Source organism: Vigna umbellata, chromosome 5 (genome assembly GCF_029865625.1).
Source record: "Vigna umbellata cultivar VRB3 chromosome 5, Vumbellata_1.0, whole genome shotgun sequence".
In the NCBI taxonomy this organism is placed as follows: Eukaryota; Viridiplantae; Streptophyta; class Magnoliopsida; order Fabales; family Fabaceae; genus Vigna; species Vigna umbellata.
Genome location: NC_142169.1, coordinates 18,726,533 through 18,845,659, shown reverse-complemented (window position 1 = coordinate 18,845,659; position 119,127 = coordinate 18,726,533). Strand labels below are relative to the sequence as shown.

General features: G+C 32.3%; 6 protein-coding genes across 10 annotated transcripts; 3 read left to right on the top strand and 3 right to left on the bottom strand.

The window, feature by feature from the left end:
• Positions 1-13,024: 13,024 nt before the first annotated feature.
• LOC124839181 (uridine/cytidine kinase UKL1, chloroplastic) lies at positions 13,025-19,014 on the bottom strand. The gene is made up of 14 exons (XM_047314922.2): positions 18,778-19,014; positions 18,600-18,691; positions 17,778-17,847; positions 17,576-17,694; positions 17,399-17,495; positions 16,561-16,640; positions 16,180-16,374; positions 15,092-15,175; positions 14,951-15,011; positions 14,698-14,758; positions 14,366-14,459; positions 14,204-14,276; positions 13,635-13,717; positions 13,025-13,533 (listed from the first exon to the last, which is right to left on the bottom strand). The coding sequence occupies exons 1-14, from the start codon at positions 18,941-18,943 to the stop codon at positions 13,387-13,389; spliced, it is 1,422 nt and encodes a 473-aa protein (XP_047170878.1). The 5' UTR covers positions 18,944-19,014; the 3' UTR covers positions 13,025-13,386.
• A 2,451-nt stretch (positions 19,015-21,465) lies between these two features.
• On the bottom strand, positions 21,466-51,492 carry LOC124839179 (protein RRP6-like 2). Its single transcript, XM_088116082.1, has 14 exons — positions 50,737-51,492; positions 47,328-47,486; positions 45,418-45,576; positions 45,256-45,339; positions 43,015-43,094; positions 42,817-42,867; positions 34,374-34,482; positions 29,677-29,759; positions 29,486-29,531; positions 24,632-24,719; positions 24,356-24,528; positions 22,812-23,024; positions 22,588-22,683; positions 21,466-22,250 (listed from the first exon to the last, which is right to left on the bottom strand). The coding sequence occupies exons 1-14, from the start codon at positions 51,202-51,204 to the stop codon at positions 21,987-21,989; spliced, it is 2,073 nt and encodes a 690-aa protein (XP_087972208.1). The 5' UTR covers positions 51,205-51,492; the 3' UTR covers positions 21,466-21,986.
• Positions 51,493-58,277: 6,785 nt separating this feature from the next.
• LOC124834843 (Transducin/WD40 repeat-like superfamily protein) lies at positions 58,278-61,734 on the bottom strand. Of its 4 annotated transcripts, XM_088091959.1 has the most exons (3): positions 61,575-61,717; positions 60,818-61,025; positions 58,278-59,607 (listed from the first exon to the last, which is right to left on the bottom strand). In XM_088091959.1, the coding sequence occupies exon 3, from the start codon at positions 59,559-59,561 to the stop codon at positions 58,524-58,526; it is 1,038 nt and encodes a 345-aa protein (XP_087948085.1). In that variant the 5' UTR covers positions 59,562-59,607; positions 60,818-61,025; positions 61,575-61,717; the 3' UTR covers positions 58,278-58,523. The 4 variants fall into 4 exon arrangements, with proteins under 4 accessions (XP_087948085.1, XP_047165600.1, XP_087948086.1 ...); XM_047309644.2 differs by lacking the exon at positions 60,818-61,025 and having other exon boundaries at positions 61,575-61,734; XM_088091960.1 differs by lacking the exon at positions 60,818-61,025 and having other exon boundaries at positions 61,592-61,724.
• An 8,626-nt stretch (positions 61,735-70,360) lies between these two features.
• On the top strand, positions 70,361-74,881 carry LOC124834856 (ArgH (DUF639)). Its single transcript, XM_047309662.2, has 10 exons — positions 70,361-70,484; positions 70,919-71,144; positions 71,674-71,775; positions 72,084-72,253; positions 72,374-72,507; positions 72,609-72,786; positions 72,922-73,477; positions 73,757-73,869; positions 74,014-74,266; positions 74,440-74,881. The coding sequence occupies exons 1-10, from the start codon at positions 70,423-70,425 to the stop codon at positions 74,671-74,673; spliced, it is 2,028 nt and encodes a 675-aa protein (XP_047165618.1). The 5' UTR covers positions 70,361-70,422; the 3' UTR covers positions 74,674-74,881.
• Positions 74,882-80,366: 5,485 nt separating this feature from the next.
• LOC124834859 (protein SRC1-like) lies at positions 80,367-81,182 on the top strand. 2 transcript variants are annotated; one of them, XM_047309665.2, is made up of 2 exons: positions 80,367-80,806; positions 80,968-81,182. In XM_047309665.2, exon 1 carries the CDS (start codon positions 80,431-80,433, stop codon positions 80,758-80,760), a length of 330 nt encoding a protein of 109 aa, XP_047165621.1. In that variant the 5' UTR covers positions 80,367-80,430; the 3' UTR covers positions 80,761-80,806; positions 80,968-81,182. The 2 variants fall into 2 exon arrangements, with proteins under 2 accessions (XP_047165621.1, XP_047165622.1); XM_047309666.2 differs by having other exon boundaries at positions 80,965-81,182.
• Positions 81,183-108,971: 27,789 nt separating this feature from the next.
• LOC124834860 (protein VAPYRIN-like) lies at positions 108,972-111,334 on the top strand. The gene has a single exon (XM_047309667.2). It carries the CDS (start codon positions 109,648-109,650, stop codon positions 111,226-111,228), a length of 1,581 nt encoding a protein of 526 aa, XP_047165623.1. The 5' UTR covers positions 108,972-109,647; the 3' UTR covers positions 111,229-111,334.
• The last annotated feature ends 7,793 nt before the right edge of the window (positions 111,335-119,127 follow it).

The window sequence follows — 119,127 nt, the reverse complement described above, 5'->3', positions numbered from 1 at the left end:
GTGTGCTTTTTATTTATACTATTGAAAACATACTACGTGTGTTATTTATTTTATGATGATAAAAAATAAATAGTTTATTTAAAAATTAATTAATAAAATAAAAAAATATTACAAAATATATTTTAAAATATAAAAATTGTAAATTAATATAATATATTTATTTTTTTATTAATTTATGTAAAATTACCAATTCTAATAAATAAAGAAAATACCAATTCCTATGATACTGTCATTCGGGTACGTATTTTATTGTATAATTTTTTGTTCCTATTAACTATTTTATGTATAATTGTTATTAATATACTTCAATAATATTTGTATGTAATAGTATATAAAGATTATTTATATTTTATAATAGGAATAATGTAAACATTTAGAAAATGATATTTTAAATGTGATATTAATTTAAAATAGTCAGATTTGATTATTTTAATATTAAAGAGTTTTAATATAAATAGTTACGTTATAAACTACTTTTGTAATTTTAAACTAGTTTTATAATTTTAAACCAGTTTTATAATTTTAAAGTACGTCATCTCTAGAAATTATTTTTCTAGAGTTTTTTAATTTTTGTAGGATTTCTTGTCCTTTGTTTGTTTGATTAAATAACAGAGATAATATGATTGATCATTGGAGCGAGTTCTTCGATTTGAACGGATCAATTTCTCAGATAAAGTAAGTTTGTTTTTTTCTCATCTTTTTTGTTTATTTGTCTTCTTTTGCATGAGAGTTTATTAGTGATGCATATGACGTTTGAGTCTTCTATAAGACTCTCTGTTGATAAGTTGTTCTAACAATGTATTCTGATCGTATTTCTGTTGTTCATAGGAGTAGATAGAGCTTCTTTTTGCGTTTGGTACTATTTTAAGTCTTTTAGAGCGATTTAGTAATCTAGAAGGTAAAGGAAGCTAAATACCTTGTTTCTAAATTTTTAATAGTTGAATAACTTGAATTTGTATGTGGTAATTGTATGAAATAATTTTCTAAAATCTATTTTTAATTATATGATAATAGAGTCTGTGATATGTTGATATGAGTGGTTTGGTATGGTGAAATTCTTGTTGACCTACACTACACGTCAGGTCGGGGCTCTACGCTCTTTCTTTTTGTTATAATATTTTATTATTATTGCAAAAGTGAAAACGTTTTGGAACAGTATATATATATTAATTGGCAACGGGAAAAAGCAAAACGTTGTATTGCAACGTTTGGAATGGGCAACGTTAATATTTTCTTTAATTGCCCATGGTAACATTTTAAGAGCAAGATCAAATTTTATTTTGCTTTTATTGACTTTTATTTTCTTTTATTAACTTTATTCTCCCTTAGCTCTATAAATAGAGAATTTTTTCCTCATTCCAATACACACTAAAAAATCAATCTTCTCTCATTCTCTTCTCTCATTCTCTTCTCTTTTAAGTTTCATCCTTTGTCTCTTTCCTTTTCTAAAAATATTCTGGGTTATTCTTATACTCTATTTAGAGTTCCTTGCTAGTTCTGAGATCCTCAGAAATTCTGAGAAGTTCCTCTTGTATCTTGGGGGTCTTGCGCAACACACCGCGGATAAGTCCTTAAGGACAGTGACTCTACACGCCTCAGGAAATACTATTTTGTCAGCTTTTTACAACAATATTAAGGACTTATGGCTGACATCAACAACATGCCTTCAGAGAGCCAAACCATTGCTTCCGAAACCCAAACGGTCTTCGCAAAATCGCTTCCGAACGTGTCAAAAATCGAGGTTTTCTCTGGACAGAACTTCTGATGTTGGCAAGAACGCGTGTCCACCCTTTCAGTCATGTATGGAGTTGCTACTGCTCCCAAAAGGTACGTACGCAAACCTGATCACAAAAAGAAAAATAATTTTCTTAAATCTCGTCCCAATGAATCTAAACCCAACTGGCGTAGAGTAAGAAATGACAATCCTCCTAGGACAAAAATAGTCGAAGGAGATGACATTTTTGCTGCGGTCGTTTCTCAAGTAAACCTGATGACCAATGTGAGCAAGTGGGTGGTAGACTCTGGTGCTACCAGGCATATCTGTGCACACAGAACTGCCTTTACCTCTTACACTAGTGCAGGGGATGGAGAAGAACACGTCTACCTCGGTGATTCCAGAACCACTCTTGTTCTGGGAAAAGGAAAAGTTCTTCTCAAACATCTGGAAAGACTCTGGTCTTGAGTGATGTGCTACATGTGCCATCAATCAGAGTTAATTTAATCTCTGTAGCACTATTGGAAAAGGTGGGGGTTAAAGTATCATTTGAGTCTGACAAGATCATTATGACAAAAAATAATGTTTTGTGGGGAAGGGATATTGTGATCAAGGACTCTTCATTCTAAATGTTTCTGAAAATATTAATGAATCAAGTTTCTCTGCTTATATTGTTGACTCGTATGATATATGGCATGCTAGATTAGGACATGTGAATTCCTCGTATGTTTTGAAATTACAACGACTATGATTGATTAATATGCATGATAAACAGAGTAGTAAATGTGATATATGTGTAGAATCTAAACTAACAAAGAAAACATGTTTTTCTGTAGAACGCCAAACTGAGCTATTAGGGTTAATTCATACCGATCTAGCTGATATGAAACAAACCATGTCTAAAGGAGGTAAAAATTATTTTGTGACCTTTATAGATGATTATTCTAGATACACCAAAGTTTACTTAATCAAACATAAAAGTGAAACCTTTGATGTATTTTTAACCTATAAGGCAGAAGTACAAAATCAGTTGAATAAGAAAACTAAGAGGATTAGATCAGATAGAGGTGGTGAGTATGTATTGTTTAATGAATTTTGTGTTAAACAAGGAATTATCCATGAAGTGACCCCACCATATTCACTTGAGTCTAATGGAGTAGCTGAGAGGAAAAATAGAACCCTTAAGGAAATGATGAATGTTATGCTTGTTAGTTCTGGTGCACCTGATAACCTTTGGGGAGAAGCCTTGCTTACTGCATGTTTTTTACAAAATAGAATATCCCATAAGAAAACCGGTAAAACTCCTTATGAGTTGTGGAAAAGTTACCAACCTAACCTTAAATATTTAAGAGTGTAGGGGTGCTTAGCTAAGGTGATGTTACCTGATCTTAAGAAAAGGAAAATAGAATCTAAAACCTCTGATTGTATGTTCTTAGGTTATGCTGAACATAATGCTGCCTATAGATTTCTAGTTGTTAAAAGTAACATACTTGAGAGAAATTCTATAATGGAGACTAAAAATGCTGAGTTTTTTGAACATGTGTTTCCCTTAAAGGTTAGTGAGATGTCTCAACCTGTTGATGATAATGATAATAGTAATACCATAAATGAGGATTTGAGAAGAAGCAAAAGACAGAGAAAGGAAACTTCCTTTGGAGATGACTTTTATACTTATCTTGTTGATAATGATCCAATAAACTTTATAGAAGCTATTAGTGCTCCTGATGCAAAACAGTGGGATAAGGCCATTAGGATTGAAATTGAATCAATTCAGAAAAACAATACTTGGACTTTAGTAGATTTGCCTAAAGGAGCAAAACACATTGGTTGTAAGTGGATCTTTAAGAAAAAATATCACCCTGATGGATCCATAGAGAAGTATAAGGCAAGGTTAGTAGCAAAAGGATTTACGCAAAAACCCAACATAGATTACTTTGATACTTTTGCTTCAGTGACTAGGATTTCCTCTATTCGAGTGTTGTTAGCTCTAGCAACTATCCATAAACTAGTGATACATCAGATGGATGTTAAAACAACCTTTTTGAATGGTGATTTAGAGGAGGAAATTTATATGACTCAACCTGAAGGGTGTGTTGTACCTAGTCAAGAGGATAAAGTATGTAAACTCTTAAAATCCTTGTATGGGCTGAAACAAGCACCAAAACAATGGCATGAAAAACTTGATAATGTGTTGCTTTGTGATGGGTTTTCACCTAATGATGCTGATAAATGTGTGTACTCTAAGTTTGAATATGGTGATTGTGTCATTATATGCTTGTATGTGGATGACATGTTAATCTTTGGTACATGCAATGAGATTGTCGCTAGAACTGAATTGTTTCTAGGATCAAAATTTGAAATGAAAGACATGGGTGAAGCCAATGTGATTTTAGGTATTAGAATCATAAGGAAGGGAGATAGTATATTACTATCTCAAGAACAATACATTGAGAAACTTCTTAAGAAGTTTGAGTTTTATGACTTAAAACCAATGAGTACCCCTTATGATGCTAATTCTAAATTAATGAAAAATAAAGGAGAATCATTGTCGCAGCCTCAGTATGCCCAGATAATTGGGAGCTTACTGCACTTGATGAACTTTTCTAGATCTGGTATTTCTTATGCAGTAGGTAGACTGAGTAGGTACACTCAATGTCCAAATCAGAACATTGGGATGCACTTGCTAGGCTTATGAGATACTTAAGAGGTTCAATGAATTATGACATTAAATACAGTGGATTTCCCGCTATACTAGAAGAGTACAGTGATGCTAACTGGATCTCTGATTTAGATGAGAAAAAGTCCACTAGTGGTTATGTATTCACACTTGGGGGTGGTGCGATTACATAGAGATCAGCCAGACAAACAATTATTGCAAGATCAACAATGGAATTTGAGTTTGTTGCTCTTGAGATGGCTGATAGTGAGGCTGAGTGGTTGAAAAACTTCTTAGCAAACATTCCACTAGGAATGAAACCAATCCCATCGGTGTCAATACACTATGATTGCCAATCGACAATAGCTATAGCTAAAAACAAAAATTACAATGGAAAGAATAAACATATTCAATTGAGACACAATTTGGTGAAGTATCTGCTAAATAGTGGAACTATTTCCATTGACTATGTGAAGTCAGAACGGAATCTAGCGGATCCTCTGACAAAACCCCTGGGAAGACAAATGATATTAGAAACATCGAGGGGAATGAGACTTAAGCCACTTGCAAACAAACAAGTGATGGTAACTTAACCTTTGTGATTGGAGATCCCATGAATAAGGTTCATATGGGTAAAAACAAGTCGCTTGTTAGTTCTGATAGCACTAAATTGATTTTAATCAATTATGTCCCTTCCTATGGTGTGTGTGTGTGAAAGTGCTAGAGACTGCATTATTGAGAGGCTAAACTTTGTTATTAAAATTCTATGTGGTGAAAGAATTTTAGCTTAAACAAAGTTTTAATGATTTTCATATCCCTTATGGGTGGTGTATGATTTGCAACATACACTTGATGAAATCACCTATATGAGTGTCAAGTGGGGCCGCTTGCATGAGATCTTGGCATGATCTCTAGAGCACTCATGAATACCGGGCACGCGCATGGCCTAGTAAGCGCAACACAACGATAACAGCAAGGATTGTGGGGGTGTATTGTGATTGATAAACCTCTAACACACATCAAGTGTTTTTGGTTCATATAGCTTGTTATACCAACTACATTGTGTATACCAGCTCTTATGCATTACATCCTATGAGACCCAGAATAAAAGTTTCTTATCTTTGTTTTAGTTTTTGAACTATTTGAGTCAAAGAATTTTCTTTCAACTTCTTTTGCAATAATGGGGGATTGTTATAATATTTTATTATTATTGCAAAAGTGAAAACGTTTTGGAACGTTGGTATATATATATTAATTGGCAACGGGAAAAAGCAAAACGTTGTATTGCAGCGTTTGGAATGGGAAACGTTAATATTTTCTTTAATTTCCCATGGTAACATTTTAAGAGCAAGATCAAAAATTTTAAGTACTTCAACGTTTAAATATTTATTGTTTTTTATTTTGCTATTATTGACTTTTATTTTCTTTTATTAACTTTATTCTTCCGTAGCTCTATAAATAGAGAGCTTTTCCCTCATTCCAATACACACCAAAAAATCAATCTTCTCTCATTCTCTTCTCTTTTAAGTTTCATCCTTTGTCTCTTTCCTTTTCTAAAAATATTCTGGGTTATTCTTATACTCTGTTTAGAGTTCCTTGCTAGTTCTGAGATCCTCAGAAATTATGAGATGTTCCTGTTGTATCCTGGGGGACTTGCGCAACACACCGCGGATAAGTCCTTAAGGACAGTGACTCTACACGCCTCAAGAAATACTATTTTGTCAGCTTTTTACAACACTTTCTGTGTGGGACGATGCCAGGGAGAGAAGGGAATGCGTCGAGACCGCTTGTTAAATTGTATTGGTGTTTGGATGAATTGTGAATGATAGAATATATGTATTGATTGGTCTTTTGGCTATTGAACTTGTTTAATGATAGATTGGAGAGATGATTGGGAATTGGTCTATAATTAGTGGTCCAACATGTGACATTTTGTGGGAATGGTTTATTGACTGATTTTGGGGTTTTTACAAGTGAAATTTTAGAGAGTTTGTTCTTTGAGTAAGTCCGACATTGTGGAGTATGTAATTGTTCAATTAGGACTTGGTTAGTAATGAGTTTGCTAAAATCTGATATACATTATGTGAAATCATTGGTTTGTGCTTTTAGGAAGTTAGTTTGATCTAATGGACCGAATTCCTGACCAATTAAGCAAATTGGTATTCAATTTGAGTTATAAACATCTTTTTCAAATCAATTTCTTTGCCAAGAATATTAATTTGATCATTTGAATAAGTCTTGAGTGCATCTAGATACAGTTTCTAAGTTTTGTCCTCTAGTATAGTCTTGAGTTACCTTGTGGGGCGTTGTGCGCTATCAAACCTGAGAGTAACTGGATTCTAGGACGCTACGCGTCACTTTAGACATTAAGCACCACGAAGTCTGTGAGCTCTCTCACTTCTAAGCACTGAATGGTGGTTGAGGGCATTGAACACTACTTTTTCTTATATAAGTTTGAATATTGTTTTTTCATTATTTCACTGGGTGAGTGATATATTCATTAAGCAACCCCAATTCTAACAAACATTGTGATTGTTTTCTCTAACATTTGATTCATTGTGAATTTTGATTTAACAACCCATGAAATAAAACATGTAAATGGTCTAATAAAATGTTTATTGGATCACGACGTACCTAGACAATCAATTTGGTACATTTTGGAACAAATAACAGTTAGAGATAAATAACACGAAGATTCTATGTCTACCAAATTGATTATCCTATGGATGTTATAGGAGAACTAACTTTGTCGATTTTGGTTTAGTGATAAATAAGACTTTATGATTTTGGCAAACAAATAACTCATTTTGATAGGATTTAATTCTTTTTGTTATAAATGCTTAGTTAGGTCCTGTATCTTTTTATTCATACAAAATATATACATGCACACATATATGTATATATATATGAATGTATACATAGATATACTTGTGTATATTGCCGATGTGTTTCCCATGCACATATTATATATATATATATATATATATATATATATATAGAAAGACGTTGCAACTTATTTCATTAATGATTTCATGGTATTCATTTGTTTCTCCAAAACTTTTAGTATTACCTATTTTAATTTCATATAAAGCATGTGGACTTGGACAAATAATTATATTTTAATTGGCATGTTTAAGTGAAAATAACAAGTTTATTATCTTCAATTATTGTTAAAAAGAAGGAGATGTGAGAGGTGTATTTCTATAAATTCCTTGTTTATGTTGTTAAACTTGTTAGTAACATAAAAAAATAAATTACTCCTTTATTTTCATTTTAAGAAAAAAGTCAATATGCATTTAGAAAATAGGTGTCAAAATTTTGAGGGGCTATACTATGAGACAATTGATGTAACTACAATAGATTGTTAAAACCAAATGTTCTAGTCCTGGTCTAATCCCTAGTGTAAGAATACTAGACCACCCCTATGATATAAAAGTCTAGGTGATAACAAATACGACTAAATTAAATTGATTATTCATTTAGATATTACATATTCATGCGTACATATACATATATGTTAATGAATACTAATTTTAAATCACTTAAAATAGAATTGTCTGTGCATGAATACAACCAAACAGTCTAATGGTTACAACAATTAATAAAGGAAACGTTGCAAAATGATTGATCTTATTTCTAATATAAAAGTAACTTTTAAGGGTAATCACATTCCAAAGCACATCCTTCTAAATAAACTAATTATATTTGAATAAATATTAGCAATGACTATGTTAATACATTGTGGAATGTATACTTAAATCATAGTAGGTAATTAATGGGAAGCATATTATATATGATATTATGTATGGCATTCTGTTTCTATTTTTACATTAACCTTATTGTAGAAAAAGAAACAATACCTTTCATAAGAAGGTATAAGTAAAAACACTCAAGATAAATGCACTAATTTATAATAGAAAGATGGATAGAAAATCATATAAGAATTACTTTTTCATATTAAGATGAACATATTAAGCACTAGACGAGTTAAGACACAATAATACAAAAGTTTTCATCTAAAGTCATTCTTATAACAGTTATATTTTGATAATAACAAATTAGATAGTTTTCGTACGTCTAACAAAGTTATCCAGTATACAAATATTAAACATTGAACACAAATTCAAAAGGATCAATTTGTTGATAAAAATGTTCATATTTATTAGGTACATACATACTCAATATATTGATATTGAAGATAATATTCAGTTTTTGTCAATAAATGTTGTTTTGACAGTGTTTGAATATTCTAATGAATATTCAAGTTTAGTTTAGGTTTCTTTGTTTTTTTTTATTTAAATATTTCACACAAGGTACCCATTGAAACACTAGAACACAAAACAACATTTAAAATTTGTTTAAATGAGTTAAGGATATTCTAAAAATTTAAAAATTATGAAAAATGATTTTTAGCATATTTTCTCGAAGTGCTTTTAAAGCTTTTATTCTTACAATTATATAATTGATTAATAATCTATTATATTGACATTTAATGAGGAGCATGCTTAATTCAGGAGCATGCTTAATATCAAATATACATATAATTAATTATGTCTAAGAGTATTGCAAGTGTTTTTCAGTTAGGATATCTAACATAATCAATTATATGCGTGAACATTTGTTTTACGAATTGTGTTTTCAAATTTTTTATAAAAGGAGTATTAATTTTATTGTTAACAGAACATTTTGGAAATTAATCAAAATGACATACAATTGTTTTTTGAGATAAAAAACACAATTCTAAAGTGCTCAAAATAGTTGAAAGATTTTAAAAGTGTTACGTTTTGTTGTGGTCAAGTTTTAAAGTGCTTATGTTGTGGTAATTTTTGTCCGTTGTCTTTTTAGGATTGTTTCTAGGATTCTTTTTGTTTTGTAATCTAACGAGTATTTCCATAATGTGTTTTGTAAGTTGTTCTGGATAGAGTTGATAAGGCTAAATATCTTTTTGGATAGTCAAAGAGTGGATAAGACCAACATCCTTTTGAAGGGAGTTAAGGATGAATACGAAAAATATTCTCTTGAGTATTCAATGTAAGATTGAGGTTGATATTCTCTAGAATGCTTAGATTATTTTTTGTTTGCATTGTACAAACTTTGTGTTATTTAGTGGAACCTATTTTTCATGAAGGAAAAGTTGAGACTAGATGTAGAATAAATGGTGATTTGAACTAGTATAAATCTGTGTGTGTGTTTTTTTTTTCTATCTTTATCATAGTTTATTGTTATTCTAAATCTTGTATTCATAAGTTTCAAGAAAAGTGCATTTAGAGTTTTTAAATCCGAAAAAAGTTTTAAAACAAATTCACACCCTATTGGTTTAAACAAAGCCTACCTCTTTTTCTAACACAATATTTCAAATACAAGTTGTCCACGATTATAATATCTTAAATGTTTTTGTTAGGCCGAAATGTACCTAGAAGTACACAAGTCTTCATGCTAGATCAAGACGTACTAGGAAGCTTACATGTCCACTTTACTTCTCACTCTTCAAGTTGATTTGTCCTCTATTGCAGATGTTGAATGCGTTCTCTTCCAATAAAGGTGAGATGACATCAACATGAAAGCCTACAAAGATACTTCGACACTTAAATCAGTGTCTAGTAGTAAAAGAATAAGGTTGCAATAAATTATTATAGTGACATACCTCGTGACCAGTGGGTATAAATAGTACCTATATGGTCTTGTTCATTGGATCTAAGCTTCCTAGAACTATCTTCTTTTAAGGTTCCCTAACTTACTTAATTATCCTTAATATTTATATGATCTGTCATATTGTTTATGTGAATCCGTACTTTAGGGTTATGGTAGGAATATGTGATCCATGCCTTTGGTATAGGGCTTGACTTCTTCAACCTTCCTTAAGCTGAGGTGTAAGACCCGAGAAAATTGTGGTATTAGAAAATAACGTGGTTCTGAGACTTGGGGATTATTGGTTGGTAATTGATGTTTAATGTTTAAGTGCTTCTTTTTAGAATTATAATTTCTATGTTAATTAATTAATGTTATGGTTGATTAAGTTAAATACATGATTGATATGTTGTTATTTTGATGTTTTGGGTGTGTGATATTACTAATGTGATGTGTTCGCTTTTTGATAGAAGGGTTGTTTAGGATTGAATGAGTGTGTTCAATTCTAAAAAGAAAAAGAGTTAAGAGAAACTTTTGTTTTATTTGTATTTTTGAGCTCCAGGACAAAATGGTCTTTTTACCTTCATTAAATGGTGCATAAATTAAGTTAGGGGGTGTAGAAAGTAAAGAATGAAAATAAAATTAGAAGAAAATGAAAGCTACGTGGGTTTTAGAAAGATTTTGTGGTTGGTGGTATTTTAAAATGAAGTTAAGATAAAATAAGAGAGAAAATCTTAGTGGTTTTATAGATTAAGTGAAAGATGCTATTTTAACCACAAAGATAAATATAGAATAAAAGAAGGTAAAAAGGAAAAGAGAGAAAGGGATGTTGAGTGCTACTTTGCCGAAGCGTTCCATGAACGCTCACAACAACCCTCCCTTTTCTTAGTCTATGTTAATAAGAGTTATGGATGAGAGATGGTGTGGTTTGCTTGTGGCGAACTAAGTCCTAAAGTAGGAGGCTAAAATGTCGTAGCAATCTATAGAGAATATGGGGAGCTTGATAAACTAAGTGAGGGTTGTGCCTTTAAGGGAAGTGGGGAAAACTTTGCACAAAACTACGTCTTTAGTGGAATACAAGCCAAGCTGGGTAAGGTAAGCATGTATATGGTTGTTCGCGTCAATAATGTCATCATATTTTTGCATGTGGAATGCCTTCCATCTCGGGGGGAGAGGCGTCTCCATAATGCCATCTATGACATGATGTCTTCTTGTGCTTAGGAGCATTAAGGATGTGTTAGTTGTGCCAATTGTACATTGGTTTGTTCCTTGCTCGATTGTTTTAGAGTGAGTTCGAGGTTGTCATCCTCCCTCTTCTTCCTCGTCCCCCAATATCCTCTTCAATGCCCTTATTGCCTTGGTGTCTTCGACACTTCGTTTCCTCAGCTCAAGCCATAGTGTTTGGTCCTTTGTTCACATTATTATTACATCCATTGCTTGTCATGTTTCTTGTGGACACCGTGCTTGAAGATACAACCCGATCCTATGGTAGGCACCAAATATTCTTGCTAGGTCGAGATGTATCTAGAAGTACACAATTCTTCTTATTAGGCCAAAGCATACCAAGAAGCTCATGTGTCCACTCTACTTCTCACTTTTCAAGTTGATGTGTTCTCTTTCAATAAGGGCGAGATGACCTTGGCAGGGGAGCTTGCAAAGATACTTCAACGCTTAAGTCAATTGCTAATTGTAAAATAATTAGGTTGTAAAAAATGATTCTACCTGAATGAGCCTTGTTCATTGGCTTAGGATTCATAGGATTACCTTTTTTTAGGATTCTCTAACTTATCTCCAATCTTTCCATGATCTGTCATATTGTTTATATGGATCCATATTGTAGGGTTATAGTACGAATTTGTGATTGTACTAAGCCTTTGGTGTAAGGCGAGACTTCTTCTGCCTTCTTTAGGCTGAGCTGTCATCGACCTCTTTATATACATGTCACGGTGCCTTTGACCTCTTCCAACATACTAGTCTTTTAGGCTTATAACGTTTAGGCCGAGGTGTCCTCGACCTCTTCTTGTACATTAAGCTTAGAAAAGTCATAACAAAAAAAAGGTTAGACAATGTTTTGTCAAAATTTGAACATGTATCCAATCATCAAACACAACCTTATATGGACAAAATGCACTCTAAAATAACATATGTGTATGGTATAAGACACGAGTATTACTAAACACAATAAAATACTTTGTGCTTACAAAAACAACAAGTGTAGAAGAGAAAAATGAGTACAAATGTTGTTAAATGTAGTTGAAGATTAGACACATATAGCCATAAGTGCTAACACAAGTAAAATTATACTGAGAACAAGGATGCAATTGAGTCTCTCCTAAGAAACAAATGCATGTTACAACGGTCAATGAACAAAAGAACAACATAGTTTTGCACAAGTGATGATCGAAAACAAATTTTCAAATACAAGTCAAGTAAGTTAGACACAATTCACAAATGTCTAGCATAAGATGCATCTCTATGATGTACCACCGTCTAATGTATGTGATATTTGACCAAGGACATTATCCAAGAAAATACTAACACAAAGAGCACATGTTCAATTTGGTGTTGTTAGTTGAAGGAGAAGCACAATAGAGTAAGAAAAACGAGCAACAAATCTCCTCACACTTTATAGTAGAAGATGTCTGCATAAGATCATGACCTTCTAAAATGCTTTGTTACAAGATCTCCCTAAGCACACAACCCACAAGAGCCTCTCGGGACAGCTATAAAAGGATGTTATCTTATACATAAGAGGCTTAGGTTCCAAAATTAAGTCTTATATGCATGAGACTAGCTTGAAAAGGTTTCGAGGACTCAAAACTACAGTTCACCTATTACACAACTCAGTTTTAGTTATTTTGTTTAAATAGTAATATAAAATCATGTGCTATTTGAGAATTTTTTTTTTTTTGTGATAATAAACTTTTCTGTTGTTATATTTGTCGGTCTAAATTAAATAACAGTGACAAATTATTTAAGTCATATTAATATTAAATTAAGTTCATTTTCTACGTACCAGATATATATGTACGAAATATAGTAACACACAATTTACATATATCGATATATAGATTGTACCGATCACTAGGGAATATTTTTCCACATAATTAATTTCAGATCAAGATTGACAGAATTGTGCAAAGCAATTTGTGTTTGGTGACATCATCTTGCTAAGACTGATATCTACATTTAATAATATGAAAACCATTCTTGTATATCAACGTCAATGTAGGTTTGCATTGGTGTTAAACTGGCTGCCTCAAATCACAATAAAGCTGGTTTGATGAATCTTTAGCATCTCAATACAGTGTAGCGAGCTGCTTTTCGAATTCTTAATCAAGGCAGGTGCTACTGAAAAGGTGTCTCCACCTTTGGTCATGCTGCAGGATCAATCATCGGTGCCAAAGTAGCGATCACCAAATTCACCTAATCCTGGGATAACACGGTACTCTTCATTCAGTTCAACATCAATCTCAGATGTTACAATCTTCAATGACGGAAACCTTTTACACACGCAATGGATTCCCTCAGGAGCCTGTATGCAAAAAGGCCCATAAGATCCGTGTATGTAAACAGTGTGAAATGATAATCAAATAACATATTATATCAGCAATAAAGGCATCGGAATTAACTCACAGAAATGAGGTTCAGGAATATAATGTGGTTTTCTGGTACTCCTTTCTGAATGAGTAATTCAATTGCTTGGTTGGCAGAGTTACCTAAAAATGGAAGTTATTGATGATCTATTTATCAACAACGAACACATAAGATATTAACAATACAAGAGAAGGTCTTAAGAAAATCATCAGTGGACTGCTAGACTAGTACAAGTGGGCCATCCCAAAATAGTAGTTAAGAAGCAATTTAGTAGGTCAGAACTTTCACGGGTTCCTCATGCTGTATCTAGCAAAATAGAATTACGTCTCTTCTACAACAAAGTCAATTATATTTACTTATATCATCATTACCATATCCCTGATTCCCAACAAAATAGTATTACCATATTAACAGATACCATCCATACCGTAACATAATGTACAACTTAACTATTCTATCAACACATTAACACGATTTCTTCCCAACAATTCAAAGAATGCAAATAAAATCCTGAGCATTAACTGCTGCCACTACGAATTTCAAGAAAAAATGGCTTTTGAAATATAAAATGGAAAAACAAATGGCGGGAGAAGATTCCAAGTCTTAACCTGTGGCCAGGACCGGGTCAAGAAGCAAAACATGCCGTTCTGAAATATCCTTGGGAAGCTTTTCATATATAAGCTGCTCAGAGAAGCAAAGGGTTTACCATTGAAAACCAACATCAGTAAAGAACGTATACATCTATGTCTAATTCCAAATAATTCATTTACCTGTTTTCCGTTGTCTCCATCCCGGTGAATCAGAATTTTACCAATTTTAATGCCTTTACAACATGCACGAAGTGCATTTTCCATGCTCTCACCACTATAATCCAAAAACAATGTAGAACAATAAGTCCAGGAACAGAGTCTTGAAGTGAATAACTCCAGTTTTAGTACTACTAGAGTCTCAATGTTTGCTGAACTATATACACAACCATATGAAAATTGAGACCATTAATCTAATCAAACAAGGGAACTGTACTTAGTTCCATCATTGCATTTCTAAAAATACTGTGATTTACACTTCACTCGCCAAAATTAATACCTGATTCAATGCTCACCTTCGTACAATTGAAACACCACACAACTTTTTGCAGAAATCAACACCAGTATAGACAGATCCTGCAATACGAACCTCACTTCAGTTAATTATGGTTGTCAAGATAAACCTCCATTAGTGAACTACAGGTGATCTGCTACTTCTTTACCATACATGTCGCAATTCACAAAGCATAAATCTTATTCCCCAAAAAACAAGAGTTATACTGAACATAAAAACTGAAAAAACTGAGAACATTGACATATGATGATTACCTGTGGGAGTAACCACTTGCTTTTCGGTGAAAGGCAGATGACCTAGACCATGCTCAACAACCTGATAACCAAATCTCACGAACTAAGTACTAAAAACCCATGGAGGAAAGAAATTCAGCAGAGCTATAAATCATACAGTACCAGGCGTATAAGACGATCTGAATAAAACACGAAATCATGCTTTGATATGTCTCGGTCCCTAATCAATGTATGCATCCCTCTTATCTGAAATGTATAACCATAGCCAACAAAGTACCAAGTAAAATATTGAATTTTCAGTTAAGGACTTTATCATATTTAAAGAAACACATAATCAAAGAAATGCAACATATAAGTATTGAATAAAAAGCAAGATACAAAAATAAGCAAATCTGGTCAAAATAAAATATTGGTCTCTAGTCTTACACCAACACTCTCAAAGGCAATCAGACATATATGTCCAATATACCCATAGATCTAGGGTGGCCACCCATCATGCTTTCGTGGTACAAGAGGTTTCATAAGTGGGTCCATATCATTTTCAAGTCTTGGTACTCATCATGTCTTCGCATCTGTTTTATCAAGGAGAAATTCCCGATCTTTCTTGTCTCCCCTCATTTTTGCTAAGATGAAGCTGCATTTGTTTCTCCACTCTAATAACCAAGAAGATGGTCTACCTCCCCAAGAATGGGCTCCTTTCTAAAGCCTACAAGTATCTAATGATTCCTCTATCAAACCAACACCTCTTACTACCTTCTAGTTTTCCCCCATTTTTAGTGTATAGCCTATGCATTTGCATCATTTCTTTACTGTGTGTATATATATATATATATCCCAATTTGAATTTGAATACAACTAAGAGTCGCATCCTACTAGGTGAGGTCAACTAGCTCCATGGATCAAATGGTGTCATTTGGCATGTATCCAAATTCAAATAAAAGAAAGAATATCTTCATGCTATATCTTGTCAAAATAATTCTTATTTCTTTCTTGGACATTCATAATGAAACAAAGTACTTGGTTTCATTGAAATAATAATTCCTATGATCCGCAAAATGTAAAACTGGATAATTTTCCACTTTAATTTCACCAACAATAAAAAACTGATACCAAGGGTTTGTTATGGTTCATTAAGTAACTAATCTATTTGTGTGAGAAGTATGAATGTGTCACTGAATGTTTCCCCAAATTTAAAATCATTAGAAGTGGAGAAAGAAAAATAAAAAATGACAAGCTATGTTTAAGGATACCTGGAACGTAGACTGAATAACATAGACATTTGGATATATTTTGCATAGATCATGTTGACCAAGCTTTGTCCGAATATGTTGCACGATCAAATCAATGGCTACATGATTATCACCTCCTCGAGGAATGATCACATCAGCATACTTTTTTGATGGTAGAACAAAATCATCAAATGCAGGCTTAACAAATTTTGCATACTGCAAAACAGCATTACAAGCAGTTACGGGTAAATATATAATGTTAGTGATAACACATCATGGGGATTACGAAATTCTCTCTGTTCACACATGAAACTTTCTCAAAAAGATAAAATTGATAGAAGTGCTGTCATTATAAGGCAGCTGCTGTAAAGCCATGCTTGCCAATTAAAGCGTTGGTCATACCTGTTCAAGAACAGAGTTTATATCCCTGCCCCTCTCAACTGTGTCACGTCTAATTCTACGAGCAAGCCTCACATCAGCATCTGTAAGTAGTTAATAACAAATGATGAAATTAGACACAGCTTGGAACTTCCATTATCATATAAAATATTAATCTAATAGTATGTTTCAACATTTGCAATTTTATTCCAGGAAATGCGAAAAACGGAATATAGCATCCGATTCTAAGGTATTGTTCGTGCCAAAGAAAAGCAGTTATACCTTGTTTTTACTTAAGTTTTATTCCTTTGAAGAGGAGAGGGAAAGTTATATTTCCATAGGAATATGAAGAATGCAATGTAGTCTACTCTTCCCCTCTACATATTGTCCAAGAAACCATCTATATAGTCCATCCAATTAAAAACAAAAAACACCATGCTTTGCTGTAATAATGAAACAATAAAACTCATTGATTGACCATTTCTACAGTCTCAGCAACTATGCTGTGCATTAGTTGTTTTTAGAAGTTTTTTTCTTTCATATTCTTAAGAAGTGCCTTCCAGTGTTTATTTTACCAAGCATCCACAGAAGCACAACACAATTAATTAGTAACTATAGCTCCACATTGTTTTTCAAAAACAATTTGTAAACTTCCATGTCAACTATGTTTTGAAAAACTAACTACAACCGCAATTTTGAGATTAAAATTAAGGTTTTCAGACTCTCCACAACCACATTACATCCACAATTGCAGACAATTTATCCACAATGTTCCACAACATCAAAGATTGCATCACTGCAACACAACTGCATTTTAAAACCTTTCATATGACTAATGTTGTTGAATGATTAAGATACAAACCTGTGTCTACAAAGATCTTCATGTTCATGAGATCCCGCACATGCTGATCGTGGAATACAAGAATCCCCTCCAATATAATCACATCAGAGGCATTAACCTAAGCAAAGAGCTCCATCTCAACTAAAAGAAATCCTAACAAACCAAAAACAAAATGACATCATTCTTTTGGGTTGAAACCTGGCGAAAACTATCAGAAGAACGCTGATGTTTCTTGAAGTCATAGATGGGAACGTGCACGCCCTGGCCACTAATGAGTTTCCCCATGCACTCTAACAACTGCTCGGTGTCAAAAGCATCTACAAAGAAACTGAACCCACTGAGTGAACTAAACTAAACTCGTTCAAGTCAACCAGTGAGTTTAAACGGAAATGAAAATTACCAGGGTGATCGAAATTGTACTCATGAACACGTTCCAACTCTTCCGGTCTCAGCCCACGATAAAAGGAGTCCTATACATACAAACAAAAAAAAGTAAATTATTTTAGTGCCCAAAATTGGAAAGCGTCTAGTACTAGTCTCTGAAATAAAATAAAAAAATGTCAAATAAATTCCTGAAATCCAAAATGCAGTATTTACTACTAAAATATAATGACAGTTCAGGAACTACTCATTCCATTCCAAACCTATAGTTATTTTAGCTTAGTATAATCAGGAAAACCTTAACTATTACATCTATAGACTAAAATACCCGTATTGAATATAGCATTTTTGTAAAATTTAATGTTTTAATAAGGGTAGCTTAGATTTGAAAAACAACTATAGTTTCGGAACAGAACTAAATTGCTGAAATAGCTATTGTACAACACTGTTTTGGAACGGAGGAAGTATAACGAAAGTGAGCTGTATATCTTGAGAACTAAAATGACAGTAATACTGATTGCAAGGATATTAGGACAGTCTCTCATAGTTTCTGAAACAAAAATAACAGTCCCTCTATTTCTTTCACTTGATTTTTACATAAAGATTATTTAAAATTCTTGATAATAGTGAAGTTTCCCATCTTACATTTTATCACTTCAACATCATGACAAAATCAAAAGAAAGGTTTGGCACATCTCTTTATCATTTGTCAACAAACATAATTTGTTACTTAATTGAAACTCTATTGTTTACTCTACGGTTTTAAACAAAAGATCAATTAAATAATAATTATTATTATAAATTTAAATTAAAAAAAAATGGAAAGAGAATGAAAGCGTGCCTGATTGACTAGGACGACGCGGTGATCGTGAAGCTGCTGAATGATCATGTCGCAGACAGTGGTTTTCCCAGAGGCAGTACCTCCGGAAACTCCTACACACACGTGAATCGCATTCGCTTAATTTTGGAATTGAAACACTGAAAGAAGGAAAAGTGCGGAGAAAAGGAAGAATAATAACCAATAACGAAAGGGCGATTGGGGTGGGAATCCGGGGCTAGGGTTGAATCAGGAGCGGCGGAGGCGGTGGCGGAGGAAGGTAGCAAGCCGTCGAGTCTAAGGCCGGAGAAGTGGGCCCCGGATGCGGCCTCCATGACGTAGTCAATCGACGTCGTTTCTTCAGGCATTGTGGGTTTTTCAGTGTAAGGTCCTTTTTGTTGGTTGGTCACAGCTTCTGTTCCCTTTTTATGTTGCAGCCTTTGCCTGAAAGAGACTCTTATTTTTTTTTTATCACTTCATCTTATCGAAAACTGTTACGAATGCATAACTTTTTAATATACTTATAATTTCAAAAATATTATTTGACGCACCTAAAAACTATATTATTTTTATTTACTTTTTATATAGTTAAAAAATTACAAATATTTACACTTTTATTACTATTTTATTATTATATTTCATGTGAAATGAAAGTAAAAATGTCTCAGTATACTATTACTCTTATAATTTAGTTAAATTTATCTTTCACATTTTTTATTTGTTTTAAATATTTTTTTGTTTTATATTCATTTATGGTAATCATAGTATTTTTAATTTACGTATTTGCTCTTATTTTCAAATGTTAAAACTTGGTGGATTATGTTTAGAACTTTGTTAATTTACTACTTAACAAAAACTTGTAAAAGTATAAAAACGAATATGAAAGGCATCTAAAGTGTGTTTGCTTTTGTGTTATAGCTTATGTTCGACGCATAGATAAATATCTAACCGTTTAAAGGTTTTAATTCCTAAAAGTTGAAAAATGTTTAGTTTCTTTATATGGTTCTCTATGAGACAGAAAAAAAAATAGTCTTTAATATTTTCTTCGTTTAACCATCCTTCTAGTGTAACTTGTTTTTATATTTTATATATAAATACTTATGTTTAGATCTCAAAGTGGTGTAAACATATCGCGAATAAGATACCGACAAAATCAACAATGATGTTTGTAGCAATTTAGATTACTGCTGTCGTAAATTTATTTTATCAGTTTTTGTTTGATCTTTTGTAATTCATTTTTCTGTATTTAAATTTCTTGAACTTTACGTTTTCAGTTTTTGTTTGTAGCAATTTTTCTGTACACTATTCACTATACTATATTTAATGCATCTAATCACACAAACTAAAGTAACAACTTAAGAAGAAAGGTCTGAAACATAATCCTAGACAATGGTTTGAGAAGCTAAAATGGAGAACCTCATATATCTTAATAGCACTACTTCCTATGGTCTTCGCATACTCCTTTCTCAATAACGTCCATGTGTGATGTTGATGACAGAAAATCTACCTTAGCTTCTGCTATCTTCCTTCGTCCAAATTTGATTTCTTAATAGTCTCGCAAACAGTGTATAATTGCTCGCTCAAGTACTGAGGCTGAATCGAATTGATTTGGTTAAAAAAACATATTCAACATCTCAGGCTAAAATTCTCAAGAAACAACTTAATACCTCTAACAATCGTTAAATGTTTTTAAAAGATGGATCATAACAAACTCTACATTTTAGTGTCTACACTTCTAATATTTATGGCGACTATATAATGAATCATTTTTAAATATAAAAATAACAAGTAAAGTTTGTACATGTACAAAAACTAATGAAGTAACTAAATTTTCAATTAAATGTTTTTTTACTCTGGTTTCTGTAAAACTTTATTTATTTAACTTTAGTTTGTTTAAAATTGTAAATTATTGTTTTTAGTCTAAATAAAATGTAATTAAATTTTGCTTTTAGTTTCTGTAAAAAAATATATCCTCCAAAACTTTGAAATCATTTGTCTCTGACATTCATTTAAAATAGATAAATATCGTATTTTATATATCTTAAAAGATTTTTTAAATATTAATTGTCGATATTATACCATTCAAAATTATTCCTTAATCATACCATTCAAAATGATCACTTAATTTTCCATTCAACACATAACTAATTAACGCGTCACATTCAATAATAATTTTCAACTTTATAATCACAAAAGACAATGTAAAAAAGTTGTGGAACTAGCATGGAAAACACATTGATTCTATCGAAATCACATTTAAACCTTAAAACTTTTTATAAATAAATATATATATATATATATATATATATATATATATATATATATATATATATATATATATATATATATATATATATATATATATATATATATATATATATATATATATTAAGGAAACAGCACATCGCTCAGATAAATATGTAGTTTATAATTAGTGTTAACTTTTGATGCACAATTATTACATCGTAAATATCAGAGCTTTGTAAAATACAATAAAATTTGTATTAGCAATATGCTTTTTATATTTTCCACACACTTCAATTTTCTAACAATGTCGTTTGAATATTTTTTTATTATTATTTGAAACACAAAAATGTTTAGTATTCTAATTGTTAATATTTAACTGTAAGGGTTAAAACTAATTTACTTTTTTATTCTCTCTACAAAACTTACATAGCCATATGTAAGAGTTCATTCTATTATTGTCATAACATACTAATTAGTAGGATGATACAGTAGAAATTATATTCTATTTGAAATCTTTATAAAAGAAGATTACAGAAGATTGTTATAAATTAAATTGATATTTATTTTTGTGAAAATAGTTTTAATTCATCTTTTTGAAAGCAACTTTAAGTTTTAATACATTTTTCTTTGGTTAGAAACAAAATACATGAAAAGCGTCTGTATTTTAATAACTTGTTTTCTGTACAAGATAATGTCATCTATCTAGATTTGAACTGCAAAACGAAATATAGCTGTTTTTCATATTTTTCATTACTATTCAAAGATACCGATAATGGCAACACCAGTTTTTCTCTGTAAATGGAAGATAATGCTGCAACCTAATTTCAGTTAATCACCCAAATGCTGCCCTTGCATCCCAGAAGCTGAAAACACCCAACATCTACCTCGCAGCAATTACTTTGTCAAAAAAATCACTGCTTCTTCCCCACGTTTAGGGTTGAAGTTTTTGATTTTGCTAGAGTCACGTTCGCTCTGGTAAAATGCATTTTCTATGTCCTTTCCAAAGGGAGACATGTCTCCTTTCCACTTCAACGTCAAAAGAAAGCTGCTAAAAAGCCACTGGATTCTTCTTCGGTTGTCTCCAGCTCCTCTCTATTTAAGTTGTTTCTGAAAACAATGTCACAAGATTTGATAAAAATTCAGACTGAGACCTTGGCTCATATTTTATCTTCTTTTCCTGGGCACAAGAGAATTTTTTCCTGGGTAGTTGTTGGAGTTCTTTAGCTGCGGCGTATCCTCCGAGTCTGAATCAGACATTACCGTTACAACCCCAACAGGGGAGCAGGTAGAAACTGAACCTGAAACGGGTTTCTTCTGTGGGTCTGATTTTTCAGATGCTAGTTTTAGCTTCTCACTATTGTCCAAAACAAAAAGGGATGGAAGATTGTCCGATGGTTCAATCTGTTCTAGCTTGATCTCCTCCTTGACCTAAGAACCAACACAGAAAGCAGAGTTGATAATAGTTGCAGAGAAAGTGGTCGAAATATAAATTTAGAAGCTACAGTAATCATGCATGCATCATTAAATAATTGAGTATAAGGCTCACCAGAAGACACTGTACACGTTTAAATTAGCTTATTTAGCAGTAAAAAAAACAAACGTGGCTTGCTATTTGTTGTTTGTCGAAAATAGTAGTAGTAATAATAATAATTTCTAAAACATAAGTAATTTCAAGAATGCTAAAATTGAAACTTACAGCCAAAAAGGAAAAGCAACACAACCTTATCAAAACAGACATCCTTTGAAATATTTGTCACAAGCTCACCTTTTTGTCGGGGCGTGGCTTCCATTCTGACATTGGATAGCCCAGAAGTGGAGCATCAATAGCTCCAGTAGGCAGTTTTAGCACCTCTCCATTGCCCTATCGATCAATTAGCGAGGATTATATTGATTGGAAAGACATTGAAATAGCTCTTTTTCACTTTAGTTTTGTTTTATCCATGTTAGAATAGCATTGAAAGAGGTTGGATATTTTTTTTTCTTTACAACCTTCGCTGTAGAGAGTGCAATAACTTTTCCTTGTCCATCTTTATCTTCATGCTGAAAACATTCCTCCTCCAGGTCAGGAGAAAAACAATTCTCCGAGATATCAATACAGGTGTCATTTTCAACTCCAATGCTTTCTGTTGCTGCGCCTCCAATCTTTAAGTTTTGCGTCTGAGGTACTTCAGTTCCATCCTTAATGGGTACTACATTTGACAACTGTATCATGATCATATACAATTTATCAACATGTAAAAAACCAGTAACTAAAACCAAAGGAAAACAGTCATACAATACTACTTTGGAAGCTGGTAAGGCACTACACAGTAGGGTGGCTTGTAGGTTGAGAGGATGGTGAAGATGGATAAAGAAATAGTTAATATTGGTGAGGGACCCGTAATACTATTTCTCATCTATTAATAGTAATATCTATATCTCTCTCCCCATCTCTTCTCTAGTTCTCTTCACCTAAACAACTTTATTTTTCACTTTATTTCTCATCTATTTCCCATCTATTTCTAGTCATCTCAGCATCTTTCTCCTCGTCTCTTCCCTAGTTCTATTTAAATAAACAATTTTACTTTTCCCTTTATTTCTCATTTATTTTCCCTCTACCTATTTAGTTTCATCTTATTTCTTTCCTCTGCCAAATACACAGGAGAAAAAGTAATTCGAAGAAATTACAGGACAGACAACTATAAAATATTCTAAAAGATGTAAATCAGATAGCTGTGTGGATTTGCTCAATTCAAACCTTTCCCTTTTCACAAACTATCTCATTATTCTTTTTGTTATAAATTATTGTGAACGCAAAATGAGAAAAGATAAAGAGCTTAATCCAACTACACCAACTAAAACCCAACCAAGTTCAATTGGAACTATGTTCATAATTTTATTGATATCACATCACCAGATCCAGTCAACTTAATGTTAGAAGTACCAATGATTAACTTCATCCATTTTAGAACCAAAAAATATGAAGCAGTTACAGAAGGCGGCTACAATATATGTACGAGGCAATTGCTTTCATATGTGACAATAGATAGTTATTTCTTCATGAAGCAATTATTATTTAATGTCAGAAGAGTGTCGTTACTGTTTAAATTATGAGGCAGTTATTGACATCTTTATGCCTGACAGTTATGAGGCAGGTTGTTTATGAATTTGAAAGTGTGCTTAAGAGAACTCAGTTAGGGCTTAGGCCTGTATTTATGGATTTGTCCTTTAATTCTGGTTTTGCTCAGAAATATTATTAATAAAATTATCCCTATTTGTGCATGCAATCTCCTGAGTCTAACAATTTTTATTTTCTTATTGGTACTATTTTTGTGCTACAGTAAGATAACAGTCAGCAGCATACAGCTTGATGTGGCAAGTCACATTATTCCAGTTCATCTTGATCCCTTAATAATTAAGAATAAGTGCAAAGGATAAATTACCGAGAATATTTATTCAAAACAATGCAAATCACTATTAATTACCAAGCAGACATGCTACAGAAAAATAATGCATCATTCAGCAAGGTTTCAACCGATCAACATACTACTTACACTTGCCGCATGTTCTTCCTTCAAACGTAGTGCAGCCTCTTCAAAGGCAGCAGCATTTTGCATAGAATGTCTGACAATGTTAACAATGACATCAAGGCTGCGCTCAACATATGGGAGCTTTGACCTTCCTACTATTCTCCGTAAATTGCTTATAATGACAGGCATCTGCTTAGCTTTGAAATGGGAAAACAAAAACTGAATTGTTGTTTGCTGTGCAAAAGTACTGCGTATTAAACAGAAGACAATAGAGAAGAAGTCTACATAAATTTCATTTACCAATTTCAAGAATAATTTTATTTGGCAATACATAACCAGGCCCCTCATCATCTGCACGTGCAAGACCATCACGCCATTCCCAGAGCCCCTGTGAGACATGCAGTTCATATGAAATATAATGGTTGTGAATCATACAGAAATCTGACGCAGAAGCAGCTATATGTCTTAGAATCTGGACTTTAGACCTAACTTCACCCTCATAAAAGTTAACTCACAAGGCAAAGACTGCTCAAGAAATATATGCTCCATCTAAACCATATTACTACACAAAGTACTTGAGAAAAATAAAAAGATAATATATTTCAGAGTTTGTACAAGACTCTCTTAGGTTCTTATATTTATATATAGAATCTGTTAGATCAATCTGAAGAGATAGACAAAAGAATAGAAAAAATAAAGGCACCTCTAGACCCTAGGTATAGATAGGTACAACCAAAAACAGTTTCTCAAATAATGCCTATTCTGAAACTTCCCCTTAAACTGGAGTATACAAATTGTATATGCCAAGTTTGGAACTAGAGTTTTGATGATCCTTATATCATTTGAGAAATTCATTGAAAATAACATATTTGCCTGCAATAGAAGATGAAGTAAGATCCACAATAGATGATTGTGAGGGAGGATTAGTTTGGACAACTGCAACAGATCAAGAAGAACAACCATGTAATGCATAACACCTGTCAATCTTGTAGCCTAGCTTGTGACATTGGTCACACTTGTGAAGACCCTTTCCTGGCTTGCGATTGTGATCATTAGGTTGAGATGCCAAAGCAAAGGAATCATTGGAGGAAGCAGCTATATCAATGATGTGTTTATTGGGCACACACAAAAGGATGGAACAAGTAGAAGTAAAATTGGACACAACAGGGGAACCTAAAATCTCATCACAGACATAGGAATATTCATCAATAAGTCTACGTAATGCCGACAAGCTAAAGAACTTTGACCATTCCTCTAGTTCTTGGGTGGGAGTACAGGCAGGAGGTAATACCTCATTAAAGTCGTGAAGAAGAGCATGAATTTTACCAAATATTCAGCCATTGGGCCATGACTTCAAGGAGCAGCAATAGTGAGAAGATAGTGACAAACACCATAAAGACATTGAATACAATTAGTGTAAGCACAAAACATTTGTTTTAAAGAAAAGTGAATGGTAGAACGATGATCTCAACAGCGTGGTGGTCGCTTGGTCGAGATGAGCAGGCTGCCGGTAGCCTGAATTGTAACTGGCGACAACAGTAGTGACTCTGGCGGTGGCTGCAGTGCAATGACAGTTGTGATGAAAAAAAAAAACAGAGAACCTAAACTCTAGATATCAAGTTGAATATAATGAAAACTAGGTATAGGGTTAATCTCCCTTGTAGGGTAATATATTTTATAATGAAGAATCATACAGGGAAAATATGGCAAATACACATAAATATAGTAAATATAAGATATTGTTAGATATTATGACTAATAATATCTAACATTTCATTGAGACAGACAAAAGTTCACATCATTCTTTCATTGACAACTTGGTTAATTGACTTAAGGAAATAAGATTGAAGGGACATACACCAACAAGGAGAACAAATTTTATGTTTGTGGAAGGAGAAAAGAAAGCTCGACTAATTCACAATGCACATATTTTGCATATCTATTGACCAAGGTTATGAGATGAAAATTTTTAGGAAAAGAAAAGAAAGAGGACAAAGAGGTATTACTAGAAATATCATCAAAAGCACGAGTCAATTATCCATGAACTTTGACTTTCTACAAATTGTGAAATCCAAGTTTTTGACAAACTGAGATTTGTAGATGGTTGTGGTAGGCTGTTAGATTTCAATCTTAAATATTCTTGATATTCCTTGTCAAAAAACTTTCCAAGAACCACAAATTTTGAGATATTGGTTGTCTAGTTAGGAAGTTCATGGAGAAGAAATTTTCTGGACATGACCCATTCTTTGCCAAATATGTGCATTGAGAATGTTCCCTACCACCAAGTCATCTTCTACTCCCACAACCTTTTTAATTACTTTAAGGGTATTAGCTTCAATTAACATCTTCAATTCTTCAGAAGCATATTGACCTTCAACAATAAAAGTCATCATTTTGCGATTTGTTTGTTTAAATGTTAGCTTGTGGGAAAAACCATACAGCCACTGTATATCACTTGCATAAAAACTCTGGGCCTTCTTCTAAAAGGTTGTGCATGATTTGAAAGTTATGAGGATTCCCAGTTATTGGGTTCCAAAGTTTGCCACAACAGAGCACAAAGTTGCAAGTCTAACTTTTGCTATTGTGCAGTACTTTTTTTGACGAGATCTCATTGACATCTTTTTCCAAGTGATCATGAAACCCTTGACCAATGCTCAACAAATGCTTCCCAAGACAATTTCTCCCATTAAGCTTTTCTAACGTAATGATGCGAGAAACTGAAAAAACAGTTTGGTGGAATCAGCAGCCATTTCTGACCAGAAAAGAAGGGTATAATGAGAACTCTATAAGGCCAAAAAGGGAGCCAAACAACCAACCCTCACAAAAGGGACAAATAGGGGTTGGAATGGAACATAGAGAGGACAATGAACCCAAGCACAGCAACACAATGGCTCTCTAGTGGTTGGAAAGCAGTGCACAGGCAACGGTTGTTTGAGACGCATGATAAAGAGGCTGCATGTGGGTGTACGTGAGACAGTTTCTGCCTTGTTGCTTGGAGAGAAGCTCCAAATATGGTGGTCACGAAATCAAACTGTAATGGCCAGTTGCATATAGTGGTAAGCCAACATTTTCTTCACTGGATAGAACAAGGACAAGCAGAGCGGGATCGATAGACACCTCTAGGACACTAGATCCAGATAGCTACAACTCAAAACAGCTTTTCAATAAAGCCTATTCTAAGCATATTCTAACAAAAGTAACCACCACCCTAAAAGTGGCCACAACTAATGTGCTACGAATGACCACAATTATCGTCATTTTTCAACACCATCCAAAATTGTAGGATTCTGAGGAAAATTGTGATTCTGAGAACATGGCTAGGTTACCCAGATTTGTAACATCCCAATTTTTCTTAACACTTTTAAAGCCATTTATTTATAAACAAATACATAAATTTTAGTAAAATCTTAAGACCTTTATTGAAACTGGGAAAACAAAATCAATTGTCTTTATATAGTAAATTTGAGTGACATGAATAAAAGAAAATTATAAACTAAATTGCTAGACCGGAATCATCCCACTCTCCACTTGTCTATCCTTGTTATGCAGCCAAACCGGCTTCATCATTTGCTCCAATGCTCTCATGCATATATACAATCATTGTAAGTGAAAACCACAACCAAACACAAGAGTATGCTAATATAACAAAGACTGCAATCAGAATTATCAAAATATCACATATATCATAATACATCATTCAATAGATTATGGCACTCTGGCCCTAGCTCTACTCGCCTCAAGACATCATCTTAGATATCTAGAAGCACTCATGCGGAGATGCACACACTCATAGCATTCATGGAGACATGCTCAAACACCGTAGCAGTCATGGGTACCTGCTCAGACACCATAGCAGTCATGGGGACCTGCTTAAACCTTGTAGTAATCATGAGGACCTTCCCATCTCATAGCAGTCATGAGGACCTACCCAAACCCATAGCAATCATGGGGACCTGCCCATCTTGTCTCATAGCATTCGTGGAGACATGCTCATACAAATCAAACATTCAATCAATTCATCAACGCAAACATGACAATGCATATAGATACTCATCAGACAATCAGATTAAATATTAACTTCCCTAACTTGGATTGAGTACGTTAAACTTCAAAGCTTCTCCCTACGTTTGACTCTTACTCTTACTTTTTCCTTCTACTCATCCATGTTTCTTCTCACCAATTAGAACCCTTACTCACATGTTTAGTATATATATTTATAGGTTTCATTCTCATCTTTAAAATCCTAGATACTCTTAAGAAATTTTACGTGATCCTTTTAATAATCATAAAATATCATATATATCTTTTCCTACCTTTCTATTTATGTTTCATAGAAAAAATCTTATAAAATCTCAACCCTTAAGATAAGCCTTGTAATATCCTTGTAGATAAAATAAGAAAATTAGCTCAAAGATAATTCTCATGCACTCTATAATCTTCTAAAATCATTCTCGTATCATCAAAGATTTTATCTCTTAAGAAATATAAAAATATCCATATTATATATCAGTATGCACCTTATTTCCTACTTAATCTTTCTTTAACTGCCAAATCTTTCCTATAATAACAATTTCCATAATAAATACATTCCCAATATTCTCCTTAATAATTCTCTAAATGATAACCTCTTTATAACATATTTCATGTACAAATCCATCACCCAATGATTTAGTTGTCTTCACCCAATGAAATCGAATCATCTAATCCCTCTAGTCCTTCTATTGTTATGGTTGTCTAATACTTATATAGTCTATTCCCCAGTTACCAAGTCATCTAGTGCTCACATTTTCATCAGTAGTCGTCTACTCTAGCTTACACCTAGCATTTACTACCAACAACATTTATTGTGTTCTATATTTATATTTATATAACACACATTTCAGGGGTCTTACAATATCAACAAAAAAAATGGTATTCAAGAGAAAAACATGCTAACATTCTTAGTTTGTGTAATGCCAGAAGAATAGGGGGCATATTGTGCCGAAACAGTGTATTTGAATGACACCATGAAGTTTATGTACATAGACTAATTACATTAATTACACAAAAATAAAAGATACTCAATTTCCTCTAGATCAAATACTATATATCCCTATAGAATGTTTATAAAATAAATGTTGAGTATTTATTTCACAAAGTCAAAGGGAAACTTACTGAAACAACAGCAAGCTGCTGAGCATTAAAACCAGCCCTTCGCAACCTTCATAGAAAACAGTAATAAATTCAACAAAAATACTTCAAAACTCATTTTACATAGAAGTGGCAGAATTGTAGTTTGAAAAAGTTGCTACTAATAAAGAATGCTGAAGTAATTAAAGATTGACAATAGAGAAAAAGCAACAAACCCATATAAATGAAGGAACGAGTTTTCTGTCAGCAGGTCCTTCTCATATAACTGCATGCAGATATCATAACTGCGCTTATAAACCTGTAAGTGAATGGAATTCTGGTTAAAAGGCTGAAAGATAAGATTCATTAAGCCAGCCATTCTTTAGTGTTGTTCTGCGTTTTGATTAAAGATCTATGTTGTTAATAAGTTATTAAATTTGGAAAGAATACTACTATAATTAGCACTAATTAGGGGACAGATTGATTGCAAAATCAGCTATTGGTACGGAAATTGAGATATTTGACAGAGACTCAACGAGAGCTAGCATTTGTTAGTGTTGTAAGTGTTGTAATTAGAGGAAATATCTTCTTAATTAAAGAAGATATCTATAGAATCTTCCTAATTAGAGAAAATAGATGTGTAATCTTCTAGATTATTTTGTTTCCCTATTTTCCTATTTTAGAAGATTAGATTGTTATAAATAGAGCAAAGGAGAATGTAATTGATATGATTGAGAATAATAAAATCATTCTTATTTTCAACTGTAAGCCAACTCATCATGAACCAAAGGGCAAAGCTAGTGGCCAATCTGTTGATAAAACTCTCCTGTATTTGAAATTCACACTATGGAGAGACCTCTTATTCAAAAAAGGTGGGAATTTGACCATGAAAGCCTTACACAGATGTTGACTATGCAGTCATCATCAACTTCAGGCTATTCCATGTTTTTGGGAGAGACTCTTGGCACATGGAAAAACAAGAAAGCAAGATGCAAAGGATTGTCCAAATTTTCAGATGATGAGTGCCAAGTGTATTTGAGACTTAAATATGAAAAAATTCAACCATCAAGTAGAATCTTCTTCGGCACTAACTGTTTTTCAACAATGGATACTTGACTTAGGTGTCCCTAGTCATATTTCTGGTAATAGATCTTCATTCTCATTTATCTATTTTCCAAAAATTCTCATGGATTCAATCTTAATTTGCTCGTACATTCCAATTGTGCTTACAATTTAGTCTCTTTAAAAAAAATATTGCTCTTTAAATTGTTTTGTAACATTTGATGCTAATTCCTTTGTTATACAAGAACATGTCACGGGTCGTCTAAATGGAAAATGAACATAGAGTAAGACTTTATACAGAAAAGTGAGAGAAACACAAAGACGGGAACCAAATCATTAAGAATTGATGATAACATGTTAGGATAGCATTCCCTCAAAAGCATCAAGTAATTTTAACAAGCATTATAATTATGTAAAATATGAATGAATATATCAACTTGAGTTTTTTATTTCATTAGAAAAAGTGTCAATTATAGAAAACAATTTTGATCAATTCTTCATTAATCAAATCCAACTACACCCAAAGTAGTAATCTATTAGGAACCCAATATTGAAAAGAGAAAGAAGAGTAATATTTTTTTATTGAAAAGACTGAAAAGAACACAAAATAGGAGAACACTCTCTCCTCCAAGGGTTTCCCCTTCACGAAGAGATAAAGCTCAATCTACAAAATTATCATCCTCTCCTCCAAGGAACTGATTGGTCTAATTATATAGACCAACTCCCAACTGACAGCACTACCTCCACTTATTTTTTCATCCCACACAGGGCCCCAATGGATAGTCCACATCCCCAAGAAAATGGTGAATCTCCAACTTTAAATTCTTCTCCCTCGTCACCTCCTCCCACGCGTCCTGGTGCAAATGATTCAGCATGGCCTATTGCCCTCAGAAAAGGTACTCGTTCCACTCGAAACCCTCATCCCATTTATAATTTTCTTAGCTATCATCAATTGTCACTCTCCTATTTTTCTTTTTTATCCTTAGTGTCTTCTGTAGTTATACCCAAGAATGTGAAAGAAGCACTTGATCATCCTGGACGGCAACAAGCTATGATTGCAGAAATGCACGCTCTTGACCACAGTATTACTTGGGAGCTGGTGCCCCTTCCCCTGGCAAAAAGGCGGTTGGTTGTCGATGGGTGTATGTAGTTAAAGTCGACCCTGATGGTGAAATTGATCAGCTCAAAGCCCGACTTGTTGCAAAAGGTTACACTTAGGTTTATGGTCTTGATTATTGTGACACTTTCTCTCTTGTAGTCAAGATGTGACTCCTATTAGCCTCTTCTTTGCCATGACAGCCATTCGTTATTGGCCACTTCATCAATTGGATATCAAGAATGCCTTCCTATATGGTGATCTTGAGAAAGAAGTTTATATGGAGCAACCTCCTAGGTTTGTTGCTCAGGGGGAGTCTGGTATGGTATGCAAATTGCATCAATCTCTATATGGCCTCAAGCAATCACCACGTGCTTGGTTTGGAAAGTGTAGCTCCATTGTTCAAAAATTTGGTCTAAAACACAGTGAAGCAAACTATTCAATCTTTTACTATCATTCTTCTCTTGGGAAATGTGTTTACTTAATAGTATACGTTGATGATATTGTCATTACAGGAAATGATGTTGTTGGAATATCTCAACTGAAAGAGACTTGTGTAGACATTTACAATTGGAGTGATCAGTCAATTCATGCAGGCTCCATGTGTTGACCATTGGAATGCTCTCATTCACATTCTAAGGTATGTCAAAAAGGCTCCCAGGCAAGGATTGTTATATGAAGATAAAGGAAGCATTCAAGTCTATGGGTATTGTGATGTAGATTGGGCAGGTCCGCCTATTGATAGACGATCTACTACAAGATACTGTGTTTTTCTAGGAGGAAACATTATTTCATAGAAAAGTAAGAAATGGAATGTAGTAGCTCGATCAATAGCTGAAGCCAAGTATAGGACAATGACATCACTAACATGTGAACTTATATGGATGAAACAATTCCTTCAAGAACTTAACTTTTTTGACATCCATACTATGAAGAAGTATTGCGATAATCATGCTGATGTCCGTCCACATTGCATCAAATCTAGTTTTTCACGAGAAGACTAAACATATAGAAATTGATTGTCATTTTGTTCGTGAAAAGTTGTTGACTAAAGAAATTTGTATTGAGTTTGTTGGGTAAAACGATCAACTCGCAGATGTGTTGACCAAGTCATTAAGGGGTCCTTGGATTGAGTTTATTTGTTCCAAGCTTGGTACATACAATTTGTATGCTCCAGCTTGAGGGGGAGTGTTAGGATATTTACCCTATTTATAATGATTATATTGTGTCAAGGGTTACTCTATTTATCATGATTATATTGTGTCTTGGGTTACCCTATTTATCATGTACTCTTGTATCAATTTATTCTTATAAATAGAAGATTATGAGAGGGATCAATCAAGCCCAGTCATGCTGCTGTCCACATTGTATCAAATCTAGTTTTTCACGAGAGGACTAAACATATAGAAATTGATTGTCATTTTGTTCGTGAAAAGTTGTTGACTAAAGAAATTTGTATTGAGTTTGTTGGGTAAAACGATCAACTCGCAGATGTGTTGACCAAGTCATTAAGGGATCCTCGGGTTGAGTTTATTTGTTCCAAGCTTGGTACATACAATTTGTATGTTCCAGCTTGAGGGGGAGTGTAAGGATATTTACCCTATTCATAATGATTATATTGTGTCAAGGGTTACTCTATTTATCATGATTATATTGTGTCTTGGGTTACCCTATTTATCATGTACTCTTGTATCAATTTATTCTTATAAATAGAAGATTATGAGAGGGATCAATCAAGCCCTTTAGAATTATTTCACAGTTTAATTCTTAAGTGAAACCTTTCCTCATCTCTTGCCTAAGTCCTCTCCATGTTGCCATCCTTATATCCAGTTCGTTGGTCCCCCTCTCCAAAGTATTGTAGCTTCCTTCCATGCTTTCCCTCCTTGATCCGACAGGTCGGACCAATTATTAGAAACCCAGAATTAAAAAGAGAAAGAAGAGTAATATTTTTTATTGAGAAGACTGAAAATAACACAAAATAGGAGAGCACTCTCTCCTCCAAGGGTTTCCCCTTCACAAAGAGCTAAAGCTCAATCTACAAAATTATCATGCTCTCCTCCAAGGAACTGATTAGTCTAATTATATAGACCAACTCCCAACTGACAACATTGTCTCCATTAAGTGAGTCAGTGAATCAACCCGTTTAACCTACTAACCTGTGGTGGATCAGCCCGGGTTTGAATTTTTTTCGACTCACTATCGGATCATCCATTAATGTTTAGTTTCACGCTTGAGATTGTATATACCTCAACGTGAGGAGTGTGTGTTGAAAATCCCACATCAACTAGGGATAAAACAACTTCATAATATATAAGTGGGTGCAAACCTCACCTTATAAGCTGATTTTGTAGGATTAAGTTAGGCTTAAAATCTACTTCTTAACACGACCAAATATTTGTCTACCAATTAGCACTAATTTAGAACAGAGATTGAGTGTCTTTAATTATTCAGAGTTTTATTATTGGGTATCAACAACCATACATAAGTAGAATCATGATTGTATTCCTAACCAAGCAATAATATTCAGATTATTCCTTTTTAATGCTCCCTTTCTGACTATCTAAGATTGAAATATTAACTAGTTTAGCTTGGATAATTTCCCTTTAATGCTTGTTTTTCAACTATCTATGATTGAAATAATGACTAGTTAGTTTAAGTAAGCTTGAAAGTTAAAATATTTCGGACCAAATAAACCAAGGGAAAAAGGAGCATCTAATAATCATATAAACTAATTGATAGATTGCATGGTCAATTAGTTGGTTGGTATCAACTTACCTCCAGTAGAGGATTATCACAACCTTCAGACTCCTTAGACAATGTAAACAATTTGATCCTCATTAAATCATATATATAGAGCAGATAGTGTGTATCCTCTCTGCCATATCTATAATCAGAAAAATAGTTCATTAGATTGTAGTTATAAAAATCACAAGCTTAATATACAAGTCAATATCGCATAAGACCTTAGACTAATCAAATTAATATTTTCACACATAGATGGACTGTGATTAGCAGAAAAACTACAGATAATGTTGTAAATAGGGAATTATTAGGATAAAAATACCGTACTATCTCCCCAGTAAGTAGGAAAATGTCTCTAGAATCTACATATTTATTCATATTTCACTTCTTTTTTTATATTTCTTTTTTAAAGAGAATATGATTGTCACAAATAGAGGTTGAGAATGTAATTAGCATGATTATAATTACTAAAATATTTCTGTATTCCCTCTCACTATTCAAGTTGGTATCACAGCTCCAGATCTTAGGCTCTCTATTGTTGCCGCAGCCACCATCCTCGAAGACAGTGGTAGGATAAAAAGGTGCGTCTCACACTAGAGATCACAATGTTGGTAGTTGTGTCACCTTAAAAAACACCAAACGCCACAATAGTGTCAGCAGATGTAGCCCAAGCACCCTATTCCAACCACACCCACCTATCACCACTGCCGCCACATATAGGCTTGCAGAAGCCCCCTAAGTCCATCCCCAAGGGATGGTGTCATCTTGTTCGACTCCATTTTTCAGTAGATTTGAGTCTTTTACTCCCTTGCAAATATTTCCTTTTTCCCTTTGCAGTTTGCTTTTTTATTTTCTCAATGGTTAAGGCTACATTTACTCCTATGGATCCAAATGATCTTCCAAATGTAGTGGACTCCTACCAATTTGACGCCAAAATTATTTGCGAAAAAGCCGGAACATTCAGAGGATTCTAAAAGGATGGTCAAGATCATACCACATTGATGGTGGAGGACCGAGGTTAAATGAACCTAATTTTGAGATTTGTGCTAGCTAACGAAGATTCACTTATCATGACTTGAATGTGGCATTCAAGGGTTCCCAAGATAATTCAAAATTATATGTTTTATTCTTCTTTTAAAGAAATTTGGGGTGACTTAAATAACACCTTTTGGAAAAGGATTTTGCTGTTTGATATTACATTTAAAGCAAGGTGTTTCTGATAGGATATGGAGAGTCTATGAGAGAAAGAGAAGAGGGAATGAGGAGGTAAGGAGAGTTAATGAAGCCTAACTGTTAATAGTTAGGGGGCGGGAAAAGAGCTCTTATAAAGAGCTGGGGTATTCTTTGTAAAGGGGAGTTTTTGAACATTCATTGTATAGACAAGACTCATTTATCCTGTGGAGGGGGAATTAGGCTCCCTTGGAGGTTTTGGGTTGTACAGACTGAAGAGATCAATACAGAATACTTTGTTTCGCTATCTTTCTTGATTGTTTGGTGTGTGTTAGTGTTGTGTTTAGATAGGTTTCATACTAAGAAACTGATAGGATATAAGATAGGGCGGTGGAACAGTTGGAGAAGGCGGGCAAGGGGCCTATAAATTTAAACCTTTTGTAATTTTGTAGGAGGGGAGTTAGTCAATTGTATACTTTGTACATACCGGTTTCGAACCTGGTGAGAGGGGTTAGGCCCTCGAGTTACACTTGGTACTCAGTGATTGTTACTGTGAATAACATACCCATTGTTTGATTCTTTCTGTCTTGTGTGAGTGCATATCAGTGGTGAGGATGACGGTTAGGTTCTTACACTAAAGATTCCTAACAGAAACCTATCAGTTTCACACCAAACAAGGTTCTCTCTCTATGAAAATATCACGAAACTTTGAATGGGCTGTGGATAAAACTAGATCAGTACCAACATTTGAAGATAAATAAAACAAATGCTGCCCCACATGTTAAAGTTGTTGAAAGAGGAAGAATCTTTAAATTTTTACATGGTCTGAACCATGAATGTGACCTAACCAAGATAGAAATCTTAGGGGGAGAAAACATCTCTATTGGAAGTGTCAAAGGAAAAGAGACTCGGAGGGTTGTCATGCTTAATGGAGGAACCTCCAACACAATGTGGTCTAAACACATGAAATTCATCATATGCCTTCTTGATTTGTCTCTTTTCAATGGTCACAAACAACCTTGGATGCCTTTCTTCATTTTAAACATTCAGCTTGTATCCTGTGTTTGATTTCATTAAATTTCCCATCATTCTTAATCTCCAAGATTTACATCCCAAGCTATTTTCCTCTTATTTCTTGCTATATTTGCAATGCATGTACTCTGTCTTATTCTTAACCACTCGAGTAAAAGCCTTTGATTCCAATATCTCTCCAAAATTCAAGCCTAAACCTAACCCTTTCCCTTGAATCCTCAATCAAATTCAGAGCTATATAATCAGCAGAAGTGATGCATTTAGGGATAATCTTTCATATATATCATTGTTACGCACATCCAAAATATTGAAGTAAAAACTCAAGGTAGTTACCACATCTATACAAGTCTTGTACACGAAATCACAAACAAGTTCCCTTTCCAAAGACTTCCACAACACTTCTTGTTAGATATTAAGATGTGTGTTTTTGTTATTTGGGCTTAGTCTATTCTGTATTAGGGCATTGGCCCATATCTTACAATATAAATAAACTACCCTATGTGTATGCTAAACACACAAGGGATATTTTCTCCCAATCTTCTCTATTTCTCATATGGTATCTAGAGCACAGGAATAGTTCCAGTCAACTCCACGGTCTCCGGCACCTATCACTGTCGCCGTCGTCACCGCCGCCGCCGTCGCAGCCGCCGTCGCCGCCGCCGCCGCCGTCGCCGCCGCCGCCGGAGTTCCAGAATCGACCGGCGACCACACCATCGGGATCGTCTCGGCCGGGCGACCACCGTCGCACGAAGATCGCGGCGATCGGAGCACCCACGCGCCGCCACGCGCCGCCGCAAGATTCGCCGCTGCCGCCGCTGCCGCCGCGCGTGCCGGCGCGTCGCCGGAGCTTTCCGCCGCCGATCAGCACCGTCGTGATCGCCTCCTCGCCCTCTTTCCGGATCTGTGGTCGTTGCGTCAATCGGAGCACTTTGAATTTTTAGGGTTTCTCCCTCTCTATGGCGTCTTCCTCGTCTACAAACACCTCTGTTGGTGGCTCATCTTCTGATCCCTCAATATATACCAATTATGTGAATGTACACTTGTCCATTGACAAGTTAGATGGCACAAATTATGCAACATGGGCGTCCGACATCAAACTTTGGTTGAAGAGTCAGGGGTACTTAGATCATCTTACTCAAAATGTGACTATTGCTCCCATAGATGACACTTCCCGCTGGATGAAAATTGATGCTCAGTTATGTATTGTTATAAAGTCCACCATTCACTCCTCACTGAAACAAATGTTTCGATCCTATGAAACATGTTCAGAAGTATGGGCACAAGCGAAGTTGTTATACACCAATGACACTCAGCGTCTTTATGGTGTTTGTCAGGACCTATTAACTGTTATTGGTCCGCGCAATCCTGGTCCCATGGCAGATTATTTGGGTAAAATTCATGCCCTTCTTCATGACTTTAATGATATATTACCTCCTGCTTCCACTCCTGCTGAAGAATTGGAACAACGATCAAAGTTCTTCATGTTGTTGGCATTATACGGACTCTCTGATGATGTTTCTCATGTCCGTGATCAGATTTTGGGTTCTCCTGTCATACCCAACTTTACTTCTACTTGTTCTGCTCTTTTGCGTATACCGAGCAAACCCGTCACTGAGACATCCTCCCATACTGATGATTCCTCTGTTATGGCTGCTCAACGTGATGATCGAAGTCGGTCTCGCAAGCCAAGTAAAGGACGTCCAAAATGTGACCATTGTGGCAAGTTAGGCCACAAGATTGATAAATGTTATGCTCTCCATGGACGTCCTCCTCGATCTGTAGCAATGGCAAATTCTGATCCACCTCCCCGATCACCGTCTGCAGACCATCCTACTTCATCTAATACCATAGACAAACCTGCACTCTTCAACGAATTTCTCAGATGGTATGAGGATCATCAGCACTCTGGTTCCACTACATCTGCATCTGTTGCACGTACAGGTACACCTTTTGTTGGTCTAACTCACTCTCTCGGACCTTGGGTCCTTGACTCAGGCGCCACTGATCACATCACCGGTAACAAGTCTTTGTTTTCTTCCTTGTCATGTCCTGATAATTTACCCTTGGTAACAATGGCTGATGGGTCTAGAGTCTCATCTCATGGTATTGGTACTGTTAATATTTTTCCATCCATATCCATTGATCATGTACTTTATGTCCCTGGGTCTCCCTTCAACTTACTGTCCATTAGTCGTTTAACTCGCACTCTTAATTGTGTTATTTCATTTACTAAAGATTCTGTTTGGTTGCAGGACCGGAGTTCGAAACACATGATTGGCACAGGATGTGAGTCTCATGGCCTTTATCATCTTCGTCCTTCTCCACATGTTGGCGTAGTCATGGAGTCACCATCCCTTCTTCATGCTCAGTTCGGTCATCCTAGTCTTGCCAAACTACAACAACTTGTCCCGAGGTTGTCCACATTATCAAGTTTGTCGTGTGAGTCTTGTCAGTTAGGGAAGCATACTCGTAGTTCCTTTCCTCGTAGTGTCTCACAACGGGCGTCGTCTCCCTTTTCATTGGTTCATTCTGACATTTGGGGACCTAGTCGTGTTAAGTCCATTTTAGGTTTTCAGTATTTTGTTACTTTTATTGATGACTATTCCAGATGTACTTGGTTGTTTTTAATGAAGAATCGTTCTGAGTTGTTTTCTATTTTCCAATCTTTTTTCAATGAAATAAAAACACAGTTTGGGGTTTCTATTCGACATTTACGTAGTGATAATGGCCGTGAATACCTTTCTCAACAGTTTAAACAGTTTATGGCTTCTCATGGCATTCTTCACCAAACCTCATGTGCTTATACCCCTCAACAAAATGGGGTGGCTGAGCGCAAGAATAGACACCTTATTGAAACAACTCGTACACTTCTGATACACGGTCAAGTACCCTCACGCTTTTGGGGTGATGCAGTTCTCACAGCATGTTATCTTATCAACCGCATGCCATCTTCCGTCCTAGATAACAAAATCCCTCATTCTATCTTATTTCCTCAAGACCCTCTGCATCCATTACCTCTTCGAGTTTTTGGGTCTACATGTTTTGTTCATGATTTTAGTCCTGGTCTTGATAAGTTGTCTCCTAGATCTCACAAATGTGTCTTCTTAGGATTTCCCCGGTCACAAAAGGGCTATAAGTGTTTTTCCCCATCTCTCAATCGTCATTTTATCTCTGCTGATGTCACTTTTGATGAGTCTTCTTTTTACTTTTCACATCTATCTTCTAGTTCTGTACCTCTCCCTGTTACTGTTGATATTCCTCTTGTCTGTGATCCTCCTGGTGATACTCCACCCCTTTTGTCTTCTCCTTCTTTAGACTCTCATTCACCACAGGCTCATCCTTCACCTCCACCACTTCAGGTTTATAGTCGCCGTAATTGCCTACCTCATGACTCACTTCCGGTGCCGCCTCATGTGTCTCCTCCGGCTCCAGCAACTGAGTCTGACTTGCCTATTGCCCTCCGTAAAGGTATACGCTCTACCCGTAACCCTTCCCCCCATTATACTGTTCTTAATTACCACAGATTATCTCCATCATTTTATACTTGTCTCTCATCCATTTCTTCTGTGTCAATTCCCAAATCTGTGGGTGATGCCTTAACTCATCCTGGTTGGCGTCAAGCTATGATGGATGAATTAAGTGCCTTACAGGAAAGTGGAACTTGGGAGCTTGTCCAATTACCATCTGGAAAGTCTGTTGTTGGTTGCAGGTGGGTGTATGCTATCAAGGTTGGTCCTGATGGTACAATTGATCGTCTGAAAGCTCGACTGGTTGCCAAAGGCTACACACAGATTTTTGGTTTGGATTATGGTGATACTTTTTCTCCAGTGGCAAAGATGACCTCTGTTCGCCTATTCATTGCCATGGCCGCTCTTCGACAATGGCCTCTTTACCAACTTGATGTCAAAAATGCTTTTCTCAATGGTGATTTGCATGAAGAAATTTATATGGAGCAACCGCCTGGCTTTGTTGCTCAGGGGGAGTCATCTGGATTGGTATGTCGTCTTCGCAAATCCTTATATGGCCTAAAACAGTCTCCTCGGGCCTGGTTTGGTAAATTCAGTTGTGTTGTTCAACAATTTGGTATGTCTCGCAGTGAAGCGGATCATTCAGTGTTCTATCGCCACTCGAGTGCTGGATGTATCTACTTAATAGTGTATGTCGATGATATTGTTCTCACAGGAAGCGACTATCTTGGCATCTCTCAGATGAAACAACACCTTTGTCATCATTTTCAAACCAAAGATCTTGGCAAACTTCGGTATTTTTTGGGTATTGAAGTAGCACAATCCAGTGATGGTATTGTCATATCTCAGAGGAAGTATGCGTTAGACATCTTGGAGGAAACAGGGTTAATGAACTGTAAATCTGTTGAGACACCTATGGACCCTAACATCAAACTCCTACCAAATCAGGGGGAGCCTTTCTCAGATCCTGAACGGTACAGAAGACTAGTTGGTAAATTAAACTATCTTACTGTTACGCGTCCTGACATTTCCTTCGCAGTTAGTGTGGTGAGTCAATTTCTAAACTCCCCATGTGAAGACCATTGGGATGCAGTTGTTCGCATACTGAAGTATATTAAAAGATCACCTGGGAAAGGTTTGCTATATGGCCCTAACAACGATACAAAAATCGTTTGTTATTCAGATGCTGATTGGGCTGGTTCCCCTTCTGATAGGAGGTCTACTTCTGGATATTGTGTCTCTATTGGTGGCAACCTGATATCTTGGAAAAGTAAGAAGCAAAGTGTTGTGGCAAGGTCCAGTGCAGAAGCAGAATATAGAGCTATGGCATCAGCTACTTGCGAGCTTGTGTGGCTTAAACAATTGTTGAGTGAATTGAAATTTGGAGATGTCACTCACATGATACTTATATGTGATAATCAAGCTGCTCTCCATATTAGCTCTAATCCTGTCTTCCATGAGAGAACCAAACACATTGAAGTTGATTGCCATTTCATTCGAGAAAAAATCATATCCGGAGATATCAAGACTGAGTTTGTTAATTCAAGCAACCAGTTGGCAGACATATTCACTAAGTCCTTACGAGGACCTAGAATTGATTATCTTTTGGCAGACATATATATCATTGTTACGCACATCCAAAATATTGAAGTAAAAACTCAAGGTAGTTACCACATCTATACAAGTCTTGTACACGAAATCACAAACAAGTTCCCTTTCCAAAGACTTCCACAACACTTCTCTTAACAACTAACACTTAATACGAGTTTTTTAAAAGCAGACCAGTTATTAAATCAGACAAGATACTGGTTTAAAACCAGTGAGTTAATAGTACAGTCACATGAGCAGGTTTATATTAAATTACAAAAAGTAAACATCAATAAAATATATCTGCTTTAGTGGTGGATTGATATATTTCCAATAGCCAAGTTTCAGTTACCGGCTTGAGTTTCCAAAGTCCAGTTTGAATTTTCCTCTAACATCCATTTTGTGACACTCTACTCTAGATGGAACAGTCAAGGCTGCGACGTGGAAATTGGACTTAGGGGTGCTACAGATTAGACAAGCAAGCAGACTTCAGGACATGTGCTGCAGGACACTTCACAGTATTGGAGTGCACCTCCCAAGAAGGGATAGCTAGACATTTGTGCAGGTTGAACCTAGATGAGTCCCCGACTTTGTCCAGGTTGATTCCCTATAATCAAAGTCATTTCTATTGATCTATGTTGAATTGCCTTTCCCATAATTTCATAGTATGGAAAATGAGTTTTATCCCTTTATGATTACATAATTCTAAATATCTCCTAGTCCATTGAATATATTTATAATCCTAATGCATGTTCTCCACATCCCATTATTCCCTTGTTACTAAGCACCCAGGTACTTCTAAGGAAAATTCATAGGGAAAATTTCTAGGAAGTGATTCCCATGTGCATGACACTTCTAGTCACATCTTTTAAAAAAAGAAAGATCAACAGTTAGCTCATTGGTGCTCTTGTCTGAGTCACTAAGCTCACTGAATCCTTGAGTTTTGTGGGTAGTAACTAATGACGAAAAGCTTCATAATGAAACTTATGTCAACGTGATCATATAAATTCCAAACTCTCGGTCTAACATCAACTACAGATCATCCCCAACTGAGTACAGAGAACAAGATAACTTATTAGATCTGTGTCCCCCAAAACCTGGATCGCATACCCTTTGTTTATTATTGGATAATAAATTAAACTAATACACATCTAAAAGCAGGTCAAAACATAAACCATGGGAAGAATCAACAATGTGATAAGTTTAAAACACAGTTGCACCTCAGCATCACATCAGGAAGAGGGCGTAATCTCCAATCTGCATTCTGGTATCTGCAAGGAGTTGACTAGTCAACCTTCCAGAGTGTTGGTAAGAATAAAATGAATAGTTATTCCACAGGAAATTATAAAACTTGTGTTAAGAGTTATGTAAGACACTTAAAAAGAAGGGGATAATTCCAAAAAGTAAAGACAACATACTCCTTGTTTGCAGTAATCCCACAGAAGTGTTGCAAAAGATGTTGCAAACTGTATCTCTCCATTTTTAACACTCTAGAAGCCTGAGTAACAAAATTAAAATATACATTAGTCCTGTTTGACAAAAAGAAGAGAACATCATAGAATGAATTCCCACCATGCGACCAATGAACTTGGGTTATGACAGGGATGATCAGAAGCAATAAAACTCAAAAGTTTGTTGTCATTTCATGATGTCAAAGAGTAGATCAGCACATATAGATGCATGAAAAGCATAGCACTGAAATGTTTTCAGGGTTATGGAAAATTTCAATCTTGCAAACATACAGGGGTAGCATGCGTATAATATAAATCTCAGAACTAGACATGTCAAAGTGAGCCAGAATCCATGAACCAACCTGGCTCATCATAGATTCAAGCCGGGCCAGGTTGGGAAATTTTTTTTTTTCGATTGAGTCAAAATGGATTCAGCTTACTTAACCCACAGGTTATGCAGGTTCGAGCCGGTTATAGTGAGCTGACCCACAACCCACCTATATTAAAAAAACAAAAACTTAATATTAAATAGGTAAACTAACTAACATAATTAATTTAATTTCCCTCTCTCTGTTTGAAGACAATAAGAATCCAGGGTCGCAGACTGCTTCAAAGTGAGCCCTAACTTGCCTTGCCTCTGATTCATTTCATAAGCACCACACAGATCAATTTGTGTGATTCATGTCTGCTGCTCGGTCGGTGTTAGTGCTCCTCCACATCTGCAGTGTCATGGCAGTGCTCCTCCACGTCTGCAGCATCATGTCATGCTCCTCTGCATTAGTGCTTGCCGGCATTGCTGCTCCTCCATTATTCATCTCCTTCTTGCCAGCCTCTCCATCTTTTTTCTTCATCACAACCTTCCTCTCCCATTCAGGTACCTTTCTCTTTTCCTGGTTCGTTCATATGACTTGTGTAGTGGAGTTCAGGTTGCAAACTTTTGAAGATAACATTATTTACCCATTGCGTCTATTGTAATAATAGAAACATATTTTAGGATAAGTGCTTGGTTCGCAGGAAGAGCTATTCACATTCAATCAACAATTTGCAAAAACTGTGAAGGTGAACAGTGTGGAACTGCGGGAATTAATTAGCAAAACCTGAATGTGTTAGAAAATTTGGAGTGTGGCAGAGGAGAAAAAAAAAAGAGAGTCTATGTTTGTTTGTGATTGATAAAATATTTTAAGAAATAATAACGTATTTTTAGAAGTTCTCTCTAAATGTATTTTTCTTTTCCAGAACCAAGTTAAGTTCACACAATAATGTCTTTGGTAATTTGCATTAGCATTAGCATATTGATTAAAATCAGTACAACAACCCTTTTGATTGGGAAGGGAAAAAAATGGTAACTAGAAGAAATAGAGAAACATTATTCTATATTTTTTTATAAATTATTCAAGAAACTCATTGAAATAAATTGAAACCTACTTTTACAGAATAACTTACAAATATGAATATTTAAAAATAAAAATAAAAAAATATTTTTTTATTTTTTACATGGGTTAGTGAGCCAACCTACTTAATCTACCAACCTGTGGTGGGTTGAGTCAAGTTATAAAATTTCTGGCTCACCATAAAGAGAACTAGGTTAGGCTCATTCATTTTTAACCAGATATGTGGTGAGGCAATGTGAGCCGGGTTGACTCACTTTGACATGTCTACTCAGTACATTCATTAAACTGCCATTTCAAAAGAAACTCTATAATAAGGTCAGAAACTCGGCCATTAGATCATACAAGCAAGAAAAAGGCTAAATAAAAGCAAAGCTGACATAGATCTCAAGGAAGGGCTTATTTCCAGTTTCTTTCTCCAAGGCCACGGCAAAACAATCACCTTATTACTCTAAGGAAACAAACTCATCCAACATTTGACACAATTTGCAAGTATTATTTATGAAGCTAACCTTGCTTGGATGACAATTTCAAGATATAAAAAAACAATTCAAGTGCTTTCACTTAACAACTTACGCTTTTAGGATGGTTTGCAAAACAACAACAGTTTACATGCTAAATTCACCAGGTAAAACAGAAATTACTTCTGCAAATATTTATTAAATGCCCCATACATGCAGAGCCAGTATCAAATAGCTAGAGAAACTATTTAATATAAGAAAAAATGCGGCAACAATTATATAACTCAACATACAATTTCATTTCCTTCACTAAACAAGAAAAGTAATTTCAATACTGAACATCCTTGGAACAAACAAACCTGGCCAGTATCAAACATATTACAGACATAAATGCCAAAATCCCGTTGCAGCCACAAAATATCACGATCAGCTCCATGCATGACCTATTTTAGCCATAAATAAAGTCAACAAAAAGAAGCAAGTTGCATGAATTAAAGAAACATCAGTCACGTGAATTTGACCTTCTTCTTGGTAGGGTCCTTGAAGACTTCCCTCAGGTATGGTCCAACATGATTACGAACCTTCAAAGTGTCTATAACAAAATCTTCGGTCCTGGTTGAGATTTGCATTAAGCAAGTCAAACCTTGGAATGACCGATAATGATTATGTTCCAAATCCACCTTAACATTCCAAGTCAAGATAAAAAAAAAAATCAAAAGAATATAATGAAACAAACGAACAAGAGAAGTATCATAGAGGAAGAATACAGACTATAATTAAATTGAATGCATTAAAAACAACCAGTGTTCAGAACGCAATAACAAATTGCAATATAGATAAAAAAAGATCAAAACATACCAAAAAAACAGCTTAACCAAAACAAATAAATCACAAGGAGGGAAACATAAATGAAAGTAGAAAAATTAGTCATTTAGGTTATACAACTTGAGCACACACTAACTTAACCTTAACAACCCAACATCTGCCATAAGCTAAACTTCAGAAAAAAAGAAAAGGTATATTATATTTTCCACATATGGCATATGTTAGTAAGCTTGAAAGGCTAGCTTAAGACTTGCTTTGAAGGTTTGTACACATTCCAAAACAAAATAAGCCACTGATACATTGTTGTAAATAGTAGCTTATTGCAATAAAAAATATTCTCAATATCTCTGCAGTGATTAAGAAAAAATCTTAGAATCTTCGTCTTCCTTTCAACATAAATTTATTTCCTTATTTTAAAGGATTTAATTATTACAAATAGAGATGATGAGAATGCAATTGGAGTGATTGTTATCAACAAAAATAGTATTTTATTTCCTTACAAAGTCCAAGCATCAGAGTTCACGATCTTGGGAGCCACCTGTTGTTGTTTGCCACCTTCGTAGAGTTTAGTAGTATACCAAAAAGGTGTACCACTCCAACTATCACAATGTGGAAAGTTGCATTGTCAAGAGAATTGCCACACCCTGCCACATGCCAACACCAATGACAACGTGTGTAGACTGTCACAGACAGGGTCAGCAGGACCTCTTGAGCCCATTCCAAGGGGTTTTGACATCTCATTTGGCTCCTATTTGAGTCGATCTAGAATTTCTTTTTGTTCTTTTGCCAAACGGGTTCTCTTACTTATGTCTTCATTTGGTGATTTCTTTTTCAAAGTTTAGTATGAAAGCTTTAGAATTTTTCTATTCATTTAAACATTTCTTGTCTCCTTCTTTTAAAGGATTTGATTATTACAAATAGAGATGATGAGAATGTAATTAAAGTGATTATTATCAATAAAATAATTTATTTCCTTACATAGTTCAAGTGATACAACTAATATATGCAATTTATTGAGCATCACCACAACAATGACTACTTACTCAACGCAATATCAAAAACAACTTCAATAGCTGTTAGAGGAAAGGACAAATAACTTTGAAATACTACTGTCGTTAAGTAGCCTATACTAAGCACAAACAACATCCGTGAAAAAGAAGGGAAGGTATACAAAGTAAATAATAATCAAACTAGTGATACTGCACTTGGAAGAGCACAACAATTAGTACAATTTACATATAGATTTCTAACGCATGTCAAGGGTGTTGAGTTTGTTATTGCCAGTAAAGAACTGTTCGACACACAACATAATTGAAATTGGAACAGAAACATAAACAAAGGAATAAATATCCATATATCAAGACATGTATTAAGATTTGTGCAGTTAAATAACAAGATTTAAATGAATGCACAAACTATAAATTATGAACCATTGCAGCTGCACATACTATAGACAATAATTTGTTGTTATAACATGGTTCGGCTAATGAATAATAAACAAGCTTTAAAAGAAATGTATAGTGAAGCCACAAAAAAAGAAAGAACATAGTAGTACAAATGAAGGAAGCTTTATAGTAAAATATAATGAACAGCATTTATGGTATACCGCAAATTCATTAACTGTAGACAGCGTAGCAGCCAACTCCTTCAATCCTTTGACTTCCTCTACAAGCTTGAAAGGGGTGCATTCTATTGACAGAGGCTTTATTGGCAAAATATCCTCAATATTTTCTTTATCAACAAAATCCAAAACAGAGAATTTCTCCTGAAACATAATTTAATTATTACAGAACATAATTAAGAAATAATAGATTAATAAGAATTTTATACATTATTACAGAACATAATTAAGAAATAATAGATTAAGAAATAAGAATTTTCCAAACTCCATTTCCTCTGCATATCCATTCTTTTGGAGATTCCACATTGACTAAAAATATGGCTAAATTATAATATATAAGTAAGTGCACTCCTCACCTTACATGCCAATTTTGTGAGATTAATTTAAGTTTAAAGTTCATTTTTTAAAATGATATTAGAGCCTACCTCTTAGCATGGTTTGTTAGGCATATTTTGTCACTCGCTATCAAATCACCAACAAATATCTAGTCCTACACTCAAGATGTTCAATTTTTAATTGAGAAGGTGTGTTGACGATCTCATATTGACAAAAGACATGGCCAAAGTATAGTATATAAGTGAGTCCAAACCTCCACTTACAAGCTAGTCTTGTGAGATTGAATTTGGATTCAAGTCTTTTTTCTAAGGAATTTATTGTATCTCTTGTTCCATCATAGTTGCCAACAATCACAATGCCTCTTTGTTATCTGGATTCTAACTCAAAGATTCCAATGTCTTACACATATTTTCCAATCTTCCCTCCATGTTCAACCAACCATTTCATTTCCATTCCTCGACTCGATTTGCATCAATTATAGGTACCTACAACTCCAAGATTGATCCCCTAGTACAAATTGAATAGCACCATCTTAGAATTTGGGTCTATATCTAATTCAATCTCACAAAACTTGCCTTTATAGTGAGGTTTGCACATCACTTATATACTATATTCTAGTTATATCACTAGTTGATGTAAAACTAAACCACCACTCTTGAGGTTGCAATTATGGCAATCCCTAAAATAGAAGTAAATACACTCTGATACTATCTTAGAATTTGGTTTTTGATCTAACTTAACCCACACAAAAATAATTTGACCAATGGGATTGTTGTTAGAATTGTCAAGGTAGAACCAATGAGCTTTCATGAGCTTCTAAAGTCGGGTTTTGTGACCAAAATGTGAGAAAAGACATTTTTGTGGAACTTAAGCCACCAAAAAGCTTTCTTCCCTTCAAATTCTTTAGTGACCCTTCTCTCTGGTTAGATTTGACATCAAACAATACACAAGCGATAATTTAGAACTTGTAATTCCTAAATTCATCTCTCTATCCATAAGAATTGCTCAACCACCGCTTTTCAATTTTCTTTAAGTCTTTTAAGCCACAAGTTAAGTTGCTTTGGGGACTTCATCTAAATTTGGACATTATTAATCATGTGCGATAACACCACATTCACATTGACCCTACCACTCCTCCAACGGAAGTCAAATCACACCTATGTATTGAGGGCAAAGCAACGCACTGCACAACCAATAATAGCTAGAGAGGACACTACAACAAGAAAATATCAAGGGTCCAGTTTAATAAATCCTATGAATTTTGTATTCATTCTTAGTCACTCTCTGATGTGTTTATTTTAGCCTAGAAACTATGGCCTCTTCCTGTATAATGCAACTTATGCTCCTCACTACTCCTTTGTTTAACTTGACTATGCCTTTACCTAGTTCTAGATGTCGTCCATTGACTCCTCACCAACAAGTTCAAAACCCGTCTCTTTGTTATATATTTGATTCTTCACTATGAATATTATTTAATTTTAGGTATTATTCTTTATTTTTCAGTATATATACATAGTATAATATAAATTTATTTAGGGTTCAAATTGCAGACAACCCACTATTCAATGTTATGTTCCCTGTTACCTTTTTTTCTCACTCCATAATCAATATCAAATATATAATAAATTGATATGTTAATAAATAATAAAAATCTTTCTTCAATTTTAATGCATGGTACTATTTGGGGTAGTAGTTAATTGGTTAACTGTATCCTTATATTTTAATTTAAAAATATATTTTTACAATTTTTGGTAGGATCTTATAGTCCACATTATGATTTATGAATTATAGTCCTTAACACGCTTTTCTAATCCTAGGCAAATATCAATTATGACACTCTTCCTAAGAATACTCCATTCAAGTTGCGTAGATATCTCCTCTCAGTTGAGAAGGTTATTTCGAGCATTACAATGGAAGGGGAGCAGTAGAATCAAACTAATGCCATTCTCAAATGTGAAGCCCGATGTTCTACCTATAACAAGAGCTTCTTCTGTCATTGGTTATTTTACTACATGGTGTACGCAGAACTAAATAAAATAACCAAATCATTACCAAGAAACACAAACACTTAACATCATACCATAGCAGCACTAAAGAGATGGCGTGTTGTAGACTTGTGGACTGCTACAGAAGAAGATTCACAAGGTTCTTACAGCCATAATTGTGGTGGAAATAACTGTCATTGCCACACAATAGTTACACAACCCAAAAAAGGAATAAAAAAAAGCATTTGGGGCTGATCGGGGAGCAATTTTGGTTCAGAAACTTGTTCTGTCCATGTAACAAAAAACATTTAGAGGCGTTTTTTCAGAAGGAGGGGGGGCGGAGAATCTGGAGATATCCACCCTTCACAGTGGTTGATGAAAAAAAGAAAAGCTTTCTTTTGCATCATCGTGTGATGCTGAGTCAAGACAAACCACAATTGATCCCATGCTCCAGCAGTATTTCCAGTGTTTGCCAGCCAATTTTGTTAATTCCAGCAAGCCTGTTGATCTCAACAACCCTCCTTGGGTGCTCTGATCTCTGTTTTGTCTCAGTGTCCCTAGGCTGTTCCTTTCTTTTTAATACCAAACTCCACTGAGTACAGGTGTTTCACCATTAGGTGCTCACGATCATTTATTAGGTATAAGTCCTCACTTTTAGGCTTTTTTTATTTGTCAGCACTTATACGCATGTGATATGAAGTACTTATCACAAGCTTAAAACCGCGTTCAATCGTAAGCTAATGACATTGTAACTTACACACCACGGTTCTTAACATGGGCGAGCTAGACTCATCAGATATCGAGCACGAATAGCATATCGGGAAATAATATCACAGATAAACACAACGACCTGCGCACCCTTTGAATCCATTCTTTTAACCATCAAATATGAGAGAAACCATTTCAATAATAATTCATAACCCCATACCTGATTTTAACCAGACCCATATTTCCATTTTCAATTTAAACATTAATTAAGCTCAAATCCATAACTATTTTCGAATTGCAAAACAGCAAAACTACTAAAACCATGACAGAGGCAGAATAATTTAAATTCGATGCAATGAACGAACCAGTGGATGAATAAACCGCTGACCATCTTCACTTTTCTCCAACAAAACATGCTCAAAAGGCTGGTTTGCATTATCAACAACAATATTATACGCATACTGAGGCTTCTTGATCGTCGGTATATGAAACGGCACTTTTGTCTTCTCCTCCAACTCGTTTTCAAATTCCACTCCCTCCTCCTTCATAATCCTCCGCAACTCGTCCACCAACTCATCAACCAGCTCGAAAACATCGTCGTTCGCATTCACAAGCCACTCGTACGCGTCGTCCACGTCAGCGGGAAATGCCGAGCCTCTGCCCCAAATATTCTCTGCCGAACCAATTCTGTTGAGCATCGACTGTGTCCTCCGCGCGATTTCTTCTATCGGGCGTCGGAACTCCGTGAATTTGTAGTAGAAATGGAAGTCCTCGCCAGAGGGAATGCATGGCGAAGAAGCGGAAAGCTCCGTTAGGTGGTGATCGAAGTCCATGGTTAGTGAAGAAGCCGGTGGAAACTTTGTTGGAAGGGGTTTTATGATTAGGGTTTCAGGGTTTTCACCATTGACGTCGGAAACTCACTGAACGCTGACGTTTGCGTCGGTGTCAGTTTCGAAACCGTGCCTGTGAGAAGAGTTTCGACAGCAATGCAGGCGTCATATACGTTTATGTCACGTGGCACTGTGCACGTGGGAAGGGAGTACTTACGTTTGTACTTGTGAAATTCAACATTGACTTGCTTTGAATGAAAAAGGTTGTTAGAAAATCTTTGTCATGTTATTTCCGTTGTGTTTCAAATCTGCATATGTAAATGGAAAAAAGTGTGGTGGGTTTTAATTTGATGACCACACACAGAGTTCGTAAGTTGCGACATTGATAAAGAAAAAACGTAACACATGATATACAAATTAATTATTTTAATTCATAATCTTAAGTTCAATTATTAGTTATAAAATTGCATTAATATTATGAGAAGAGGATGTATGTGATCTTCTCAAAAATATTGATTATTCACGGTTAAACAAATAATAATAAAATATCATGTAAATTTATAAATTAGATGTATAAAACAAATAAAATAGACATATTACTGTTATCTCATCAATCAAATTGTTCATCACAATGAAATATCTTATTTCATTTTATTTTCTCATAAACTACTCCATTTTTTATCTCTAAATTTTTTTTAGTCTATATATTTTGTTTATAATTTTAGTCATGATATTTTATCTTCGATCATACAAATATATTATTATCTTAAGTTTTACTAGATCATAAAGTGTTTTTCTTCTTCTCTTAACTTTTTTTCTTTATGTAAATGTCACTTTCAATGAGTCTTTATGTTATTTTAACAATCATTCTTTTTTTTATATGTTTTCTTCTAATACAATTAATATTCTTAATATAGTCAATATTTTTGTTATTTGTGCTCGTACAATTATGTCTAATCAACCCGGTGTTTTTTAACAATCACCAAGTGACTTAATTCAAGTACTAACTATTTTGTCTCCTTCAGCTCTAACAATTGAGTATGTCCTTCCAATTGCCCTTCGACAAGGTTTACATGTTACCTGTAATCCTTTTCTACATTATATTGTTTTAAGTTACAATTGATTGTCTTCACCTTTTTATACCTGCATTTCGTTTATTTCTGCTATGACCACTCCAAAATTTGTCAGTGATGCCTTAGCCCATCCTAGTCGGCGTCAAGTCAAACTAGATGAACTAAGTGTTGTTTAGAAAGTGAAACTTGGGAATGTGTCCCATTACCGTATGGAAAATCTGTTGTTGGTTGCAAATGGGTTTTTTCTATTAAAGTTGGTCTTGATGGAACTATTTATCGCCTCAAATCTCGGTTGTGGCCAAATGTTACACACAAATTTTTAGATTAAGTTATGGTGATATTTTTTCTATGATGACAAAGATACCTTAGCCCATCCTAGTCGGCGTCAAGCCATACTAGATGAACTAAGTGTTGTTTAGAAAGTGAAACTTGGGAATGTGTCCCATTACCGTATGGAAAATCTGTTGTTGGTTGCAAATGGGTTTTTTCTATTAAAGTTGGTCCTTATGGAACTATTGATCGCCTCAAATCTCGGTTGTGGCTAAATGTTACACACAGATTTTTAGATTAAATTATGGTGATACTTTTTCTATGATGAGAAAGATGTAGTTTTGTCAAAACAAGTAACCTGGTCCGATTCGTCATAGGTTGGTCACTTATTAAGCCAACACAACTCGGTTCACTTATTAACGAGCTAAAAAAATGTAAACTCGACCCGACCCACCACAGATTGGTGGGTTAAATGGGTTAGCTCACTAACTCACTTAATTACAAGTTTTTTTTCAAATCCAAAAAAAATTACAAAGCTTTTGTAATTCAAATCTAAATAAGTTTCACTCTAAAATGATGTTAAACTCCAAAGATAATTCAAAATAAATAAAAAGTACCATACAATCCAAATGTAATCCAAAAACAAGTACAAAAAACAAACAAATAAATTTCTAATATTGATCATTTGTGTATCACTTATCCATGGATAAATCCATAGTATTTTTCTCTCTTGAAACAAAATTTTTTCTTTATCGCATCTACAATACAATAAAACAAAGTATTAACTAATAATATTGAAACACGAAATAATAAATAATTAAATTAAATTAAGTGGGTTGGTGAGTCAACCCGGCTCACACAGGTTCAATTCGGGTGAGCCGAGTTTTAAGTGGGCTGGGTTGAAAATACGCGTATAAAAAAATTACATGTTTTTCAAACTCAACCCGGCCAGAATTCGCGATTAGGCGGGTTGGCCCACGTGTTCTAACTCATTTTGACAACACTACAAAAATGCCATCTGTTTGTTTATTTATAGCCATGATTGTTCTTCAACAATGGTCATTTTATCAACTGGATGTCAAAAATGTGTTCTAAACCATGTTTTGCAAGAAGAGATTATATGGACCAACATCCAATATTTGTCACTTAAGGAGAGTCTTTTGGCTTGGTATGTCCTTTTTTCAAATCCTTAAATTTCCTAAAACAGTCTCTCAAAGCCTAGTTTGGAACAATTTGGTATGACTCAGTGTGAGGCAAATCATTCAATCTTTTATCGTCACTCAAGTGTTGCATATGTCTACATGGTAGTATATGTTGATGACATCATTCTTACAAGAAGTGACAATCATAGAGTCTCTCTGATAAAGCAACATTTTTGCAACTATTTCCAAAAAAAAAAGATCTTGGCAAACTTAGATATTTCTTGGGTATTGAAGTGACATAATCCAATGATAGTATTGTTATATCTCAAAAGAAGTATGCATTGGATATTTTGAAGGAAAGTGGGTTGATGAATTCAAAATTTGTTGACACACCCATGAATCTTAATACTAAACTTCAATCAAAATAGGGGGAGCCTATGTCAGACCCTAAATAGTATAGAAGACTAGTTGAGAAATTGAATTATCTTAAAGTTACTCTTCTTGACATTTTCTTTGCAATTAGTGTAGTACACTAATTTCTTAATTCCCTATGTGAAGATCATTGGAATGCAATTATCCATATATTAAAGTACATTAAAGGATCATTGAAAATGGTTGTTATATGTAAGGATGGCCAAAATGAACTCCACTAAAATACACTCTTAAAAACTACATTAAACAAAAAGCTTGCTTATGTGAACTGAACTAAATTGAAAATTAGGTTAGACAAACTAAATTGAATTATTTTTTTGTTCTACCCAAATTCGGAATAGGCTAAAGGTCGAGACGGGTCAGTCAAACCAAAGGTCGAGACAAGCCAACCTTACCCAAATTCGAGATGGGCCAAGCCAAATGTTAAGACGGGTCAGGTCGGCTCAAATGTTGAGACGAGTTAGGCTAGACCCAAGCTCAAGATAGGTCAAGTATGACTGAAGGTCGAGACTATAACATCCCATTTTAGGATGCCACGTGTAATTAATTAAGAAAAAATGACTTCTGCTACCACCATGAAATAGTGAAAAATTATAAATTTTATTTCATTATCGTGAAAATAATTAAAATCATGCGAAAATAACAATTAATTCAATTACAACCTAAAATGTTAAAAAAATCTAAACATAAACTCTTTTACTTTCTCAAAACATTTCAAAAATTCTCATACTATTTTCCCACGCACATCCTCACAATACACAATACCAACATCATCTATAACATCATTTGTTGTCGTATAAAAACGATCATCATAAGTTGAAACCACAACCCAACATGCAAAAGTGAGCTAAAAGAAAACAATACAAAATAATGCATAATAACCACACCTATCTACCCCAATCCATAAAGTCAACCACATTCACATCACACAAAAACACATTACCACAAACACCCACGATTTATCCCCCCGTACCCTACCATACCACTTATTCCTCGGAATTGATCAGTTCGAGTCGTACGACACTCAAACTCATCCTCTTCCCGCATCGCACGATCAAAGAGGATTATTTTCCCTATCACACGGCTGAAAGAGAGACCCCACAATTCAAACCCATCATTTTCCCGCATTGCACGACTGAAGAGTCATAGCTGGATTTACTAGGTATGGAGAAACGACCCCACAACAACTTGTCTTATCCTCACACGCATACAACCAACAACAAGCAATACATTCATGTTTGAACATCACAACAACCAACCACACAACTCGATAACAAACAACACGACCAACAAGACCTTCGACTTAATAATCACCACAAACTGTTTGACCAAACACACACAGAGCTCGACAATCATAACAAATAACAATTTAACTCAATTCATTATGTAAACATACAAGCAACACTACAAGAAAAAGAAAACAAGAAAACAAAAATCAAGAATGTAAGCTCCATCTACTTGTGTTTCCCGCTAAGACTTTTTTCTAGAATAAATAATGTCCTTCAACAACACCCATTGGCTCTCACAGACCTTCACTCGATCAAATTCTCACTCTCACCCTTAAAGTTTCTATCTATTTTTTCCAATGACCAAAGTTTCTATTTTAACATAATATAAATAGAACGTGTCTAATATAGTAACAACTATGTATGAGATTAATTTTCCTTAGGTTGAATATGCACACATGGTATTCTTTTTATTATAGAAAAAATATCGCTAAATCCAAAATGTTAATAAAGAGTAATAACAAACAAACTAAAGATAAAATATAAAGATAAGATAAAAATAGGATATCTATCTAAGATATCTAATAATAATCTATTTAATAGGAAGCATACCTAAACCAATTGGGTTTATTTTCAAAATATTTATAAAAGTCCATTATTTTCATAGTATAATAAAATAAAATTATCTTTAACTTAATTAATTATGATAAGTCCCTAGATAATATATTCTATCTTTATATTTTTATTCTAATTGATTATGATAAGTCCCTAAATAATACATTTTATTTTATTTATATTATCTAACAATAATATCTAATTATATCTAATAATATCTAATTATATATAATAATATCTTTTTATTTGTACATGTATATAGTATATAATAATATCCAAGAATATCTTTTAAAATGTCTAACAATATCTAATAATAATTTTTCTAATTAATAATTTTTTCCCAAATCTTATTTTATTTAAATAAAATAAACCCTTTAGATAAAAATAACAAACTATTTTATCTTTTATTTAAAATAGTTAACCACATTTGCATAGTTTTCCTAATTATTAAAATTTCTAGAATCGCACATTCCCCAATCAAAAACATTTTTCATTCCCGAAAATGTACTTACAAAAGGTATCTTCTTCTTATGTTTTCCTATAATAAGACCTAAGAGAAATTCTTAAAATTTTAGTTAAATGAACACAACAATACATTTATATTTTAAAAATGTACAACAATTATTATAAATATTCATACACACCACACTTGCACATAAAACAAATAATGAAAGAAATAAACAAATATTATACACACAACAAGAATAAAACACATGATCATTAATCCATAACAAGGAGCTCTAACCAATTATATTACCCTTCACTTCTATAATAATTATCTTTTCTTATTTTAAATAACGACTCTCATGAATACTACACTTTCTAGATATATAATTTTCCTAGATCTTATAAAGACGGACCAACATGGGCCAAAGTTCGAGCGGGCCTGATCAAGCCAAAGGTTGAAATGAATCGTGTCAGACCAACAATCGAGACTATCCAAGTTGAGCCAAAGGTTAAGACAACCAAATCTGTGAAAATGTTGTCACGGGCCTAGGCATAAATTTGGCCAAATTCGATCAGGAGGTCCATAATAAAAACTTGATTGAGTTGGTCTTGATTGAAGTTCAACCGAATTTGACAAGTCAATCCCAATCAAACATTTACTGAATTCAGTCAAAATGACCATCGCCAAAAATTAGCAGGGACCATCACAGGCGAAACTCAATCGAGTCAATTCAGACCAAATTCGACTGAGTCAACCTCGATTAAAGGTTGGTTAAGTCAACATCAACCAAACTAAACTGCAACTTTAGAGACTCTCAAACAAGTAAAAAGTATAAACCCATTTCGACCCATATCCGACAAACTCATCTCGATCTTCGATTTAAGTTGACCCGTCTTGAACTTCAATAAGGGTTGATCTGAGATGACCTTCGACTCGGGTTGATCCATCTTGACCTTCGACTCGGGTTGATCCATCTTGACCTTCGATCCAAGCCAATACATCTTGACTAACGGTCCGGGACAATCCATCTTGACCTTCGGTCTAGGGCGATCTGTCTTGACCTGCAGTCTAGGTCAGTATGTCTTTAAGCTAGTCGACCCATCTTAATCTTTAGCTTGGGACGACCCGTCTCTTTCTTTGGCTCAAACAGTCTCGACCTTTAGTCCGAACCCCATGTCTCAACTTTTGACCTATCCTAGCCGGTCTTAATCTTTGATTCAACCTGACCTGTCACAACAACGAATGCTATGTGGGACCATTTAATTCATTTTTCCAAAAATAATAAAGAAAATACATTTTTTTTCAAATATCAAATATCTATAAATATAAAATAAAATTGTACAAATATAAAAGAATTTCAAAGATCAAACCAATAAAGATTATATAATTATAGAAAAGCGTGAAAAAAAAAATCAAATGTGTCCAAAAAATAAATTACAAAATGAAAAATCAAATAAAAGTTTATATAATTTTTTTACATTACCCAATAAATTAAAAGTTTTTAATAATTTAAAAATGAGACTTATATGAAGACAACAACAGGGAAGAAGACTGAGAATTATCCAATGCCCAATTAAAGCAAAAGTTCACCATTAAAATCCGAGTGACTTTCGATAATAACCACGAGAACAAGTTCTTTCATTTGTCATCCCTATGGATTAGACCTTGGACACCCTATCAGTTTATAAATGAATTTCACTAAAATTATAAATCAAGAATATGACAACTCATTTAACAAGATCTACGTGAAATATACCTAATTAGTAATAATTCTTTTAAGAAATACATAAACCAAGGATGAATTACAAACATTTCTCATTTTAAAAATTAATCAAAATCTTCAGGGATAAAGCTTTCAGAAAAACCCTCCTAAACAAAATGACACGAAACTCAATATGAAAGAGTGGAGCCATTCTCACCAACGTCAAATCTCAAATTACATCAATTAGTAAAGAAAATAGATATAATGCTTTTGGCGGAACATTATACAGTCACTGAATTCATGGATCAGGAAACAACAGAAAGAATTCAGGATTTCTAAAGTTTACCACTCCCTAAAGTTTGTCAAAAGCACTAGCATGCTCATTTCACTTGGCAAGTTCCTAAACGTTGGGCTTCATATCTCCCCCAGATAAATCTGCTTGTCACTGCCGCAAGATCCAATAATAGGCTCATTGGGATGAAAAACACACTCATTAACAGACCCATTGTGACCAGGAAGCTTATACAAGATGCGACGAGAAGTGGTATCCCAGATGTAAACCATTCGATCAGAACTACCAGCCGTTACCTTGCTTCCATCAGGAGACCAACCACACTTCAACAAGTTCTTCTCAAAGTTGTGTTGGTGCCCTTCCAACACCTTCACACAGCGATTTTGTGGAGCATATGGGCGCATGTCCCAAATGCAAAGCTTGCAATCCATGCCATTTGTAAGAAGGTACGACCCATCAGGACTCAACTGCATACCAGTAATCATATCTTGATGACCTTGCAATGTCATGGTAACTTCACCTTTACGCAAATCCCAAATCTTGACATCATTATCAATACCACCGGTGAAGATCTTATCTGATGCATCAGAGAAGCCAACAGCAGTAATCTGGTATTTATCCGGGAATGTTTGGATGGAACCCCTTTGACGCATATCCCATAATTTAGCAGTTCCATCATCGGAGCCACTAACAACAAGAGGTGGTCCCCTTCGAGAAGGACAACATGCATTAACGTATGATAGATGTTCTACCATTTTTTTTATTTGTTTTCCTGTTTCCACATCCCACGCCCTCACTGTTTTATCAGGGCTGGCAGAAATTATCTGTGTCCCATCAGTAGTCCAGTGAAGATCTAAAACTGCATTCTTGTGACCTTTCAGAACCATGAAGTTCTTGCAATCCCCATGCACATTCCAGAGGAAAATTTCCCTGTCATGAGATCCAGATGCAACAACTGATCCTGCAGGATTGAACTTCATGGTATATATAGCACTCTGGTGACCTGACAGCAACATGATTGGTGATTCCAAACTTGAGGTCCGCTGCTTTCCATTTGGCCCAGGAGCTTGAGGGGCATTATATGGAACAGTAGACCATTCCATTGGCCTTGGACCAACAATTGACAGAGCGCTTTCACCTTCACTTGGAAAAACTTGCATGTTAAACTTCGCTCAGAATTGAAAGGGTTAAATTTCCAAAACCTCACTGAAACAGAAAAAGAAGAATCAAATGTAAGATCCCAAAAAGAGTTATATTAAAGTTAGTCAATGACTTTTAAATTAATTCCACAGGTCTTCATCTACAGTTGCAATTAAAAGCATGATGAGAAATAAATCTCCAAAAGTCTCCCCCAACCCTCAAAAAAACGAAAACACCAAAAACAAATGTGAAAGTTAAAAATTATAAGCCAACATTTATTAAAGCAAACAAAGTAATCCACTAAGCATACAATAAATTCTGATAATCAGATGTCAATTTACACGAAAGCACAGCTAAGGGGGGACTTACCTTTCAGTTGATCACTTGATCTTAAATATAAATACGAAGTATAAGAAAAATGTTCTTCATAGAAGGGTAGGTAATTGTCTGTCTTGATAAACGAAAGTAAACTGTTCTTTTGGAGGAAATTGTATATCAAAGAACAGTGTGTGTGTGTGGTGGTGGGGGGAGAGGTGGGGTTGAGCGCATGTATGTTTTAGGTAGCGGCTAAATTAAGCTGAAATGAACTGGATATATGAATACGAAGTATAAGAAAAATGTTCTTCATAGAAGAGTAGGTAATTGTCTGTCTTGATAAACGAAAGTAAACTGTTCTTTTGGAGGAAATTGTATATCAAAGAACAGTGTGTGTGTGTGTGTGTGGTGGTGGGGGGAGAGGTGGGGTTGAGCGCATGTATGTTTTAGGTAGCGGCTAAATTAAGCTGAAATGAACTGGATATATGACCAAACAATAATTGTCATTGTCTTGCAAGGCAAAAAAAACGTGAATTGTGTGAAGGGATTTGTTTAGTTCAGTTCTGTGTACTTTACAATCAAACTCGCATCACAAATTATTTAACGATATCTTTATGACAGACTCTGTTTTCCTTTCATGCGTTTATTTCTCTTCCACCTCAGCACTGATGTTGTAATATAACAGTTAGCAGATTAGACACTGAAACAGCATCATCTAAATCTTGAGTTGACGCTTCTCTATCTTAATTCAAACCCTTGAACTCCTACAGCCCGCTATGACTTGCCACAGATTGCAGTTATGCACAATATCAAAAACACTTTCAGCTTGCTTTCATGAAGGTACCAATTTAAGAAAAAAATAAAAACCATTAGCCAATTCGTAAACAGGAAGAATGCAAGTGGGGAACAAAACCCGAAGATTGAGAAAGGAAGTTGAAACAGGCTATTGTAGGTTGTTTACTGCAATCATTGGAGCTTTAGCACAACCACTTATGGGAAGATTAAAAGTTCCAACTTTTCAAACTTCTCCTAACAAACAGTTCAGTTTGGTTCTTGGAAGCAAAAAAAGCATTGGATTGCACACATTGGATTGCAACTTTCTAAATAGTTTGATTGTATGCAGTTCAAATCCAAGGTTTTGTTCGGTTCGCAGAACCTTTTTCCCATACCTATCAAATAGAACAAATCAATAACTTATTGGCAATAAACAATCACTTCCAAAGCAAATATTCCTAAATAACACTACATAACTGATATAATATCAACCTCCAAACAGCACACATTTTCTGATAGTATACGCACAAGTAAAATAAATCCAGAGCGGAAGCACAAATCAAATAAGAAACAAAATTTTACAGAAAATTTTTCAAAGCTGGAAAAATAATGTATGCATACAATCCAACGTCAAACGTGAAGCATATTAAGCATACAAAATCAAACAGCAGCTTGTGCAAACTAAACCACGAGGAAATCTAAAAGCAACAGCAACTTGTTGAAGTACATAGTTGTCAATATAAAAAGGTTTATGCAATTGAGTAACTAGGGTTTAGTTGGTGAGCGGTGTGGGGAAAAAAGCGCGAAAACTATTTTGCAAAGAAAGAGAAAAGGGATTTGAACGGGGCAGAGGCTAATCGCGAAGGATAAAGTGCACACAGTGAGTGGAAATGAATGGAATTAAGGTGCAGGAGAGAAAATAAGGAAGAAAGAGGAGAAAATACCTCAGATTGAGACTCACAATTCGTTCGTTGGAACGGTGTGGAACAGGGTTCGGAGAAGGTTCACACGCGCCGCTGCTTGAAACACTCGTTTGGTTCGCCTGTAAATGTATATACTGACCAATTTACAACCCTCCTCCAAACGGGTTGCCTGCTGTTGGTGTAAATATCCATTTGCGCAGTTATTGATTTGTAACCGTTGGATGAAAGGTGTCCATGCCTAATTTAGGTTTTTAAGACATGAGTTTTGATTCTATTCTCCAAACATTTCATTTTCTTTTTTTTAGTTTTTATTAATTAAAAATTACAATTTTTATCTTTAATATTATATGACGTTAATTAATGTTGTGATACAATATTAGGTTGTGTACCTAAAAAAATTCTTAAAATTTATAAAATAGTGATTATTTATATATCTTAAACTCAATGTTACCAAAAGTAATCATTTAAAAATTTAGAAAATACAAATAAAAGAAAAAATTCATACATTTTATAAAAATTAAAAACGATCATTTTAAATTTTATAAAAGTAAAACTTTACAAGTGTGATTATCTATTTTAAAATACTTAAATTTGAAGTTTATTTACGATAACGATTAATTTTATATGTTTTTATGGGTATATTTTCATGAAAAAATCAACTTTTGCATAATTTTTACCTTATTTTGTCCCTAAGTTTAGTGTGTTTTTTATATTTTCTTATGTTTTTTTATGTTTTAGTTACTATATGTTTGTTTTACCTTTATCTCTCTTTGAGTATGCGAAATAAGAAAATAGAAAACAATTATATGGAGGAAAACAAGTTGTAATTCAAGGAAGCATGAATAAGAAAGAATTATTTTTAGATAAATACTCACTCCAAAGGCTCTAGAATTACACCTATGGCTATAAACACGAAGAAAAGGCTCACATATAGGTAGAGGTGTCATTTGAGCCCCTGGCCCATGAGTTGACCCTGACCCCTTCTAAAATCAAGCCCCAATTTTCTCTAGCCCACTTAATAGAGGGCTTTTTAAAAACCTCAACCCCTAAAGCCCCACACAAAGTGGGTTGGGGTAGGGTTAGGATGGAGCTAGCCCCCAAACTAAATTAATTCACTTTTAATGTTTTTTTAGTTATTTCTTTTATTTACTTTACAAGTTCAATATTTTTCAAAATTTACATGATATTTAATATCTTTTTAATTAAATATAAATGTATAAATATTGATTTTATAACAAATTATTTAATATAATTTTTTAATTATAAGTATATTTTAAATATATAATTTTATTATTTGAATTGAATAATGTTTTTTTGACCGGTTTCGGTTAAATTACTATGTTAAAGTTTATGAAGCTGGATAAACATTTTCAATCAAATTTTAAATTGAATATAAATATTTTGATAAGTTATTATGCTAAAGATCATGAAAATTGGATAAGACGTAATAATTTGTTTTGTCAAAATTTCGAAGTTAAAGTTCATGAAAGTCAAACAAACATTTTCAATCAAATTTAAGTTGGGTAAAAGTTTTTTACTATATTTAAATTTGTAGTGTCTTCAAAACTAAATTTTTATGTTAGATAAAGTCATTTGTTTACTAAATTATTAAGTTTCATTATGTCAAATCAATATTTTTTACCCAAATGGGTAATAATTTTTTATTAGTAATTACAATAAACTCGAATAAAAATATACACTCAAAATATAAGTTAAATATTTTGACAAAATATTTATATATCAAAGTAGTTCATACATTTATCAAGATATAAAGTCTAAGAAGAAGGTGTCTCGTCAACTAACTCATTATCATCAATATTTATGATCAAACTAAAGCTAACAACATCCAAATCAAGGTTGGAGAAATGATGAGTGGATGGATATGAAGAACCTATATTGGTTTAAAACAAATGCTTGAGGAATAGAGTTTACTTTATTGTAAATTTTAGAAATTATAAATTTACTTTATTGTAAATTTTATATGTTAAATAGGTGTAAATAATAATTTTTTATTTGAACCTGATAAGTGCAATAAAGTTAGCGTTGTGAGCATGGTAGACAAAGAAACAAGGAAAATTTTAAAGTCAATCAAGCCCAAGCTCTACCCATTCCATTCTTGACCAAGATACCAAAGTTAAACGAAGAAATAAGCTATGCATAACAAGTGTGAATGAAGCACGAAAAACCTAATCCTAACATTAATTAAGCAAGATTTACTTTGATTTTATTTTAAATTTTGAAATTCAAATTTTTCTCCTTTAAGTCAGTTTAAATTTTAAGCCAAAACTTTTAGGTTTCTAGATTTGAATTTGCATTTGATTCCAAGGCACATTTGAGATGCATTTAAGCTTAGAAATTTAGAGGCCAAGGTTAAATAGTCAACTCTTTTAATTTGTAGATTTTTTTTTATATTGAATTGATTGAAAGAGTTTTGAGAGTTTTTTGAAAGAGAGAGTTGCATTATTGGATCAAGTAGTGATTTCATCAACACTTATCTTGAAGCTACTTTAAGTGTCATCAAAACATTCATTCTCTCATAAGCTTTTCCTCTCCATTTTCTCTTTTATTTCTTTTTATAATTACTAAAGTGTTCATCTTCCCAATACTATGTTGATTCCATCGTTTATTTTTAGTTTAACAATTCTTATTTGTTTTAAATTGTTTGTTAATATTTACTTTTTCTCTTAAAACTAATCCTTCACACTTATATAGTTCTCTTATATTAAATTTGTCCTTAATAAAAAAATCCTTCCAAGTTTTTTTCTATCTTTTTTATTGTGTTGTTATTGCTCTTATCTTAATGTTCTTGTTCTACTCTTAGATACAAACTTCCACACTTATATAATCATATATAATTATATGAATTAAAATTATGTTTAGTGGTCAACATCTTTTGAGTTCTTTATCTTTTTTAAATCCTTAAAAAGATAAAACAAATTAAGTTTATATTCCAATCATGCTAAATAGAGTTGTCAAAACGGGTAACCCGACTCGACTCGGCTTGACCCACACGGGTTGGTCACTTAGTGAGCCAACCCAACCCGGCTCACTTATTAGCGAGCTGAAAAAATTTGAACCCGGCTCAACCCACCACAGGTTGGTGGGTTAAACGGGTTGACTCACTAGCTCATTTAGTTATAATTTTTTTTAATTCAAATCTAAATAAACGTCACTTTAAACTCCAAAGAGAATTCAAAATAAAAAAAAATATCATACAATCCAAGCGTAATCCAAAAACATGTACAAAAGGCGAGCAAATAAGTTTTTAATATTGATAATTTTTGTATCACTTGTCCATTTATAATATTGATAATTTTATCACCACCTACAATATAATAAAAAATGCTAACTAATAATATTGAAACACAAAATAATAAATAATTAAATTAAATTAGGTGGGTTGGTGAGTCAATCCGGCTCACCACGGATTCAACTCGGTGAGCCGGTTCTAAGTGAGCCGGGTTGAAAACTAGTCCGCATAAAAAAATTATATTTTTTCAAATCCAACCCGACTCAAACCCGTGGTAAGTCGGGTTGGCTCGCGGGTTACAACTCATTTTGACAGCACTGATGCTAAATCATAAGAAAACTTTTATCAAAAAGGAAACTTGGTGCCTAGGCTTTTTAAATATTTCTTCACCTCCTTCATAGGTTGACACATGAACTTTTTAAACTAAGTTTTGACTTGATATTACGCCTCAAAATTGTTTACCTCTTCTAAGGTCACCTAAAGAATCACAACACTTTCTTTAGTGATCTTAATTTTTTTTTTCTAATTTTTTCCACATCTTTCTTCAACACCAATATCTCAACAACCTCATCTTCAATCTTCTTTTCTATCACAAATGTTGATTGTATAATTGTGATACGATCCTATCCAGAAAAGAGTACAATTGTTTCTGAATTTGGATCCTTAAGAGGTATAACAAAAATAAATCAGACAATAATGTAGAATAAGACATAGATGGAGATGCCACAATCTAGTAGATTGATAACTCAATGAAGATTCACCACAAAGATTGTCATCTTTGATAAGAATTATAGTTGGGAACACCACAATCTAACAAATTGATTAGAGGTGACAAAACGAGCTAATCCGATCTTTTTGGCTCTGCCCGTAAAAAAAGGATTAGGTTTGACTAGTCTATACATAAAAAATGGGCAACTAATGATAACTTATCCCACACACGAGGGTTGACCTGGGTTAGCCCGGGCTATCCTCATACTTGTTTTTTAAATTTTTTTTAATTTGTTTTTCTTTTTTTTAATTTTGTTTATATATATATATATATATATATATATATATATATATATATATATATATATATAAATGACTATTAAAAGCATATTTAAACATATAAAATATTTTATAAAATTTTAAGTGATTCGTTAATGTTTTTAGTTAAATAAAGTAAAATAATTATTACATTTACATGTTAAATTACTCCATTATAACTAATAATTTGTAAGTGTTAATGATTTAAATTACAATACTATTATATATTAAACTCTTGAAAAATATAATATAGAAAAACTAATATTTTAAATTATTTTTTAATTTAAAAAAAAAGGACCAACCGGTGGGGTTGACTAGTCAAATTTATGAGTTGGACGGATTGGACCAAAATGGATTGACGAGTCAAACTAACAAGTTAACCTGTCGGACCTAACTTGTTTTGCCACCTCTAAGATTGATAAGTTAAAGAAGAATTACAACAAAGAATTTAATCTTTGTCAGAAACCATAATTCTAATCCAAGAACCAAGATAATCATCTCTTATTAAGAACCCAATTTTCATATAATGACCATCCAAGGTGTTTACAAATGTATTTTGTTGTTCCAATATACAAGCATTAGAGTGAAAATTAAATTGAAAATTTAAAAACAAAAACGAATTACTCGCCCAACGACTACTTGATATTCTTGCCGAGCGATATAAGTGGTTCATCCAACAAACTTTCAAAATTAAAATAAATTACAAACGCTTTAAATGCTTAAAATTTATTCTATAATTGTGTTCCAAGCCATAATCTTCATATATTTATGTTCTTTGAATGACAAAGGCTCATCCTCAAGTTCTTCTTTTGTTGAATCAAGAGATAGTCCTCTAGGATATCCCATTCTGGAAAATAATTTGTCCTCAAATTCACACCACTTGATGATTCCTTGTCCTTTGTACTGGATTAGAAGATAATCCTATACCATACCGTCGTTCTCGTAAAAATAACTCTCTCCTTCTTAAATTTTTCCTTATCATTCCATGAGGTGGAGGATTTCTTATAGGAGATCATTCTCTTAATTGTTGTTCCTTTAGACTAATTTATCATTATCCTTTTCTTCTTGGAGAGAATTCGACAACGAACTCTAGAAGATTCTACACACAAACACAAACATAAATCAAAGACATAATTATAAAATAATAAAAAATATAAATTCTATCTAAAATGAGATTTGGATCCAAAAAAAAGCAAATCTCTTACTATCAAAAGGTTTTTGAGGTATGCTTTTGGGGTCAAATACCCATCTGCAGTAAACATCAAATAGTTTTAAAGTAAAAATTGAGTTTAAACAAGTGTGTTTTGATGATTTGAACTCAATTTCTGCTCAAAAAAGAATTGCACCTCAAATTCACTTTAACATTAAAAACTGGTGCAAAAACTGGTGCAGTGACTATTATGTTTGGTGATTGTGTTGGTAGATTTCAACGGTGCTGTGAAGTCCAATTGGAGCATTCAAGTTGCAGATTTGGTATGAGATTTGGTCATTACTTAGAATGTTATATTTGTTTGCATTTCTTAATAGTAGTTGTAGTTGGCTGGGACTAAAGCATAAACTTATATCACAAACTTGTAAAATTCTTCAAACTGTTTAATTTAAAATGACAACAATCATATTAATCATTATAGTTCTGGTTGAAGTATATGTGGTGAGCAACTGCAAAGAAAGTGTATGGCCCGCAATTCTCGGTAATGGAGGACACCCTTAACGAGGATGTATCAACAGAATCCAATTCCTTTTTACCACTGTTCTGAGAGCAATGTTGTTCTACCTCACCCTTGTGGAAACTTAAGTCGAAGACTTCACCGACAACACCTTAGTGCCTGAACAAGATCTCCATTTACCACGGACGCCACCTTTCTCTGCCACGAAATTCTTCTCTTTTTCCTTGCTCACCAAGGATTTCTTGTTCATCTTCTTCTTCACGCTAAACGAGGGTTGTTGTTGCTGGTAGGACCTCCATGGGAGTTGGATGGGTGGTTCACCTGTGAATGAGGAAAGGAGAGAAGCCTCTCACGTGAAGAGAACAAGGAGGTTGCCACGTTGGGTTGACACGTTTCAAAAAAGAGAAATATGACATGGCACACCGTTAGCCACATAAGAAAAAGTCTAACGCCGTTAGTTATGTAGGACTAAATCCAGACTTTCTAAAAGAAGAAGGATGAAAATGTATCAAAGTTTCGGAGAGTGACGAAAACTAAAATTGCGTGATAGTTTGAGGACAAAAACATATTTAACCCTCATAAATTAGATTAAAAATATATTAAAAATATCATATAATTTTCATCCTAACCAGCAATAATTCAATTAAAAATAAATTAATTAAATCTAATGATTTAAAGTATATAAATAGTATTACATATACTTCATGACAAGATTATGCGTACATTTTTTTCCTAAATTTCATGATAAAAAGATAATGTCATTGACATAGAAAAAACTTTTAACTGTTTTTATTTTAGATTTTTGATGTTTGTTGAAGATCTGACCCATATTTATTGTATTTGAAAAAATATCAATTGCACTAGAAAATAATGAAAAATATTAAGAAAATAAAAATATATCTTTCATTATGGATTTTTGAAAATTTATGAACATTAGAGAAAAAAAAAACTTAAACAATGACAAGCACTTTCTCACCCCATTTCTAATGATTTTTATTTTTGGAGTGTCTTCCTCGAAGATCCATATATAAAGTTATGACAATTTGAAGTTCACAAGTTCAAAGTTAAAATGCAAAAATCCAACTTTTAAGACACACAATAATAGTTAGTGAATGAAAACACCATCCTTAATGCGAAATGTAAATGAGCACCACAATGACAAGATGAAGTAAAACGGGTTGAAGAACTTGCTCCTACGAATTTGGTATTGTCGCTACACTTTGACGATGTTTCATGTAAATGTAAAAGAAAAATATGAAAATGCTAGTTTTGTTTATGAAATTTTAAAAGACAAATTAAGATATTGGACACCTTCAAATATGACAATTTGTAATTTAATATTGATCCTAAGAACATACGTTAAATGATGTCAAACTTAGAATAGTCTGGGACAACATTAAATTATAAACCATTATGAGTGAAATCGATATCAATTTAGACAAAATGTTTAAAAAATATCTAAAAATATTAATTTTTTTATTTTCGAAGAGATATGGTGAATTTAATTTTAAAATTTTAAGATTTAGATTTTATGACCATTTTATTATTTTTGACCTGCCAATCGGTCTTAATAGACTACTTTTACAAGAAAAATGTTTTTTCTATATCACTTGTCCTGATTGACGAGTTACATTAAAAAATTAATATTTGTAAAGAAAGACAAAGAAGGGCTAAAACCAATATAAAGTATGCATAAAAATTTATTGGAAGTCAAAATAGTAATATTCTCTTACAACTCTAATTATATAAAGATTAATAAAATTTGTATTCTAGAATGAATACACATTAATTTATACTCAGACTATTATAATACTTACAGATGATTAAAATTGTAAACTAGAAATGGTTAAAAATGACATTTTTATATTTAAAATAATTAATATATTTATATGTGTCAAATATAAGTTATGAAAACTGTTGATTTCTTTGGAAAACATTATATCAGTTTAAAACCGTCATAAAACATATTTTTATTTTATTTGTTACATTTTGATAATTCAAAACAGTTACTTATATCAGTTAAAACATATGTTTTTAATGCATGTGTATTTATCTTTTTATAATAAAAAATAGTAAAATTAGAATTATAAAAATAAACATAAATAATTTTTAGAATTTAATTGTATATAAATTTTATTTATTTTGTAATGATTTTTATTTATTTATTTTCATAAAATGGTTATATAAAAAATAATTAAATGAAAAAATGGTTAAATTTGAAAAATGCGAAAAAAATCATTAGGTATAGATATATATTATATTTCGTTATCATTTAACAATCATGGAAGTTATGAAATAATGTCAATTATTGTTTAAATATATATTTTTTTAATTATTTCGTTAACCTTTTCATTCGTTAAACCAACCATTTTATCTGATAAACTAAATCGTCCAAATGAATCTCCATCGGTAGTTCCCGACATGTCTTAATGTGTTGCTTTACTACATTTTTTGCGAAAAAATAAAATAAACTTGTTCCTATATAAAATTTGTCATGTTTAAACAAAATCATAGCATAAACAAATTTCATGCATGTTCTTGAAGAAAATATTTCAATAATCTACACCTTAACACATAACTGACCACCCTATTATAAGTTGCATCATTCATGTTTTGTTGTGAAACCAATTTTAATTTTGTTTTTCCATCTAGATATATGAATTCATGAAAAGCTTTCTCTATCTCTATTATTATCTTTGATTCTGTTCGGTAGCACCGTTACACATGAGAACGAAGATGGATAATGACGCACCGCAAGAACCAAGTGTTGCATGGTCAATGCAATGTGGCAACTAATGACCCTGTCCACGTCTCATCCTCTTTTCTATTACTATCAGATGAAATCTTTCAATTTTTTTGTGTCTCTTTGCATTCATTTTATTTTACTCACTCAGACACGTTAGAGGGAAAAACCGTGTCGTAGGTTATGGCGATGAAACTCAAGTATGTGTCTTCCATTGCCGAGGATCTCATCCGTAGATGTGCACAGTAATCTCTCTCTACTCTTACATCCTCTCACAAACCATTTGCTAATCATAGTAATAATCTTATACGAGGTTGTTAGAATCATGTGTTCTCTTACTTTCTCCATGTTGGGTAGTTGTGGAGCCAATTAATTCCATGTTCTAATTTTGTGGTTATCATGAAATGTCATCAACATTGGTTACTACCATTTTGATCATACTACTTATAAACCTGTCCATATTTTCACAGAGTACAGATAGATCTGTAACAGTGTAAATTATTGATTTCACAACGATGATCATTGTGTTATGAAATGAATCATGTTGGATGTTTTGTACTGAGTGCAGTCACACAGACAAGTTCTGTCAACCATTGCTGTGTATCAATGCCATGGTTATCAAGAAAAGATCATCATGAAACGCTAACTACTAAATTAACTTTGCCTTTTTGGTACTCAGGAAATTGGATACTTCGGTAGAGAGTTTGGTGGAAGATTTTGAAGGAGGATGGAAGCCTGAAATGGGAGACTACTGCAAAAACTTGATTGAATTTTGCAGTGGGAAGGCTGTGAATGAAATGTGCCACAACATAAAGGAAAACCTATATGATGGCTCATTTAGCAGGTTGACATATGACATGATGCTTGCCTGGGAGAGACCTAGTTACTTCGATGAAGAGCTTACGGTGTGCAGATTTATTTCTCTCTGATAAACTTTAATTTTTTGGAAAAAACTAACATCATAATACAAACAAATAATGGTTCTTTTTACTGTGTTTTGTTATAATGTACATGCAGAATTAACAAGCTATTAAAATGGAAAAAAAATTAGACGTTTGATAAATATGTTTGGGACCCATATCATCCTGCAGTGGTTGACTGCGGTGGTTTCATGCTTCAGTTTTTTTATGAATTCATGCTTCAGTTTTTTTATGAACTGGGTATCAGTTCCAGAATCTATTGCTACTTACCAAATTCTCTTGGTATAAGGCATGTATAAGGCATGTGAGATTACATGTACTTACTCAAATGGGCTCTCTTCAAGATTTCATGTCTTCAAATTATAGGTCATTGAACATTGGCCTAGGATCTGGTCCTGTTTGATCTGAACTTCAGTGTTATCACCTTTAATATGAAACAAATTTTCATCTAAAGGGATTTTGTTATTGTTTCTACTCATGTTATTCAATCCGATGAAGCTTTTGAGGTTTGCAGGAGCCTACAGCCAAGGAGAAAGAAGAAAAGAAGATAACTAAGAAAACCACTGAAGAACAGGATGATATCCCTCTCTTCTATTCAGACATCATGCCCCTCCTTGTAAGAGAATCCTTTCTCCATGTACTTATTATAATGAAGAATAGAGATGATGGTTTATAAGCTCCAACCCCACCCCTCCTTTGTTTCAAGAATCAGTTTGAATTCAAGGCTTACGCAGTCTGAATGCATGAAACTGAAATTTGTCTATGAATAATGTACATGAAAAAGGATGTATAATGTTTCTTGCATTTGAACCAAGCCAGTTTGATGGAAGTAAACAAAATATTTATGGTTTTAGGTGTTTAGATAGTTTCACCCTTTGTTAGTTCTGTTTTAGTATCATAATTCATAAACCATGTTGTTGCCAGGTTAATGATGAACCCAATGTTGGAGAAGATGCATTTGTGTGGTTAGGATCATTAGTACCATTAGTTGCAGATGTAGCAAGTGGAAGGTTCACTTTTGAAACTCTAACAGCATCGACAGGCTACAGGCTGCATTTTCCAGCATACGACAAGTTCTTGAAAGAAATGGACAAGTAATGCACTCATCTGATGAATTGTTGATGCCTATATTAGATTATTTGATAGATGAACATATAAGAAAGTTAATTAAGCTTCTTAGTATCATTTACTTTTTGTAATTCATGATTCATTAGGTGCATACGGCATTTGAAGAAACAGGCAAAACCAAATGGGGTGGAACTGGCTGAGGATGAATATATATTACATGTAGATGGAACAGTGGTGAGTCAGAGAGTAGTTCGCCACATTGGAACAACAAGTTGGCCTGGTCAGCAGCTTGGTCTATCGAATCATCAATTCAACAATGTTTTAGAATTTGTCAAAAACATTCGTAAAAAATGTAAATGTTGCTTTGGTTTTAATTGCCAGGTAGGCTTACCCTGACCAATTACTGTCTTTACTTTGAGGCTTCTGGAGTAATCAAATATGAAGATGCTCTCAAGATAGAACTCTTCAAGAATGTTCAGCAGAGTGTTAATTCTGGTGCCACAGGTCCCTGGGGTGCTCAAATTTATGACAAAGCCATAGTCTATGAATCAGCTGATTTGTAAGAACACTACCCATAACGTTGTTCTGCTTAAGTTTGTTAGTACCACCTTAATGTAATATGATTATTATATACATATATATAATCTTAACTTATGTCATTAACGTGAATAGTTTCTTCTTTTCAAATTTATAGATCAGAGACAGTTGTACTGGAGTTTCCAGAGCTTACAAGTTCTACAAGACGTGATCATTGGCTTGCTCTAGTAAGGGAAATAATGCTTCTCCACAGCTTTTTATCGAAGTACCAGATAAAAAACCCAGTACAGACGTGGGAGATGCATGCAAGGACAATGTTGGGAATCATAAGGCTGCATGCAGCAAGAGAAATGCTAAGAATATCACCTCCTGTCCCAACAAAATTCTTAATATTTTCCCTATATAATGAGATACCAAAAGGAGATTTTGTGCTGGAAGAGCTCGCAGATAGCCTCAAGAAAAACAACTATAGCCAATCTAGTAGTGCAAGTTCTATCCTAAGCAGTATGAACATTTCTAAGACAATAGTTTCTGATGTAATAACAGATGAGGCAACTCATGCAGATGAAAGTGTTTACGAAGTTGACGGAGAACCCTCATTGGAGACTGCTATCCAACAAGCTAGGGAGGAAGAAAGGGAAATTCTCATTGCTAAAGCTACCACCGAAGAATTAAAGGAGGAAGGAGTTATTGACAGTGTTTTGGTTATAACGGTAAGGGTGAAGTTTAGCCTAAACAAAGCTCATAAGTATCATCAATTTGCTGAAGTCTGTGACATTATATGATGTCTTTCCATAAATTTCTTTATGCTATGAGAAATGTGAAGTTCATTGTCAACATTGTAATGTTGTAGGCTATGGTATGGTAAAAGATTGCTTTATTTTTTGTAATCAACTCTTCATTTGAGAATGAGATATCAGGATGGTCCTGGAATGGAAAGAAAGCTTCACAAGTTTGTTGTTTAGACTTAACTTGCTGATTTCATTGTAAAGGAACTATTGAAGCCACTCAAAATTGTGGTCCCTTGGTGTCGACAAATCTTCTCATGGGAAAGGCCATTGTTAACTCTTGCTGTTCTTGCTGCATCCCTTGTTATCACCTATATGTAAGTTTGTTTTTTCTAAACTTATTTATTTTCGTTATATGTATACCAATCAAATTGTGTTAGATTAGATGCATAAATGGTTTTCATTACCGTAAGTGGGTATTGCTAGAATGAAAAACTGTAACATCGACTGCATAATGGCAGGGAATGGGTTGGCAAGGCATTTGCAGTTCTATTGATTTGGGCAATAAGAAAGATGCTTGAGGCAAGACGAAACAAGATTTATGAGAAACGCACGGAGATAGTAGTCAGAAGATCTAATATGTCTTCTGATCAGTCTACAATGGAGAGCATTGTCTCAGCCCAGCAAGGATTGTACACTGTTCATGAGATGATGCAGATAGCAAACATAGCAATGCTAAAGATATGGTCGATACTAATTTCAAAGGCTGATAAGGTACTTTCTCCTTACACTTCACAATATATTAAGACCAATACATAATTCAAACATGTTTGCCTCATTTTTGTATCATAATTCATAGTGGATTTTGCTCCTTCCATCCTATAATGTGATGTTAAAATTTAAGGTTGTTTTTGTTTACTACATAAATATCCTTGTTCCTTTTGCAGCAAGCAAATTTAGTGATGGTGGCTATGGGTGTGTTGGCGATGTTATTGGCAGTGATTCCATTCAAATTCTTCCTTATGGGTCTGATTATCCAAAGCTTCACCATGACATTAGGAAAATCCTCCTCTGAAACAGGGAATAGAAGGTTGAGGGAATGGTGGGATTCAATACCAATCGTTCCTATTCGAGTAGTAGACGATGTTCCTGACACTGGTCACGACAACCTTGCTTATTAGATTCTCTAGTATATGAGTTTACATTGTGTAGCCTTTGTTCTGCAACTGCAACACCCTTTTTACGAGGGAACTGCTTAGTGTACATAGCAATACAAAAACACTCAAAAAGCAAAATAAATGTGTTTGAATGTCCACACGACATGTTTATCATGTAATATTTAAATAATATAAACTACAATCAATTACTAAATACCTTTTTTTCTTCCAATTATCTCTTCCATTATCAATATTCTAAGTTTCTCAATAGGTAAATAATTTATTTTGAATATATATATGTTAGCGCCACCACCATGTTCTCTACACATCTAATTAATATTCTATTAAATGGATTGAATTTAAGTCTCCTTACTATTATCAAAGCCTGTGGTAACTGAAAGTATAGACATATGGACAATATATCTCCATAATAATAACTCAAATGTAAGACAAAAGAAAAATTGAATCTTAACAAAGAATGAATTACGTATCTAAATAAAAAATCTGATAGATTAAACTAAATGTTTTCTTTGTCATTTTTTATGGATTATAATATTTTAACTAATAATATTGTATTTTCTTTTAATCTAAAGAGAGTTAAACGAAAATAAAATTAAAAAAAGAAATAAAAAAATAATGTCTATAATTTATTTATGAACCTTTGATCTTTTACCTATTTAAAATTTATCATTATTATTAAAATTTGAGAATTTATATATTAATTCTTCAATATCAAACCAAACAGGTGAGTAAATATTTCAGATTATTTTAGATCGAATTTTAATTTAAATAATAAAAATTCAATGTGAAATCAAGCATATTTTAATTTTAATCAAAACATTTTTGTGTAGAGCTTAATCTTATTCGCAATTCTCGGGTTTGTTTATTTTATTTAAACTTGTTTTAACTTATAAAATTAAACTCTCCAAAAAATTTCTACAAATTAAAACTAGCACATAATTTGTAATTAAGAAAAATAAAAGCTAACTCGTGAATAAACTGATTTCTTTAATTTTTCTCTTTTAAAAGTATTTATAAAAAATTATCTTAATAAACTCATAATCAAATTTGTCTTGTCATCAATTCTTTAACGCGAAGCTGAATACTTAGGCATAAGTCTCAAATATGGAGAATTTAATCTCAAAATAGGTTTATCCCATATGAAGACATTTTTGTGTGGTGTTTAACCTTTTTCATCGTATCGTATGCTTCTTGATCCTTTATAGACAATATATTTAGAATGTCTTCTTATCTTTATAGTTCAATGCGTTGGTTCAATGTCAGCGTTGATATAAGGTTTTTGAGATGATTATGATTTTCAAATATGCATATAAAACAACTCATACTATTCATATAATGTGTAACTCTTCACAAAATGTTTTAATTATTCTATTTTCAATTATGATTGGTCAGATGTGCAGAGTTCTCTATTGTAACTTCACTAATAATTTTTTATTGTTAAACAAATGAAAAGTGAAAAAGAAACTAGAGAAACTTTTTAGAAAAATACTGTAGAAAAAAAAAGGGTTTTATGTGCTTACAAACATCTCATGTAAAAAAGAAAAAAAGAAATATTTCATTTGTTCAACTATAATATATAATATTAGCAATAATTCGGTAATTGATTTGTAGAAAATAACATACAAATTTGGAAAATAACTACCTATTTGCATATATTTGAAATCGAAAGGATTTATGTTATTACAGTTAAGCTTAAAAAAAGTCAAAATAAGAATAGAAAATTTTCATATATTTGTGTAATATTATTTTGTGAGAATAATATTTATACATAAAAAAGAAATCACGCAAAATTCAATTAACAAAATAATTCATTGAAATGTACTACATAAAAAAATAGTCTTTAAAATATCAATAGATACTATCAAATTTTATTGCACTCTAGAAAAAAAAATTATATAAGACTTTCTTATTAAATTTCGTAAGATTTTTTAATCTTAATCAAATACCACATAACTTTTTTTATTAAAAAAATCCTCTAAAATGTTTTGGAATTCCAATTCAATACATTTCCGAAACTTTAAAAAGAAAAAAAAGATCAAGTGAAGCTATAAAATAGACCAAACACACTTAAAAGTTTAATCTAGTCAAACTTATTTGCAGGGATATGATGCTACAAAATCCACAAGAAAGAACTTTCCACGTATGTGATGTAAATGAACTATAAATGAAGCAATAAGCAAATCAATTTTAAGAGAGAATTTGTCAGCTATATTCAAATCAGGGATTAAGGTTATAATCTGCTTTGAAGATTTACTTCACCAATTTCGTAAGAAGAAAATCACTTCTTTTTTCTTATATGGGACAAAACTGCACTTAAAAAACAACGAAATCTGGTTAGGGATGTGGAAAATGAAAGATTAATTTTATCTAATAACTTTTTGAAATGATTTTCTTCAATTTTACTTTACTATTTTAAAAGTTATCAATTCAGTTCTATTTTTTAAGAACGAATAAATATATTACTTTTGAATTCATTAAATTGACAATAGCAATAGTATAACAATATGTAATATGAACAATAAAAAATATATCCTTAGTTAAAATTAATTTATTCAGAGAAATACACACAGAGAATAAATATCATACGTCACTATGATGAAAAATATATTAATTAAAATTAGTTCAGACTAAAATGATTTAAAATAATGGAATAAAATAAAATAGAGAGTAGGTATTAAAACCTTTTCTTTTTTCTTTTTTTTTTCTAATTTGCAACAACAAAATTAGGTGACGGTCAAGATGGTGCTTTTTCCTTTATGCTTTCCTGTGATAAAAAGGAAAAAGGTTTTCCGTTTGGCGTAGCAGTTAGGTGTAAATCTGTGTACAGAAAACGTCAGTGGTCATGGTTATCCGTTATGTTTGACTGAATAGGTTTGTCAAAGTCACGATACCAATTTAGTGCCATTTGCTTTTAAATTGGGTAAGTTGCTTTAATATGAATGCATTTCCTTTTTAATATTAATTCTTTCATATTAACTATTCTTTATTAATCCATTTTTTAACAGTTAATAAACATTTACAATATTTATTATTTATTATGTACGACTAACATTATGAAAAAACATTAACAGCTTATTTTTCATTATAAATGTTAAAGTAATTTACTTTGCAAAATATAACCAATGCGTTTATTTTTAAACAAGTATCGAGTTTTTTTAATTACTTATTTAACATTTTAATTGTATAAAATTTACATTTTAATTCTTATGGTTTAAAGTTATTTATTTTAGTTTTTGTATACATATTTTTATTTATTTTAATTTCTAATTATTTTAGTTCCTCAGTACCGTTTGACACTTGTAGGAATTATAAAAAAATTATATAAAACTAGAAGCGAAGTTTACTAAAAATACATTTATTAAAAAATCATTAGAAAAATCAAATGACTAATTTAAGTAATACTCTTTAGTAAAAATACATTTATTAAAATACTCTTTTCCCTTTAACATTACTTTTACAATTTAAAATTTAGTTTAATTTATTCGGAAGCATTATTTAATAAAATACATTATGGAATATAGATATTGAAAAAGCATAAATTAATAAGAAATTAATATTTTTTTTCAAATTGTAAAAACCAACCTCTTTATCATTTGGAGTATCCATTGTCCTAGTTTAAATAATTATTCAGGGAGTTAATTAGTTATACTTGAAAAATAATATAAACCCATTCAAACTATTTTAATGAGGATAGATCTAGCTTAATATTTAAATATATTTTCGTAAAATAAAATATCTGAAACCGTCTTGACAGTTGGGTACAATTTACTTTTATCATGTAAAAAGTATTATTATTATTTATTTCTCAAAAACTGAACAAAACTCTCAGTGACTGTTCCCGTTGAACTTGTCGGCAGAATTATAACCATCCACGCGTCATCTTCAAAACGAATCAGACAAACAAAAATAGCTATCAACTATCATAAAAATATTTGTTAAAGTATTTAGGTTTATAAAGGTGTTAACGTTTTAATTAAACCGATTATTAAAAAAATATTGTATTTTAAATTTAAGTCGGTAAGGAAAAGAAGTTGGGTAGTGGGAATAACGATCTTTCCTACTTTCTCTTCTTCTGATACGGAAAGTGGGTCCATCTTATCCTCTTTCGGATCTTTCATTTATGGCCCGTAATGGTCGGTGGGTCACCTTCTTCCTTATTCCACGCTACCCTAATTAATCCATCATGCTTTAAACTATTTTTAAAATACTACTATCACTTCTCTTTCTTTATTAATGTATTCTTTTGAAGGTAGAACCATACACTTGTTTTTACTCTTTTATCCTCCGTAGTTTAGTTTAGATCAAGTTATAATTTTGGTTTCTCACGTCCCTTAATTTTTTTTAACGATTTAGTAATTAAAAAGAAATTGAAATTCGTTGATATTAATTTTTGTGTTATATGTGAATATAAACAATTCAAAATATTATTTAATAAGTAAAAAAAATTTAATATGAATTTTTAAAATTAAGTTTGAGAACCGAATATAAATATTTAATTTCATTTAGAAACTAAAAATATATTTATTTTGGTCCAATTGTGAACTTAAATTATTTATTTATTAAATTTAATTAGTATCGATACATTTAATTAATTGAAATAGAAAGAAAAGTGTGTGTATAATTCATAATTAGACTAAAGCTACAATGTTCTAAATTATTGAGAAAAAATAAGTGAAAAAAATCACACATAATTACTAAAGTTGCATTGTATTCTTTAGTTTATTTTTTGTTTTTAAAGAAGAGGACAAAAAGAACAAAGGGAATCATATTATGTATTTGGACTAAATTAAGCCCTCATACATCCTTTTTTTCTCTCTTGGGTTAGGTTAATTAGTATCTATCATAGAGTTTCAACTTTTTCCTAGCTTTTGTTTTTTGACATGGAAAAAAGAGAAAGGTAGAAATGGTTCTCAAAGTAGAATCTAGAATACAAGGTTAATTACTTTACAAAATATATATTGAATGTACCCAACCAAAATTTTGAACAGACATTGTCATGATTTGCATAATACATTGCCACATCCCAACTTTAAGATTTTTCTCCTTTGTCTTTGCAATTGGTAAGCATAGGATGTTTCTCTCAACAGGTGCCGTGGTGCACCAGAAGAGCTACAGTTAGGTTACAGATGCACAAATTTTAACGACACAATTGTCTCAACCCTAACCACTCGACACCTGTTTGATTCTAGGCCTAAAGCTTTTTCCTAGGTCCTTGTCTGGTTACTTCTTAAATAAAATATAATTGGTTTTCTATTTATAAAGTAATGGTTGGGTTTGAAATAAGGTTAAATATATAGTAGCACGATCACACTTAATATATTAGCGGTTGAAGTTTGGGTAATTAATGTATTAATTATTAAAATCTTATAAATAGTTAATCTAAATTGTTAGCTACATTAATTAATCAGCATGTAAGCTAAGTTAAATCAAACCATGATAACACTCTTTTCACCAACTAAAACACCACATTCGATTTGATCTTAGGAATTACACAGCTGTCACAAGTATATAAAAAGGAAGATCGAGTGAGGTATCAGATTGTACACATATTTTTCTTTTGATCTGTAAACAAAAGATTTTAAAAATGATTACACGCAACGAACACGGTGATGGTCATTCGAGTAATTTCAGCCGGATGGATAGCATATTTACTTTTCCTAAGTGCCATCTTCATTTTCTTCCTATAAATAGCGTTCATCTCTTGGGGTAAGAACATACCAAAACCAAAAGAAGAAGAAGGTACGTGAAAGAGAAAGAACAATGTCAGGAATCATTCACAAGATCGGAGAGACCCTTCATGTGGGAGGGCACAAGAAAGAGGAGGAGCACAAAGGGGAGCACCATGGTGAACACAGTGAGTACAAAGGAGAGCACCATGGTGAACACAAGGACGATCACCATGGTGAATACAAAGGGGAGCACAAGCCCGAGCACCATGGAGAAGAGCACAAAGAAGGGTTCGTAGAGAAGATCAAGGACAAGCTCCACGGTGAAGGTGCTGAGGGCGAGAAGAAGAAGAAAAAGGAGAAGAAGAAGAAACACGAAGATGGCCATGGCCATGACAGCAGCAGCAGCAGTGACAGTGATTAGATATCACTGCTGCATCACCTATATATATTATATATGTTAAGCTAAGGTAAACTCTTCTTTCTGTTATCTTGTGTATGTTCTATCGATATTCTGCATGATTTTCTTCATTGGTGTTTGGAACACGATGACGAATTAGGAAATTTCTGATGTTGTTTTCTTCTATTACTTTGATCTGATTTTTCTTTTTGTCCTTGTCTGATGCAGCAGGTGTATGTGACCATAGCAGTGAGGGCTGTGACTTCTTTTCTTGCTTTCTTGTGATCTGCATTTATGAGTGGAAAAAAAAAGTGAGAGAAAACTGTGGTGTGTGGTTGGAGATTGAAGTTTTATGAATCTGTGGTTTGGTTGGTGTGTAATTAACCCCACTGCTTTGGTTGTATATTATCATATGAAATAAAAATTTCAATTATCAGTTTTAGTAAGTTATTCTGATTACACTGTCTGTTTCGTCACACCTTTTTAAGAAAAGTAAAAACATTGTAATCCACCACAATAAATCAGATCTTAAAACAAAAAGGAATCGTGTATGGTAATATTTTTCTCATTGGATAGGACCTTATAGAAATATTATAAGTTTTAATTTTCATTGGCCCAGATTATTCAACACAACTCCTTTTCTTTTATAGTCAAATTATTAAGGTTCTTAAATATATTATTTTTTATTTTTAGTTAATTTTTTATTATTATTTATTTATATTTTAGATTTAACTTATATTTTTTATTATAAACAGAGTATTATAGGTTATATTTAATATAAAAAAGATTAATCTTATATATAATTTTTATTATAATTAACATAAAATTTAAGATAAAAAATAATAATAACTAATTAAAAAGAAAACAAAGATAATCATAAACTTATTAATATATTTATAAAAATATATATATAATTTTTTCATATGTATGCATTTTTCTATAATTAAATTATATAATTTCATGAAAGAAAGCAATTACTCTTTTAAATAAGTATTCTATTCCTTTTCACTACCAATTCAATGCTTTAATTTTTTTTTTTAAATAGACACCATGAATTTTAAATATGCCTCCTGTTGAACATAGACCTACAAATATTTTAATTTTACCTTAATTGTTTCTTTAAATTTATCACATTTTCAAAGATAGTTCGTATATTAAATAGGGGTGAAATTAAACATTATAACCAAGAACTCAGGTGTTTATTTATTTTAATTTCAACTATTTTTATTTTTTATGAAAAATTTATCTAAACATTAAAATTTAATAAACTAAGAATTAAAAATGATATATATATATATATATATATATATATATATATATATATATATATATATATATATATATATATATATATATATATATATATATAAGAACTCCGTTATCTCTCCCTTTTATATTTTTCTAAATACATGTTCACATTGTATTTTAAATACGAAAATGAGTTGTAACGAAAATAATGAACTATTAATATTTAAGATGAATTAGAATTTTTTTCAGTGAGCACTCTAATTGTACGTAATTTGACAAATTACCTAAGAAAAAGACATTTTCTTTAAAGATCAAAAGAAATGCTCAAATATAAAGATAAATCATATGAAAGTTAATGTTTATGCAATTGATATTCCTTAAAAGAAAATCGAATGGGTAAATTTTACGAAAGTTTAATACTCTCCACCCTAAGAAGGAAAGTGTACATCAATTGTAATTTAAAAATAATAATTAACTTATTTAATCTTACTTTTTCTGAACTTTTGTAATTTACGGAACACAACTAACCAAATAAAACATAAATGTTTGTGATCCAACACTGATTAACAGTGAAGGTAATTTCTTAGAAAATATTTATTAAATGAAAAAGAATAAAATACTTAAAAATTTAATAGAATTATTTGTATACCTTAACCGTATATCAACACTATAAATAGCTATTTTAATTAATATCAATTAAGGAATTAATAGTTGACGATCAGATCTAATTTAAAAATAAAAATAGTTAGAGTAAAATGGCTTATGTCTTTATTATAAAGTAATTTATTTATTGATAAATATAAAATTAAAGATAAATATCATTTTTATCTGATTTATTTTTTTTAATTGTAAAGTAGTAATAATATAATAAAATAGTAATAAAAAGTAAAAGAAGAAAAGGTAAGGGATGTTACATCTATCATTTTTTTCCTCTCTCGTGAGCTTCTGATCTCTTCCTTTTCTTTTACTTTGCAACTCCAATTTTCATCATTTTTTGAAAATGATCACACCACTCTTAAATATATAATATTTTCAACCGATCACATTTTAAAACAAAAATAAATTTCTATTTATTTTATAGAGTTGTTCTTTCCTAGTTTTCATATTATTTTAATCATCAATCTTAGAAACAATTGAGAGAAGTCATTCTCTTAATCTAATTTATCATATACTAAAATTGTATCTTTGTTTGAACACTTTGCACTAGGTTTCTAGTTGGGTTAAATATGTTTTTAGTCCCTAAATTACTACTGACCGTTTCTGGTTTTCGTCCCTCTTTCAAAGTAAGGTACAATTTAGTCCTCATTCTTTTTGAAACGTTCGTTCTAGTCCTCGGAACTTTAGTTTTAGCCCTCATTTTGTTGCTAAGGACCAAATTTTTAAACAGTGTTAGTTTTCGAGGACTAAAACAAACGTTTTCGAAAAGAATGAGGATCAAATTGTACCTTACTTTATTGAGTTATTTTCTTCGTTGTGTTGATTGGAGTATTTGTAATGTATTTATTATAAAAAAATGGGAATTGGTAAAATAGATGATTTATGTTTGCCATGTTTCAAATTGGTTCATTGGTGTAATGAGATATTTTTGAAAAAGAACGAGCCTATATAGCATAAGAAAACTTTAAAATAACTTAGACATACCTAGTGAATCAATTATAAACACACTAAAACTCTTATATATTTGTTATAGCGCTAAGCGATACCATAGAATCGCTAGGCACCAAGTGGAGAGCTCAAATTAGTGAGCTCCATATTTCCACGATGTTGAGAGGTACCCAAAGACCGTTAGACGCTCCAAAGTCAGTGGTTTTAGTAATCTAGAATGTTGGGAGCCACTTTGGGACCATTGAACGCTCACAAGTTAGTGAGCTCCAGGGATTCTGGTGTTGGGCGCCAAGTTTCTAGTGCTAAGGGCAAGGATTTGGGCACCAACATGATTTTATTACTGAGCTACCTCGATAAAATCATGATTCAAGCTTTGTTAATAGTTGGATCAAACTTAAATTTTGACAACTAGTATAAAACACATGATTTTGCACTTTAGTCGTTGAGATCTTTGATTTGAGGTCTATGGTTAGATAAATGATTTTCGCAATTTTGATATTATTAATGAAAATATTGTAATTGAATATATACTAATGCAATAGAAAATAAATGATGAATTATTAACATGTAATTCGAAATCAACAGTAAGTGAAGTGAGAGCAGTTTGAATCTCAGTGGGAGAAGGAACGACTCAAAAAAGGGTTTTATGGTAATCTGCACAATCTTAAGAGTTGTTTCTTGCTTTCTTCATAATTTCTTTCTTCCTTAAAAAGTTCCTCAGCTCTAAATCGTAAGATTGCATACAACTCATTCTGCCATTTCAAAAAGCAAATTATTGGTATAATAATTGTGCATGGACGAAGGGAAGAGGTTGGAGCGGTGCACAAAGCTGAAATCTAGGGTTTGGGGCTTTGAGGAAGGGATGACAGAGCCAAGAGTTTGCGAGGAAGAAGGAGAATGAGGAAGAACGGGTTGCGACAATTGCAGATGCAGGTTCGCGAGTCTGTGGTTAGGGACTCTGTTTTTTTATGAGATGTTGGTGTTGCGACACTTTTTCCGATGAAAGAAGGAGAGAGGAGGTTTGATGGAGGGAGGGAGAAAATAACTTTCTTCCTGGGCATCGTTGGTGTTGAGGATAAAAAGAAGTGGAGGTGGCGATGATTTTGGAGAGAGAGAGAGTTTCTAAGTTTACAGCATGACACACCGTTAGCCAGCTCAGTCTAATTTTAACGGCGTTGGTTTTGGAGGACGAAAAATTATAGTTTCCTTAAGGACAATGATCAAAGTGTACCAAAGTTTAAAAGAGGGACTAAAACTAAAATCGCTTGATAGTTGAGGGACTAAAAACATATTTGACCCAAATTAAAATAATGTTAAAAGATAGAAAAATATTCTAAGAATGTTTCATCAATGCCTTATGTTTGACATCTCCGTACAAGACGTATAGTTGCTGTTGTAAGAAGAAACATACCATCTGACTTCGTACCTAAAGGCTACACACCTACGCATAAGTCAATGCTATGAGTAACAGATCTTTTTCGAAGAAGTCTATATAAAGATGAGTGCATTAAAAGAAGAAAACAAAAATTGAACATCAAGATTTATTACTTGCATCGTCTAGACCTCTTCTTTGAAAAAGAAAAGTCTCTTTATAAGTTTTCAGATATTTTTTGTATTGAATTTATATCTTTTCGAAGAGAGTAATCATATATGCTTGTATTTTAAAAACATTTTGTTGGTTTTGATATTCAGAAGTGAATTCAAACATTTGTTAGTTTAACTAAGTGGAGTTAATTGGTCTAGTTAGTTGGACTAGTGTATAACCAAGAGTGGTGAAACTCATATAACTAGTTGAGTTAGTTTGTAAAACCAGGAGTGGTCAAACTCACTTATAATCTTTGAAAGATTAGTGGAACCCCTTTAGGTTGCTTAATGGAGAACTGAAGGTAGTTCAGTTTGGAGTGAACGAGTATAAAAATAAGTGTTCCTTGTGTTTTTGTTTTAAAAGCTTTCTAAATATTCTTGAAAACGTTCAAGTGTTCAACACTTTTTGCATATATTCTAATAGAAACATCTAACACTTATTTATAAAAATTATTTAAACTCTATTCAAATCTCCATTTCTAGAGTTTACTTGTGTTTCAAAATATGATTACAATTGACAAATCTAAAAAAAAAAATCAAAATCTATTAAGAGAGTAAGAGTGAAACCTGATAGTTGAAGGAGAAATGAAAAAAAAGAAAAAACAATATTGCATTCTTGCAGAGTTATCTATGCATTGAACCGCCTTTTTATCTTGTTCATCATTTTCATAAAGAAACTCACCAGTATTGATCCACATAATCTAAACTTCTTTAGAACAATTTTATGCCTAATCATTGACTGATAATATTCTATTAATGTCTTTTTTTTCTCATTTTCCTTTGAACTTTTATGTTCAACTCCTGTTAATATATTTTGATTTTTCTTTGGATTTGTCAATTGTAATCATCCCTTCTCCCATGACATTTTGAATCCTCTTAGAACTCACTTCTCCTGATATTCTCTTCTTGGGTGGTTATTGTTTGACCTTTGAATAGCCAACTTCACATAAGGCAATTACAATGAATTCAAACTTTGATTTATTTTTTCTCCTTGTGTTATTACCCTTTTTTTTTTTTGCATTTTTCATGGCTTGAATTGAAGTCAAAGATCTTAAAATGGGCAATATATTTGCTGTTAACTCATTAATGGTTTGTAGTGTTTCCTTGTTGGTCAAAATTTGTCATTTTCTTTTACCTTTCACAACTTCCAATGTCACCATATTTTGACTAGGTTTTTATTGTACTTTACTCTCTTAATATGATTAAAAACTATTATGATCACCATACATCCCTAAATAAAAACGGGCGGAACTTACAACATCCAAATCTTTTAATTTAAAATTACATTTATAAAACACCAACCTAATTTTTTTTATCTACAACGTGATTTTCTCTTTGGTCTCTTATGTTTATTTTATGAGTGTTGCTCCCTCTACCTCCACCAAATCTTCCCTCCACCATCCCATACCTAATTTGTCCTTCTAATTTTGCCTTCAACAGATGTTAACATCTGTTTTACCTTCAACGGATATTGATATCCGTTAACAGATATGATCACATCCGTAACCTAAAAATTAAAAAAAAAAACATAACGGATATGACACATTCGCTAATGGATGTGGCACATCCGTTTAACTAATAATAATATAAAAGTATAATAATAATTAATTAAATAATAATATATAAATTAAATTAATAATAATTATTTTACTAAATAAAATAAAACTAATTTATTTATAATTATGTAATAAATTTTTTTAAAAATTAAATAATATTTATATATTAATTTAAAATATAATAAATTAGTAAAAAAAACTTTCGGATGTCTCACATTCATTTATTTAATAACAAATTTTTTATAATAATTAATTAAATAATATATAAATTAAATTAATAATAATTATTTTACTAAATAAAATAAAACTAATTTATATATAATTATATAATAAATTTTTAAAAATACTAATTTATATATAATTATATAATAAATTTTTAAAAAAATTAAGTAATATTTATATATTAATTTAAAATATAATAAATTAATAAAAAAAACTTATGGATGTGACACATCCGTCCACATCCGTTTACTTAATAACAAAGTTTTTTATAATAATTAATTAAATAATAACATATAAATTAAATTAATAATAATTATTTTATTAAATAAAATAAAACTAGATTATATATAATTATATAATAAACTTTTAAAAATTAAATAATATTTATATATTTATTTAAAATATAATAAATTAATAAAAAAAAACTCAAACGGATGTGACACATCCGTGAAGAATTTTTTCTTCATCGGATGTTGACATCCGTTGAAAAAAATAAGTGAGAGTATAAGATATTTTAAATATAAAGGATAGTTTTGGAATTTAAAAAAAATGTGGTGGTGCAGGGAACAATGTGGGGTGGTGTAGGGAGTAACCTTGTTATTTTATTAATCTTTTTTCAATAAATCATCTAAAGAAATTATTTAAAACTTAATAATTTAAATTATAAATAATTGAATTATAGTACAACAATTCACCTACCGTGCGAAATACTAAATTTTACCAATAACACTCTTTATCTAGAAAAAAAGCAGATAACAACAAAATAAAAGATAGTAATTAATGAAAATTAAGAAATTGAACACCAAAAGGCTTGTGGACACAATAAATCATCCAAATAGGTTCAAAATAAACACATGCACGGATAATTGTAACTATTAGATAAATTGAATACAATTTCATAACTTCTTTCTTTGAAATTCAACTACAAATCTTGATCAGCGCATGTGCCGCAAAGTATATATTTTTTGGAAAATGTAGTCTATCTTTTCAGCTCCGAAGACAACATCATAGTGCTGTTGATTTAATTTCGTAGATTACACTAACTAATCCTTAAATATATGCCACAAAATCATATAGAAAGTTATTCTTTCAACTTTATGCAGACTCAGTTCATATTTTCATCACAAATTTTATACTATTGGTGATATTTTCTCCCTATGTCTATTCGAAAAAAATATGGAGTTAAATGTAATCTACTAATAAAACCTAAATTACCATAAATAACAAAAATTATAATATTAGTTTTACTAACCTGAATTAACTGTTGTGCTTCTCAGCTTTAGAAGTTATTGAATTTGAGCATGTAAGTAACATAAAGTTGGTTATACACTCGATTGAGCAATCCATAGTATTTTGTGTCTGCATTTCCTAAAAATGAGCAAAGAACCAAAACAACCATAAAATCCAACTGCAAACCCAATGTACATTCCAAGATAGAGTGATTCTTCATCAAATAATTTATTATTAGAGAGATCAAGAGATTCCAAATTTTTCATTTCTTTTATTGTCTTAGGTATTGTTTTAGTTAAATGATTATAAGATAAATTCAATGTTTGAACTCTAATCAACCTAAATAATTTTGAAGGAATCTCTCCAAATATCTTGTTAACTGTAAGGTCAATAATAGTTCACCTGTTCAAGTCAAGCTTACGGTTCATAAACTTGACCTTTTTAATAGAAATCAATGTTGTCATCTTTACGAGAGTGAAATGTTGCAAAATTTCCTGGTATCATTTGTGTTGTGTTATACGTCATCTGAGGGATTATCCAAAAAAAACTTATTGTGGATAAGATCCAAATGAATCAATTTAGAGAGAAGGAATAATTGAGGTGGAATATGTAAGACCTGGTTTTTAATGCCATTAAATACTCGTTGTATGGAAAACTTGTTTGAGTTAAATAAACCTATCACATTGTTTAGTCAAAAGTTTAGTATGATGGAAAAAAGGGTCTCGTGATTATAATTTAATTGATGTGAAAATTAATTAATTTTAAGAGAAATGTGAAATGAGTAAAATAAAGGTAAGTTAAATATATATGAAATGAGTATTATATCGGTGAAAGTAAGTTGGCTTAATGGTATCTGAGTGTGTTGCCTGTGCATGTGGTTGATTGGACGTAGTTTGATCCCTGACTGAAACAAAATTGTGGTTTTATTTTATCTGCTGTATTATTTTTTTGGCACAGTTTTGGTCTTCTTTTGGGCTAGGCTACGAAGCCCGTTAACCAAGAGAGAGGAGGATATCCTATTAATAAGATAACATGTAGTTAAGATGACATTCCCCAATGATGAACAGGAATATGGGCACCAAGCAAAAAAGTACGAGCACTTTCAATTAAGTGTCTATTTTTTCGTTCTACTATACCATTTTGCTGCGGTGTATGAGGACAAGTAGACTGATTTAAGATACCATGGGAACCCAAGATGGCAAAAAAGGAGGATGAAAAATACTCTTTGGCATTATCACTTCTTAATATTTTGATTGACCAAATTGATTCTTGACTTTCATTCAAAAAGAATGTAAAAAAAGCTAATAATTCAGAACGATTTTTCATAAGATAAACCCAAATACATCTTGAATATTCATCAATAAAGGTAACAAAATATCTAAAACCAAAAGAGGATATACGACTAGGTCCCCATATATCAGAATGAATGATGGAAAAACTAGAATTACATATTGATTGAGACCTTTTAGGAAAGGAAGATCTAACATGTTTTCCTAATTGACATAACTCACATTCTAAGGTTTGGAGATCACTAAGTTCAGGACACATCTTTTTTAATTTGGACAAATTAGGATGGCCAAATCGATCATGTAGCACTTTAGGATTAGGAGCAGCAACACAGGACACCCTTAGACGAGATCCAAAATGGTATAATCCGCCAACTTCATATCCTTCTCCAATCTGTCTCCCCGAACCACGCTCCTATATAACAAAAGATTTATGATCAAAGGTTATTGAACAATTTAACATTTTGTCAACTGGCTTAAGGAAATTAAATTAAAAGGACAATTAGGGACAAAAAAGACAGAGTTGAGATTGAGGGAGGGAGACAAAGAAACATGACCGACTCCTTTGGAGAAAGTTTTAGATCCGTTTGCAAGGGTTATGAAATGAGGTTTTTCTCGAAAGGAAATAGATGAAAACAAAGAGGTATTACCAGAAATGTGATCAGAAGCACCTAAGTCAATTACCCATGAATTTTGACCTTCCATAGATTGAGAAACGCAAGCTGTTGATGTACTGGGAGATTTATATGGTTGTGCCAAGCTATTAGACTTTAACCTTAAATACTCTTGATATTCATCCTCAGAAAACATAGAAGTGGAAGTTTCAGTCTTCAAAGTGGAAGTTTCAGTCTTCAAAATATTGGCGGTTTTGGAAGGGAAACCATGTAAGGAGTAGCAATTCTCTTGAGTGTGACCCATCCTTTTATAGTATGTGCATTGAGGACGTCCTCGACCTCCTCCTCTAGTGCCACATCCTCCTCTTCCTCGTGTGGCAACCATGACAGATGGTTACACTAGTTCACGCGCTTCTTGAGTTTGAGGTACCGGGACACGCAGAAGGTGAGTGGTCAATGTTTCCATGGAGGGGACCTCATGACTAATTAGAAGTTGATCTCTGAGATGATCAAAATCAAGATGTAAGGCACGAAGGATCAACACCATGTAAAATTTGTCTATTTTCTTTTTGATATCCTCTAATGGGTCCGCTTCCAAAAACATCCTGAGTTCTTCGACAACAGAATCGACTTCAGCCATGAAGGACACCATATCATGGTCTGCCATTTTAAGAGATGCAAGCTTGTTCGTAGTTTCATAGAGACGTTGAATATCGTTGGCATAAATGCTTTGGGCTTTCTTCCAAAAGGAGTGACAAGTTTTGAAAGCCCTCAAAGATACAAGAAGTTTGGGTTCCACTGATTGCCATAACAAGGCACACAACTGAAAATCTGCTTGTTTCCACTGATCAGCTTTTTCAGTAGGCACATGGCTTCCATCTCGCTCAAGGTGGTCATAATGCCCTTGGCCAAGGAACCACATTTCAACGGCAGCAGACCATGATAGATAATTTTTTTCATTTAGCTTCTCGGAGGTAATTGATGGACTTTCGGAGAAGGAAAGAGTACTGTCAGACGCCATTTCTAAAGAAGACGAATAGTACCAGCGAGGAACAAGAAAACCCTAAGGGTTTAGACGAACGAAACTGTGATAGCAATGGATGACGGTGGCCAGCGGCAGACGTTGGCCGGACGGTGACCGACGGCGGGCAGTGGCAGATGGTGGTGGGTGGCGACAGACTGTGACGCTGGACAGATATTACGAGACAGAAACCAGAGCGGGATGGACCCGCTCTGATACCAACTTGAGAATTAAACTGTAAAATAATTTTAGAGGGCTTGATTGATCCCTCTCATGATCTTCTATTTATAAGAATAAATTGATACAAAAGTATATAATAAATAGGGTAACCCTAGACAAATATAATCATGATAAATAAGGTAATCCTAGACACAATATCATTATGATAAATAGGGTAACCCTTAACACAATATAATCATGATAAATAGGGTAACTCTTGACACACTATAATGATGATAAAATAGGATAAATATCCTAACAAAAATAATGTTTGTTTACGTAATTATTTTTTATCAAATATATTCTATGATTTGATACTGTTTAGATGAGTGAAAAATATTATTGTGGTTAAAAGTTACTGTTAGACTAAGTATAAATATTCAGGGTATATTGCTTAGTGTATTCAATAAAGTTTAGTTATTAATAAACCATTACTAGTGTTGCGGCTTGCTGGTTGCTAGGTAAGTAGCGTATGAAAATGTGTAGAATGAGTTAATATTGGTTGTTGATTCATCAAGTGCACGATAATTTACTTAGAATTTCTTATGGGTGTTAGATTAATGATGTACGGGGAATGCTATCGTGAGCTAGTTTTAATGATATAATTATTAGTTAACGTTGTTAGAACGCTAAATTACATGCGGATATGATATTACTTTAAAAATTGAATGTGCTATGATGTCAAATGGTTGATTATAGGTGTTACGGTTATCATCTGAACAAAATTCTGGCATATGGTATATATTCTGTTAGTGGTACATTATACATGAATGACTATATTTTTGGACTAATGTGTTGGCAACTGGTGTTTGGTTGTTTAAACTCTGTTATCTTTGGGAAATAGTTATACGAAATCTGATAGAGAATCTTTAATTGATTTGAGTGCGTTAAGTACATTTGAAGAATTAGTCTGCATTGATAATTGATTTGAGTGCGTTAAGTACGAGTTGAATATTTAGTACGGTTTTTATGTTCAGATTGTTAAAATGGTATGGTTTTTATGTTCATATTGTTAAAATGGTATGGTTTTTTTTCTGATGAGAAAGAATGAGATGTGGTGGGGTATATTTATGGGTTGTTTTGATGGTAAAAATGGAGTTTAATTCTGAAAACTGAAGATGGAAATAGGTATGGAATTGGGTGCATTTGATGTATTAGTTGTTTGAGTGTATTTAATAAAAGTTGATTATCAATTTCTTAGTTATTGCTATTAACCACTTAATTTAGAGTCTCGTTTTTAAACTCTTAAAGAGGATAATTAAAAATTCTATGGTTTAATAGTTTATTTTGTTCTTAGTTTTGCTGAATAATGTCAATTCAGTCTCTTGTTTTAAAAGTGCTTAAAATTGGTCTTTACTTGATAAATTTTGCATCAACTTCGTCCTTTCCGTTAAATACGAAGAAACGGTGTTAACTTTTTTTTCTCTCTCCTCTGCTCCTCTCTGTAACAGGAGGCTTTTCACTTTCAGTGCATCAAATTAATTGCCAGCTTTTTAATGTCACATCACGAGTCACTCTTCTCTTCCTACACTAAAGGTACTACGTAACCAAACATATACAAAGTGGGATCCACACTTTTAATTTCATCCAAATAAGAACAATCTTTTGTAACAATCCTGTATGAACCTTCCTTCATGCAACCTTCATTCTTCTTTTCTTATTTACCAATCATTCTACTTTTCTTTTATTTTCTTCCCTTTATTTTTCTTTTATTCTTCTTAAATTCTTTCTCCCCTATCTACTAACTACATAACAAAAAATCTATATCAATTTGTCCAAGTCTGAACAAACATAATACTGTTATAATCAACTAAAAAATGTTATAAAAAATTTGTATCAATTTCTTTTTTAATTCTTGAAAAGAGAAAAAACACATCATAATAAAGCAGAAATAAGGAGCATACACCGCAATGACAACTTAGAGCTTCATGCAAAAGGAAAATTGAAGGAAGAAGAAAGAATTTGAACTAGTTTAAGTAGAGTAGTGTTTTTAATACTGATTTTCAAGAGCAATTTTTTAGGTGGGTCCTATTGCGATTTAAACCATCTTTGAAGGCTCACTTCTAGGTGAGGGTCTCACGTAATTAATGGTACAAACAAAAGGCTGCATCTCACAGAAAAGTAGAAGAGAGAGAAAGAAAAGGTTAACGCCGTTTGTGATATTTAACGGAAGGGACGATGTTGACCCAAAATTTAATGAGTGAGGATTAATTTCAAACACTTTTAAAACCAAAGATTCAATTGATATTATTTAACAAAAGTGGGGACAAAATAGGCTATTAAACCAAATTCAATTTATGGTAACTTCATATCAAATTCTACACTAACAGCAAATCATGTATAAAGTGTACATGTGATTGAATATATTAATAAAACCAAAAAAACCTATTAATAAAAATTTATAAAATTTATGTTAACCGGTTTTGGAAATCCGGTTAACAAACTTATAACATTTTGTTCTTTAATTTTAAGTTTAATAAATATTTAACTAATTTAGAATTTTATATAATTTTGTATGAATTAATATTTTAATTTATAAAATATTATTTATTAAATTAAAATAAGTAAAACATATTAAAAAAATGAAAACAACAAAACTTAAAAAATTATGTTAATAGGTTAGGAAGGTTAACAAATTTTTTAAAAATTTCTTTTTTAATTTAAAATTTAATAAATTTAATATTTTTTATATAATTTTCTATGAATTAATATTTTAATTTATAATATATTATTTAATAAATTAAAAGAAATAAAACATATTAAAAAATTAAAAACAAAAAAAGAACTTAAAAATTATGTTAAAAAATATTTAATTTTTTACTTAGTTTTGTATTAATTAATATTTTAATTTATAAAATATTATTTCTTATATTAAAATAAGTAAAAATTGTTAAAAAAATTAAAAAATATTTATTAAATTTTAAATTAAAAACAAAATTTGAAAAATATGTTCATCGCCTTTTAAAAAATAATTTTCTTAATCAATTCGAAAAATCATTTAAAGAATCAACTATTTTCGAAAAGTTGAACTCTTAACCAAGTTTTCTGTTAAGGAATTTTTATTTTAATTTTTTGTTTTGTTTTTATTTGTTTATGATTTTTATATTTTTTTCTTATATTTGTTACAAAAACTTTCTTATATCTTTTTAATAATAAAATTATAAGATATTAAAAATTAAATAAGTAATAAAAAATTTAAGTAAAATTTAAAATAAAATTTCCTTAATCGATTTTTGAAAATTGTTTAAGCAATCAAAAGGTGTTGAGAAAAAAAAGTGTGAAAGAAAAATTAAAATCTTATTTAGAATTTTGGAAGTACAAAAAGAAAGAAGAAATACGTGGGGAAAGAACTCAATTTGGTGCCTATTATATTTTTTTAGGTTTTTTTATACTTTCTCGAAGACCATTAGAAATATTGTAGTTATGCACGTGCATTATACAACAAAATCAAATTTAAAATCTGCACAATAATTAATTGTATATCTTTTTATTTTTTATCCAAAATCAAATTTAAAATCTGAACAATAATTAATTGTATATCTTTTTATTTTTATCCAGTATACTCTCTGTCATGTTTTGTTTTTTATTTCAAAAGCCCAATTTATAATTATTTAATTCTTTTAATGTTATAATTAGTTTACAATATTTGGGTATATATATATATATATATATATATATATATATATATATATATATAATCATTGTTTTCTATTACTTAATAATTGAAGTTTTTTACTGTGTTACTTATTGTTGATTTTTTTATCACGTAAATTTGAGGATAAATTTATATTAACAATTGAAATTTGTTATTAAAATATATAGTTTTAACACTTTTAACATGTTTAATCTTTTTTTTTATTTCAAGCTTAATTTATAATTATTTAGTTTGGGTGATTTTGGGTTAATGTTTTGTAATAACTTGGTTTTTGGCATTTTGGTGATATCGGTTTGTATGTTAGAAATTTGCTTTTGAATTAAATATTTTTTTTTTGAATTAGCACACAAATTAAATGGAGTGAGGATAAATATTTACCTAAATTGGAGGGGATAGGAGAGATAGGAAAAAAAGAAAAAAAAAACATAGAGAACAGTAATTTATGAAATAAAATAAGAGAAAAATATATTGGGTTAAGAGTAAGTGTTAAATTTTTGTCTATTTGAGAATTGAATAGAAATTTCTCTTCTTGTAGTTTGACTTGATTATGTGTAATGGCTACTCTATAATTTATTTGTTTATATGTTTTGTTAGTTATTCAAAGTATTTTGGATGTAGAACATTTTGATTATTTATATTATAATTTAAATTATATTTAAATATAGTTATGGAGTGAATCTTAGTAATTATTTGAGAGCTTAAAATCTGATAATAATAGAATTTGTTAGTAACTGGGTCGAAGTTGGATGAATGCACATCATCTTAGTGAAAAGACTATTAAAAGAGATTGTTATATTCTTACAATATGTTCAAGAACATGTAAGACTGGTGTGTGGGACATACCATTGTCTTTATGTTTGTTTGAATCAAATACGTCAAATTATGACTAAATGTGAGATATCAATTAATTCTTAAGTTAATTATTTTATTTACAAGTTATATGATATGAATTTTCCTTTCTTTTATTATAGTGCAATAGACATATTAGTTCATGTGGGTACTAGATGATTTATTGGATCAAAGCTATCATCAAAGTAGAAATTTATGATAATTGGACAACGGTAAGCATTTATAACTAATGCACAAATTCTTCGAATTTAGGTACACCACTACATAAAAACATTGTTTATTTTAGGTGTTCAATGATCCATCGCCAATATTGAAGAAGACCATCGCCGATATAACACATGAATGAACAAGTTGTCTTCTTCAACATTTTGATTAGATTTTGATTAGGTGTTGTTTATGTTTTGTTTAGGTTATCTTTATACTTAAAAGTTTAAGTTAGACTTTCTCTAGACTACAAATTTTAAGTTAGACATCTTATTTTTTATTTTGATTTTGAAACTTTTTATTATGTACTTGAATTCAACAATTGGAAATGTATATTTTGTTCTAGAAAAGTAGTTGTATTTTAGGTTTTGGTTTAATAATTAAACAAATAAAATTAGAAAAAAAAAGTAGCAAATTTAAGTCTCTTATGGTAATAAGAGACTTAAATTCGTTGTTATTTTTTATTTACAATTGTACGAAGATCTAAGTCTCTTAGACAATAAGAAACCTAAATTTTAAAGATGTTCGTCAATAAGAGACATAAAATTTAAATTTGTCGAATCTAAATCTATCAGACTTAAAAAAAATCTGAAATAATATACTTAAAAAGTTTATGAAAGTATTAATTGTCTTGTGCTTTTACCTTTCACAACTTCCATTGTCACCATGTTTTGACTAGGTTACTTTACTCTTTTAATCTTATTAAAACTATTACGATGATCACTGTACATCTCCAAAATCGAGTGAAACTTACAACATCTAACTCGATCAAGCATCTCTTAAAGTCTATGTTTGAGAAAAGTCAATCATTCTGAAATAAAAGAATTGTTGGAAGAAAATTTTAATGAATAAACCAGCAATATAATTATTGGAGGAAATGAATTATAAAATAGAAATAGCCACGAGAATGTTTTCGTTTAAAGAAAAATGGTTGCACACATTTGAAATGGTTAAATAAAATACAAAGTAGAACTTATTATAAGTTTATATTTTTTGAAAATTGAAAATGTGATATAAACATTATGAAGAATACATATTAAATACTTTATAACCTAAAAATTACATTTATAAAACATCAACATCTTTTTTTATGATCATACAATCTCTTACTTTATCTACAGTTTGATTTTCTCTCTTTGGTCTGTTTATTTTTATAATATTTTTCCATAAATCATCTAAAGCAGTATTTAAAACTTAATAATTTTAAGTTATAAATAATTGAATTATAGAACAACCATTCACCTACACTACAAACTTTGCCAATAACACTCCATTTTAATGAGGCTATACAATAATGTTCATGATGAACCCTAATTTCATTATCGAGAGAAAAACAGATAACAACAAAATAAAAGATAGTAATTAACGAAAATTCAGAAATTGAAAAAACGCTTGTGGATACAATAGTTGGACGGAAGCTCTTCATAGCATTATTTAGAAACTAGAGCTAAGCTGCAAATTATCCCTCCACTTCATTCCCATTTCAAATATCATCTACATTTCCAGCCTACTTCCATTGGAGATACAGTGTTTAACTTCAATTTTCGAACAAAAAACATCCAAATAGGTTCAAAATAAACACATGCATGGATAATTGTAACTATTAGATAAACTGAAAACAATTTCATAAGTTTTTCCTTAGATAATTTTAGTCCATCTTTTGAGCCCAACATCATAGTACTCTTGATTTTATTTAGTAGATTAATTACACTAACTAATCTTTAAATATATACCACAAAATCATATAGAAAGTTATTCTTTCAACTTTATTGATGGGTGATACTTTTTCACAATTTGTATTTTCTTCAAAAAAAAAAAAACAAGATCTATTCGAGACGATTATGTATAAACAAGGATCTAAAAAATTATTAAACCTTATATTAACTATGTAATCATGTTGGTGCTTTAATTATGTAACATCATCCTCATTTATGTTTGACTTAAAATTGATGACTCAAGCATGAGTTTTGTATACCCTACCCTTGTAGTTGTTTGCCACTTGGTTAAAGCTAAAACAAATCCATGTTATATGAATCTAAAATGTAGGAAGTTTTGGATAGACTAGAGAGACTTTCCTTTGTTCAATGGGTCAAGTATATTTCACTCTATTATTAATTGAGAATAGTTTAGTCCTTCATTGTTGAATATTGAATAGGGAATCAGCTTGTAAAATATCATAAGACGAAAGATTGAACTAAAGGAAAGATGGAATCAAAACCTATATGAATTAAAGGTAGACCAATTGAGCAATGAATTTCATTAGAAAGTACACATTGTAGAGTCAATTTCATTATTGTACAACTCATTTTGAGCTATAGAACTAATTTTGTTGATGAATTTTAACTCACCTTTGTGTGACTAAACATTTTTTGTTTTGGCTTGTCACAGAACATGGCCAAAGTTCCTAACCATTGTGGGTGGATGTATGATCATTGTTATAGCGGTATAAGAGGTTTAAAGGAAACTTTTGTCCAATGAGTTGAAGATTTTGTGCAGATGGCTCGATAGTATAAATATTATGCTCTTGATGGAGGGATTCAATGTTCATGCATGAAGTGCAAATCTACACGAATTTTGAAAGATGACATCATCAAATTTCACATATACCAAAAATGTTTCATGCCAAATTAATAGATTTGGACATTTCATGGTGAAGAAATATCTTTTACCTCAACTGCTCACGATAATTGGCAGGCTTCAGGTTCGAACACTTTTGTACGTACATATGACATACATCAATTTATGCATATGCAAGAGATAGTCAACCATGCTCTTAGTCGACATGCTGAACAAGAAGCGTACGGTAGTTTTGATGAAAAGTCTCCAAATGAAATGACTCAAAGGTTTTATAATTTATTGGCACAGGCAAATCAACCCGTATTTGAAGGGTTAACTGAGTCAAAATGGTCAGTGTGCATTAAACTCATGACTTGTAAATCTAATTGGAATGTTCCCAATCAAGCCTTGAACTTTATTTCAAAACTCGTTTTAGATTTGACACCACCAAACAATTCTTTGTTGAAGAATTATTATGAAGCCAAAAGATGTGTTTCAAAGTTGGGATTGAAAGCAAGATTGATTGTTGTGTAAATAGATGTATGTTTTTCTTTGACAACGACAATGGAAAAAATGATGCATCCTTGGTCGAATGCAAGTTCTGTGGGCATCCTCAATTTCAGACAATGCATGCAGGTCGAAGGCAAGTTCGTTGATGAAAGGTCTCAGATGACCCATATAAGCAAACACTTTTAATGTTATTTTTGTTTTTAACTTTGTGCCTTGTTGTACTATATCATTTACTAATACTTTATGATCGTGTTTAACAGGAACAGTTCTCCACTAGACTTTCACAAGTAAGATCCGACCATGGGTCACGTCCTTAGTCATCCCAACAATGTAATGATGATGATGACTTGCTTAGGTCACAATGTTGGATTGATGTTGTTGGTGGGAAGAAAACAGGATGAATCTATGGGGAAGGACAATTGGTTGCAAATTACAATGTAGAACGAGGTTGTCTAAAGCACCAACCATCTTCATCCAGAGTCTTGAAGAAGTTGTTGTAGTCCTAACGTAGAACCTTAAAACATGTGACCGGGAATACAATGAATTGAGAGAAGAGTTTATCAATTTCAAACAACTGGTCATGAGATTGCTTCCCGAGTCTGCACACCACACTTCCGGCCTAGCTACGACCGTCTTAGCCACAACCTACACCAATTTAGCCCACACTAGTCGATTCAACTTTAGAGCCTCAAAACGATCAACAAGAAGAGGACAATGAGGACGATGAATATTTAGATTATTAGTTTTATGGCTATAAACATTACTTAGATTATTAATTTTTATGGTTAAGAACATTTACTTCTTTAAAGCCCACAAAACAAATTTACATGATGCTTATACTTTTTATAAACATAATTAGTTTCTTTATCCACATGTTTATCTATTCACATTGCTTATATATTTACATGATTCATAAATGGAGTTACATATATTACTTGGATGAAGTTTATATTGCTTGGAGTTCTATTCGTTGGAGTTTATATTGTTTGGTTATTGAATGCAGGTCTGATTAATTCTATTGTGAGGATTGGTAAACCACTAATACAATATGCACTGGAATTTGCTGCGAATGTACCGACAAATTTACCGAAGGATATATCCTTTGTTAGTTATCGACGAAACGTCTTTCGGTAATTACCAACGATTGATATCCGTCAGTAATGATTACCGATATCGATACTACCGATGGAAAATAGGCCATCGATAATCCGTCCGTAAACATATATTACCGACGGATCATGATAGTTACCGACAGATGAAGACTGTCGATAATGCCAGCTTTTTTAGTAATGTAATACTAGTCTAGATATTAAAGACTCAAAACTCAGTAAACTAAAATTCACTATAAAACACTCAATTTAACATATTTACTATAAAATTTAGAATGTTATGAGAAGGAATGAAAAAGACTTAAAGACGGGAAATAAAGACAACAAAGTTCCCAAAAAAAGTAGTGCTTATAGGCCCTAAAACTAAACCTAATTTGATGGTCATTAGACAAATCTGCGACAAAGACAAGCAACAAAAAGAAAATGAAGAATATGTCAGAGAAGACGGAGATCAGTAGAGTAGGATCGCTCCACTCTAATACTAACTTAAAATTAAAAAAGAGAAAAATATGATATGATAAAAAAATAAAAGATAAAATAAAAAGTACACTAGATACAAAAGTAAGTACAATTCATAAGTAAAAGAGAGGAAATAGTTTATCCAAATTTAATACTTATTCTAACAACAGTAATAAATGATAGTTTATTAAACTAACATCATAATGTTGCTTTCATATTTTTAAGTATCAATTATAATTCCAAGAGTCCATTTTTCTAAAACAAATTAATTACATAATTAACAATATTAAAAGTTATAAGACAAAATCACACCTATATTTTCATTTGATATACTTTTTTTTACATAGTATACTATATATATCTATAACATTTTTTTTTGGTATGCCAAATAGCACAATTATTTGAGCTTTTATCTTACGTTTTTCAATTTTAAAATTTTAATTGTGGTTTTTTTTATATGATCGCACCATTAAAAGCATTTTTCCGATAGGTAAATACTTAATCTTATTTTTTTTTATATATTTTCCTTTTTAATTTACAATTTTTTTCGTTTGTTCCTGTTCCCCTAATCAAACAGAAGATTAGCTTTGGGGCAGTGGGCTTGACTTTTTGCCCACAAGAACCGCCAAAAAGACATTAGTGGTTTTGTTGGATCGTATGGTAGGCGTTTTATCGTCATTCAACGCAAGCTATTACACTTTTTCTTTTCATATTACGTTTTAGATATTCTTCCATAATTCAAATAAAAAACCACGGTCGCAGTGATTTATATGATAGAATTATATTCTTAAAATCCTATTAAAATATATAACAGTGATACTTTGACACAACAAACGACAAATTACTTTCATTTAACACGGTTAAATAATAATATTTTGATTATAACTATATTATTTTTTAATTTAAAATCAAAATATATATTATTATTAGTGTCAAATGTTTTTATTGCGTGTCAAACTAACTTTTTCCTAAAATATATTTCTTAAAACCATTAATGTAAAATTAACTGCTAAACATATACGTTTATGTCGTTGATTATTATACATAAAAATAAAATGTAATGAAATTAATTAATTTAGAATTTATTTATATATATAAAGAGAGAGAAATCAGCGGCAAAACGCAGCAGAACAGAAGAAACCACTGTTTTATCTTTGGGTTTTCCGAAACCGAGTCACATAAAACATGAGCCAACAGAAACAAGAAGAGTGACTCTGTTTATAAAGATTTTCACATCTTTCTCGATCTCAGACCCATCAAAATCAATTTCAGCTTCAACATAGACATTCATCTGAATTTCGAATCTCAATGGCTTCGCTGGTGCTTCTTTTTTCAGAGCTCGTTCGGAATCACGAGTGGGATGCTGCAGCTCTGTTAGCAGCATACCCTACTCCCAATTTCACCATAACATCATCATCATCATCTTCTTGTGCTGTTGCTGCAAAAACAACACTCAAGGATGAAGGCTTTCTGCAGAAGAAAACCAAAGAACCTGTGATCGAAAACCCTCTGGAGTCGATGGTGTGTGTGGATCTTGTATGGCCTTGAATCTTCGTTGGTTACTCTCTCACATTGTAAATGAGAAAAGTCTCTTTTTCTTTTACTTTCATTATAACAAACTAATTTGCTCTGATGTAAAATACCATTTTGGTCTCTCTTTGTTCTTCATTTGTATTATTTCTATTTGCCGTGGCGAGGCCGATGAAACTTCCGGTAACTTTGTCCACCAGTTTAAGTTTACTCGTAATATTAGGTTTTTTCCTATTTGCTAAGATTTTTCTTATAAATATCTTGTAATATTTTGTAAAATTTACATTTAAATTAAAAAAAAAACACTTTCTTAAGAATTTTTGCAAAAGAAATTTCAGAAAATATGAAAACTCTGATAAAGAACAAGAACGTTGGGTTTTGTTGATCTTTTGAATCTCTTATACACCGACTTCGTAACTATACTCCATGACAAGGAAAGAATAAGGAATTTTTAATATTACTTTTCTGTGGGTTGAGATTTCGTTTTAGAAGATGATGCAGTGTAACAGCACACCGGTACCACCACTGCACCTTTAATGCGTTAGTTACCACATTACGACCCAATCACTGTAACTTTAACGCGTTAGTTACCACATTACGACCCAACGTCCATTGGAGTATTTCGTGAAAGGAAAATGGTAGTTGAACATTTGACAACAATTTGACAACATCACATGTCGCGAAATGATTGGCTTAATTTTTAAATGGAACTGGCTTGTCTAAGAGGGCGTTTTTGAAAAGAAACAATATTAAGAAACCCTTTTAGGTAGATTGGGTCTTATTCTTTCAAAGTTTAACACATTTGTGAACTCGGTCTCCGTTCTTTGTCACTCTTTCGATTCTCCCGTGTGAGTCTTCTTCTTTCAAAGTTTTGCACTTTTGCGAAGTCGGTCTCCGTTCTCTGCCACTCTTTCGAATCTCCTGTTTGAGTCTTCTTCTTTCAAAGTTAAGCACTTTTGCGAAGTCGCTCTTCGCTCTCCGCTCTCTTGAGAATCTTCGCCAGTCTTTTTCGACTGTCAAAGATTATTCAGAAACACCCGTATTGTGTTTTCGCATTGTCTGAGTTCTATCATTTCCCCCTATTTGAAGTTTCGTCGGTGGCGACGTTTTGGTATTTCGTACACACTGGCGAGGTGGAAGTTGGTTTTCCGCACACACCGGCGAGACATGAATTACTATATTGCTACTTTACTATTGTAATGTTTTTAATACTCAAGTGCTTTATGGAAATTTAAAGTTCTCATCATGAATGTATACATCAACCTTTTGCGGATGATTGTTGATAAATACGTACTTGAATAAATCAAGTTCTCTAATAGACTTTTGAACAAAAAAATCGACTATAAAACATTATTACTTTTGTGAATATTGGGATGCCCAAACATGACTTTCCAGCCTCTACTCACACTTAAACACTAAAATCAAGTGAAAACCAGTGGATTTAAGCCAAAAAATTAAAAATTTTGACTATAGTCACTTAGGTTACCACAACTGACTCCTCCAGTACAGTTTCTGTACAAATCCTAGATTTTGTTCGTGTAATCGTTTACCAAGCATCTGTAAACGATTACAAGTGATTTTTTGGTGCAGAAGTTTCAAGACTTCATCTAAGTTGTTCATCTCATAAACATTGTTCATTTCCTCAATCATGGGTGCCCAAACATGACTTTCCAGTCTATACTCAGACTTAAACACTAAAATCAAGTAAAACCAGTTGATTTATGCCAAAAAATTAAAAATTTTGACTATGGTCACCTAGGTTACCACAACTGACTCCTCCAGTACAAGTTTCTGTACAAATCTTGGATTTTGTTCGTGTAATCGTTTACCAAGCATCTGTAAACGATTACAAATGTATTTTTTGGTGCAGAAGTTTCAAGACTTCATCTAAATTGTTCATCTCACAAACATTGTTCCTTTCCTCAATCATGCGGTGCCCAAACATGACTTTCCAGCCTCTACTCACACTTAAACACTAAAATCAAGTGAAAATCAGTGGATTTATGCCAAAAAATTAAAAATTTTGACTATGGTCACCTAGGTTGCCACAACTGACTCCTCTAGTACAAGTTTCTGTACAAATCCTGGATTTTGTTCGTGTAATCGTTTACCAAGCATCTGTAAACGATTAAGTGTATTTTTTGGTGCAGAAATTTCAAGACTTCATCTAAGTTGTTCATCTCATAAACATTGTTCATTTCCTCAATCATGGGGTGCCCAAACATTTTTCTATTCGTGAAACAAACATATATATATATATATATATATATATATATATATATATATATATATACACACACACACCTCTTTAGGCTATGTTCATTTGGACCGAATGTATTATTTGAGGTGATTTACGAGAAAGGAATTGTGAAATTTACCGTGTTTGTTTTGAAGGATTTAAAAGCAAGTAATTTAGAGGATTTGAGGAATTGGAGAAAAAGTGAATCCTCGCATGGTAGGTTGGATTTGCGATGATTGCGAGTAAAATTACCAAATGCCCATGAAGAGCAAACAATCATACGTTCATCCATACTCGTAGCCATTGAAGTGGATCTTTGTGGTCTCCGTTAATGTGAACATTGAAGAGGTTGAAGAGGTTGAAGATGAAAGGTTGTCTTGTGATGGAGGTTGCAAGCGAAGTGGAAGAGGAGGATGTTGTGGGAACCGCGATTCCACTTGGAGATGTATTCGGTTACGCGACCTTTATTTGATTCAACAAAGGTATTCGATTACAACCTCTTGTATGCAGTTTTACTATGTGGTATTCGGTTCCACCGTGTGGTATTCGATTCCCACGTGCGTTAATAATAATATATAATAACAACAACAATAATAACAATAATAATAATAATAATAATAATAATAATAATAAATACTAATAATAATAATAATAATAATAATACTAATACTACTACTAATAATAATAATACAATTTTTTCATGTTAAAAAATAATTTTTATTTTTTTTCCTTATAATAATATTTACAAATATAAATAATATTAACAATTATCATTTTTTGTTACTTATACTAGTAAAGGTATTTTGGTAATATTTAAATTCTACCAATTAAACTATTTTCACAAACTTTAGTTCTGAATCTATTCTCACCCACCCAGTTCAAAAACAACGTACAACGTCGAATATTTTTGGCCTTTCACGTCCAATTCGAGAACGACGTCATATCAGAAGACGTTAAATTGACGTCGAATTTAAAAATTTTGACGTTAATTTAACGTCAAATTGTGTCAATATACGACGTTAATTGAACGTCGAATTTTGTCAATATACGACGTTAATCAATGTTTTTTTTAATTAATTGTAATCATTTTTTACAACTCTACGAGACCTTAAAAGCAGAACTATAAACAGTAATATAGGATTAACAACAAATAACAATAACAAACAATAAACAAGTTCAATCAAGCAACAACCAAGTTCAATCAAACAACAACAAACAAGTTCAACCAAACAACAACAAACAAGTTAAACAAAAAAAAACAACAAACAAGTTCAACAAATAAGTTCTTCAAAACAAAAACAAAAACGAAAACTAACCTTTAGAAGGTGGGTTCATCGGAATAAAGTATTGCCACCAGCGAGAGAGAAAGCAGAATGCACTTATGAAGGACAAGAACACGAAAAAAAATTGGTGAAAACAAACGAAAATCATAGTTAAAGTAGTTAATTAACATGCATTTGTATCAAATGAAAGAAAGATTACATGTGATGGTCGTCAAATTTCGTTTGAAAAAAGTTTGAGTAGAGAAGAGGGTCTCGCGCGCTAAGATATAGTGAATGAATTTTCAATCCTCCACTCAATTTTTTATTGAATTCACTAACCTTTTGACGTCTAACGCTGAGACATTCAACATTTTATATCCTTTTACGTCGAATTATAATTCTAAACGACATTTAATAATTGCATTTAACATTACATATTATTACTTCATCTCATACCATTTACTTTATTTTAGGTTATGAAATGAAACAATAAACTATTTAAGAAAAATTGTCAGTTATGAGGTCAAAATTCTCACATGCAGTTTTGTGGATAGATCAAATACAGCGAGAAAAGTGGACTCCAACATTTGATGTAGGTAAGAGGTGTATACATATGAACTAATGTTGCTAAAAGTATGAACTTTATTTTAAAGGGAACATTTTCGTTACCAATTGCCACTCTTGTTAAAATGATATTTGAAAGAACAAATATTAGTTCGTTAAATGAAGAATAAAGACATATTGCTTGTTGCGAGAAAGACATTAATACCTTAAAGATATCACAACATTATTCAAGAAAAATGAACAAAGATTGATCATGTACAATTATATGATCGATAAGGCTTTGTGTATGATGCTCAGGTGATAGTGACTCCCCAACTACGTCGACAACCAATGTCATACATGGTTAAATGACATGTGAAATTATTATGGGGAGTTTCAAGCTCTAAGATCGTCATGTCCTCATGTTATTGTTGTTTATTCTTTTTGTCACTTATAACTGGGACCATTTATTGACCATGTGTATAATTTACAAAACATTTACAAGTCTTACAAGCTTCAATTTTATCTTGTCTAAAATCAGGATTATTGGTTTATCTATACAAGTTCCAACATTATTCTAGACCATCAAATGCATCATAAAATATCAGAAAGACCAATTGCTACTCGTATCCATAATAAAATGGATCAATTAAGTCAAAGTAAGAAAAAAAATGTTTTTATTATTGTAACAAAAGTCACAATCGAGAAAATTGTCTATATAAGCAAGGATGTATCATTTTGTAATTTTTGTTTCCCCATTTTATTAATTTATTTTTTATTATTTCAAAATTATAAAATTTATTATAGTCTTATTATATTAAAATTTTCAGTTATACATTCTATTAATACAAATGACTACATTCAACTAAATTAATTAAAATCTCCAAAATAAAATTACAACATTATATTATAAGAAAGTATTTGTTAAAAATATTCAATTAAATCAAATTTTAAATATCAAATCATTTTATAAAAATAAAAAATTAATATTATTTTTATAAAATTTTAAACATAAAAATATCAAAGAAAAAATGTGCTAGGTGCACAACTTTAGCAAAAAAAAATTTAAAAATGAAAATCATGAAAATAAGCATCACTTCATAGAAAAAAATAGCTTATACTAAAATTGTTATCGTGAGCATGATGGCAAAAAATATAAGCAAGCACGACTTTACAATAAAAAGTAAAAGAAAAATATCATATGAAAATGAAGTCGTGTTAGTGAACACCATCTCAATTATGATAAAAAAATTTCTTCCAAACAAAAATCTTGACACATAATATGATTTTACTAAAAAAAATTCAAATAAACTGAAGTCTGCAATCCTATACAACTTAGATAAACACATTTACAATTTCATTCTTTTAAAGTTGTGCGATCTCATACAACTCCACCACTAGTAATTTTCTAAAATTTGTCTTCTTAAGTAAATGCAAATGAAAATTATTCCCTTTCACGACATACCGCATCATCACGAAGTAAGAGCAATTCCAATATCACAAAAATTATTGTACCCACAGAATGATTTTTAATAATAGTTATACACACTTAAAACTAAAAAAAAAAAAAACACTTCTAGTCCACGACGTAATAATTTTTCATTGTGGTGTAATTTTTTCAATCTCGTTGTTTTTACGAAATGTTGTCTTTTTACCATCATGTTTTTTATTGTCATTATTTTAGTTATATGTACTATTTGTATTAACCTTTTATAAATAATTAAATGTGCTTACTTTTTGTCGATTATTTATATTTATAAATTTTGAAAGTAAGAATTCAAAATTAAACTAATAATTTTATTTTTATAATAAAATAAAAAAATGTAAGTGATGTGTAAGTTCCTTGGAAAAATGTTCCATAGGTGCTGAGTTTTTTTCCCTTTTAGTTTCATATATGTTTACCCATTTTGTAATATGTCCATTAGAGAAATGATATTTTGATATAAACAATTTTTTTTATTTGATATTATCCTTTTTTACTCTTTAATTTTTTTTTTAAAATATAAAATTTTATTTTTTATGATAATTGTATCCTGATAACATGTATCAATGTAAATATTTATAAGAGTACCATTACCCTTACTATTATTGTTTATCTCGTTGTTATGATACAATTTAGTTTCCGAAGAATATTTTATTTTCCATGTATTTTCCTCGACAAGAAGATATAATCTTTGTTTCTTATAGCGTTTTGTTGCCATTCACCATAATACATTACGTCAAAACAAGCACTACTAATCAAACCAACACAGCTAACACACAGTATCACTTTCATTCTCATAACATTGAAATGGATTTTGCAGATTCCAGTTAATAGAGAGCGACGTGGTGAAGCCAAAAGTTAAACTAACTTTTAAGAAAGACAATAGATAAATTATTAAACCTTACGTGACTTTTCATCAACTATATTTGAAAAAAAAAAGACAAAAAATCATCTAACGACCTTAGCCATTCAAAAAGATGAAGGGGAAAACACTATTTTCTAGGATAATATACCACCCAAAGTTTGTATTGATGCAGAAAACAGTGTTATGAAATATATATACTAAAGTACTGCATATGTTTATCAAAATTGATCTCTTAAAGCAGAGTTAGGGGTGCATAAGCTACCTACCCAAATTATGAAATTGCTACTAACGAGGGTGTGCTTGGAAATAGCAAGAAGGAATCACATTTAGGCTGCTGATCCATCAAGTAAAAGGCAAAAAACAACAGGTAACACTAAGAGAAGAAAGCAACGTTACAGTATTTAATGGATAAACTATGTGACCTTAGGTGGCGAAGTAAACAAAACCCACCTTGATCACTCAGACTTTAACATATAAAATTTACATATTGTTCTTCACACCAGAATGTTTTTCCAAAGGGCCAAACCCAATAATGAACTAAGAGATATAATAATAAGTATTTGGAAACGCAACTTTCTCATAATACATAGAGAACAAGGAGGGGAAATAAAATAGAAAACAATGGAAAGGCATCCAGCAGCATTACAATTTTATACTCATTCTTGTGGCAACAAACATCCATATATAATACTATCACCATACGTCAGGATTCTTAATTAAAAACAAAAGTCACCATTTAAGAACAAAGTGGCCTTTACAATGATAATGACATGCAGAAAGAAGACAGAGATCGGTTATCAGGCTTTTAACTTGCACAACTGTGAGTTGTTGAATAGAGACGCCGAATAGAACAAGTCACCATTGTTTTTTACAGCACCACTTGGCACTTTCTCAGTAATTTAAGCCGGCCCTTCATACATACATACATAATCCATGCATATATACATATACCCTTTCTTTCCTATTACACCTTCCTCAAAATCCTTCACCTTCATGGCTTTTCCTTCTCCTTCAGAACAGTGATCCATCAGAAAGAGTGAGTGAGAACTGTAAAACAGAAGCATGGACAGGCTAATAAAAGTAGACCCGACGAACACTGTTTCGATAAGGATGGAGCCAGGCCAAAAATGCCATGGCAAAATCACCTTACGCAATGTTATGTACACGATGCCAGTGGCGTTCAGAATTCAACCGTTGATCAAAACGCGTTACACTGTCAAGCCTCAATCTGGGATCATATCCCCGTTAGCCTCGGTAACCGTAGAAATCCTCTACCATCTCCCACAAGGCTCCACTCTCCCTCACTCCTTCCCTCACTCCGAAGACTCCTTCCTCCTCCACAGCGTCGTGGTTCCCGGCGCCACCATCAAAGAACCCTCCTCCATGTTCGAGTCCGTTCCCTCCGATTGGTTCACGGCCAAGAAGAAACAAGTTTTCATCGACAGCGGCATCAAGATCATCTTCGTCGGCTCGCTCATTCTCGCGCAGCTAGTTCACGACGGCTCCATTGACGAAATCAGAGAAGCTCTCGAACACAGTGAAGCTTCATGGAAAGCCGTTGACTCCGTTGACTCAAACGGCGACACGCTCCTCCACGTGGCGATTTCCAAGAGCAGACCCGACCTAGTTCAATTACTCCTCGAGTTCAACGCAGACATCGAAGCAAAAGATCGTTCTGGCCTGACCCCTCTGGAAAAAGCCTGCTCTTTGGGCGAAGAACTGACCGTTGAACTTCTGTTAGCTCACAAGGCCACCACAGAGAGAACCGAAACCTCGTCTTTGGGTGCGATTCATTTGGCGGCGCGAGAAGGGCACGTGGAGGTTCTGCGGCTGCTGTTACTCAAAGGCGCGAATGTTGACTCGTTGACCAAAGACGGCGAAACCGCGCTGCACCTTGCAGTGAAGCATGGCGAGAGAGATTTCGTGAGGATGTTGCTGGCGAACGACGCGCGAACCGACGTTCGCGACTCGCGAGAGGGTGACACGTGTCTGCACGTGGCGGCGGGTGTGGGGGACGAGGAGATGGTGAAGCTGTTGCTGAAGAAAGGGGCGAACAAGGACGTGAGGAACTTCGCGAGTAGGACAGCGTACGACGTGGCGGCGGAGAACGGGCATGCGGGCGTGTTTGACGCGCTGGGGCTCGGGGACGGGCTGTGCTCGGCGGCGAGGAGGGGGGAGGTGAGGAGCATCCAGCGGCTGATCGAGGGCGGCGCGGTGGTGAACGGAAGGGACCAGCACGGGTGGACGGCGCTCCACAGGGCTTGTTTCAAGGGGAGGGTGGAGGCTGTTAGGGTTTTGTTGGAGAGAGGCAGCGACGTGGACGCGAGGGATGAGGAAGGGTACAGTGCGCTACACTGCGCGGTGGAGTCGGGGCATGCTGACGTGGCGGAGGTGCTGGTGAAGAAGGGGGCGGATGTTGAGGCGAGGACTAACAAGGGCGTGACGGCGCTGCAGATCGCGGAGGCGTTGGGTTACGTTGGGATTACGAGGGTGCTGGTTAGCGGCAGTGCGGAGAGCCTGGGACACGTGGCACGTGAAGAAGAACTTGTGGAGGTGAAGATGAAGAAGAAGAAAATGGGAAGAAGGAGGGAGCGATCGATTCGGGGGAGCTTTGATCGGTCAATGCCTTTGGCTGTGCTCTAGTTATGGTTTGTGCACAAAAATTGTAGATTTCTTCAACATCTTCTTTCCTTATTATATAATCATTCAATGCCATCAACATCACACGGGTGAATGACACTGCTATAAATCTTTTTCACTATTCTTTGTTTTTGCATGCTTAGAACTACATATTATGAATTGTAAGAATTAAATCCCACTTCTTAGGCTTCATGATCACAGAAAATTTACAAAATTCATGTATTTTCTTCAACTGAAATGTATAACTTCTAAATACATTGCCACTGTGACAAAGTTGCGTCTAGTTGCCACGACTTTATTGTATATAAATAATGAATTCCCAAAATAAAATCGTGTTTGGCCAATAGGACTATACTGTTAGTGGAGAAGTCAATTGAGACATGACTTTGATTAGTTTAATCCAATTTCCTTTTTCTTTTCGGATTTATAATAAAGTCATGTAAGAGAGAATGACTTCAAAATGACTTTAAGGTGTGGTTAAAGGTGATTTCCGTAAGAGATTTCCGTAACAAACATTTTATATATAATACAATCAGTTTTCTACAATAAACTTTCTAGAACACATGAAATGTGTTAATAAAAGAATTTTCCGAAATGAGCTTTTTTTTTCACAATGAATTCTCTCTCTTCTTTCTCTGTATCATTCTTCCTCTCTTCTTCTTTTTCTGCAGTGTGGCAATGATAGAAGCTGTGGTGATTGGTTCAATGAGAAAGAGTATCTTAATATTTGTTGTTAGTATGGGTGCATTTAATAATGGTGGGGTGCACGAGCAAAAGCCTTTAAAAGAATACTTTGATTTGTAGTTCGGCCACGAAAACAGACTGCATCTATGTTACAGAATCACTTTCATTTATTGGGCCCTGTGACATTCCGAAAAATTCATGGAAATAACATCCAAATTTTCAAACACGGTCTTAAATACTTGTTTCTAATTATCTCAAATAAATTAGAGACCAAGAATTGTACTAACATTTGCCTTTTTAAACAAGTATAAAATCTCTGCTTTACAAAAAATTCTCTCATTTTTAGCCTTCAATTTTCTCCATTTAACTTTTGGATCTAACTCTAATGCAATAAATTTTTTACATAGAAAAACGTATATAAAGTCATATTTTATTTTAAATGGATTGGCTCGTTCTAGCTACATTGCTTTTAAAAATTATTTTGTATCACTTTGTAAAAAAATCAATTTATATTTACATATATTTTTTTCTAAAATAATAAAGTCGTGCAACAACTCATACTTATAATTTTTATTTATATTTTAATTTAAAAATTATTTAAATGATGAAAATAGTATTATAATGAAAATGGTATTGAAATATTATTTTTTATTATTATTAAAATTCAAGAATTTAGTTTTAAGATATTTTACATTCATGACATTATGTATGATAGTTTTTTTCATTTCTATAGCCTTGACTCTTAAAGTCGAATTATTGAGTTTGTTACTCCTAAATGATGGAACCTTAGGTTGATTATTGGTATTTAAATGGATATATTTTATTGAGAGCTGAATAAAAGAATCGTAGATTGAATTTATTAGCATATGACTCTGACTTTTGCAATGAATATGGGAAAAGACAAAAATAGCAGGAAGATAAGAGAAGATGAAAGTCTAATATTATATGCATGTAGTAATAAACTGAAGATTTGTGCATGAAGTGGACATTTGTTGGTTGTAGTAGTAAAACGTAACACTCAGCGGTTGGTACGAAACATGAAGAAGAAAACGAGAGCATGAGAAGTAGACGATTACCAACCACGCTATGCAAATTTTTATTCAAAAGTTGGGTTGGTGATCACTTAGATACACCATGTTGTGTGGAATGTAAACCAACATTTGAAATTTTAACTTATATTTTTTCTTTCCACATACCTACTCTCGAGTCACCATTCAACTTTTTCTTGGCCTACAAGTCACAACTATTTGAAATGGAACTTCCAAATTAACCTAAGTCATGATCAATGAAATCATGGTTGGTTGCATGACATAAGCCTGCAGCACCTTGTTATTTTGGTGACTTTCTTTTTATATATATATATATATCAGGATGACAAAAAAAATTCGCGGATAAAATACGCAGTTGGCGCTTCTAAACGAGTCATGTGGATATTAAACTATCCGCTGCACATAACCTCTATCTGCAAAAAATAAAAAAAATATTAATTTTATTTTTTAAATTAAATTTAATTAAAAGTAAAATTAATTTATATTTTATTAGATTAAATTTCATTAAAATTAAATTTTAATTTATATTTAATTTATTTTATTTTATATTATATTATATATATTTTTTGTAATTTTATTTTAAAAATGTATAAAATATTTTTTAAATTTTTTTGGCATCCGCGAGTTTTAAAAAACCCGTAGGTATTTTTTAAACAGGTATCCGTGCGGATAGTGGACGAGTTACGAGTTAAATTTTTATTGTGAATCGAGTTGTGAGTAGACACTGTTCATACTCGATCTTATCCTTTATCATCCTAATTTATATAAAAATCTATATAAAAGAAAAACAAATCCATAGACAGAACAAAGGTAAAAACATTTTGACTTCACGAGAAAAGAAAAACATACTTAAGTATTCTACACAAAAAAAAAACTTAAAATCCTTAAAAAAATAAATAGTACGATGTACTTTTGTTTCTAGTGTTTGAATCAGCTTTGTAGTGTTCATTAAGTACCCCACATTAATCACAGTTTCTTTTCTTTATAGTATATTCCACCACTTTTGTTCCAAATTATAGCTTCAGGCAAATGCATGTGTTCCAACAACATTGAGATCTAAGAGTGCAAATTCTTCATCCTCCATTGAAACTTGCTTAAGAAAAAAAAAATGCACACTCTGTTACTGTAACGTGCACCAACTATTTCCCTGTAGGAGCACCTAACTACAACCAACCATATGAGTAAGAGGGTTTGTTGAACGTCCATTTTCATATTTATATTATACATCAGATTTATATTATCATTCATAGAATTATAAATTACTATATAATAAAATACAATATTGTTGTTCAAATATTGTCATAAGGATGTACTTCCACTTTACTAATCCCCTCAAAAATAAGTTATAAAATTTGTTGATTAGGCTATGATTTGGACTACTAAATTTTACTATTATTACAAGATCCTAATTTCTTTGGAAGCACTAATCAACCTAATATTTGTTTGCTAGAATTTTTCACACAAATAGCATCCTCTCATTTTTTTTCCTATATAACACAACGTACGGTTTATTTATGTATATAGCACACTTTTATTTCGTTAATTCAAGATTTGGTTTTCAAACAATAGATTTTTGAACATGTTTTTTTTACAATATAACCCTACATGTAGGTGCTGAACACTTGAATCATAAACAGGAACTACGAAGTTGTCGGCTCTGGTTACAACACCACAATTACGAATAAACACACGCTTGCTTAGCCAAGTTTGTTGTCAAGATCTAAGAAATATTGTATACAAGTCAACCAAACATTAAAATTAAGATTATCAGCCTCAGATTATTTTTGTAATGCATATTATTGAATGATTAGACCACAATTAGGTATGTCAAAAAGTAAAAATATAAATAGAGAGTACATATAAGATAGTTGAGATCTTTTTATCTAACTCAATACTGATTTGAGAGTTGGAATAAATAAGAATGAACTAGAGAATCAAGACTTAACCTTGATTTTGTAACAATTTTTATATATTAGATAAAAAAAAAGTCAAAATATGATAGTTAAAATAAATTTAGAAATCGATATTTTTAAGAATGGAATTCAGAACTATCACAACAAAAATATATTATTTATATTAATTAAACTTACCATTTGTTGTTTAGAGAAAAAGTAAATGAAAGAATGTGCTATGGGAAAATTCTTGTTTCATAACGTCTCCAATCAATTACAATCTTCCTCTCACAAATTGTGCATCTATTACGTCACCTTCCTCCATGCCTAATGCGGAATTTTATTTTTAATCTCTAGTAAAAAAAAATTTCTTTGTAAGTTTCTTTAACTCCAAGCAACTATGTCATAAAAAAAAGTACATGTTCTGTGCCTTAAAAACAAGTTCTTATGCTTTGCAAGATAGAATGGCTTTTAGTTAAAAATAATTTTTCAAGGCCAGCAAATCCATAAAAATGGGCATGAATCAAGGAAAAAAATAATATTTTTTATATTAAAATTAGATGAACGAGTATCATCATTAAGAAAACAGTACAAAATTTTTATAATTCTTACTAATAAAAATTTCACCACATATTCATCACATTAATTGTCTCATATATATATATATATATATATATATATATATATATATATATATATATATATATATATATATATATATATTTCTAAAAAACTCTACATATGTCATGTTTATTTTTTAAAAACTCTACATATGTCATGTTTATTTTTTATTTTTCTAGTAGTGAACATTCAGGATTAATGTCCCCAACTAAGTCATGGCAAGATTAACTCCACTGATCCCTAAGTATGTTATATGGAGCCTCTTTGTCCTCACACCACCTAGGTGTCATACTTTATGTAAGTGAATGAGTCAAGATAATTTGATCTTCAAAAGTCTCCTTCAATACGCTTTGGCATCCTAAGCATATTTTTCCAAAAAAAAAAAATAGTCATTGGAACTCAACCATAAATCATACTTCAAACAAGGTTCTAAAATTAATGATTTACAAGAGTTTAAGTTAGAATTGTTGCTCAATGCTCCAAAATAGAAATCTTCTTATAAGGCTTTCGAGCTAGCGCACCAATGCATCGCCCAATTCGATTGAGTGCAAAAGTTGTGTCCAATTCCATCTAGGCACCATCCGACGCCAATTGTACTAGAGCTCTCTATCAAGAATTTAAACATTTGGCCTAACTCATAGGAGGGCCGATCAACGTCAAACCCATTAGAGTTCTTTGTGAAAATTTTATTCACCCTCACTCAACGGTGGGTTTATGCGTCCAATAGTATACGCACTAGTAGGAAAAATAACAATGCAAATATAATATTTTAGCACCCAAGACAATCACTTACCTACATTTCTCAATCCTCATACATCTTTAATTGCATTAATTGTCAACAATTTTCTCCTTTCACCAAACATATTTTTTTACTAATAACAAAACATTCAAAAGTAACACATAAAAATCCACAACAGCATAACACAAAAACAATTATTTTCTTCCATCATCTCAAAAACTCAAACCAAATAAGTTATCATGTTCTCAAATTTCAATTGCATAATTTTTATTCATTTTTCTAAATTTCTACAAACTCAAACTTCAAGCATGAAAAACACAATAGTCCACCTTTGCACAACAATACATTAGTTATCATTCTCATCATCTCTTTCCAGTTTTTGCATAATAACATTTATTCACAAAAAATTTCATCATGAACTATTCTAGTTCACATTTATAGGTCATTACATAGCTCATCCACAACATTTCATTGCCTGCATTATGTTTCATCCACACTTCTCACATTCATCAATAGTCTAAATTCATCATAGTTTCGTAGCATTCATAAACAAACATTTTATCATTTAAGGTTAACGTCGTTTCTCTCTCTTCACATATTCATAGCATTAACATATTAATATCACAATTCACCAAACATTACCAAATTTCTAATCTCATTGATCAATCCACCCACACCTATATCAAAACATACTCCAAAACATAAAAATCCTAAATTTAATTTCAAAATAAAGACTCAACGGTTCAAGATAATTAACAATTCATTAAAACCAATTGTTAAGAAAAACTTCGAAGTGATTAGCTCCCTTTACCTTAATGTAGGTTCCTAAAATATAACTTTTCTTTTATTTTATCATTCTACACATGCAATATGGTTTAAACAAATATTAGAATGTAAATCTAAGATTGCAAACAGGGTAAAATATCATCTAGAAGGTAGAAAAACATAATGTAACCCAAAGAAGGCTACATGAAGAGTGAAAAACAAATTAATTTAAAGAAAAGTGGTAGAAATAAACACATACTCAAAAGAGAAAACTAATTAATTCAAAATGCTCCTTTGGAACTTCAATTTCTACATGGTGCTATTTTATTTTTGAAATGGATGAAAATAGAAGATGGATTTGAGAGTAGAATAAAAAGGAGGGAGAGTTTAAGAGAGGGAAAGTTGGAGAAACAAAAGATGAGGACGTTGTAGTTTGTTTTCTTTCTCTCTTTGACTACTTATTATATTTATCTATTAATCTTTATTTTGGGAACTTGTCAAAGTTAAGAAATATTTATTGATTAAAAGAATCTTCTTATTACTTTTATTGATGTATGTGACAAGGAGGTCTCTTGTCATCCAACATGTTTAAAAGTCACTTGTCATTTTGTAACAATCGGATCATCCTTTTATATATTAATCATAAATAATTAGATTTTTAATTCATCTTATAATGTCTAATTATATATATATATATATATATATTATCTTTAATTTTAATATTTTTTTTCTTTGATGGTTAAATAAATATTTTATTCTTACAATGTTTTTTTTAAATTTTCTATACTTTCATATAATAATAATAGTAATAATACACAATTCTACTAATAATTATTTATAATAAATATTTACTATTTCATTAAATTATAATTCCCGGTTTGATATAAGAGATTTCATATTCAAAATAAACCAATCCTTGTATTATTATTGTAAAAACCTAAAATTTAACTAAAAATAGAAGCAAACTCTTACAAATGAAACATAGATATTTTATTATTAAAATATAAAGATTATAGGAAAAACAATCAATTTTTCGAATTTTGTTTTAAAATGATCATTATTTCTCTAAAAAACAATTATTTCACTACTGTGTAAGATTCTATAAAAAAATGTAAAACACTAAAAATAGAATATAAGTATATTCTAAGAATAAAACATATTTAAATTTAAAACTATATTATAATTAAAATTCGAAAAACAAATAAATACTTTAAATATAAAATTTCTTTTTAGTTGAAACATACGAAGGATAAAGAAAATAAATTATGCAAACAAAAAATGCTTGTGTATAATGTCTTCGACAGAAGAAAAAACATATAGAAAAAGAATTTGTTTATGGGCAGCATTAAATGAGCTTATTCAATACATAAATATACTTGTATAACTAACTATCGATACGATCACCGACTGCTTGTTACTTGGAGTGGGCCCCACGTCACGTGAGTGGTGAGCACCTCAAATTGCCTAGGGTACCACCGACATTAATATGGTACCGACACCACATAATATTAAACTGCAACTGAATCTACCCACATTTCCGTCACTAATTCCATCGTATATACTTTCCCATTATATATTAACATATAAAGAATTAGCAAATATTTTATTTTATCATTATGTGACCTTAGTTTAGGGTTGATCCAACATTATCCATCATATACATATAAAATTTTATACTTTCTCAAAATTTAGTTAGAATTATTAGTGGCCGGTTATCATAATACAATTTTATTTGCTTAATTTCACAATAACTTAAATTTTTGAAGTTGTTTAATTCACGCAAGTGGTTAAAGTGGTAGATTTATACTCAACTTTTACACTGGATTGAGTAATAAGATTTTATTCTTGTTTTTCACATGAAATATCTCCAACGAATACACATGGTGTATCTTTTCTAAAAATGATAACCAACTGATTTGTATAGTAATATATTATAATTTAAGTATTTATCTTATTTTTTATTTGTCTTGAACCATATTTGATAAATTATAGAATGTAAATTACAACACTTCAATAGTTAATGTTAATAGGAAGACCATGCATATAGTGAAATAAATGAGTCGTTTACTATAGTCTCCTATAAAATTCTAGATCTAAAAAATTCTAGATCTAAAAAGGTTTACAATGATCCGTCATTAATTTTTGACTAGAG

Bases quoted from the DNA above. Each gene is read 5' to 3' on its own strand.
- LOC124839181 (XM_047314922.2), bottom strand. From the start codon at position 18,943: ATGCCTGAAGAAACGACGTCGATTGACTACGTCATGGAGGCCGCATCC. The intron at 17,695-17,777 runs GTAATTTTCATT...GTTTCTTTGTAG, and splicing joins GTACAATTTCGATCACCCTG to ATGCTTTTGACACCGAGCAG. The intron at 14,460-14,697 runs GTGAGCATTGAA...TTTGGATTATAG, and splicing joins GGTGTTTCAATTGTACGAAG to TGGTGAGAGCATGGAAAATG.
- LOC124839179 (XM_088116082.1), bottom strand. From the start codon at position 51,204: ATGGACTTCGATCACCACCTAACGGAGCTTTCCGCTTCTTCGCCATGC. The intron at 45,577-47,327 runs GTATACCATAAA...TGGAATGTTAAG, and splicing joins CTACAGTTAATGAATTTGCG to GTGGATTTGGAACATAATCA. The intron at 22,684-22,811 runs GTTGTAAAGAAA...ATTGATCGATAG, and splicing joins TTGCACTCTCTACAGCGAAG to GGCAATGGAGAGGTGCTAAA.
- LOC124834843 (XM_047309644.2), bottom strand. From the start codon at position 59,561: ATGCAAGTTTTTCCAAGTGAAGGTGAAAGCGCTCTGTCAATTGTTGGT.
- LOC124834856 (XM_047309662.2), top strand. From the start codon at position 70,423: ATGGCGATGAAACTCAAGTATGTGTCTTCCATTGCCGAGGATCTCATC. The intron at 73,870-74,013 runs GTAAGTTTGTTT...GCATAATGGCAG, and splicing joins TCCCTTGTTATCACCTATAT to GGAATGGGTTGGCAAGGCAT. The intron at 74,267-74,439 runs GTACTTTCTCCT...TTCCTTTTGCAG, and splicing joins TAATTTCAAAGGCTGATAAG to CAAGCAAATTTAGTGATGGT.
- LOC124834859 (XM_047309665.2), top strand. From the start codon at position 80,431: ATGTCAGGAATCATTCACAAGATCGGAGAGACCCTTCATGTGGGAGGG.
- LOC124834860 (XM_047309667.2), top strand. From the start codon at position 109,648: ATGGACAGGCTAATAAAAGTAGACCCGACGAACACTGTTTCGATAAGG.